This window comes from Cololabis saira, chromosome 11 (genome assembly GCF_033807715.1).
Source record: "Cololabis saira isolate AMF1-May2022 chromosome 11, fColSai1.1, whole genome shotgun sequence".
Lineage (NCBI taxonomy): Eukaryota > Metazoa > Chordata > Actinopteri > Beloniformes > Belonidae > Cololabis > Cololabis saira.
Window position 1 is genome coordinate 12,837,825 of NC_084597.1, and position 144,179 is coordinate 12,982,003.

The 144,179-nt window shown below is 40.5% G+C and overlaps 1 protein-coding gene across 6 annotated transcripts; it reads left to right on the top strand.

Moving 5' to 3' along the window:
• The first annotated feature begins 2,701 nt into the window (after positions 1-2,701).
• On the top strand, positions 2,702-115,302 carry ntng2b (netrin g2b). Of its 6 annotated transcripts, XM_061733752.1 has the most exons (16): positions 2,702-3,041; positions 4,814-5,555; positions 25,654-26,297; positions 61,923-62,095; positions 68,304-68,333; positions 77,452-77,847; positions 86,494-89,532; positions 90,846-90,944; positions 92,834-92,947; positions 93,102-93,200; positions 93,312-93,401; positions 95,303-95,395; positions 97,768-97,842; positions 102,516-102,683; positions 112,309-112,443; positions 113,537-115,302. In XM_061733752.1, the coding sequence occupies exons 2-16, from the start codon at positions 5,313-5,315 to the stop codon at positions 113,758-113,760; spliced, it is 5,622 nt and encodes a 1,873-aa protein (XP_061589736.1). In that variant the 5' UTR covers positions 2,702-3,041; positions 4,814-5,312; the 3' UTR covers positions 113,761-115,302. The 6 variants fall into 6 exon arrangements, with proteins under 6 accessions (XP_061589736.1, XP_061589738.1, XP_061589737.1 ...); XM_061733754.1 differs by lacking the exons at positions 112,309-112,443; positions 113,537-115,302 and having other exon boundaries at positions 92,834-92,967; positions 102,516-102,575; XM_061733753.1 differs by lacking the exons at positions 92,834-92,947; positions 93,102-93,200; positions 93,312-93,401.
• Positions 115,303-144,179: the final 28,877 nt, after the last annotated feature.

Sequence of the window (144,179 nt, forward strand, 5' to 3'; positions counted from 1 at the left end):
CTTTTTTGAGGTGTTATTTCATATGTCAGGCATTAATAGGTTAATCAACTGTTTTTTACCTCAGTCATATCCCAGAGCATAAATAAACATGACCACACCTTAACACAGTCTTGTGGGAAGGTGTTGCATTATGTGATACATTATCAGCTGAATGTAAACAATTCATATTCTGTTACAATACAAGTGTTAGTATGTGTATGAAACTGTTTCTTTTGGCTGTTGTAAATCTACTCTATCCTTATGTCTAGAAAACTACACCACCAAACTTATATTTGGTCATTAGACATGACTGAAGAAGATTATTCCTCTTCATTTCGGCTTGTAATATCTGAAGAGCTCAGAAAGTCCCCAAAGAAAGCTGGTTTACAGAAACAAAGAAAACTGAAATAATTAACTTTCATCGAAAAATATAAACCGCCCTGAAAATGTGTGATGCTTTAGTCCTGTATAAAAGAGTAAAAAACAGGCTTTCATGTGCTTCTTTTGTGGCAGAAATTAATGCTTTCATATTTCCTTTCCCTGTGTACTGGGGAACATGTTTAATCAGACATGTGCCATTATTCTGCAGCCATGGTTTGAAAACTTACATAATATCAATTCACATTGATATCTGAAGTCTTTGAACTGAAATCCTGGTTATTATCACTGTGGGCAATGGACCATGGTACAGGAGACAGCATTTACCTTAAGGTCTTCTGTAATCTATCTACACACACGTTGGTCCATGAAGAGCAGCTTTGTCTCAAAACCAGATAACAGTATTCAGGGTGAGAGGAGGATGCTGGTCAAGCTGAACTCCATCATGATCAACCCCTCTGACCCCCGACATGACACCGTGGGAGCTCCTTCAGCCAAAGACTGCTCCACCCGCGCTGCAAGAAGGAACGCTACCGCAGCTCCTTCATCCCCACAGCCATCAGACTTTATAATAACCAACTGTAGCCACCCTTGTGCAATAAACTTGTATCTTTAAAAGGGCAATAACCACTAATACCTCACGTATTTTTGTAAATATTTGTAAATATTATTATATTATAGTTTATTTGGTGTTTACTACTTTTTTTCTCTCTTGTACATAGTCTTTTTCTACTTTTTATATTGCTCTTTTTTTATTATTTAACTATTTATGGTTATTTCTATTTTAAATCTTTTGTATAAAGTGTGTGTGTGTTTTGGCTGCTGCACGACTGAATTTCTCCTCTGGGAGATCAATAAAGTCTATATCAGGGGTCGGCAACCCGCGGCTCTAGAGCCGCATGCGGCTCCTTAGCGCCGCCCTAGTGGCTCCTGGAGCTTTTTCAAAAATGTTTGACCTTTTTTTTTCCTTTTTTTCTTTTTTTTTTCCTTTTTTTCTTCACTTTTTTTCCTTTTTTCTTCTTTTTTTCTCGAAATTTTGACTTTTTTTCTTGACATTCTGATTTTTTTCTCAATATTTCAACTTTTTTCTTGAAATTTTGACTTTTTTCTCGACATTTCGACTTTTTTCTCGACATTTCAACTTTTTTCTCGACATTTCGACTTTTCTTGACATTTCACATTTTTTCTTAACATTTCAACTTTTTTCTTAACATTTCAACTTTTTTCTCAACATTTCGACTTTTTTCACCAAATTTTGACTTTTTTCTCGACATTTCCGCCTTTTCTCTCGACATTTCAACCTTTTTCTCAAAATATTGACTTTTTTCATGAAATTTTGACTTTTTTCCCGACATTTCCGCCTTTTTTCTCGAAATTTTGACTTTTTTCCCGACATTTCGACTTTTTTCTCAAAGTGCATAATGAAAATAAATCTCCCCCCAGTTCTAACTAATATAGAAACATGCAGCATGTGTTGCATTCATTCTAAGGCTTATACAAGACTTTTCATTTTTTGTGGCTCCAGACATATTTGTTTTTTGTGTTTTTGGTCCAATATGGCAATATATCTACTATTCTATTCAGACATTGGCTACATGTAAGCATTAACATTTTCTTGGCAATCAACAACTTTAGATCTTTACAAATCTGCACTTATAAATACATTTCAGATAGTACTGTGGGTTCTGTTAGTAATATATAATTTAGTAAAGTAGGATAAGGTCCCTAATCATTGCCGCAGTCAGACTGAGAGTCAGGTTTGATTATTGAGAGATTATATTTTTGATGCAGGGACAGTTGCAGGGCGATCCTCACACGCAAACACGTTGTATATACTCCTCTTTTATCCACATCGTGAAAGATAATGTGGGACAGTACCGGCTACACTGTCACCAGTTTGTTTCCCAAAACCCCCACTGGTCCTTTAAGCAGAGCCGGCTGCAGATCGGAGCTGATGGGGAACAGTTTGGAGCCGGAGCCGGAGAAGTTGCACCGCTCCGGTTAGGGAAGCAGAAGCAGAGCTGGAGCAGATACAAGCTCAGATAGTGATTGAAAGTGATGGTAAAAGGATTTAGCCTCGGCATTAACTGAGAGGGAGGGAGGAAGGGAGGGGGCAGAGAGAGAGAGAGAGAGAGAGAGAGAAAGAGAGAGAGAGAGAGAGAGAGAGAGAGAGAGAGAGAGAGAGAGAGAGAGAGAGAGAGAGAGAGAGAGAGAGAAGGGATGGATGGAGGGTGTGGGAGGAAGGAGGAGGAGGGAGGGTGATACTTTCCATAAACCCCCCACCCCCGCCCCCCTCTGCCCTTGAGCATCCCGGGTAAACCCGAGCTTGTAAAGTGGGAAGAGGAGGAGGAGGAGAGGGGGAAGAAGGGCGGGCACAAGCCTTTCCTCAAACTCAATATTTTATACTTTTGATACTCCTCAACGCTGGATTTCATCCCTCTTTTTCTCGGCCGCTTCCAGATCTAGGACACGGATCTACCGTGTGCAGCCATCTATAGTGTGATAGAAAAAAAAAAGTATCCGACGGACAGCCGGCTGATGAGGAGAGTACAGAGAGGACCGCGGAGGGGGACAAGTCGCCTGTAGTGGACGGTCGGATGGGGATTTATTATTTGTCAAAAACACGGAGACCTGCACGAATCTCCGCACAAAGTGCAGCCCGGCCTGACCGATGCGAATGAGAAGTAAGTGCTTGATGCGATAACGCATCTCACAACATGATGCGTTTTGATGGAGCTCCTTGAAGTCTGCGCACGACTTAAAGCACCATAGTCTATATCCAAACCACTTCGGGATAGCGCTGAGCGGATCCTCGTCTTAATTTAACACACATTAAAAATAAATTAAAAAAAAAAAAGGCACTGATGAGTGACAATTAAATACAGTTTGGGTACAGTGAGCGATGCGGCACCACTGAGGAAAGTGACACACCCCTGCGAGGCTGTCAGTGTCGGCAAAACAGCCCCGGAGACTTCACCTGACAAGTGAACTAAGTCGGAGGTTCTGCACGGGATAGGCTGATCTCGGACCTCGGATCTCGGGTTTTCTGCCACCGTGAAGAGAAAGTCAAGTTATAACACAGGAAAAAATAAACAGCATGCATTCGTGCATTTCTTTGGGGTTGTAATTATGATTAAACTGGTCGTTTCTGTTACTTGAAGTGAAGAAAACTTCCTAAACTCCATAGAAAATTACAATTTAAGAAAATTGTGGCATTTTTGTCACTTTTTGCACTGGAAAATTACAATTTAAGAAAATTGTTGGCATTTTTGTCACTTTTTGCACTGGTTCCGGGGAAACAAACGGACAACAGAGTAATGACATTTGTCTTGCATCGTAATTATTCACATCTGGAGCCCACTGTGAGCTCTGGGTCGAGTTGTAGCACGCACAGGCGACACCGGGCAGCAGCACGTGTTTACTCACACGGATATCACTCCTTGTGGCTCTTTTTTTAGTAGTAGCCTACTTTAAATGATGTGCATCTTTGCGAAATATGCCAGGTAAGAAGTTGTACTAAAAGCGTCTTAAGACCTATTAAAACCCATACTCGCCCCCTTTTTTTCTTTCCAAAGGAAATCCCAGCGCTTTTTGCGGCGTTTTGAAACTCTCAACCCCTCAGTTAAGCTTTGCTGAAGGGTAACCAGTACTCGAGTTGAGGGGGGATGAGGGGGGATGGCATCCCCCCTCATCCCCCCTGTAAAACTGCCATCCCCCCTTTCCATCCCTTATGTCATTTCATCAATGAATGTGGTTTTACTGCTATTTCATTTAGAGTCATCACCAGAAAAATAACACCAGAAGAATAAACTTATTTGACAATTTTCACCTGTTTCAAGTAAATTTTCACTTGAAATAAGTAGGAAAATCTGCCAGTGGGACAAGATTTATCGTCTTATTACAAGCAAAAGAATCTTGTTCCACTGGCAGATTTTTCTACTTATTTTAAGTGAAAATCTACTTGAAACAGGTGAAAATTGTTGTTTTTTCCAGTGATGAGTCTTGTTTTAAGTGTAATGAGATTTTTTTTTACTAAAATGAGACATTTTAACTAGAAATAAGACAAATATTCTTGTTAAGATTTTGAGTTTTTGCAGTGATCCATTTTACTTATCCTGTGAAGGACAGAGTCATATTGATAAGTTCAGAAAACTGTTTTTTATTGTTGTGTTTTGATGTATTTGATGTAAGCCCAGTGGATATTTAAAGCTTACAGAAGGCTGCATTTAACTGCTGCTATGTCATTCCTGCAGTATTTCTGCAGGTGTTTTGGTTACTGCTATTATTTGTAATATATTATATTATTTGTAAGCAGCACAAATTATCTGTCCCCATATGATAAAATCCACCACCCCCCCTGATTTTTTTTTACAACTCGAGTACTGAGGCTAACAAATATCATCTTAAATCTAACTTTTAACCTTCTCCATGTGTATCATTGTGTCTTCCCCCCCAGGACATTTTGAAGAATTGCGCTGATCTGAAACCTCCGATGGATCTACCTGAAGACGCAGCAACTTTCCGCTCACCCTCCCTGGCCAGCTCTGCTCCCCTGCAGGACTCCGCTCTCTGAGACATGGACTCACATGAACACAGTCCACCCAACTCCCAGCAACACCATGATAAAAGTGCATGCCGAGATCAATCCCTGTAACAGTGTCAGCCTCTCCAACGGCCGCCCATCTTCTTCAAGAAATCAGCTGTCCAAGAAAGAAAGTGTTCCTCTTCCCTCGGGTCTCCGGGAGCCGTCGCTATTTGTCTGACAACGCTGACTAAAAGGTGCCGTTACAGTTCAGTCCGGGAAATTTATCAATCAGCTTTCCCTGCACCTGTCCATTCACAGTCGCATGCTTTTACAGGGATGATCGCAATTTCCCCGATGATTACCAATCCATGCGCTTTACCTCTCCTCTGAACTCCGTGGCCCCCTCGCCGTGTGCCGGACCCCTCTCCATATGCCCCTGCAGCCTGCCATGCTCCTCCAGGCCGTGCTCCTGCTGCTGCTGCTGCTGCATTGCTTGGCCGCCACCCTGGCCCAGTACGAACTGTGCAAGTCCCTTGTGAGCACGGACGAGGGCTCCGTGTGGGAGCATTACGCGTGCCAGCCCGGTACCGCGCCCATGAAAGACTACATGCGGATCAAAGTGGACCCGCCGGGAATCACGTGTGGAAACCCCCCGGAGAGGTTCTGCACTCTGGTGAGTTCAAGTCGTCGCATATTTTATCAATAAACTTATCAACATGTGAAAAGTTCACACAAAGGTGATTTCTACACTTGTAAAAAAGTTTTGAATTATCCAGGACTAAGTCGAGTATAGATCATCATTGCTCGAGGGCAAGGGCGAAACTTTAGTTTCAGAGGTGGGGGGGACACAAGTAGGAACGGCAAATTTGTGCGTGTAGCTGTAGCGTGGATGTGCAGTGTGGCTTTGTAAGACTATCTGTGTGTGTGTGAATGCGAACAATCAAACAATTGTAATATGCATTTACTTTTTTAGACACTTTTTAACTTTTTTTTTTGCCCGTTTTGGGAAAATGCTGGATCTGCATTCTTGGCCAGGCTTGATTTTTCAATTTCAAAAGCTTGGGCACAGAAAAAACATAGGATTCCATTGACTCCTCCTTGTTTATAATGGAGCCAAGGAAATTCACAGTATCACTTCTCTTGAAATCTTAAGGTTTTGTTGCTGAGATGCTGTTCTACAATCACTTTTGGGCTAACATGGTTGGGTTCCTGCCTGCACTTCTTCACTTGCGCCTGTCTCCACATAGTTCTCCTATGAAATATGAAAATAGATCATGTTCATTCCTTCCTTTCCTTATAAACAAAGGGCCGTCAGTACCTTCGCACAGGGTGTCTTGATGATTTGCAATTACATTAGTTTTTAAACTGTAAAAAGTGGGGGGGACAAAAACATGATTTTGAAAAGTGGGGGGGACATGTCCCCCCTGTCCCCAGTGGAAATTGCGCCCATGCTCGAGAGTCTTGTTTACATCTAAGTGAACCGGCTTTATTTGGACTTCCAGAGACCCCACGCTTCCTCCGATAAAATACACAACTGTAACTTTGAGTTCCAAGGGCAATAAAGGGTGAGCTGCAGAAAAAAAACTCGTTAAAATGTCTGCTAAAGCAATATTTAACGCACTTTGGCCTCCAGGCCTGTCCTGGCTAATGAATGTGTAATAATTTGCAATAAGGGTTATAAAATCTGAATCATAAGACTGCAATTAGGCTTGTCCATGTCTTCTTATTGAAAAGTTTTATATTTTAGGTTTGACACATAATTTGACTGGCAGTGTTTTCATGATGAATTCACCCTCTTAACGATCTGTCCGCTGTCTCTGGTCCTCCAACACATGGAACTGGCCAGTACTGTAGGTGTCAGATTTATATCAGCCGCAATGAGAAAAACTCACAAAAACTGTCTCAACAGGAGCGCTGGCCTGTTATACACACATTATATAATTATGTCTTTCTGTTAATAATGTGTTTGTAAGTTGAGCGACTGGTGAGTTGATACTTTAAGACAGATTTTACAAATAAAACTCCCTTCCTCTAACACAGATTAATAACTGGCTTGTGGGGTCATTTGAGAAGGGAAGGATGTAATGGTTCTTAGATACCTAATGCTTAATAATTTGCTTAGCAGCGGAAACCACTGTTGTCTTCATTGAAACCTCTCCACTGACTTCTCTTAAGACGGAGGATGGACAGGAGTAAGGCAAGAGGTCAAGAGAGATGCTTACTGCCATAACGTATTGATGTCTGCCCCCTAATGGCCCTGGCCTAAAAACTTCTACACAACTATGTTTCTGAGTGAGCAATGATGAAATATTGATGGGCTCCTTAATGGGCTTCCTTACAAGGGTTGGCCAGCGACGCTCCATCTGAAGTATCCAGAGTGCACGACCGATGAGACGGAGGGAAAGAGGGGGATGGGGGACCGGACAGGAAGGAGTCTGGTCCTAGTCAGCACTTTCCAATCGGACGGGGTCTTGATGGTGGAAAGTTTTTTGTTGCTCTCAGGTCATTTGTGGCTGTGGGGATTTAATCCGTCCCCCTGAGTGCTCCCGCCAAGGTTTGTTAAGTTTACTCAGGAAGTACAAGACATCAGATGTCAGCCTTAAATTCCAAGACACTTGACAATTATGCTGCTATCATTCTGGGATCCCATCCTGACATTTAACAATCCAGCCAGCATCCACAAATCTATTTCTCCAGGCACTTCTGCAGCAAAACAAGTCCATTAGATCCCCTTTATTTCTTTTTAGACACCAAACGGGTGTTGGCTGAGTCTTATTGATGTCCAGATCATTTATTTTCAGGCAAGTAGCATTTTTTTTCTCCCCCCTCCTCCCTCTGCCCCCCGCCCAAGATTTGGCAGCTTTACAGAAAAGCCGGTGTCTTATCTAATTGGTGAACATTTGCATTCACTCGTTCAGCAATCCCACAAGTCAACAGATAGTCATTGCCAAATAAAAAAAAGGAGACTTGAGTCAGACTGCAGAAAATACAGAATCATTTTTTTAAATTTTTTATTTATTCCTTCTCTCACCCTCCAGTATGTTGTCACACATTTGGTAGAATTCCCTTTTTTGGAGTTTTTGAAGCCTACTGTAGCTTTCCCTGCTCGCATGGGTGTACAGTAGCTTTTACTCCCTGCATCTCCACAGGGATGAATTTTTTTCTACTCCACTTATCTCCCTTGTTTCCTGGGAATGCAGCATCCTGTCTCCACAGCCAAACAGGCCGGCATGTTGGCTCCTTTCAACGTGATACGCTTCCAGCACTTTGACAAAGATGCTGCTGTCACTAGTGCTGTGTGAGGAGCATCAGTAGTTTCTTTGTAGTTTGGCTGTACGATAGCTACTGTAGAGTTGTTGCTTGCCATTGCGGTTGATGGAGGAAGGAGGTTTGAGGCGGTGTGTTGCAGAGGGGGGTAGCTAATGAAGAGGGAGAGGTGAGGCAGATCCAAGCTTAGCTAAGCAAAAAGATGAAATCAGACCACAGTCCCAAAGTAGTACACAGGGTGTTGATATAAAAAATGCTGCATTCAGATGGGTCTCGCTGTGCTTTTGTTTATTTTGTTATTTTTCTTTTTGTTTTGAACCAGAACCTTCAGTCAACTGTTTCCCTCGAGGCGGAGAACAGAAAACGCAGTCGAATGCAAATGGTAGTGTGCATGTGTACTGGAATTTGTTTGTGATGACATTAACAGGGATCAGCAAGGGTGTGTGAAACATGTGCGTGTTTGGCTGACGGTGCGCGATAGTATGTCTAAGATTTCAAAATAATTTTTTTTTTAAAAAGGGATGAAAGAAGGGAAAAAAAACCTTCTGTTTCACAACACATTTGCCCGTTTTAGAAGGTAGAAATCAGCCAGCTCTAAAAATAGACATGAGAAGTGAGAGAAACCACGCTGTAGTGGAAGGGGAGCATGCAGGAAGGGTAGGAAGGTGGCAGCTGGTAGTGTGGATCAGTGCATCTCAGACTGGGCCTATGGCCATACTTCATGCTCCCTGCCTAGTGCAGCCTTGCCAGACCCGGCTGGCCTGCCCTGTCCAGCAGTGGGTCATCTATGCTGCGCAAAAGGGCCACCTAAATCCAGCAGTGATCCACTCCTGATGCCCCTTCCTGGGGGAAAAAATATGTCCCAGGTTACCAGCGTGCTAATAAAAGACCCTTGGAGTTGAATTGGGGCACAGTGTGAGCACTTTGGACCATCCGGGGCATAATTAACGAAGGCTGCAGAGACCGACAGTGAGAGTGACGGTACAAACGAGGGAGGTGGAGGAGGATGTAATGATGTAATGTTGTGGCTTGCTTCCCCATTAGGACGCGGTTAAAAGTGATCTGACGGTGTCTATATGAGTTGGCAGAGGAGAGGATAGTTTTAAGTGAGATTTATCTCTCACTCAGGTGATACTAAGAGGGATTGGCTGCAGGAGCTTAGGCAGCCTGAGGTGGACTTAACAAACCTTGTCTCACCAATCAGGATCACAGAACTGATGACTCTGTAGAGAGGGGAGATCTTCTGCGCAGAAGCCACGCGGCAAGCATGCGTGGATCTTTATTTAAGCCAAGTATCCATAAATCTTTGAAAGATGTTAAAAAACTCTTTTTTCTGCATTACAACTTTTCTTGCCTCTCCAAATTTCTAGTTTTGACATCAACTAAAGCAAGACTTTGCTTTTATCTTTTCAAAAGCCTTTAAATCAGCAGAATCGCTCCAAGAACTTTCGCTGTACCATCAAATTAATATTTGCACGTCTACTTTCAGTTTGATTCAAAGATTGGTAGGTGTGAAACATCACTTGAGAACACAAGTTGACAAATACACATCAACCATAGCTCCAGTAGTAGTAAAGTAAAGAGAAAGTGGATTTTAGACACACGGCTATGCTCAGTAAACTTCTCATATGATGTTCAGTTATCTTTTTTTTTCTTCTTCAAACTCACTCGTCTACTTCCAGCTCATCTCCTTTATGATTGGGTCAAATCTAATAACATACATCATAAAAGATAACAGCTCTTTCTCTGAATTAACCTCCTTAGTGCACTTTGAGAAAATAGAAACTCCACCTGATATTTTCTGGTCTTTCGCTGAAGTGTATCTGCTGTGTCTGAATTCTGGGATTAATTCATATTATAACTCGTTTAGGTCCAACTGTGATGACATCAGCAGGACGAGCTCAGCTGCTGCTTTCAGGCAGCATGTTGCCTCTGCTCTGTCCTCCTCTCCTCCTCCGGCACAGTCACACATGCCGACAGTAAACATTCAGTTTGGTTTTTTTTTTCTTGCACGCACGGACACAGACATAAACAACACCCACCCACACCAGCGCACACCTAGGACACATTTACAGTCGCCTACTGCTGTTTTGTACACAGCAAAGCTTTTTCCAGGTGATCAATGTGAAATCGTGGTACACTGTTTGCAATAACATTTTAGTTTTGACTTACACACTTGCGGTGGCATGAAATTCACAGTAGCTTTGGATTCCTGCCCTGGTATCCCTTAACAACGATAGACCTCGCTCACAGAGCTATTATGGACATCAAAGAAGAAGAAACTTAGACAGTCAACTAAATAATAACAGAAGAGAAAAGCGATTAAGCAAAAGATTGAACAAAAGTCCCAGAAGTGACGTAACTTTCATGCCTGAAGGGGGACCCTCTGAGCTAAAGTTGCAAAAGTTCCTTTTTGTTGCTTGAACGGACATTAGAGTGCTCTTAACCATTTTTAAATATTTATAATGCTCCGAATGCACACAGAAGACAGCTTACTCGGACCCACACACCTAACGCTTGTAGTGACATCCTCATTGTACTGATTGTTCAACCGACACAAGTTCTCACATGATCAAATGTGATGAAAAAATAATAATACAGAGGACAATCGACTCCAGCAGCCGCTTGTCCTGCAGCAGAAAAATAAAAGAGGATAAAGAGAACATGGGTGATTTATAAAAAGTAAAAGTATGCAAGCTTGCTTAATCACCAGAGCTTGAGCGGCACACTTCAGTGCCTTAGGCCACTCTTGGTAAACTGCTGTGGAGATAATAGACAACTCCTTAAATGGACGGCATGGGAGTGTGTTTATGGGTCATATCTTACACTACAAACAGCTTTTTTAATCATTTTATGTTTTGCCCAAAGTTATGGCTGATTTTATATTGCTTTTTTAAAAAACAGGAATGGCCAATGATTCCTATGTGCAATGATTTTATTGACAATAGATAGCCAGTTAGATAAAATTAAGAAAATCAAATTGATTAAGAAAATTCAGAGTACTTTTTTAGCGCAGGTGTGTTCATATAGTTGGTGGAAAAAACTAAAGAAATATTGCCTGGGAGTTGTGGAGAAAGAGGATATAAGACACTCTTTATTGCACATTCTTATAGTCCTTATATGTTTCAACAGTGATGGAAAAAAGGAGCCTAAATGCTCTGAGTTCTGCCGGTTTGGCTGATCTCATTGGGTTCTGTGAGCATTCAATCCGAGGGGACTTCGTAAATATGAAATGTTTGATCTTTATGATTTGAGATCTGGAGGGTTCTGACTCGACTGAAGCAGCAAAATAATTATATTGACGACAAGCACTTATAGAATAATTTATAGAATAATTTGGACAAGTCATAATTGGCATCAAATTTCAAACAGGCAATGTCTTCCAGAGTCTTCCAGTTTTTAGTTGTGGCTTTTTTTTAATTCTTCCTGAAAAAAGCTGCTATTCCTGTGGGATTCTTTGCCTACATCTGGATAAAAAGCCATTTTTAAATATTTAAGTTTTGGGGACTTTGTGTAGAGTATGGCTGACCCTTAACTTGGGACTTCTTCAGAAAAAGTTGTCTTTAGTATTTTCATTCGGTTTTCGAGACTTCTTTCTTTTTCATTTTAACTTCTCTCTTTTCACTCAGGGTTTGATGTTCGTCGTCTGAATTTGCCAGGATTTAATTGAATATTTTCTCCCTTTTGACAGCAAAACATTTCTTCTACAGCTAGCTGCAACGCAAGCCCAAACACTGATTGATCCCCTTATGTCTAACAGTTGAAGAGGTATTCTTTTAATGACACTCTATATCCTTTTCTTTCAAAAGCAATATTGCTCACTGCAGTATAAAAGTTATGTTTCAACTTCACCAGGCCGTGCTGATGGCTTACTTTATTTCTGAGAGGCAGGCTAATGCACTACGATTCAGAAACATCTCTCTGAAGCGCCTTTCAGTCCATCAGGAATGCGTTTTTTAAAGCAATCCTACTCACAGCTAGGCATGGTGCGATATACGATATTATCGTATATCGCGATAAAAAACGGCCGCGATAACGTTATCGTGGGGTACTGTAATTATCGCCAATTTTTTTTTTTTTTTTTTTTTTTTGGTCACACAAGGCTACCAGCCAGGTAGAAGCCAGTGTTATTTTTTTTCATGTATTTTATTAATATTATTTATTATTCTTATTTATTTAATATTTTTTTCAGAGAGTAGTACAATCCGTGTGCATTTGACTACTGTGGCACTTTATTTTCACTCAATCTTTGTGTTGGCCATGCAGCTTTTGTTTTGTATACTACAGAGCAGTGCCTTTATTTTATTATTTTTCCAGAGAGCCGTACTAAGTAGCAGGCAGCCAGCCACTGTTAAAGTATCAGAGAGTAATACAATCAGTGTGCATTTGGCTCTTCTTTGTCACTTTATTTCTATTTTTCACTTATTTCTTTCGACTCTCAGGGAAGTATTTTCTTACAAAAAAAGAAAGTTCAAATAAGTACCGGTACCGGTACTATAGTTTACACTTTGTAATGCATAACATTTACAGTACACTATTTGTTCTCTACCTCAAGTGTCACTGTGTTGAGAATGATTTGAGAATAAATGTTCTGAAGGAACCAGTGGATCCACGGTTAGTGTTTTTCCTTGCATTTTAAGAATTTTATAAGCGACACGCTAATATCGTGATAATATCGTAATCGTGATATTTTTGTCCACTAATATCGTGATATGAAATTTTCATATCGTCCCATGCCTTACAGCTCTAGTGAAGTTTTTCCATGTGGCGCCTTTGGCGACCGACCTACCTCTTTTACCTCTTATTTTAACGTTGAGGGACACAATCATCACAACTTTTAGAGCATCTGATAACTGTTTCGAGCAGTACATAGCTTCCCAATGTCAGAATAAGGTTCGGGGGAACAAACAAACTATGTCTAAGTGAATTTTTTAATGGGGTCGTCCAAAAACATTTAAATGCCACTCTATTACATTTATTCCCATTTTATTTAGGCAAGCACGGGCAGATAAATCACCTTTATTCACTGTGACGAAAACTTCCAGCATTGTGGGAAAAAAACACCTGACAAAATAAAAGATTAACATCACAAGTGAAAAAGCAATATCTCTTTCTCTTCCCCTCTTGTGGCCTTTTTAATGGGAAGGTCGTTCCATTCGATGTTTCTCCAAAACAAAATAAATTGCGTTGAGTGTGTGTCCATACCTTTTTTTCCCCCCTTGCTGGCAATATAAGATCAAAACTTATGGAAGTATAAGGAGAAATAAGGAGGAGACAAAGGGCAAAGGGGCAGAGAAAATATTTTTGGGACCAGAAGCGGTCGTGACAACAAGAAAGGGAAAGTGAAGGAAAGATGAGGACGTGCATCCTTTCAGAACTTGTTTCTCAGTGACCTATCTCAGAACTGTCAAACCACAAATCAGATATTATAGCTCTCAGAGCCACAGAGCACTTAATCCAGGGTTATAGTTATAGTAGGTTATAGTCAGTACTCGAGTTGAGGGGGGATGAAGGGGGATGGCATCCCCCCTGAAATTAAAACGGTCAAAATCATCCCCCCTGTAAAACTGCCATCCCCCCTTTCCATCCCTTATGTCATTTCATCAATGAATGTGGTTTTACTGCTATTTCAACATTTAGAGTCGTCACCAGAAAAATAACTCCAGAAAAATAACTTTTTCTACTTATTTCAAGTGAAAATCTACTTGAAACAGGTGAAAATTGTTGTTTTTTCCAGTGATGACTCTTGTTTTAAGTGCAATGACATTTAGTTTACTAAAAGTAGACATTTTAACTAGAAATAGGACAAATATTCTTGTTAAGATTTTGAGTTTTTGCAGTGATCCATTTTACTTATCCTGTGAAGGACAGAGTCATATTGAAGTTCAGAAAACAGTTTTTTAATTTTTGTGTTTTGATGTATTTGATTTAAGCCCAGTGGATATTTAAAGCTTACAGAAGGCTGCATTTAACTGCTGCTATGTCATTCCTGCAGTATTTCTGCAGGTGTTTTGGTCACTGCTATTATTTGTAATATATTATATTATTTGTAATCGGCACAAATTATCTGTCCCCATATGATAAAATCCACCATCCCCCCTGATTTGTTTTTACAACTCGAGTACTGGTTATAGTTTGGTAAAAGGGAGGGTGTTTTATTTGGTAATGTTCAAAGTTTAGGGTGAAATCTACGACTGTATACTTACAGTCAGGAGACTCTAAGCTTTGAAAGTTGACCCTTACGTTATTTGCTTTTCTCTGTCTGATTTGAAAGACACATCTGATACCCCTTACTCATTTTTAGTTGATAAAGTACTGTGAACATGTGAACATGAGACGTAGGAACTGTGATTTGTTTTTCTTTTTTAAGGCAGATTTAATAATGTGCATTTAATCAACTTTGTGCTCTCCAGTAAGTAATAAAATCCAGCCTGTGTCCATGTCCATTTTCAAATGCTGACTTGTTTTCCTCTTTTTTTCTTCTTGTCATCCATTATAAACTCAGAAGTAAAAATGTCACAAAAAAAACAACTAAATAACTCCTAAAAGTCCATTTCCAACTAAGAAAATAACAGGTGGCAGCAGCAGTTTTAATATATTTATTAGCACTTGTGTCACTTTAAGTCTCATCAACTCTCTCAGACCCCACAGTGTTATCCAATGCCATTACCGAACACATCACAGTGAGTGTTACTTTGTGCAAGCCCCATGTCAACCGTCTAACCACCCCAACGTGGACGTAACAAAAAGCGCTGGAGGTCGTTCCAAAAGCAAGTCAATCTCCACCAACACCCGTGTTACAGTGTCCAACTTTACAGCTGAAATAAAACTCAGTTTTGTTCTCTACTGTTTGATTTCACATCGATGACAACTCAGAGGGGGGTGTGACGTTTTTTTGTACCACGTCATGCATTTATATAAAGCAATAGATTTATTTCTAATATTCTGTATAGCCTTTTGATTGACAGGTGGTTTAGCCAATGGCTAGTGATTATTATTTCCCTATCAGTCATCGTCATGCTACGAAGTTAATCGAAGAATCAGGATTGTACATTAACCCAGTATTGGCTAAACATCTGTAATTTCTAGTTTCGCAACAGACACAACGTCTGAAACTAATGCCCACTGCTAACTTGGATTGACATACGGTGGGCATGTTCCCGTTGGTTTTACGAGGAATAAAAGGCCTCAAACTGTCTATGGGTATGAACAAAATGTACCGTATTTTCTGGACTATAAGCCGCACCTGCATATAAGCCGCATCCGCTCTATTTTTAAAAAAGTAATTAAAAAAAGATATACAAGCCGCACCTGCATACAAACCGTATCCGCTCTATTTAAAAAAAAAAAACGATATGCAAGCCGGATATTTATGTTGTTAGATTAGATATTTACTACATTTACAGAAGGATTTTGAACTGTAAATGATGTACATGTTTGTACCTAAATAGATCTTTTCCTAACAGTGTCTTTTAACACGGCAGCAACTTTACTGATTAAAACGGGACAGAACCAAGAGAAAATAACCTGTATTTATTTATCTATTTATCTGTTTGAAATCTGCTTCTACCTACTTCTATCTGCTAAAGAATAAGTAGCGTATTCTTCTTTGCATTTATTTTGTCTTAGTTTTGATTCTAATTCCGGTTAGAGCGCCCCGAGCGGTGGAAGAAAAATCCACAGAATAGCTGCACCTTTGTATAAGCCGCATGGTTGAAAACCTATGAAAAAAGTAGCGGCTTATAGTCCAGAAAATACGGTAATTCAATTTGTTGTGATCAACCAGCATTTATAATAATTGTAATAATAGCTCGCCATATGAGTGATTGTAGTGGCTTTCCCACTGCACTCGTTCTCTTAGCTACATAGCAGTAGAATTAAACTTAAACTTTAACTTTAAACTTGATTTTATTTATATAGCACCTTTCATGCAGATAAAATTCAACACAAAGTGCTTTACATTAAAAAGAGAAAACCGCCCCACCCCCGTACCCTCATTCATACAGCACACATACACCCCCATCCCCACCCTTGTGATAAAAATGGCTGAGCACGGATAGACCAAATTAGCTCAACGTTTACAAAAGAAAATATAGCTTAAACTCTTTTCATTTTGACTTTATCAGATTTTAATGATAATCTGAACAGCTCAAATGACTTGAAATTAGATTATGCCAAATCAGACTTGGGCTACTTTCACATTTGATTCTAAATTGGATAAATAACTGACCCGCTGCAGCATTACTTCAGTCTGAAAGGTCATATCGCAAGTCACCCGTGTTTTACATAACTGTGACGCAACAGTCGTCAAAATCCTGTGTCCGTAGGAGATTACGTGCAGCTTGGTTGTGATTAAAAAATAAATGTGAAATCTGTTTTGTATGGCGCTACTCATATGAATAAATTGAGCATTAAAAGCTGCAGTTATCCCTTGTACTTTATGTTTCTGCATCCCTCCAGAACCATTTATCTCTGCATCAAGGTGCAACAGAGAAACTCCACCACTTTTTTAGGAACTCAGAGAGGTAATAGTTCCAGTCGTTGTTTCATAATTACAAACGGTACATAAACAGATCAAAGATGAGCGGCTGCGCATAGCTGAAGCACAAACCAAATTTCAGCACTTGGAAGTGTAATTAACGTCTGTTTTGGGCCACCTTGTTTTAACTTGCAGGAAAACAAGGAAGTCACTCATTATTGGTGCAATATTGCAGCTGTTGTCGTGGTAACAGAAGCCCAGTGATGATAATTGCTGGAGGGGTTTAACAGTGCGGGGCAAGTGCCGCAGCATTTGGATGGGATACGCGTGTGCGTGTGTGTGAGCGAGAGTGTGTTTGCGGGTGTTTACGGATGCGGGTATCGTCTGCCGACCAGACCAGCTGCAGGCAGCAGAGAGGGAAAAGAAGGACAGGCTACACAAAGGGGCTTAGACATAACCTCGTGTAAGGCTCTCATGGGGGATGAAAATCTTCCAGCCTCTATTACTGTACATATCACCTCTACTGCGGGTAATCCTGGAGGGCTCTGTGAGGTCAGAGCGGACTGATGAGCAGGACCATGAAGCTGCTCAACCCGACACTCACATAAGTCCAACAAAGTGACAAAGATGTAATATCTATCTATCTATCTATCTATCTATCTATCTATCTATCTATCTATTAGGGCTGGGCGATATATTGAGATTTTAATATATATCGATATATTTTCAAATGCGATATGGTACGAGACAATATCGTTTATATCGACTTAAATTTTTTATTTTTTTTATGATTTTGATATAGCTTATTTTGTGACAAATTGACTTGAATGTTTTATTTGAGATTTGCGCAAATGTTTTGTTATTTGCACAACTGTCAACCTCAGTGGAAAAGTCTGCCTGTTACTGTCTACATGGTATTAATTGCACAGTGTATTTTAATTTAATTGTTATGCAGGAAAGGGATATTTGTTTTATTTTATTCAAGAAGCATTATTATTCTATATATGCAGGCAGTTTATTTTTATTTCATTTGTTTTGTACATTTTGATATCGTGCAGACCTCTGTTAATAAAGGTACCTGTGTGACATTTGGCACGAGGCTTTGTATTAAAACTGACTGTTTTTTTAAGGGTTTGCCTCAGAATAAAATGAAGCTAACAGAGATGCTATGCTATAACGCTTTGGGGGAAACCCCAATTATGGCACAGAAAAAATATCGATATATATCGAGTATCGCCATTCAGCTAGAAAATATCGAGATATGACTTTTGGTCCATATCGCCCAGCCCTACTATCTATATATATATATTGTATTGATCCTCCTGTCCAGTTTGTGGAACTGCTTTTATTTGTGTTTATGTTTCTTAGAGAGAGCAAGCGCTAACCTTAATGGAGTTTGCTCTATATCTGGGACAGTGTGACAGCACGCCCATTTTCAATAGGCTTTGTAGGCCAAAAGTCACACCCAGGACAACATCCTACTAATCTTTCTTCCCGTGCGTGTAAAAATGTTGCCTGGACTAAGGTTGCGAGATGCACTTACAGAGGGCACCGAAGCAGCTGGGCCTCCGCAGGGCAGCTACTCTTACTCTGACATCCACCGCAAAACTCTTCATCTGATTCTAATTACCTTGTCTGGTTGCAGTTGTTTGTGAACATTGTAGATTATCATCCTAAGTGTGTTTGCGCCGACAGTGATCTCTATCTGAATCGCTGCGAGGAGGATAATTGGGTTATCAGATAGTAAACAATCCAGCTATGATGCTTCAATATGGACCCGAGATGGATTATCGTTAGTTGCCTGTAAAGAGACACTGTCAATCCACAGCTGTGTCTCCACATGCATTATGACCCTGTGTCGTGCCTTTTTTTCTTTTTCTTTTTTTGTCACGCACCTTCCCTCAGCACCATTTCAGCATTTGCTTATGTTAGGAGTTTTCCCACTCTGCGTTGTCACCATAAATCAGATGATTTATCGTCTTAGCCTCGCAGGATTTCAACTTTTGCTTTTGGTGTGAGACCACAAGAATGGCTTTGAGTGACTGCTCACTTTCCCATGGAAAAGTCCAATGCCTTCATTCGAGAGGCAGGACAGGCGCTGCCTCTTGCTGGCGCTGGATGAAAAAAAGTGAAAGTCTGCAAAGAGAGCAGTGACACATGATCTATCCTTGCACAGTACATCAATATTATGCAGCAATGCTTACATCACAAAGAAGAAACTGCTGTTTCATGTGATACTCAGACTAAATCTTTAGAATATTGACCAGTTAGGCTCTCTAAGACTGAAAGGTGGCTGTCAGAGGGGGAAAAAAAAAAGGTTTATACCTGCATTATAATCCACTTCTTCATCTGTATGCTCAGCATGTCACAATACTCATGCACAACTTGCATGGCAAACACAACTCTGGCGAGATCATTAGCAGGCATGTGCATTTGTTAAAGTGCCCCGCTGACTTCTGCCACCATTTTCTGTCAATGATGAGAATGCAAAATATTTACAGCCAGCCTTTAAAGCCTTCGGGGGGTCGGTGTTTGATAGTCCAAACACAGTTTGGGTGAAATCCCTTTAAAGTCATTAGGCAATCAAATGTTGTTGTCCTGAACTTAAAAGGAACCCTGGCTATTAAGACATGTAGGTCTTAAAAGATAAATGTTCGTATCAATTATAACAATGTGATATAAAAAACCTTGTTGATGTCTTTGTTTTTATAAAATTTGAAAATATAATTTAACTCGTAGGTCGCCATTGTTGTTTACACCGCAATGCATTCTGGGTAGTGACGTCAGACGGTGGCTCCTGCTAACCCCCGTCCACTGTTTTGACATCCAGAAACAGATGAAAACACAGCTAAACAGGTGACGGCGCACCAGAAACACAGATCAAAACACAGCTAAACATTAAGGTGACGGCGCACCTACAAAAAAGTTTAAAAAAAAATTTAAAAAAAGTACCACACGTTTCAACTAGCAGATAGCCGATGCTACAATAAAAACCCCAGCCAGATCTGGCGTCATTAAATTAAATAAAGATGTTCTTGCCTATTTGACGCGAAGTCTGCGCCTCCCGTTTCGTCAAAGTCCCGGGCCAGTCCCCTCAGCCTCTGGTCTGTCATCAAACCGTGGATCCAGCACCGAAGCCGGTTTTAGGGGGGGAGAGGGGTGGGCTATGCCCACCCAAACGTGCATCCTGCACACCGGCGTCTCCATCCCGGCGGCGGCGAGAGCGGATGGCGGAGCGCTGCAGGCTCATAGAGCCACGGCTACGCCGTCTACGGCGTCTACACGAGCTAAGACCTCCTGCTAGTTGAAACGTGTGGTCTGTTAGTCTATCTGAGTTTTATGGTGTTTTTATAGTTCATGCTTTATGGTGCGGTACTTTTTTTTGTTGTTTTTTTTTACTTTTTTGTAGGTGCGACGTCACCTTAATGTTTAGCTGTGTTTTGATCTGTGTTTCTGGTGCACCGTCACCTGTTTAGCTGTGTTTTCATCTGTTTCTGGATGTCAAAACAGTGGACGGGGGCCAGCAGGAGCCACCGTCTGACGTCACTACCCAGAATGTAAACAACAATGGCGACCTACGAGTTAAATTATATTTTCAAATTTTATAAAAACAAAGACATCAACAAGGTTTTTTATATCACATTGTTATAATTGATACCAACATTTATCTTTTAAGACCTACATGTCTTAATAGCCAGGGTTCCTTTTAAAGTTGCCTTATCGCTTGATGTATATTGCTAAGTGTTCGATTTATATGCGTGATTGAGATGAAAATGTTAATAAATAAGTGCGTATCCACTACATTTGAGCTAAAGGGCCGCAGCATTTACTAGATTTGCAATAAAAAAAATGTATGCAAAATAATTCAACAAAGCCCAGTAAGATCTGGCTTTATTGTCTTTTATTTATTAGGGCCCGAGCACTGACAGTGCGAAGGCCCTATTGTATCTGTAGGAATTTTTGTTTTTTTTCTCGTTTTTATTTTTCCGACGAAAGGAGGGCCTTTTTGCCCCCCTAAAAGTCACCAAATTTTGCATGCAAGCCAGGCCTGGCGAAAAATTTTATATTTAATGGTTTGCATTAATGGGCGTGGCAACCAATCAGAGAGGCTGTTCATAAGTTCAGTAAGTCCAACTACTGTGTTGGTACGTGTAGATAACAGTTTAAGTTTTAGACATCTTTAGAGTACAATCTATAAAAAATGCTTTTCAGAGGTTTTTAATCATCAATATCAAACTGAGGATGATAAGATGCTGACCTGATTACTGTAATACCTGACGTTGACGGTACTGATTCAGGTTATTAAGAGACTTCTGTAACAACCATAGACTGTAAAAAACAATGAACGAAGCATTAGATCACATGACCCATTGGTTTCTGAAGAGCTGTTTTGGTGGGGCGCAGCCATGTTGCACGGGAAGCCGACGGGAGCACACCCACCATATGTCAGCTGTTAGCTTTGGCTCCCGGCTCCGTCAGGGGATCCTCGCCAAAATATCTCCACAGTTTACAACAGAGTAAAGCATTTAACATGTTATTGGGATTGAAATCAAAAATTACTGTTGGGTTGAACCAATGCTGGGTGGTTTCTTTGCCAAGCACAGTAGCATGACGATTACGGATCAGGAAATGATAACGACTAGCCATTGGCTTAGCTGACTGTCAATCAATCAATAATGTTAGAAATACAATTATTATTTTATAAGCATTTTTCTGGCATGGTACAAAAACATTTACCCCCCTCAGAGTTGTCATGGGTGTGAAATCAAATAGTTGAGACAAAAAGGCTGTAAATGTATTTATTTCAGCTCTAAAGTTGGACGTTTCAAAGTGGGAGTGGCTGGAGATCGACTCACTTTTGCAGCAAGCCTCTATTGGCCAGTCGGGGAACTGCAACTAATCTTAGAGCCTTAATGACTTCTTTTTTTTCTTGATAAATCCACTGAACATCACCACAAATAGATACCACCACTTGCCTGGCATGCAAATTACCCTTATACAATAGTTTCATCTTGGACCACTTTGTTCATTTGTTTTAAAAATTCACAACTTGTATCTTCGTAAGAAGGGGACTTCCTGTGCTGATTTAGGGTGGACTACTTGGATACTTACATTCTACATTTTGGAAACTTCCCTCTACTTTTCTTTTCTTTTTTCTTTTATAAAAATATAATTATCTGCACTATTTACAGGTAAATCCTTAAATCCTCTCTTTGGTTGCCCCTGCTCTGAGCAGTCACTCTTCAAAGCTTCTCCTAAACTCGGCTGGACATACAGCCGTCAACATTTGAAACGCGTCAAAGACACAATTACGTGTTAAACAAGATTTTTTAACGATATCCGCTCCTGTCTGAGGACAACGTTGATGAAAAGTTTTGATCTACCGACTGTCGCCGATAAAGGTGATGAATGTGATGTACACTTCACCTTCAGATAAGAGCTTGGATTTTAAAGTTGTGTCTTGAGTGTAATTCTAAAACAGGTTTATAATAATTAGAAATGCAACAATTGCAGTTTTCGATATTTTCTTTTATTGATTCTCTGAAAGGACATTCCTGCTGATACTGTTTTGTCCATACTTCAGGTTGTGTGCTTTATTTTTCCCCTGGACAAGGCTAAAACACTGTTCTTTTTGTCACCATAATTTATAAAAACCTAAGCAAACAGCATTTTTCCCATAACCTTGTGACAGTCTTAAACACTGAAATAAGACATATTAATGCACAAATAAATGTGAAAAAATGAAGAGGCAGCCGGGGGGGTTAACACTGTTGCCTCACAGCAAGAAAGTTCCTGCCTGGACTCCCGGCAGGGATCTTCCTGTGTGGAGTTTGGATGTTGTCCATCTGCCGTGTGAATGTTCTCTGGCTTCCTCTCATGGTCCAAAAACATGTATGTCAGGTAGTTCGGTTGCTCTAAAATTTCCCGTAGCGGTGAGTGGTCCTCTATGTGTGGTCTTTACAATTGATTAACCGTCATCTTTCGCCTGAAGAGAGCTGGGAAAGTCTCCAGCAGATTCCCGTGTTCTATGTAGGAATAAGCAGGTATTGGTGAAGGGATTGATAATGCTGGTGAAAGGCTAATAGAGATGGAAAAAGAGAGATATCTATATTACAGTACCTTGTTGACTAAGTCACAAAGAGTATTGGATTCTTAATAAATTAAGATCAGTATAAATGTGTACAAAACAGGAGAGAAGTTTCAAAGGAGAGGAAACTTCACAGTAGGAATGGGCGATACTTAACCGTTCACGATATACCGTAAAAAAAATTCCTCACGATAAGAATTTGTCATGACGCGGTAAAAGCGATAATTTCCCGTTGATGACGTTTTTGTGTAAAGCTGATTTTTGGAAGGAAGGAAGGAAGGAAGGAAGGAAGGAAGGAAGGAAGGAAGGAAGGAAGGAAGGAAGGAAGGAAGGAAGGAAGGAAGGAAGGAAGGAAGGAAGGAAGGAAGGAAGGAAGGAAGGAAGGAAGGAAGGGAGAAAAGAGGAAGGGAAGAAGGAAGGAGAGAGCAGGAGGAAAGAAGGAAGGAAGGGGACAAAGGAAGGAAGGAAGGAAGGAAGGAAGGAAGGAAGGAAGGAAGGAAGGAAGGAAGGAAAGGAGGAAGGAAGGGAAAAAAGAAAGAAAGAAAGAAAGAAAGAAAGAAAGAAAGAAAGAAAGAAAGAAAGAAAGAAAGAAAGAAAGAAAGAAAGAAAGAAAGAAAGAAAGAAAGAAAGAAAGAAAAATTCCTGTTGATGACGTTTTTGTGTAACAAACATGGCAGATCTGAGAGCGAGATAGATTCATAGTTAAAAAGGTGGAGTTGAATTGGTATTTTTTTATCGTCATTTTTATCGTTATCGGGATAAATGCCAGAAATAATCGTGATACATTTTTTAGTCCATACCGCCCATCCCTACTTCACAGCCATCAGAGGCTTTTTTTTTAATTATAGAAAATTAAACAAATCCATGACACCACACAAAGATCAAACATGATGCAAATTACATCTTTATTGGACTTGAAATTGTGATTTGTTCTACCAAAGTGTTCTTTAAATTAAAATGACTAGCTCGGAGCGAGATTTGAAAGAGGGAATATTTAGAGAGAGAATGTAAAATTGACTTGTTGGATAGACTGAGTGACAGTAAGTAAATACTGGAGAAAATAATAATCCTTCTCCATTTAATTAGTACATCCTGGAGGCAAGTAATACGCTTTCTGTATATGATACAATCCAAACACCACCAGAGCTGAGTTTAGCAAATTAAGCACCAGGAGAGATGACTGCAGATCTCTGGGAATTCTTTGTGTAAATATTTTCGCTTCTGTTGTGATGGGGATGTCAGACAGCTGGAATACAGCGGGAAGCTACATGATGCTCTCAGCTTCGCGAGTTGATCAGCAACCTCCCCGTGACCCTTGTGTGATAAATTTCCACACATATGACACACTTCCTGACTCAGTAAAATGTTGATTATGAGCATAATCCATCCAGCATTGACATTTCTCACCACAACGTTTTAGTGGCGCACTAATTAACAGCCTGATGTTGGGATGATGACGCATCTTTCTAGGTCAGGGGTCGGCAACCCGCGGCTCTAGAGCCGCATGTGGCTCTTTAGCGTCGCCCTAGTGGCTCCTGGAGCTTTTTCAAAAATGTTGACCTTTTTTTTTCCTTTTTTTCTTTTTTTTCCCTTTTTCCTTTTTTTCTTCTTTTTTCTTTTTTTCTTCCTTTTTTCTTCTTTTTTTCCTTTTTTCTTCTCTTTTTTTCCCTTTCATTCTCTTCTTTTTTTTTCTGTTTTCCTTTTTTTCTTTTTTCTTCTTTCCTTTTTTCCTTTTTTAATCTCAACATTTCGACTTTTTTCTCAACATTTCGACTTTTTTCTCGAGATTGTACTTCAACAATCTCAACATTTCAACTTTTTTCTCTGAATTTCGACTATTTTCTCTGAATTTTGACTATTTTCTCGACATTTCGACTTTTTTTTCGACATTTCGACTTTTTTCTCAAGATTGTACTTCAACATTAATCTTGACATTTCAACTTTTTTCTCGAAGTTTTGACTTTTTTCTCGACATTTCAACTTTTTTCTCAAACTGCATAATAATTCCCTTAGTTATAGCTAATATAGATACATGCAGCATGTGTTTGCCTTCATTAAAAAATTTTTGCCGCTCCAGACATATTTGTTTTTTGTGTTTTTGGTCCAATATGGCTCTTTAAACATTTTGGGTTGCCGACCCCTGGTCTAGGTAGTACAAGAAGGACCTTCAGCGAGAATGAGAGGCATTTCTTAGAGCAGGTGGAAACGGGCACGTTGAGCTCTGGGAGCCGTGTGAATAATCCTGTTGACTTTTAGTTGCGGAGCAGGGCAGCAGCTTGAAAGACTTGGCATCACTGGAAAAGGAGGATCAATTCTCTGGAGCTAAAAGTGCAGCAGCACTTTGCTGTCCATGCAAAGACAGTGATGATGCACCATCCTCCTGACCTTCAAACTTCCTGTTGCATTGTTAAACCAAGTTTACTTTTAATATATACCCGGTGCCTTAGAGAGCACTCCCTCAGTGAGGCTCATATGTTCTTTTTAGTACAAAAAAAAAGATGTTTCTATCGCTATTTTAGACATTCTTTGTAAAAACTTTGCAGATTAAAGCCTCTGCGAACTGCATTAGAATAAAAGAAAATGTCCACACAGAACCTAGAAGGAGAGGAGGCAGAGATACGTTTCAGCTGCCTTAATTATAACGGCACTTACTGCAGTGGGCACAAATACATCGCAACAGCATTTCTAAAACAAATGAGCCAAAAACTCTGCTTCTGTTGTCTTGTCAGTTGAGACTTTCGAAGATGAAATACATTAAAAAAAAGCCTCTGCAACATTGATGATTAAATTTGCACAACACATGTTCAGCATGCATCAGCCTGTTTGTCCTATAGAGAAAAACTGCTGTTTTTTTCCCAGGAGATTCTTTGAACTAAATCACCAAGTTACTTTGAACTGTACTGACACAGTGCTGCTTTGTGTGACTCTTTATTTTAGGAGAACCCATATCTGTGTAGTGACGAGTGCGATGCCTCCAACCCAGACTTGGCCCACCCTCCTCAGCTGATGCAGGACCGGGAACGGAATGGCTTACTCACCTACTGGCAGACGGTCACATGGAGACGCCACCCGGAGCCCCTGCTGGCCAACATCTCCATGTCCTGGAACAAGAGTCTGGAGCTCACAGACGACGTCCACATCACTTTTGAATATGGCCGACCCACAATCATGGTGCTCGATAAGTCCATGGATCACGGACGCTCCTGGCAGCCGTACCAGTTCTACGCTGACGACTGCCTGGAAGCTTTCAACATGCATCCCAAACGAGTACGCGACCTGTCGGCCGCAAACATCACCCGGGTCATTTGCACGGAGGAGTACTCGCGCTGGGTCGGCTCCAAGAACGACAAGAATGTGAAGTTCGAGGTGCGGGCGCGCTTTGCTGTGTTTGCAGGCCTTCGACTGCAGAACATGGACAACCTGTACACCCGCATGGAAAGTATGAAGGGACTGAGAGACTTCTTCACCTTCACCAACCTGAGGATGAGGCTGCTCAGGCCCGCGCTGGGCGGCACCTACGTCCAGAGAGACAACCTGCTCAAGTACTTCTACGCCATATCCAACGTCGAGGTACCCGCCAGGTGAGGATCACAGCTGACTTCGAAGATCTCACTTTTTTTTTGACAACACTCATTCAAAATAATTCTAATATTATTATAATAATGATAATAATAAAAAGAGTTTATACGCAAAATCTCACTGCAGCTGCAGCTTAAACTTGTTTCAGGATCCATCCATTAGTCAACTGACTAAATATTAAAATAGAAATAGTGAAGCTTGTCTAAATGTGGAATAAATATTAGGATAGGGTTGGAGTAAGATAGGATAAGGTGTATATATTCTGCATTTTAGCCTTAATTATAAAGACAGTATCTTAACAAAGTGTCTAAAGTACGACGGAGTATTAGGGCCAAACTAAGACAAAAAAAATTGGAAATTACGAGAATAAAGTCATAATATAATGAGAATAAAGTCGTAAATTTACCAGAAAAAAGTCGTAATGTTGCGAGAATAAAGTCGTAATAGAATAAAGTCGTTATATAACAAGAATAAAGTCGTAACATTACGAGAATAAAGTCGTAATATTATCGAGAATAAAGTCGTAACATTACGAGAATAAAGTCGTAATTTATGAGAATAAAGTCTTAATATTATGAAAATAAAGTGGTAATTTATGAGAACTCTAACAGGAAGAGCAGTCTTCTCCCTGTGTTAACATTAGTAATATTGAGCAGTATCTGGTGAAGTTATATATATAATATATTTAATATTACGACTTTATTCTCGTAATATTAAGACTTTATTCTCAAAATATCACAACTTTATTCTCAAAATATTACGACTTTATTCTCGTAATATTATGACTTTATTCTCGTAATTTTACGACTTTATTCTCATTATATTATGACTTTATTCTCGTAATTTTACGACTTTATTCTCGTAATATTATGACTTTATTCTCGTAATTTTTTTGTCTTAGTTTGGCCCTAATACGCCGTCGTACTAAAGCTGTTCCATGAATGAAGTAAAAAAAAAAGGCATGCCCATAAATGTAGCAAGTGTAAAGTCTTAGAAACCGCAAATGCTTAGATAAAGAAAAGCTCTTAACTTTTGTATTGAAGTGCAGTATTGTTAAACCACTCGTAGCACTTATTTTTCAAGTTGAAGATACATTCAGACCTGACAGATAAAAATATAAGTACCCTCTCGTCTGACTTCCACATCCACACAGCCACCGTGATCTGAGGGTTTTTCCAAATCACCCCACCCTCCACCTGAATCCTGCTCTGCCTGTCACCGGCCTGTAAGAACAATGATTAATGCCCAAACAGTGTGTCCGCGGTGGTCCAACGTAAACCCCCATCCACATTCTGCTGGGGGAGTCGGGAACCCTTACACGGCAACTTTGTGACGTTGAACGATGCTTGTGCCATCATGCACCTGCTTAGCGTCTCCTTCCTTTCAGAGTTATTATTCCAATCAATACGCCAGGCTGACATTTGAATGGTATTTAACATCCTTCTTGGGATGGCGTGCAAGGGGAGGAAGAAGGCATGAATTTGTGTGTGTGTGTGTGTGATGAGGGTTGCTGAGCAAGTAGTGTGTGTGGGGTGGGGGGCTAAAATGAGCATCTGTTTGAACGGGGCGTTGACCGATGTGGGTGTCTGTGTATGCGCATGAAGAAAAGGTGTGCGTTTGTGTGTGTGGTGGGGGGGGTGCTTGATGGAGTCCTGAGTGGTTGCTGACACAGCACACGTACAAACACACACAAGCAGCCCTCTGGCAGTGTGGAGAGGCCCTGCAGGTATTGATCACAGCCACTTTTCAGGCTCAGCACAGAATCAGAGAGAGGGAGAGATCAGCCCCGGTACCCAGGGGCTGGAATCAGTCCATCACCTGGCCAGAACCTCCACCAAACCTAGCAAAATCGTTAAACAGCCACGCTAGTTGGGAAATATTTGCTGCTTGTTCCTATTTAATAGCCCTCACCTGTGCAACATCTAGGGCTGGGCGATATGGACCAAAAGTCATATCTTGATATTTTCTAGCTAAATGGCGATACTCGATATATATCTTGATATTTTTTCTGTGCCTTAATTGGGGTTTCCCCCAAAGTTTTATAGCATAGCATCTCTGTTAGCATCTCTGTTAGCTTCATTTTTTCTGAGGCAAACCCTTAAAAAAACAGTCAGTTTTAATACAAAGCCTCGTGCCAAATGTCACACAATATCAAAATGTATAAAACAAATGAAATAAAAATAGACTGCCTGCATATATAGAATAAAAATGCTTCTTGAATAAAATAAAACAAATATCCCTTTCCTGCATAACAATTAAATTAAAATACACTGTGCAATTAATACAATGTAGACAGTAACAGGCAGACTTTTCCACTGAGGTTGACAGTTGTGCAAATAACAAAACATTTGTGCAAATCTCAAATAAAACATTCAAGTCAATTTGTCACAAAATAAGCTATATCAAAATCATTAAAAAATTTTTATTTTTTTTTTTAAATCGATATAAACGATATTGTCTCATACCATATCGCGTTTGAAAATATATCGATATATATTAAAATCTCGATATATCGCCCAGCCCTAGCTGTACCCCTTTGCTTTAAACAGCCCCAACAACGTCATTGATTCATCCATTTAAACTTTATTAATACTTATTCATTATAAAAGCCACTAGGATTTTCTTTTCCTATTCGCATGTGCTTTCAGAAAACTCATACGTTTTTCCTTTTCATTCACCTGGCGATAGGTTCAGTGTGTTTTGGATCTGGTAACAAAGGACCCAAATTTAGCCCAGCGGAGATGACTGAGGCCAGCCCGTCTTCCGCCCCGGCCACCCTAACCTCCCGTAATATTATCACTAATCAATAAGTTATTCTAGGCATCGAGGAGGGATATAAGGTGATAGGGAAGGGAAGAGGAGGGGGGGGGGGGGGGGGGGGGTCCTCAACAGTACAGTACAATCAGGACCGTCTGACGCTTACGGCTGGGAAATTGATTCTGGAGAGCGAGGCGATTAGTCAATGTTCCCTGGACAAAAGGCTAAGCTATTTCATCTCCTCTCATCTGGCCTTCGTAACATATTGGGATTTCCAATGCTTAAAATTTGAATAATGAATATTCCACTCTGCCGGTGCTCCGGCGGGGACAGCACACTGAGATGGGTTTTATATGATCAAGACCGAGTGGCAGTGTACCACAGGTCGCCACGGTAATGAGATATGCTGGTGTTATCGATGGAGAGAGGCTTGTAGTTACTTCCTGGCTGTATTGTGTGTCCCCGGGCCTCTGGCTGTGGCTGTCTGAGTGAACCCAGTTAAAAGTAATTATTATTACTTGACTGCTCTTAATGGTCTGAAATGAGGCGGCACAGACGCAGCAAAACAAGCCCCCCCACCCCACCCCCCCATCAACCAGCGTGGATGCTGCCTCTCTGGGACAAGTCCCTATCTGAGGGTGAACTGTCAAAGTGAGAGGCCAGAAACTAAAAAGGGGAAAGTTGGATACTCAGGGATAAATAGTGCTGCCGTATCAGTAAATACGAAACCTGATAAGCCTTTTAGTGCAAACACAAGCAAGCCGAGTTTGATGAGAGGCTGGATGTAAATTTAGATCTGTGGACGCCATGAAAACATGCAGCAAGCTGGATGTTGAAGGGACAGGTCAGCTGGAGGTGGAGCAAATAGCAAAAGGTGAAACAGCGGGAGCACAGGGAGAGTCGCACTAGGTGGACTATATGAGAATCTAGGGCTGGGCGATTTTGGACAAAAATAAAATCCAGATTTTTTTCTCTGAAAACCCGATTTTTGATTTCGATTTTTTTGGTAAAACTACAAAAGACAAGGGAATAAATTGTTTCAAATATTTTCTCTTTATTTTTAAAGAAAAATAGCAAACAAATGTCCCTATTGGGAATGAAGTGCAATTGAAAGATGCTGTAAATCCTCCTTGAGTTTAGTAAAGTGACAACATTTACAATTTTCTTGACCAAACAAAGATGACTAGACGCATGCAGCCAGCTGCAAAAAAGGAAAATCGATTTTCCGATTTTCCTTTTTTTAACATCGATTGTGATTAATAAATCCGATTTAGATTTAAAATCGATTAATCGCACAGCCCTATGAGAATCAAAAGTATTTATTACAATATCAACTTTAAACAGTCTCTATTTTACATTTAGAGAGTAGATGCCAACTGTAGATTTGTATATTTCCATACTACTGATGGGCCACGTGAAAGCTATCTCCAGCCATCGAAGATAGAGTAGCAAACCTTCCGCTCCATCATCATTTACATCAGTGAAATCATATTCACCGGGAAGCCTCGCTCATAAGCAGGGTTCTCAAATTCCCCGTCATCCACTGGAGCTCCATCTCTCCTCCTCTGTCCAATCTGTCAGCCAACCTGCCGGACTGTGGCGTGGGCTATAGTGGGCCTGTATAGTCTGCATTACGGATTAAACGTGAGGTCGTGGATTGGGCCTTTCTAATGAAAATAACCAGCAGGTCGTACAGTGGGTCTTTATAATGGAATAAAGGAAAGGCTCCAAGCTCAGGAAGAGCCAACTAAGTGGATTAAGGCCAAGAGGGAGGAATGGAGATGGAGCAGGACGAGGAGAAAAAGTCTGCATTTGTTTCTCTCTGTCTCTCTCTCCTGGCTCATAATCTCTGCAGCATCAGGTTCACTTATGCTCGACTTCTAAGTTTGATTTAATTTACAGATGGGTGAATATGACGTTCAAGAGAAGCCAAGTGGTCTGAGTGTCTCTTACTGTCCTGTATCAGTCAGCTAAATCAAAGGAAACAAAAAAAGTTCGGCCCATGTGCTACATTATACCACTAATAATCTTTCCTGTACGTTGAACAGCATCCCCGTATGCAGCAAATGAGGTAATAGTCACATTTAGACTAATATCTGTTGTATCTTTGGCACAGTTATGAGTCAAAATTCATACTTAGGCTTCAGTAACACCCTGCATTAACATGCATCCTGAGTAATCCCGACACAAAAGGCCAGCGTTTAGCATGTGTGTTCACAGCTGGTATTTAAATGTGTAGAAACATGAGATCAGATCTGACCTTCCTATCCAATATGCAAATAAACACCCATTTCCATTCTGAAAACACCAAACAGGTTGTTATTTTTAAAACCGAAGGCAGTAGCTGGAAATAATTAGGCGTAATTAAAAATATATTATTACTAAATAGTTTAATGAATCAAAAATGGAAGAAGAAACTGGAAATAACAATAGAAGAAGACCTGCTACAAACTTTGTAGCAAAGTGGTCTTTCATGCACAACATTAAATCAAATTACAAAAATTAAATAAAGAATATTATTTTACCAGGTGATTAGGTATCCCGACCAAGCCTGGCGAAGTGTACCAATGCATTTCATGAAAATTGTATCTTGTGAAATGGTGGTAACCCTCCCGGTAGAAATGGCAGCGATTGGGAGGGTTACCACCATTTCCACCGGTACAGAATGTACCGAATCAATCACAGGCCACGTTCAGACTGCAGGCAAATCTTATTCATATCTGATTCCTTCTCATATCCGATTTTCAGGGCTGACTGTCCACACTGTTTTTAGCAAGTGTCCAAATCGGATCTGGCTCTGTTCAGACTGGGCCCAATCATTGACTGATCTGACGGGTTGCCGTAGCAACGACGTCGGAGCGGAGGCGTCACCCAGCGCGTGTATTGTGTGAAGTGATGTAATTGCGACATCAAAAACAATAACAATACGTGCGTCCTGCCCACCCGATCAAAGGTTATGGGGATCCTTTATTTATTTATAATTTTATTTTTCCCAAAATATCTGTACCGTTTCTGATTGGGTCGGCACTGCGCATCATTTTTAGACACAACAATGAACGCAAACCGCAAAAGTTGTGTTTCGGCGGAGGGACCCGGCGTCCCAGCAAAATGAGAAACAGAGAAAAGTGTTCAGAACAAAACCACCAGCAAACTAACAAACCAACCAACAAAGCTCAGAGTTAACAAAACGAACCAGCAATGAACAACTGGCAGCCCCGCTCTTTAACCTCCTGATGAGCTGACGGGCTGCAGGTTCAGGCTCACAGCGCGACTGAAGGCTGATTTATGGTTCCGCGTTACACCAATGCAGAGCCTACGGCGTAAGGTACGCGGCGACCCGCACCGTACGTGGAAATGCGGTCTTTTTTTCTGCTATTAAAACATGATTTGTAATGTGAATTTGCAACACTCAAACTACAAATAATAGTTTAGATGAGTAGCTCCACAACTGGAAATGGGCGGGTGGTTTGGAGCGTCTGGGACAGTCATATCCGATCTGAGTGTTTGGAGCTGTTCAGACTGAGACGCATCTGCCCAAATGCGATATGGATGGGATATGAAACTACCTCCCGGAGGTGGTTTCGATCTGTTTTGCAAAAATCGGATCTCATGCGGTTTGGGACTGTTCAGACTTCAAAAGAGTCATCCAGTTTCAATCTGGATGGGCTAAAAATCGGATATTGGCTGGCAGTCTGAACGCGGCCACAGTTGGGTTTGTGTGGGCTTTATGGAATGACTCATACAGAAGTTCCAAAAAGCCATCTTTAATAACAACCAATTTGACTGCAGAACTGCTAATAACACCTTGGTTCAACGAGTTTTCAAAGCAAAAATGATAACAATTGTTCACTGGCATTCCTACTGCACTGCACACCTTTTCAGATGTTGATGCCATTCTGCTTGACACTCACCTACGTCACATGCTTTATTTCCTCAATTTGCCTATGCAGTGGCATCCAAAGACAGTTTCTTGTGTGTTGGAGTCATCCCTGAAAGTTGAATCCACCGAAGAGGAGAAAATAAGATTCAGCTCCTTCTTCACCACAATGGTGAGGTACACTGACCACATGGTGTCCGTTATGGACAAGCTGTGACTGGCACAGAAGTTCAATAACAAAGCACCACTCAGGTTCAAATCGGGGAGGCCGTTCCTCCCAATCACGCCTCTCCAGGTATCACTGTCATTGCCCACGTGAGCGTTGAAGTCCCCCAGTAGAACAATGTTGGAGCACTATCAAGTACTCCTCCCAGGGACCCCAAGAAGGCCGGGTACTCCGCACTGCTGTTCGGCCCGTAGGCACAAACAACAGTGAGAGACCTTTTCCCGACCCGAAGGCGCAGGGAAGCGACCCTCTCGTTCACCGGGGTGAACTCCAACACATGGCGGCTGAGCTGGGGGCCTATTAACAAGCCCACACCAGCCCGCCGCCTCTCACCATGGGCAACTCCAGAGTAGTGGAGGGTCCAGCCCCCTTCAAGGAGCTGGGTTCCAGAGCCCAAGCTATGTGTGGAGGCGAGCCCGACCATCTCTAGACGGTATCTCTCAACCTCACGCACAAGCTCCGGCTCCTTCTCCCCCAGCGAGGTGACATTCCATGTCCCCACTGTGAGGGTTTTAGTCCAGGGGTTGGGTCATGGCGGAGTGGCCTCGACTGCTACTCAGACCACGTTGCACCAGCCTGTCACGGTCCTTCCTGTGGGTGGTGTGCCTACTTGAAGGTGGGCCCACATCGCCGTTTCGGGCTGAGCTCGACCGGGTCCAAACCAACCAATAAGAACCAACCAAGTTCAGACCTTGCATTAGTGTTGGCTTCTAGTAATCGGATTTCAGAGCAAGCCTTTCAACACGAGGTCTGAACAGGGTCTCAGACTAATATCTGTAGTACCTTAAGCCGGGCATACACTGTGCGATATTTTAAATCGTATGAGACTGCCCCATCTCACACTGCACGACTAGATCGCGGAGTTCAAAAGTTCACAGCCCACGATTATGATGATCGGATGCGACCCGTCTGCTCACACTATACGATCATAATCCTCCCGTCGGACCTCTCTGTACTGGAACTCGAGGCCGGTTTTGGGGCAGGGGTAGGCTGTTCCAACCCAAACGTGCGTCCTGCCCACCCGATCAAAGGTTATGGGATCCTTTATTTTTTTATAATTATATATATATATATATTTAAAAAAATCCCAAAATATCTGTACCGTTTCTGATTGGGTGTGTGCACTGCGCATCATTTTTTGACACAAAGAACGCATACCGCAAAAGTTGTGTCTCGGCGGAGGGACCCGACGTCCCAGCAAAGTGAGAAGAGAAAAAAGAGTTGTTCCTAACAGCAGACAGCACACACACTGAAGGCTGATTTATGGTTCCGCGTTACACCAACGCAGAGCCTACGGCGCAGGGTACGCGGTGACGCACACCGTACGTGGAAATGCGGTCTTTTTTTGCTATCAAAACATGATTTGTAATGTGAATTTGCAACACTTAAACTGCAAATAATAGTTTTTTACGTGTCATCAGAGATTGCGCATGCTCTCTGCGAAAGGATGAGGCAAATCGGGTCGCAGCTGCTTCAACTGTGCGATTCCTTCACGAGGAGCGACCAGGATGTCAAACACGTTTGATTTTCTTGCGACCTCACGATTTGTGATCGGGAGCTCGTCGTGAGGTGTTAATCTCTCGTCGTTACCCCACGTACACTGCACGACGCACGAGCAACGATTGGGTCAAAATCGGGCCCGATCAAAAAAAAGTCGCACGACTGGAAAATCGGCTCAAAACGAGCCGATAATCACACAGCGTATGCCCGGCTTTAGACACAGTTGTGGAGCAACATTTACATTTAGATCAAATCTGAAGTGAACGCAAAAGGCAGATTCAACTTTTATTGAAATTCGGGCTGGACAATTGTGCTTGGACCTATTTAAATAAATATTTTTCTAAGCTATAAAAATGGGCATCCCTGCTGAGGCTGCTGCCCCCGCGACCCGGGAACGGATAAGCGGAAGAAGATGAGTGAGTGAGTGAGTGAGTGAATAAAAATGTTCGACCAAAAAAGATTTTAAATATTGAAATAAAGAAAGGGCTATCTGAGCTTTAAGACCTGATTTATTCTAAGATAAATAATAATTCAGGCTCAGTATCATGTATTCAGTTAGTGGATGAATTTTGAGTGATGTGAAACACCGCCGCAGCTGTCTTCTTCTCATCATACGGGCTACTGCAGGAAAATGATGCTGCTGGTGTTTAATGAATGTTTAAAGGCTCCCGTCGTCTTTTGCAGCGAACAGTTAGTGCCACACACTTCTCTTGCGCATTTAAGATGCTGGAATAAATTAGTCGTGCTGCTACCTTTTGCTGCCAGAGACTACAGATAAACTTTATAGCAGACAGCGGCTTGAACAACACACACTTCTCCCACTCAGTTGCGTGCCTCTGTTTAAGGTGCTAAAATAAATTAGCCGTGCTGCTACCTTTATTGCCAAGAACTGAAGACAGCTTTTTTTTCTTTCCTTTGATTATTGGCTTTTGCAAACAACCAAGAGGCGATGCAAAACAACAAAAAGAAAAAAAATTGTCATTTCAGACAGCTGCAGATCACATGATATCCAGAAGTTGAACAACAACACACACTCAAGTTGAAGAGGGTCTAACTCACTGAATTAACAAAATTGTTGATTTAAAGTAAGCAGACTTGTCCTCAGTTGAAGAAAGTCGCAAGATCTGACAAATATGTTTGGATTTCTTACCCGGGACAAGCATTAATAATATTAACACTAATACCATTATATTCGACAGCACAAAGCACTGCGGTGCCGTAGCTCTCTGGGCTTAATCCCTAATTACACTTGGTGAGCTCAGTCTTGTCTAAACATACCATTTCTCACTAGCAACTACTTCTTTCCAAGCAGTGAAAATCAGTTAATGTCTAAGGAGGAATAAAACAAGCTTCCCGAACATTACTGATACTCAGGGTGTTTTTACATGGTTGTGTCATTTCATGCCTGCTTGATTAATTTATCCGTCATCTGTCGGCGTTTCTCTCAGTGCCATCTTGGCCCCTGCTGATGGAGCTAATTTGTAGAAAGGTTTAAGCCAGACATAGGCGAACTACGGCCCCCGGGCCACATGTGGCCCGTTAGGCTTTTTGATCAGGCCTGCCGGACTCGTCCAAATTATAATAAAAACCTTGTTCATTTTCCACCTTTCCCTGCAATGCCCATGTTTCCCCAATAAATGGCGCATGCGCACTCAAACACATTGACCGTTGTTGGAGTGGCGCGTATTTCATTTAGTTTCATGTCGCCATTCAAGCCCCTTCTGTAAAAAAATCGCGCAAAACAGTGTCTCAGAGAGCCCACGGTCAGGATAATCCATCCATGATTTTGCGAGGTTTAACACAATTACACCATTGATCTTGAGTATCTCGTTGAGTAATAGTATGTTTTGAAAGTTGAAAGTGTTTCCATTCATTTTCTTAATAAATGTTGATTTCTTTAACTGTGTACCTTCGATTGAAAGGTATTAAAAACAGAAATAATCTCCAGGTTGGGTAAATCCAAATACGTACACTATACTATTTTAATCTTACTTTTTCTTCCTTCCAGTATTGTGCAAAATAGTGTGTAAACGCCATATCTTGCATATTCCTTGAGAAAAACTTATTAACTAATAAGGGCTATTTTGCATATTTGAAAGACAGTCCTCAGTGCAAATCTGTTAATAAATCGGCTTGTACATTTTTTTATGTGTTCTTACTGTGCTATGAGGTTTGCACACACTACATGCAACGCTTTAGTATATCCAGCCCAAACACTCCATGCAAATGCTCCTGGCCCCTCTGTCTTTCCGTGACACAATGCAGAGTCGACAACGCACAGGCAGAGCAGTTTTTAGGAGTTCTTTTTTGTTTAGTTTTTTCTGAGCGTTCATCTTTCTTGCAGGTTAAAATCAACGAAACGAAAGTTCTTGTCTTCATCAAATAGTTCAATTTCTTGTTTGTAAAATACTGCTGTAGTCATGAATATTATCCAAAATGATCCCCCAAAAAATGTTCTTCCAAAGCTTTCTTGAAAGACTCTTTAAAAGCAAACGTATGCAATAAAATCCTCATTAATTTTCAGACTTTCTTTACTCTGCTTCTGAGCGTGTGGCTTGGTACCACCACTTTATAAAATTCAAATCATAAAAGTATTAAAATGTGACTTGGATCTATTTGAGCTGTACTTTGTATGTGCAAGGATCCACCAATCCTTGCAATTTCATTTGCTATTACTAAATGCCCTTAATATCTTTATTCTAAACAGATTATCAATATTCAGTTGACGTCTCTGTGCATTTAGACCTCACAATGTCTTTTCTTGCACTGATGAAATATCCACAAACTTCAATTATGTGAACTGCAAATAACTGGATAAAAATCCATATGGCTTGTATTTTAATACAAGTGAATTCTGCTTGTAAGATCAGGAAGGGCATGCTGGGACGCAGCGCAACTTTCCCATCAGCCATTCTTTAATTGCTGAGCTCTTTTGGATTGGTACGGGGTTTTCATTTCTTTCATTCACCTTGCAGATGTCAAGGGAAATCTTATCTCGAGTGACCATCTGCAAAAGTTCAATTAGGCATCACTGCAGAGCCTTTGGGTCAAGGTTTGGGATCCTAATGCGGGACACTAACACGAGATCTGAGACCCACGTGAAACGTTTCAGCAAAGGGAACACTGCGATCCTCAGAAAGTCGGTACATCCCTCATAGCACGCTTTGATGGCAAGGTCGTCGAGGCCTCCGTCCCGTCCATCTGATCCCCCAGAAACAGCAGGATCTCCTGAGACCCACGCATGAGTGGATATGCCACAATCCTGACGGTTCAGTCACAGCAAAGGAGATCATGCACACCTGTCAGTTCCAGTGTTGCTGGTCGCTCTTACCATAAATAATTGTTCATATCACATATAATATGGCAGCTTTCTCCATAAATTTGTGAAAGAACAGTTCTTTGGGTTGTTTTCTTTTTTTTTTTTAAAAGCAGCACCTTCTGTTGTTTCAGTGCGGATTGTTTTGATTTGATTTGATCTTTATTCATCTTGAACAAAACAATTAAAAAAACACCATACATCAACAACAATAATAAAGCACAACCAGTTTTGTTCAAGAAGGGACAGGAAGAAGCAAATGCTTATCTAGTCCGGCCCCTTCTTGCAATATAAGAATCTCCGATATATAAAAGAATAATAATAGCAATAACAATAATAATAATAATAATAATAATAATAACAACAATAATACAGTATATACCCTTCTTCTTGACATATAAAAGTATGTCAATATAAAAGTAATTAAAAGACAAGTTAGTCAATAATAAAAGTAGCTAAAACGAAAGGCATCAAGCACAGTAGAGAAGAAAAAAAGTCAATGAAAAAAACCAAACAAAAACAATCACCATAATAAAAGTAGCTAAAAAAGAAAGAAAAGCATCATGCACAGAAGAAAATAAGACAATGCAAAAAAATAAAATAAAAAATCATGGTCATTATAACATCAAATGTTGGTAGTTCAGTATGAGAATCTGCTTATAGCAGCGTTTGAATAGCCTGATGTTCTTGCAGACCTTCACACTTTCATCAAGATTGTTCCAGAGTGTTATACCATACACTGAAATGCACATCTTTTTCAATGTAGTATGAGCCATTGTCTGTTTAAAAGTGTGTTTATTCCGTAAATCATGAAAACCATCTCTTTTCCTGAATAATCCTGAATTCCTGAATAACACCAGAAAACCCTTGTTATGTTGAAAATGCGAGTTCTGATCATCTTTAATTCTTATTTTATCAAACGTTAGAGTGCAGGAAGACCTATGAGCACAATAAAAGCTGAGTATAGTGAGTATTTAAAAAAAAAAAAGAAGTGCAAAGATACAATTAAAGTGCAGCCCAAACATAGTCATTCAAACTTGCTAATCTGCAACCTTAAGTCATCCTGATTTGCACATGTGCAGTGACACTGCATCCGGAGGGGAGAACTAATTAGGTCCTGAACAGCTCTCGGTGGCTAATCCTTCTGTTACAAAGGCTTATTGTTGTAGTGGAAGCATGAATGACGGTGACGGCGCAGATAGTGTGGAATCTCTGTGGCTTCTGGGCTTGTCCATCCTCTCCACGAACGAACACGCAGAAGAACAGACGCCTCCCCTCTGCTCCCTGTGTGGAGCCGCAAGCCTTTTTGTGCCTTGATTGGCTTTTTAGGGTGACTCTGACTTTGGAAACTGTCAGACTATTCTTGAATAACACTAAAGTTTTTTTTTCTTCCATGTCCTCTGCAGAGTGAAGGTGAGTGGATTGGAGGTGCAAGCCTGGATAAAGGGGGAGAAAACAGAGGGAGGCAGATGATGGATTAACTCCTAGTTTCAGGGGACTAGCTAGGGTGTGTGATTTTGTGATGAATGATGTGAGGTGTGATGCTCGGTAAATATTATTCTCCACTTCACAGGGCCACCACAGAGCAACCTACATATTTGAAAACTTCCCTGTCGATTCTGTTGGATGAGAAAACCGCTTTGCACTTGAGTTTTGCCATTTAAAAAAAAAAAACTTTTTTTTTTTTCCCTTCCCACATGAAGGAAATATTCCAGCATCGCTTGGTGCTGTAACTCATCTTCAGGTGGCCCCTCCCACCACATTTAGACTCCGCCCCTCCGAGTTATCTCCCTCTGAGGCAAGACGAGGCTCGGAAACAGATCGCTTTTTAAATCATTCATGAGCACTCCCTAGAAAAGAGAGGCATGCAGAACGCAGAGGAAACGCAATGAGGAATGTGTCATTGCTCCTCTCATATGCAATGATTTATGACGCGATGGTTGTAACTGATTTGATAATCAGAGTTTATTTCCTCTCAGAAAGAGGAAAGTCAAAGTCAGCAACTTTGCCTGTTTTCCTCTTATTTTCCGTCTTTTGTTTCACAGATGAATACTTATTTTCCATCCCCGCCCTATTCAGTCGATTTTTCTTCTCTGATCCCACCTTCCCTCCCTCCTTTTACCTATCCCATTAATATCCCTTTAACAACACAAATAAAATAAAGAGTTAAGTGCTTGCATGGGGCCTTTCCTCCCAACTGGTGAGAGGGAAATCTCTTGATACTGCAAGCATGCTTTAAAGCAGAAAAGCATGCTGGGAAATGCAAGTGGGACAACATGAGGTGGAGGGAGGGCGTCCTTGGAAAAAATGGCTGGTTCTCAGTCAGCCACATTAATTAGCATAGCGTTATTAAAGGGATGGCATGATCAAAAACATCCTGCCATCTTTATCTTGACTGTCGTTACAAGCATGTTGACAGGTTCTGATAAACAACTCATCAACTTGAGGCTGAACGTGAGAGAGAGGGAAGAGCAGCTCACGTGTGTGTTAATGAGAAACATAGCAGCTCATCCCGTCATCAGTCACTTTTTGATGTCAGACACTTTCACTTGTGCTGCAGTGCTGTCCCACCAGGGGCTGCGGAGACATGACAGACAGCAAGTTTTCAATGCAGCTAAACAAGTCACCAGGGGTATTCTCGCAAACACAGAGCTGAGGATAAATGTAATTAACCACATGGTTAATTAAAGATCGATTACCAAGTATAAATCCCCCAAAATTATTGGCACATGAGCTGATCATTTTAAGTGATTTTTTTTTTGTCTACGCTACCTTGAAAACTACGACGGAGTATTAGGGCCAAACTAAGACAAAAAAAATGGAAATTACGAGAATAAAGTCATAATAATACCAGAATAAAGTCGTAATATTTTGAGAATAAAGTCGTAATATTTTGAGAATAAAGTCGCAACATTACGAGAATAAAGTCGTAAAATTACGAGAATAAAGACATAATATTACCAGAATAAAGTCGTAATATTTTGAGAATAAAGTCGTAATATTTTGAGAATAAAGTCGTAATATTACGAGAATAAAGTCGTAATATTACGAGAATAAAGTCGTAATATTAAATATATTATAAATATATAAATATAACTTCACAAGATGCTCAATATTCCTCATTTTAACACAGGGAGAATACTGCTCTTCCTGTTAGAGTTCTCATAAATTACCACTTTATTCTCGTAATGTTACGACTTTATTCTCGTAATATTACGACTTTATTCTCGTAATATTACGACTTTATTCTCATAATATTACGACATTATTCTCATAATATTACGACTTTATTCTATTACGACTTTATTCTCGCAACATTATGACTTTATTCTCGTAATTTTACGACTTTATTCTCATTATATTATGACTTTATTCTCGTAATTTCCTATATTTTTTTTAGTTTGGCCCTAATACTAGTATAAACTGAGCTTTATCTGAAGATTCAGCTTTATTTTTTTTAAAGATCAACAGATTTTGTTCTGCTTCTTTAGAAGCACAAGTTGTTTAAAAAAAAAAAGGAAAGCGAAGCCCGTAACAACGAGTTATACAGTCACTCATTGTGGTTTCCAAAGAGATTCAATGTACTTCCACTGAAAACTTGTCGATTTGTCAGTGTATTCTATTATTTGTTCCTTATTAATTATCCATCCATCCCTTATCTTCCGCCTATTTGAGATCGGGTCTCGGGGGCAGCAGTCTTAGCGATGAGACTCAGACCTCCCTCTCCCCGGGTACCTCTTTCAGCTCCTCCGAGGAGATACTAAAGCTTTCCCAGGCCAGCCAAAAGATATAATCTCTCCAGTGTGTTTCTGGGTCTTCCCAGAGGCTTCCTGGAGGCCCAAAACACCTCCCGAGGGAGGTGTCCAGGAGGCATCCTCACAAGATGCCTAAACCAGCTCAACTGGTGCCTCTCGATGCGGAGGAGTAGCGACTCTACTCCGAGTCCCTAGTACCGAACTTCTCACCATATCTCTAAGGGAGAGTATATTATACACTTAGGGCCTGATTTACTAAAGGTTTGCGTGTGTTAAAACGTGTGCAAACTTGACAGCACCCGCAAACCAAAGTGCCAGCTGATCTACTAACAGCGTGCAAAGACGACTGCGTCTCTGAAATGCGCAAAATTGCACACGCAATTCAGTTAGTACTTTTGCCCTGATGAATAATCAATATGGGGCGTACCCGGCAGAAATCCTAAATACTGGGAGGGGAAGATGCAAATTGCTCCATTTACCACGCGCAATGAGATTTACCAAGCCTGAAAGTAATTGCGCGTATTGTGATTGCGTCTGTATTTAATACGTTTGAAAGGAAGGTGCTAATCTGCTGCTGCTGTTATTGTGGCAAGGAGGCGACATCCAAAATCATACGCAGAGAGAGAGTCTTTATTCTGCTGCATGCTATTTTAAAAATGGTTGCACAAGTTTTATTAAAGGCCACTTTTTCTTTAGTTTTCCGCCTTATATCTTGCCGCCTTCTTTTATTGTGCCCCCCTCCACTCGCCCACAAGCAGGCCAAGCCTTTGTGCCAAAACTTTGTATTTTATTGATTATTTATCTTATTGAACGTGAAATCATCCTTCGTAAATTACATTTAATTAAAACCCGTGCTTATTAATCACAAAACACAGGTTAAACATCATGACCAAATCCGCTCCGACCCGCTGTGTCAGGATCAGCGCAGAGACTGCAGCTTCGCCTGAATTATGGTTCTGCGTTAAATCGACGGCGTAGCCGACGGCGTAGGGTCGCGGTGCAGTGTGCGTCGCCGCGTAGCCTACGCCGTCGGTTCTGCGTTGGTGTGACGCGGAACCATAAATCAGCCTTTAGTGTGCGCTCTGCGCTGTTCTGAACACTTCTCTTCTTGTCTTCGTGTTATCAATTGCGCACGCAATCTTAGTTGATCACCCGCAAACCACGCAACAACAGCACGTGCAAACTTTTTCAGTGCACACGCAATTTAGTACTCTTTATTTAGGATCTTAGTAAATCGAGCCCTTACAGTATATCAAATATGAATCTTTGTTCGCAGAATTCAACAAGATTTTTAATTATAAGTAGACTGTAATGTAAAAAAAAAAATCATTGCTACTGAACATCATTTCTCACTCCCCAAGTTTTCAGCCCTTGTACTAATTGTCTTGTTAAGTGCACTGGTGGGTTTCGCAGCTATCCTTTCCTCCTCCTCTTTTTTCCCCTCCTCCTCTCCTCGCCTGTCCCCTGGCCTGCGGCCCGGGTAGCTCTTCTCTTGCTATGACTAATGATGTTCTATAAGTCTCAAGGTTTTAGTAGGATAATTATATTAACCCCTGTCCTCTGGATGATCCCAACTCAACTCCTCTTCCCCAGGCATCCTCCCTCTGCGTGGTCTCCCTGGAATTCAGCTTTAATACACAGGAGTGGGTATAAAAGAGCCTACTCTGCAGTTGTATACAAATGTGGGTTTTGTATTGGCATGGGTCTGTGTCTGTGAGTTTGTACATGAGTTTGGGGGCTGTATATGAGACCTTTTACAAAATATTTCTTAACTTGAATAAATGGAAACCCAGTTGTGATGAACTTAAAAAAATTAGATGCATGGCTCAACTTTGGGCCTACGCGATTAAGTCATAGATATACCGTTCAAACTCCTTAACCCAAAGTTTTTTTTATGCGTTAGGGAACCTGCAAAGATCCATAACACCCTTAGGGAGATTGGAGACACACATAGCAGGAATAACCTCCCAACAAACCCAATGTTGTCCCAGAGTTTCCGCGTCTTCATCACTTTTTCATCTCTCCCGTCGCCTCCCTTCTCCCATTGCGACTTCACCCTCGTTCATATCTTCAAGAAGAGGATGTATATGTACCCCCCCACCCTCCCCTCCCTACTCACACCCAATTTCCTCTCACCCCAGGTGTTACTCTGCAGTGGTGTTCATTAAAACACATTCAGCAGCGGTAAGGACTCTGCAGGGAGGTCTCACTCTAATATCAGTTACGTGGGGATCTCAGGATGGACTGGGCTGGATGGAGCGAAGCTGGACGCTCTTATTGCAAGAAAATGTGTGACCTGTCTGGTCCAGTATGACACCATCAGATGTTTTTCATCATGCACAAATATTACAATTCTATCATACAGGGTCTTAAATTAACACCTGCAATGTGAAAAAATGTCAGTAAAATATATCTTTTGTGGTTGAATTAATAAGCGTCACCCTTCACAGTGGCCCGTGACTTCAGAGTGTGGATCTACTCAGAGGTGATACGGCTCAGCAAATGTTATTTAAAGTACAATAACTTTTCATTAGTATCCTGGGGTGGAATTGCTGATGTGGGGCTTTTACACAGCATCTCATTTCCGTCTGTATTCTAAAGATAGATATACACAGATGGATGATAAACTAAAGAACCTCCCACTGAAGGTTTGTGACCTTGTTTACTATGTCCATATTGCTAGTTTTTGCTATATCATAAGCAAATTACCTGAAAAGCAATCCCAAATCTAAGCATTTGTCACCAAGCCCCTAAAAAGGATTGTTCTCCCTCAATTTCCCAGCCTCCAAAGCAGATTTACACATAGAACAAAAAGCTAATTCTTTATTTATTTGTAAATTAATACATTTAAATTCTTAAAGAGGAAAAAAATCATTGATTATCATCATAGAAAATGACACTCCAGGACACACATGCTCAATCTGGTCCTTCTGGGTTAAGTGATCACCATCACTACGGGGCGTTTCCACCACTACATAACAACAACAACAACAAGTCTTAAAAACAAGGATTAGACGGCCAAGGTTTAATATGTAACAAATCAAATTAAGTAATCTTATCAAGTGAGATTTATCAGAGTGGCTAATCAAGATCAAGGTTTATCTAACATGAACATCACACTAATAACCATTTTATAATGTAGGCTGTCCAAGTGCCTGTATTCCACCATAATCATAATAAGATGTTACTTCAAGTTGGAAATGAGTCTATGATAGCAGAATAACTTCAGATTTGAAACAAGTTACAACATACTGTACACTGTACCAGCAGCAAATGGTAATAATATGACCCACTTATGCATTTAATTTATATATGAATCATTAAAAACAGATGACCTTTCCAGACTGTATTCCCCTACGACATACAATCTTTCATCTGTCAGAGCATTTACAATCTAATTTGACAGAAAATAGCGTTTTAGGCTGACAAACTAGTAATTTAATTTCTCTAAGTAGGTGATGGCATGAAGGGGGTATTTTCTTTAAAACTGCTATTAAATTTACGAGGTGTGAATCGTTTTAGATGATGAAAATGTTCCCCTCTCTGGCCCTCATATAATTCACCCTACACGGGACACAATTTACATTTGATATTCATTAAAATGCTACAGTAGATCTTAAGCAGATGGTCTGCATCTTATTGATTTGTATAATTATACATTGCTGAGAAATAAATGAAATATATTTCAATCACGGACGACCTCATGAAGCCACTTTAAAGGGGACCTATTATGGCATCTAATACCTATTTTAGGTATTCGGGATTCTGAGTGGGCGGGGCTATGATAATGAGGCTCTGTGCTGATTGGCTCCCTGACGCAATGACGCGAATGACGCAATACACCACTATGAAAAAATGGCGGAAGTTCCGGCAGGCGGAGTTAGTTGTGGGCGTGGTTTCACGCATCGCTCCCGTCGTTACGTAACAAAAGGGAGCAGAATCTGAACGGCTCGTAGAAGTCACATCACACTGGATGGCTCATCCGGGCGGCTGTACAGACACTGCAGAATTTGGTTGCTTTCCTCCTTCTCTGAGTTGGCAGGCTGAGGGGAGACCACTTTATATATGTTAAAGCAAGAAAAAACGTGTTTTTCATAATAGGTCCCCTTTAACCATTTGCATACAGTCGTCTTCAGGATACGTTGTCCAGTTTGAACCTGGACATCCAAACTACTCCTGTGCCACAAGCTGGCATCATTCAGAGCAGAGTACTGTACTTTAACAAGCAGAATAAAAAGGGAACAGGTGCAGAAAGGTGAGAAGTGAAGAGTGGGGACCGACTTATATATGCACAGGTCAAATTACATGAGTCTAAAGTTACATCTATTGTCTTGAGGCATTAAGGGATCATTTTCATGGGGGAAAAGAAATCAAAAATGACATTTTGATCAATAACTGTAAGGTGAGATTGAAATAAAAATGAAAGAGGACAGCACTGCATGGTAAAACTAACAATCAGCAGACGAAGATCTAAATGGCTTTGACTCTATCACATATATCCAAAGAAGGAACCCTTCTTAGGTCTGAAAGACTGTTCAATGTGCTCCTCAAAATGTACTTCTTTCTTGACATTTATGGGAAAGACAGTAGTAAACAGTGTCTGAATCCATTTAAAAGTGCAGGAGTGATCACCTTGATGCTGGTGCGTTATGGTGAGAATGCTGGGTATAATCTGATTGTTTTAGACTGTGTCTCACCTGAAAAGAGTCAAAATACAGTCATGTGTTTGCAGCGTACAAAGCCCTCATTGCAGCACAGAATTCAACAAAGTAATTTTTCTTAAAAACCTGTTTTTTGTGGGAAAATTATGTATAAACTGATAAGGAAGCAAAGATTAGAATCAGCCATGAACCTTGAAAAGGACTGGAACCTGTCCACATCTTAGATAATATAAATTACACTGAAAAATAATAGTTTAGTATTCTTCTATCTGTAGTACTTATTGCTATCTGTAGTTTGTTGCTCCCCCCCCCCCCCCTTTTTGAACTAGAAAATAAGAAAACAAACGAAAGATATTGATATACATGCACTAGGAATGGGTGATATTTTACCGTTCACGATAAACCGTCAAAAAAATTCCCCACGGTAAGAATTTGTCATCTCACGGTAAAAATGATAAATTCCCGTTGATGATGTTTTTGTGTAAAGTCCAATTTATGGTTCTGCGTTACGTACGTGAAGGAAGGAAGGAAGGAAGGAAGGAAGGAAGGAAGGAAGGAAGGAAGGAAGGAAGGAAGGAAGGAAGGAAGGAAGGAAGGAAGGAAGGAAGGAAGGAAGGAAGGAAGGAAAGAAGGAAGGAAGGAAGGGAAAAAAGAAGGAAGGAAGGAAGGAAGGGAAAAAAGAAGGAAGGAAGGGAAAAAAGAAGGAAGGAAGGAAGGAAGGAAGGAAGGAAGGAAGGAAGGAAGGAAGGAAGGAAGGAAGGAAGGAAGGAAGGAAGGAAGGAAGGAAGGAAGGAAGGAAGGAAGGAAGGAAGGAAGGAAGGAAGGAAGGAAGGAAGGGAGAAAAGAGGAAGGGAAGAAGGAAGGAGAGAGCAGGAGGAAAGAAAGAAAGAAAGAAAGAAAGAAAGAAAGAAAGAAAGAAAGAAAGAAAGAAAGAAAGAAAGAAAGAAAGAAAGAAAGAAAGAAAGAAAGAAAGAAAGAAAGAAAGAAAGAAAGAAAGAAAGAAAGAAAGAAAGAAAGAAAGAAAGAAGGATAAATTCCCGTTGATGACGTTTTTGTGTAACAAACATGGCGGATCTGAGAGCGAGATAGATTTATAGTTAAAAAGATGGAGTTGAATTGGTATTTTTTTTATCGCCATTTTTATCGTTATCGGGATAAATGCCAGAAATTATCGTGATACATTTTTTAGTCCATACCGCCCATCCCTAATACATGCACTAAAGAGGCTGCAAGATCAGCATTTAATTTTAAAATCCCGGGTGACAAGACCCTAATGTAGAAAAAACCTGGATGTTACTCCTCCAGGTTGTTTGAAAGGCCAGCAAAAACAGCATACAGCTGGGCTGCAACCCATACCTGAACTGTTTCAATAAATAGCTCTGTCACTTGCTGCACTCCTGAAAACAGTCCTCTGAGGTCTGAACGGGAGAACAGGAAGTGCTCCAGCTCCATTATTCAGCTCTTTGGTCCTGTGTATACAGTGAATTCTTCATAGTGGGTACGTCAACGTGGAGCTTAGCTGCCTTCCGTGCGTCACGTGAGGCCGCTCAACCAATCAGACGGCCGTCCGCGGGTCTGTGAGCCAGCCTGGCATGCACACCATAACCATGTACTTTATGCTGTGTAAATAATTAACTCGCAAGCTCGGTCCCAAACCATCTCTTTCTCTGTGCCCTTACATTTATACCGCATTAAAGTGCAAGATCACAAAATGAAGAACATATTTTGACTCGGAGCAAAATGTCATAATAATAATGACAATAGATAAATAAATAATGAATAATCAGAGAAACACACCAGGGAGGTCAGAGATCCACATCCTCTGCAAAGTGCACACACACCATCTACAAATGCACGCAGGGTGTAGATTGCAAAGATGATGGAGGTCATTCCCCCGCTTTGAATAATTTAAGATGTCTTTTTTTGCTTGACGCATCACAAAGTTTTTTCGAGAGCAAAAAAAAAACAAAGCATCTAGTGACTTTGACAGTCAATGAGCTTAACAAGTGAAAGTACTGTGTTTGCAAGTGCTATGTTACAAGAAAGGTAGAAACAACGTTGTGCTTTAAAAGGAACCCTGGCTATTAAGACATGTAGGTCTTAAAAGATAAATGTTGGTATCAATTATAACAATGTGATATAAAAAACCTTGTTGATGTCTTCGTTTTTATAAAATTTGAAAATATAATTTAACTCGTAGGTCGCCATTGTTGTTTACATTCTGGGTAGTGACGTCAGACGGTGGCTCCTGCTAGCCCCCGTCCACTGTTTTGACACCCAGAAACAGATGAAAACACAGCTAAACAGGTGACGGCGCACCAGAAACACAGATCAAAACACAGCTAAGCATTAAGGTGACGGCGCACCTACAAAAAAGTAAAAAAAAAAAAAAAAAAAGTACCGCACCATAAAGCATGAACTATAAAAACACCATAAAACACCATAGACTAACAGACCACACGTTTCAACTAGCAGATAACCGATGCTACAATAAAAACCCCAGCCAGATCTGGCGTCATTAAATCAAATAAAGATGTTCTTGCCTATTTGACGCGAAGTCTGCGTCTCCCGTTTCGTCAAAGTCCCGGGCCAGTCCCCTCAGCCTCTGGTCTGTCATCAACGCTGGACACAGCTACGCCGTCTACGCCGTAGGCTACGCCGTGGGCTCCTGCGTAGTCGGCGTAGCCGTGGCTCTATGAGCCCGCAGCGCTCCGCCATCCGCTCTCGCCGACGCTGGGATGGAGCCGCCGGTGGGAGGATGCACGTTTGCACGTTCGCCCCCCTAAAACCGGCCTCGGGGCTGGGTCCAAACGTGTGGTCTGTTAGTCTGTCTGAGTTTTATGGTGTTTTTATAGTTCATGCTTTATGGTGCGGTACTTTTTTTTTTTTTTTTTTGTAGGTCCGCCGTACTTTTTTTTTTTTTTTTTTTTTGTAGGTCCGCCGTCACCTTAATGTTTAGCTGTGTTTTGATCTGTGTTTCTGGTGCACCGTCACCTGTTTCTGGGTGTCAAAACAGTGTACGGGGGTTAGCAGGAGCCACCGTCTGACGTCACTACCCAGAATGTAAACAACAATGGCGACCTACATGTTAAATTATATTTTCAAATTTTATAAAAACGAAGACATCAACAAGGTTTTTTATATCACATTGTTATAATTGATACCAACATTTATCTTTTAAGACCTACATGTCTTAATAGCCAGGGTTCCTTTTAAATACATGTGGAGACAAAAAAAAAAAAACATTGAAAACGGAGAAAGTACAAAATGAGTGAAACAACAGGGAAGGAGAATTGATTCAGGAAGTGTGAGGTGTTTTTTTTTTTTTTTCTGCAGTTCACATTAGATAAAAATGGATAATGAGCTCGGAGGGATGATTTGTTATTAAACTGGCATCAGTTCTGCTTCTAATGTGAAAGAGTGGGAGGAACTCGCAAAAATGTGCGATGAAAGTATTGAAAAGATGCACACTTATTCCTGCTTCCCTCGCTAATGCAGGGGAGGTCAGATATAGATTACCTGTTTAGTCTTGAGAGAGACTGGAGGTGCACCTGAGAAGATGAATAATAGAGAGAGAGAGAGAAAGAGAGAAGAAAGTGAAGTGTGGTGGAGAGCAGAGGGAATGGCTCCTGCTGCCACGGTGGGCTGCACTCGAGGAAAAATCGATCCCCTCCCTTCAGAGAAAGAAATTTATGAAGCTGGAACATAAACGCAGTCATGTCCAATTAGCTGCTGTGAATTTACGAGGCCAGGCAGGGGAGGAAGTGGGAGGGGACGTGGCGATAAAGACATCAGCGGAAGCCAATAAGGCGTGCTGCTGATCAATGATCGCAACACAATGCAACTCCCGCCCTATGCTTGGTAACTTCCAGTTGTGATTGGGATGCACTCTGTTGGCTCTGCTTACAGAAAACTATGTAAGTAACTACTCACTCCTTTTTTTAAATTACATCTGCTCAGTGTGCGGGTTTTACCTGTACATCCATCTGACCACATAAATTGAAAATGCATCATGAGAAGGATTGAAAACGACGACCTGTCGCTTCACTGAAATGAAACAAAAACACCAGAATTCTTCTTTTTTGCTTTAAGAAAATATAGTTGTGAGTTTTGCTTTTCTGTGTAATGATCACCTTATATATTTTAGACTAATACTTTCAGATGAAACTGATCAAAGATGGAAACCAAAAACAGAAAAAGCTGTGACGGATGAGGATAAAGCATAGCATGCATGCTCCGTTGGGGACGGTACCTGTACTCCATGGTTCTCCTCAGCTATGCCGCATCATGTGTGCCGAATGTGTTTGATATGATCTTGTTTTAAAACTGCATGAATGCCAAAACAGAGATCATAAAGATGATCCCATCAGCTATGGATAAATGATGGTTGTTGATGTGGTGTCGTGAAATAAAGATCACTGGTGAGCGGCTTAGGCTGAACACCAGGGGAAGTTTTTAAAGCAAAACTACACTGGTAAAATATAAAACACTTGTAAAATCCATCCCTGCCTATGAGCAATTAAATTCATTGTCTTCTTTCTACTTCCTCACTGAGATGTCCACAAATTACAGGCAGTATACAACTTACAAGCACTTAGGGCTGCATCTCGACAGGTCTCCGGGAGTTGGTATTTAGAAGAAAGGGGGCTTTTTTGGAGGGGGCCATAAAGAAATGGGAATTAAAACAGCTTGTTTCAGACAAGATGGACTGAGTATGCAGTACCGACTGCATACTGAAGGATTTTTTTTTTTTTGATCCCATTTGGACATGGAATTATAAAACTCTGAGCTCTTTAGTGGAGTCTCAAAAATCAAAAGAAGAAAAAAAGCACTAGAATATTGGCTTACTTTCTCTTTTTTAAAGTACAATGCCAAAACTTTCAAATTTTTTGTCAACTTCGATAAAACCCGTCATCAAAAATGTTTATCCAGTGTCACTCAGATTAAACTTTTGAATCAACATAATGAGGAAAAATTGGAATCTTGCCTGATAGTGATGGGTTTCATCATTGTAAATTCATGTAACCTTTTCACATATTACTGTACTTATATTTACAAAAAATGCTTTGGTCGTTGGATCTATAAACCTAACTGGACATTAGGGATGGGCGGTATGGACTAAAAAATGTATCACGATAATTTCTGGCATTTATCCCGATAACGATAAAAATAACGATAAAAAAAATACTTTTTCTTTCTTTCTTTCTTTCTTTCTTTCTTTCTTTCTTTCTTTCTTTCTTTCTTTCTTTCTTTCTTTCTTTCTTTCTTTCTTTCTTTCTTTCTTTCTTTCTTTCTTTACTTCAGGCTAATTTCTTTCTTTCTTTCAGGCTCATTTCTTTCTTTCCTTCTTTCTTTATTTCAGGCTCATTTCTTTCTTTCTTTCTTTCTTTCTTTCTTTCTTTCTTTCTTTCTTTCTTTCTTTCTTTCAGGTTCATTTCTTACTTTCAGGGTCATTTCTTTCTTTCTTACTTTCTTTCTTTCTTTCTTTCTTTCAGGTTCATTTCTTTCTTTCTTTCTTTCTTTCAGGCTCATTTCTTTCTTTCTTTCTGGCTCATTTCCTTAATTTATCATTTTTACCGTGAGATGACAAATTCTTACCGTGGGGAATATTTTTGACGGTTTATCGTGAACGGTAAAATATCACCCATTCCTACTGGACATACAGTATGTCTGAGGAGTTCCAGTGTTCAACTTCTTCCCAAAAGGTCAGGTACATTACATCAGTGTACAGATTATTTCATATGACAGATGTCATTCCAGTAAATAATCCACGCTGTCATTAAGCTGCTCAGGAAATTCAACTTTAAAAAATAAATACAACACTAATGTATTTCTGGGTGTAACATGTCATCACTGGACAGAAAAACCAGAGTAACGGTAGATGGTGAATAGGTGCAACTTCAAAAACTAGCAGTGATGACAAAATGCACATCAGACATGAAACTATTCATACAAGTCCACAAGAAAAGAGCTACAAAGGTGCTGTACTGATTTTACAGTAGAGCAGAATAAAAGCTAACTTGACACAGATGAGAACAGATCCATTAAAATCACAGCTGTCTGCACCAAATTCCTGTTTTTTTCATTATGCAAAGCTGCCTATTAAATCCTTCAGATTCATCTGGCTGACCTCGCGTTGCCCTTTTTTTTTCCCTTACACTTGCTATTTTGTGACCTTTCTGAAACCCTTTTTGTTTATCATTATTTTGCATGCCTTCCTTTGTTCATTTCTTTCTAAATGTCATATAAATGCAAAATGTATTTTTTTTTCCATTTCAGTTCAGTTCAAAAATACTTTATGGGTAACAGTGACTGCGTTTACATGCCGTCGATAACCCTTTTAAAACCCGAATATTGGCAATAACCCGAATTTGCACGGACATGTAAACACTAATAACCCCTTTGAATAACCCGAATTTGCTCATATTCGGGTTTTTAAAAACCTGAATATGAGCCCTGGGTTACTCCTTTTAAAACCCGAATATTCGGTCATTTAAACGTCAAACGGAATATCCCGATCAAACGGAACATGAATTTGTTTTCTGCACATGCTCTGTTCACAAGGAATCTTGGTCTTTTGAGTCCAGGAAGTTCTTATAAACACGGAGAAACGCAAGACCATGCCACACTTTTGGAGTGAGGAGGAGACTAATCATTTTATAAATGTAATGAAGGATATGAACATTTTGGCATTTGTAGACGGTAGAAAGTACCGGGATAGCGAGATTTACAAGAAGGTGAGCGAAAAGTTGTGCGAAGCAGCATTTGTTTTGAATTTGGATACAGGAAGAAGAAGCAGAAATGACGGTAATTGCGTCATCACGTCATCACGTTCTCCCTTCGTCGCTGGTTTGAACCAGATATTCCGAATGATTAATTACCATGTATAGATGTATACCTGTTTGCTCACGCATGTAAACGGAATATTCAGAATGTTTCAGTAACCGGAATATTAGCAACAAACCCGAATTTTGACTGCATGTAAACATAGTCAGTGTATACAGCATTAAAAGACAGGCTACGGAATTTTTTGGGGATGACATCACTTTTGTTGATGTATGAAATAAAACATTTCTCCCTCCCTCCAACCCTCCTTTAGAAAATATGCACTCAAATCAATCGAAGCCCCCGCTATCCCAGTTCATGTGCACAAACATTTACCCTCCCACAGTTATTGGAGATTGGCTGGAGCAATGTTGGTCATGGTTTGGATGCACAGTGCCTCCATTCTCACATCTCCATGGGCAGAGATCTTCTGCATTTTCTACACAAAATTGCTTACCCTACCTTTAAATGTGTGACACTTAAATAGAGAAAGGTTTGGCTCACATACCCACTGCACATTTTCAATTGTACATTGTAAATGTGCAGGTATTAAAGCATCAAAGTCGCCTGTATCTCATTGATCAAGTGTTTTTTGTTTGTTTGAAGGTTTTTTTGCTCCCTTTCCCACGGTTGTCTATGGTCAGCCCTTTCATGGCTCCATGAGTTGCATATACAGCAGTCAGAGCGGTGGATGGTGTGGTGGTTTGGACTGCTTGTTCAGTTTCATTTTTAATCCTCATCTTGGGCCTTTTTGTACGGATCATTTTTAAACTTCCTGTTTTCAAGGGTTTTTTTTCTCCAAGTGCTCCAGTTTCTTAAAAGACAACTGTGAAAATAAAATGGTAATTTTAGGCTACGTTTACACATAGCGGGGTATTTACAAAAACGGATATTTCCCCCTCTACGTTTTGAAAAATATCCTCGTTTACACGAACCCGCATAAATATGCTGTTTAGGGTGCTATGAGCATCCAAACCTGCAGGGGGCAGTGTAACGAGAAGCATAAAGTTATGCTAGCCAATCAGAATCCTGGAAAAAAACGTCAACAAATGACACGTGTGAAGCCTGAATAATATGGTTCCGCGTTAAATCGATGGCGTAACCTACGTACGGTGCGCGTCGCCGCGTACCCTACGCCGTAGGCTCTGCGTTGGTGCAACACGGAACCATAAATCAGCTTTGACTGCCAGTTACTTCCAAGATGGAACAAGAGTCCTTCGTTTGGAGTGACAGAGAAGTGGAGTTACTTTTAAGTGTGACTTTAGAATATAAAACAGGTAAAATACAAGAAAATATCGACGGTGGCCAAACAAATTGTAAACACAAGTCGCACAAATGATGCTGGTGACGTTTCTGTTACATAATGTGACGTTCTTTAGCCTAAATGTCCGTTTCTCTCCGTTTACAAGCAAACGTGAAAACGGAGTTTTTGAAAATCTCCACTTTGGCCGGAGTTTTCAGAAATGATCGTTTTTGGTGACTTTGAGCTTCGTTTTCGTGTAAACGAACGGCCAAAACGCATGAAAACGCCACCGTTTTTGCTCCGTGTAAACGGGGCCTTAAAGTGGCCACAGGTATAAATCCAAGGACACTTGTCTATTTTTGAATCAGCTCAGTGTCAACCCCCCATTACCCTGAATAAAACAAGGGTAGAGTTTAGAGATAAATGGGGGAACTTCTCCAAAAACAGCCACAACACACTGTACCTGTCAGACTCTCCCTCTCGTATTACCACGGCAGGTCGGACGAGCAGCGGTGAAGGAGTTGTGTGGAATGGTCATTCTCTGTGACGGCTGATTGAACACAGAATAGAGGAGGGAGACCTCCTGCTGTGTCAGAGCGGCATCAATACGGCCTGTCATCGCAGGTTAGCACATGTCCCCGCAGACCCTCCTTCTCCTCCTCCTCCTCCGGGTCTCGCTGCCACAGCCAGAGTCAGGCCGACTGTCATGGCTTTGACACAGCTGCCCTAATCTCAGCTGTACCGACTGCTCATTCTCCCGGATCATTTATATCCCCCTTATTTTCTCCTCTGCCCACTCTTCTAAAGCAGATGTCCACAGCCCAATTTACCCAATACACTCCTCAGTGAACACTGGTGCAATGAGCAGAACCAGAAGAGCTAAATGGGTTTCGGCTGCATGGACTGACGGAAGGGAATACAACGAAAGAGATGAGGGATAAATGGAAAACAACAGAGAGAAGAGAAAGACCACAGCTACAGTAGATGGACTTTGGGAACAAAAGCAGAGAAATGCAGTGGGAGAAGAGTAAAAAAAAAAAAAGAATCTGAGCGAAGGGACTGATAACTGTGTCCCTGACGGGGGATAAAAGAATACACGTCAACTACAGTAAAAAGACAGATAAGCACCATTAACTGCTGCTTCCAGCTGCTTTTTCAGACTCTGCCACCACATGACTTCCCCTTGATGTTTGTTTATCTTCTTCTTATTTATCCCTCTAATTGCTGCAAGTCTTGTGTCTAAAACAGGAAGACCCAAATCATTAAACACTGAGGGTCGAAATAACTTTGGGAAGACGGAGCTGAACTACAGTAGACAAGATACAGTTAGATAACACTTCTGTAGAGTCTTTTGAATGCTGATACTTATTCAATTCAAAATACTTTATTAATTCAAAAGATGCATGTGACATTACATCAATTTGCAAAAGCATGTTTTAAAGGGGACCTATTATGAAAAACACGTTTTTTCTTGCTTTAACATATATAAAGTGGTCTCCCCTCAGCCTGCCAACTCAGAGAAGGAGGAAAGCAACCAAATTCTGCAGTGTCTGTACAGCCGCCCGGATGAGCCGTCCAGTGCGATGTGGCTTCTACGAGCCGTTCAGATTCTGTGAATGCGTGAAACCACGCCCACAACTAAGGCCGCGTTCAGACTGCAGGCAAATATCCGATTTTTAGCCCATCCAGATTGAAACTGGATGACTCTTTTGAAGTCTGAACAGTCCCAAACCGCATGATATCGAAACCACCTCCAGGAGGTAGTTTCATATCCGATCCATATCTCATTTGGGCAGATGCGTGTCAGTCTGAACAGTCCAAACACTCATATCGGATATGACTGTCCCAGACGCTCCAAACCACCCGCCCATTTCCAGTTGTGGAGCTACTCATCCTTTCACAGAGAGCATGTACAATCTCTGATGTCACGTCAAAAACTATTATTTGTAGTTTGAGTGTTGCAAATTCACATTACAAATCATGTTTTAATAGCAGAAAAAAAGACCGCATTTCCACGTAGGTGCGGGTCGCCGCGTACCCTACGCCGTAGGTCTGCGTCGGTGTAACGCGGAACCATAAATCAGCCTTCAGTCGCGCTGTGAGCCTGAACCTGCAGCCCGTCAGCCCCTCTCCTCCTAGGAGGAGAAGTTATGGAGCCAGGCTGCCAGTTATTAATTGCTGGTTCGTTTTGTTAACTCTGAGCTTTGTTGGTTGGTTTGTTAGTTTGCTGGTGGTTTTGTTCTGAACACCTTTCTCTGTTTCTCATTTTGCTGGGACGCCGGGTCCCTCCGCCGATCACACAACTTTTGCTGTATGCGTTCATTGTTATGTCTAAAAATGATGCGCAGTGCCGACCCAATCAGAAACGGTAGGCTACAGATATTTTGGGATTTTTTATATATATAAAAGAAATACATGACTTCACACAATACACGCGCTGGGTGACGCCTCCGCTCCGACGTCGTTGCTACGGCAACCCGTCAGATCAGTCAATGATGTGGCGCAGTCTGAACAGAGCCATATCCGATATGGACACTTGCTAAAAACAGTGTGGACAGTCAGCCCTGAAAATCGGATATGAGAAGGAATCAGATATATATCAGATTTGCCTGCAGTCTGAACGCGGCCTAACTCCGCCGGCCGGAGCTTCCGCCATTTTTCCGTAGCGGTTTATCGTGTCATTCAGGCAGCCAATCAGCACAGTGCCTCATTATCATAGCCCCGCCCACTCAGAATCCCGCATAGAGAAGGAGGTTAGAAACGGGGAAGATAAAGACATGGCTCAGAGGCTGAATATCTAATTTATTTAGCAAAAACAATCAAAAGCTTGTTTTTAAGACATTCACGGCCTGTTTAAAATAGGTATTAGATGCCATAATAGGTCCCCTTTAAGCTACATGTTTAGACACTAACCAATGACTTATGAGTCATGAGTGAAAATGATTCCTGCTGGAATTTCTCTTTCTTCTCTTTATTGTTATTGGCTTTTGTTAATTATTTTGTCATCTTGTAGCCCACTGAGGCTGAAAGGAGTCAGTCAGTGTGGATTATATAACATTACATGACCTGGGGCTTTGACACTTGGTGCTAGGATTCAGTCAATACTTGTAAATTTGGGAGATGAAATCTCCATGGAAAAATTTCACCGGTTTCAATTACTTACACATCACTTGAAGCACACTTGATTTTTTTTTTCTTAATTTTTCCAACCACGTTCCACTTTTTTTTGACTGGTAGTGTTCATAGTTGTTCATAAGCAGGGCATCCATTGAAACTAATGTGGAAGTCAGTGTTTCATATAAGAAAGAACAATTTTCCTGGATTATGGAGCCAAATCAAGGCCAAAAGTTTTGCTAATTTGAAAATAAAATTTGAACCTGAAAATTATTTTTTACAGTTTCAATTTTTTTTTCAGTATCAGATCTTTTTTTCAGTTTCATAACTTTTTTTTCAGTTGCACATCTTTTTTTTTTCAGTTTCAAATCTTTTTTTTCAGTTTCAAATTTTTTTTCAGTTTCGGACTTTGGGCCCCGATCTGGCGTAGGGGGCGTGGCATCAACTGAGAGGGGCGTGGCATCATGAGTGACAGCAGAACAGAGAAGGCGGGGGACGTTCCTCAGTCATGTTGCCTTCAGGAATCGTAGGTTGCAGAAGTTATCAGTAGAAGTATGATTCAACACTGTATATACACTATATTCACGTGATTGGCAGTGGAAAAAACTGATACTAGTGACACATTTCTGTTTAAAAAGCTTTTTTGGCGTCCACCCCGCCATCGCAAACGATACTGCGATGCGTTCACGGTAGTATGTGGAAGTGGGAAATGTCATACTTTAAAGTGTGGCTGTTGAACTGTACAGTCTGGCATAGTTTATTGCTTTTATACTGCGATTGGTGCCAAGTACGGTCTAAAACAGCTTTTTAAACAGAAATGTGTCACTAACATCAGTTTTTTCCACTGCCAATCACGAATCAAACTTCTACTGATAACTTCTGCAACCTACGTTTCCTGAAGGCAACATGACTGAGGAACGTCCCCCGCATTCTCTGTTATGCTGAAAAAAAAAGAATTTTCAGATTCAAATTTTATTTTCAAATTAGCAAAACTTTTGGCCTTGATTTGGCTCCATACTGTATTAGCCAACATTGTTTTCTACAGTTTAAAATTGTTTTAATTTCATCCAATTATAAATTGGACCGCCAGTAAATTTGCTATTTTGCGTCACTTTAAAAAGGTGTGACACACATGTACACTCTGTATGTTATATAATAATATATAATATCTGTATAAAAACCTCATCTCGGGGCATCTTAGAGTTTGTCAGCTTGAAATCAGGGGAGTACATGTACATATACATGCTTACATGTACATGTTTAAACAAAAAACAACATTATTATGGCATTTCTCACAGAAAAACGGCTCCATAGTGCTGCTAGCGGTAAAGCAGTCTGAACGGTAACACTGACCCATAATCAGCTAATTAAACCCCCACCTTGAAAGTGGTCTCTAATTTGCACTCCTCACTTTCTTCCATCTCTACTACTGCCTACTCTTTCTGTGCTCTCCATTTTCCACCTTTGTTTATTTCATCCTCCCTCTTCCTTGCTCTTGAAGTAAACAGACAGGATTGTTGTACATCCAGCTGTCCCGTCGTAACTTCCTTCAGCTCATAGCTGCTACTCCTGCTTTGATGACTCTGCAGTGAAGGCAGACATCTTGCACATTAACATATGATTGTGCCCATGTATTATTTGTGTGTAAAGGGACTGAATAGAGGGATAAGGAAAAATCCCAGAGCAAGCTGTCATCTGAAAGACGGAGTGCAAAGAGACACGGCACATGAAAAGTTGGAATGTCACATCATTCATGCGGAAGGAGTGCAAGGTTGGAAGTGCTCCTGGTCTTCATGGGCTGCAGTATGAGACAGAGGACAGAGAGGAAGGTCAAGGGGGGTGAGGAGTCCATGAAGTTTCATGCTGCAATGTTGTATGATTCAAACTTTCTTCAGAATTAACAGAAGTTTATGTTAAAACGTAGGCTAAAAGCAGCTTTTCATTATAAACACATATTTCAAACTCATGCAGGCTTTAATATGAGTCCAAATCGTGTGAGCTGTCTAAATAATTGACAAACCTGAGGCCGTGTCTTTGAGTATGAGGCATCCATTAGGCCTGAATGACACAAACTGCACAGCAATGTCCCTTGAAAATCGCTCCTTTCTTCTGTATTGATTTAAACTACAACTCCTGCGCTCAGCTCTTCCACTTGCAAGACCAGACAGATGAGATTTATCAGCAAGGATGCCGGAGATGAGAAGTAGTGATATGTTCGGCACTGTCAGTCATTCAGCGCAGGCATTAGTCACTGCGTGTCTGCATCTCTGATTTGTTGTGTGTCGCCGACACTCTCAGACAAATGCATCACAACCCCATGAAGCAGAAACACATGCGGGCACACACACGCACACACCTTTTTCATTTGGTACACATTCACCTGCACATATACACAATTTTCTCCATGAAAAAGAGATGTTCAATTTCTGTCTTCCCTAAGTGGACAGCTCGTGTCCTTCAGAATGCAGGCAGAAAACAAGGCCCTGTTGGTGGATGGATTCTCCGCAGCATATCCTGTCAGCATGTTCACTGATCAGAGAAGAAGGGGGACGGGGAGGGGGATAATTTATAAGACTGCAAGCTACCCACATGATATAAAACGCAACCTGGAGATTGACTGCCTCCTTTCGTTCTCGTGAACCTTCTGTGTCCAATTTTCAATCCTCAGTATTTTTTGCATATGCAATGCTGCAAACAGTGACTGGCATTTGAACTGCCCGCACAAAAATAAAATAAAAAGATAAAAAAAACATTTGTGAGTGAGCACAATAGATTAGTGTGAGCAGGGAAGATTGAAGTCATCGTCCCGCCAGAATACAGAGGCCATTCTTTGAATATTTGATGCAGACGGATAGCTGTTCACTCCAGTGGAACAAACTGGATTGGAGTCCGGTCGCTCATCTGGAAAAGGCTGTAATTTAAAGTCGTACTTGCAGAGTGTCCTTAAGATCCTCATTTCCTTCCTGGCAGAACTTCAACCTCCAGATCAGCCCACCTGGGCCCTGCCCTCTGCAGAGTCAATGTGCACATATGCACGCGCAAGGACATGAAGGTTTTAAAGGGAGTAATCATAACATTTTTTGCTCCCGAATAGAGGTGTTTGATGGTGAGCGGGTAAATTAATTTGTTTTTTGAATTAGATCTACAGTGAAAAGCTGTAACGGTTTGCTTCAGTTCTTTTAAAAGATGAAAATATAATCAAGATAAAATTCTATTGAATGGCCTTTGCTGGAGTAAAATGCTTTTTTACATCTCTAAATGTTTGGGTTTCTTCCGGGTCTCAATAAAGAACCCGTTAGTCACTGGCTTTCTTTTAATTTGTGTGTTTATTTATTTTTAATTTTTTTGGGGGGCGTGTACTTTTTCTCCTCATTCACTGTTTGGTTTGTCTGAGTGATAAGAAGGAGTTGGTTAGCATTTGGGTTCAAGGACACATTATTGTTACATCCAGCAGCCATCCACTAGCCGACCCAAAAACTGTGCTTACAGAAACAGTAAAAATGAATAAATACACATAACAATTAAAACAAAGGTAAATAAAGTTTCTTGATTGGGAAAAGATCATAATTAGGGGTAAGTCCAAATCCTCAATCAGGAACCTTTGGCTGAGAAACGGATGACAGTTTCTAGAAGCTCAACATTTGATTTTAACCCAGCTGTATTAGCTACTTGTTTGACTTAAAATTGTAAAGCAATGTTTCTTTGCTTGTCTTTTTTCTGAGTGACTTTTAAGACAGAAATAGTTTTTTTTTCCTCTTGTTTAACTCTGTGACAATAAACCTGAGATAGTAGCAACTCTCAAGGGTATTCCATCACTGTTTGTATTTCATCTGCCTCTTTCTTTAAACACTTATTCCTGATTAATTTTCGACTCGTGCATGGAAACATGCATATATATATATATATATATATATATATATATATATATATATATATATATATATATATATATATATATATATATTAGATGCATGCCATAAGTTATTTTTGGATTACAGTTTTTCTTACTGTGTCATCCTCTCAGGTGTAATTACAAGATCCTCTTCTTTTCAACATTTTGTTTTACACCTGGAAAACAATACGGTTTAGTTCCATGAGACACGAGCACCGTTTCTGTTCACGAGATCCTCAACAATCAGTAGATGTACTCATCGGCTTTTAGGTCCTTGGGTAAAAACCTCCTTAATTATTTAACCTCATTAAAACTGCGTGAAAACAAGAGTGTGATTACAACTTCATCGGGCTTCCTTGTGTGGAATCAGTGGGATGCACTCTGCCTCTCATACATGCACACATGTCACATGAACATTTCATCTCACATATGTCAACTGTCTCCTCTCGTTCCCTTTAAAGGTGTAAGTGTAACCTCCATGCCTCCCAGTGCCTGCTGATTGATGGGAACCTCCAGTGCCAGTGTGAACACAACACCACGGGCCAGGACTGCCAGCGATGCAAGAAGGGCTTCAAAGCCAAGTCCTGGAAAGCAGGTTCCTACCTGCCACCACCCACCGGAACCGCCAACACCTGTACGTACCTTCCTCAGCTTGTTCTCTGTGTTTATCAGGGTGATACTGTATGCACACCAACTCCTTCCTCACTTTAGATGTATGTCAGGTACCTTTTCAAAAAGCAGATGTATTATTGATTAATGTATCTATTGGGCCATAATTCTAATTTTGTTTCAAAAACTAAACATAGCCTATTATGCCCGATGTGTTATATTTGATGCCTACATTTCTGAGACCTCGGCACAAACTTCATAATCAAAACAATAAATAAAAAAGGGAAACAAAAAAAAAGGGGAAAAAATGATCCAATGTATTCATACAGATTTAAAAAATAAATATTAGAAAATAGTTGACGGGTATTTTTGATTTTAGTATAAAATGAACAGCTAAGATAGAAAGAAATTTGAATTTTTTGTGTACATTCAGTTCACTATAGACATTTTTAATTGCTTTTTCTACCAAATTTCTTGACTGACAAATGTAGATCTTGTTACCTAGGGATGTAGGTGATATAGCAGAAGATTACAACAAATATCCAGAAGACAGCTGTACACTCACATACAATACATTATGTTATGTTTTTTATAAAAACCAATCTATGAAATGTAACTACACAGAATAGTAAGTAGCTGTGATCTGTGGGACTTGACTACACACTGCTATTAAAACATGTTAACAAAAACTAATTTCCCAGTATATTATGACTCTTAAAATCAACAGTCAAATCTTTGTCCTGTTGAATATTTTACGTATTTACTGTGACATTAGCTGGGTGTGCTAACAGCTGTCTACTTGTCATACCACGAGCAGCTAGCTTTACAACAGTGGTGGGGGATCCTGGTCTTTGGTGGCCGCAGTCGTGCATGTTTTAGATGTCGCCTTGCGTGAACACACCTCATTCAAATGAAATGGTCATTTCAGCTTGTTCAGCAACTCTGTTGGTGACACAGCTATTAAGTAGCACGGTGTGCTGAAGCGGGAAAACATCTAAAACATGCAGGATACCGGTCCTCGAGGACCAGGGTTCCCCATCCCTGCCTTACAATCAAATAGGGAAAGTTCAATCAATTGTGGAATAAGCATTTACTGCAACTCTTTAAAGCTGCAACATTATCCAGGTATGCTAGCTGCTAGTTCCTTTTTCATACCAATTTGACTTCCAGATTATTGCAACTCAAAAAAGTTACAGTTCATAGACTGACCACTGGAGGCATGTTAAAATGCCCTACTTTGCAGCAGAAATAAACACATTTACACACTGGTTAAAAAACAACCTGATCTCACAAGATCCGTGAAATGCCCACGACCTCTCACCACTATTTTCCGTGGTACGAACACGGAAAGTGGTATAATTACGTGTGAGCACCACGGATATTGTACCATGCAAAGTCAATGGGATCCGTGGTCGTGATATATACACGGATTATGACATTATTATTATTTATATATCATTCTTTGTTATAGTGGCTAAATTATGCGTTTTTGTCGCGCAAGGTACTGTTTTTTACTGTCAGTTTGTAAAAGCATGTTTTTAACGCTGTTTTAGCAGTGTTTTATTGAGGTTTTAATGGGAGCACCACGGATATAGTACTATGCAAAGGCAATGGGATCCGTGGTCGTGATATATACACGGATTATGACATTATTATTATTTATATATTATTCTTTGTTATAGTGGCTAAATTATGCGTTTTTGTCATGCAAGGTACTGTTTGTTACTGTCAGTTTGTATGACCATGTTTTTAACGCTGTTTTAGCAGTGTTTTATTGAGGTTTTAATGGGAGCACCATGGATATAATACTATGCAAAGTCAATGGGATCCGTGGTCGTGATATATACACGGATTATGACATAATTATTATTTATATATTATTCTTTGTTATAGTGGCTAAATTATGCGTTTTTGTCGCGCAAGGTACTGTTTTTACTGTCAGTTTGTAAAAGCACGTTTTTAACGCTGTTTTAGCAGTGTTTTATTGAGGTTTTAATGGGAGCACTACGGATATAGTACTATGCAAAGTCAATGGGATCCGTGGTCGTGATATATACACGGATTATGACATTATTATTATCTATATATCATTCTTTGTTATAGTGGCTAAATTATGCGTTTTTGTCGCCCAAGGTACTGTTTTTACTGTCAGTTTGTAAAAGCACGTTTTTAACGCTGTTTTAGCAGTGTTTTATTGAGGTTTTAATGGGAGCACCACGGATATAGTACTATGCGAAGTCAATGGGATCCGTCCCCCGATTTGACTGCTGTCATACCATTGAATGAAGGACAAAACGATAACAATCATCCCATAGATATGGGCCAGTAGGGCCCTACTCTACCTACTAGTAGGCGCAGGAGGCTGTTTTTGCCCCTTTTTATTGCTAACCCCATGTTATTAATGCTTGCTATGGAGCTCACACCTCATTATCGCCCCTTTCTATGGCTAACCCCATGTTATTAATGCTCAGTAGGCACAGAAGTTTTGTTATGAAGCTCACACCTCATCTCCCTTTTTTATGTATTTAGCTAGAATTTTAAAACCTGAACAATAGAATTCAACGTAAAATGCCGGATCTTGTCCATTAAAAACAATACTTTTTGGAACATAGTGTAACGACCACAGATAAGATAAGGCCTTGCCTGCCTGGGCAACACATCAGCATTTGGCCAACTGGTTATTGCAGTTGACTGCAGGCCCGAAAAGCAACAGACGCGGTGACCTTTGACACTTCCGAAGGTCACACAGATCTGAAACTCCGCACAGTGGATGAAAGTCACCTCCTGATACAGAGTCTAGAATTTCAGCCTCCTAGCTCAAAGCGTTAGTGAACTGTGCAAAAATAGACACGAAATAGGCCTCATAACAATACATAACAGACCTCCTGTGCCTACTGAGCATTAATAACATGTCATAATCGAAGGAGAACTAATTAAAACGGATGTCCTTAACATGAACCTATTGTATTATTTAATTATCAAGGACACTTTGGTTTTTTTTTTTTCTTTAGAAATGTTAAAGATATTAAAAGAAAACCATAACACAATGAGGAACATACCGTGGCGAACAAGTCGTGCCCAGAGCGTGTCTCGAACCACAGTCTCCCAGACCACAGTCAACTGCAATAACCAGTCGGCCAAATGCTGATGTGTTGCCCAGGCGGGCAAGGCCTTATCTTATCTGTGGTCATTACACTATGTTCCAAAAAGTATTGTTTTTAATGGACAAGATCCGGCATTTTTCGTTGAATTCTATTGTTCAGGTTTTAAAATTCTAGCTAAATACCTAAAAAAGGGAGATGAGGTGTGAGCTTCATAACAAAACTTCTGTGCCTACTGAGCATTAATAACATGAGGTTAGCCATAGAAAGGGGCGATAATGAGGTGTGAGCTCCATAGCAAGCATTAATAACATGGGGTTAGCCATAGAAAGGGGCGATAACAGCCTCCTGCGCCTACTAGTAGGTAGAGTAGGGCCCTACTGGCCCATATCTATGGGATGATTGTTATCGTTTTGTCCTTCATTCAATGGTATGACAGCAGTCAAATCGGGTGACGGATCCCATTGACTTCGCATAGTACTATATCCGTGGTGCTCCCATTAAAATCTCAATAAAACACTGTTAAAACAGCGTTAAAAACATGCTTTTACAAACTGACGGTAACAAACAGTGCCTTGCGCCACAAAAACTAATAATTTAGCCACTATAACAAAGAATAATATATAGATAATAATAATAATGTCATAATCCGTGTATATATCACGACCACGGATCCCATTGCCTTTGCATAGTAATATATCCGTGGTGGTCACACGGAATTATACCACTTTCCGTGTTGGTACCACGGAAAATAGGTCGTGGGCATTTCACAGATTTTTGTGAGATCAGGTTGCTTTGCATAGTACTATATCCTTGGTGCTCCCATTAAAACCTCATTAAAACACTGCTAAAACAGCCTTAAAAACGTGCTTTTACAAACTGACAGTAAAAATCAGTACCTTGCGCGACAAAAACGCATAATTTAGCCACTATAACAAAGAATAATATATAGATAATAATAATGTCATAATCCGTGTATATATCACGACCACGGATCCCATTGACTTTGCATAGTACTATATCCATGGTGCTCCCATTAAAACCTCAATAAAACACTGCTAAAACAGCGTTAAAAACGTGCTTTTACAAACTGACAGTAAAAACAGTACCTTGCGCGACAAAAACGCATAATTTAGCCACTATAACAAAGAATGATATATAAATAATAATAATGTCATAATCCGTGTATATATCACGACCACGGATCCCATTGACTTTGCATAGTACTATATCCGTGGCGCTCCCATTAAAACCTCAATAAAAGACTGCTAAAACAGCGTTAAAAACATGTTTTTACAAACTGACAGTAAAAAACAGTACCTTGCGCGACAAAAACGCATAATTTAGCCACTATAACAAAGAATAATATATAAATAATAATAATGTCATAATCCGTGTATATATCACGACCACGGATCCCATTGACTTTGCATGGTACAATATCCGTGGTGCTCACACGTAATTATACCACTTTCCGTGTTGGTACCACGGAAAATAGTGGTGAGAGTTCGTGGGCATTTTTACGGATTTTTGTGAGATCAGGTTGTTAAAAAACCTTAGTCTCTACACATCAATGATATGAGCCACATCAGGTAAAATTATACAAATAACCAATACATTCATGTATAATTAGGGACTTTTGATTGGCATTTGGCTTCGTTAATCGTTAGTCATAATCCCCTCTTCATCAGTCTTCATCATGCTGCAACACTTAGCTAAGCCAGCAGCTGGCTAAAGGCAGCGGCCCGATTTCTGATTTCACCACTGAATAAATATTTGAAAATGAGATATTCCACTGCAAACGTTCACGTGCAGCTTTGCAGCACATTTATACAACGAGCAACGAACAACTACTTTCAGAGTAGCTGATTGCATTGAACTGAACATCCAGGTGGCTTTTCACGGCTGTTGTGTCACTGTTGTAGGCCAGATTGCAGCTGTAAATTTGGTAGGCTGCCTTTACCTTGTCAACACTCAATTTAAAGTGTCGACACACAGCGGTCTTCAGCATGTTGTCTTCCTTTTAATAGTCAAAGTGAACTGCTGCATTATTGCAGGCGACATTCACATCAACCGCCGAGTGAGAGTGTTGCTTTCCTTTTTATTCATTTCATTTAAACTTTACTTAACCGGGAAGAGGCCCAGTGAGACTGAGATTTCTCTTGCAAGATAGGCCGAGCCAAGAGGGCAGCAGCACACTCTCTGAAGGACAACACAGTTATCAAAGCTCTCTCTTCACCACAAGAAAAGTAGGACCGCTGGAGAAAGCTGAAAAGAAAGGGCAAGTTGAAAAATGTTGACAAGGACGCTGAGCTTTCCAAGTTGTCACCTCCGTGCATAGAACGGATCAGAGCTGTACGACAGCAGGGGAATATGTGGGGAGGAAATCCTTTTGGAGACTGTAGCCAGCTACAGTGGCTAGCTTTGATAAAATAATAATCTAGGACAGCCCCTCCCCAGTTTTTTTTTTTTCCCTACACAGATGCACACATGCCCTAGGAGAGACACACACCCACAGAAACACCAGCAGAAGCACATACACGCAAGCATAGGCCTACACCTGTACCTGTGCACACACAGCAGAGAAGCGCACTATTGTCAGCCCTTTTTTCCTGTTGTTACCAACCCAGTTCTAATGGCACTGACACACACCTTCAGCGCTTTTAAAACCTCTGAATCCCATTAGTGGCATTTAAAAATTAAAAAGTTCGCAGCCTGTGCTCCGTTGAAATGCTACACGAAATGGTCACAGCTCAGGAAAGAGTTTGGTCTTGACCCACTGCATTATGCATGCCGCCCAAGTCCGACTAAAAGTAATATCTAAAAGAATATGCAAGAAAAGCAAAACATTTTGACACGAGTGGAGAGAGGGGGCAGACTTCCCTTAAAACAAACATTGATGTGGGCTTTGGATATGAGAGTTTGGGAAGGAGTGAAATTAGGGAGGATGGGAGCATAATTACTCTGGGACATGGAGAGGTGGGCCACAGTAAAACCTTATTTTGCTGAACAGCTCTTTCTGCCAGCTGAGTGTGAGGAATGAGGCAGAGTCAAGTCTTTAGGCAAATTGAATACATAAATAAACACGTTCTCATCTTCTCTTCCTATTTTTTTCCCCCTATTCTCTTTCAGGTACGATTGCTGGTTCCCCCTCCGGTTCTAGTAAGTAATAATGCAAAGCAAAGCAGAAGAGATGATATTCTAATCTCTTTCTCTTCCATATTGGTGTCTCATTCTTTTATTGTTGCGCTGCTTTTGTAATTTTACTTTTAACCCAACATTTCACCAGCTGCATATCTCCTAAACTCCACCTCTCTCCTGTGATGTTCATCCGGCTCTCCAGTCAATCATTTCATTTTCCCTACATCTCTTCTCTCAGTGCAGCAGCTTGGGTCCTATGTGCTTCATTATTAATAGGTCTCTCTGTCGCCATGTCCTTTCATCACAGCACATCACACTAACCTGCACAGGAGGAATTCTTCCACAGTTCTGCTTCTTTATATTTAGACTAACGGCTGTGCTGTTGATGGATTGAAGAGAGGAGGGGATGAGAGAGGGCTCTGCGATCGTTGGTGGATGGAGCAGCAAAGGGAGCTGAGGGAGAAAGAAAGAGAGCAGACAGAGAGAAGAAATGTAGAGAAGGATGTGGGCATATGTTACTGCGTTGTAATGCAGCGCAATTCTGGGTGAAGAGCAAGAGGAGGCAGGAATAAAAGGGAATTTGATTAGGGATTCTCTCTGTGGAGAGGCTCTCAGCCTCCGAGCTGTTAGACAGAAACAATCGGCAAAGTGGCAACATCAACCCTGACAGCACTGGGCTTTTCTCCACATGGCCCAACAGTAAAAAGCTGATGCATGGATAGACTGAGCAATTGGACTGCACTGCAGAGGGCCTGTTTGTCTTTTCAAAGTCTTCCTTTGATAATTAAAGCAACTAAAATGGGCTGATTATGGCTTAAGTGGTCCGGTTTCAGACTTCAACATTTTCATTTACAGGTTCTGTTTGTTGATCAAAATATTTACCTGTGTTGCTGAACAGCCACAAGGCCAGCGACAACTAGGATACCGGTAGATTTACTGCAGCTGAAGCTGAAAACCGAGACTATAGGTGAGGATGAAGTTGAAGCTGAAGTTAGGGGAGGGCCTGGGGGCGGAGCAGAGAAAACCACAACCCCCTCTGAAGCTGGAAGGTCTCCGGATGTTTCCCTCGAGCATGCTGGAGCTCCTCTGAAAGGTGTGACAGAGTAGCTTATCCTCAGTTAGATGTAAAATGGCTATAAGAACTTATGCTGCCTAGAGGCATGTCAGTGTGGGCCCGGCCTTTGATAGTTGGTACAGGGTGGCCTTGGACTTGATATTGGCAAGTTGCATGGGGTCCTATATGGTTTCAGTATTATGGGCCCCTGTTTGGCCCAAATATATTAGGGCTAAGAAGAGGGTGCAAGTCCCATAAATAAACAGTGGGCTTTGTATAGACCAGGGGTCGGCAACCCGCGGCTCTTTAGCGCCGCCCTAGTGGCTCCTGGAGCTTTTTCAAAAATGTTTAACCTTTTTTTTCCATTTTTTCATTTTTTTTCTTTTTTTTTCTCCCTTTTTTCTTTGTTTATTCTTTTTTTATTCTTTTTTCCTTTTTTTTCTTCCTTTTTCTTTTCCTTTTTAATCTCGACATTTCAACTTTTTTCTCGACATTTCAACATTTATCTAGAAATTTTGACTTTTTTCTCGAAATTTTGACTTTTTCCTCGACATTTTGACTGTTTTCTCGACATTTCAACTTTTTTCTCGAAATTTTGACTTTTTTCTCGAAATTTAGATTTTTTTCTCGACTTTTTTCTCGGGATTCTACTTCAACATTCATCTCGACATTTTGACTTTTTTCTCGAAATTTGGACTTTTTCCTCGACATTTTGACTTTTTTCTCGACATTTTGACTTTTTTCTCGAAATTTTGACTTTTTTCTCGACATTTCGACTTTTTTCTCGACATTTTGACTTTTTTCTCGACATTTCGACTTTTTTCTCGAGATTGTACTTCAACATTCATCTCGACATTTTGACCTTTTTCTCAAAATTTTGTCTTTTTCCTCATCATTTCAACTTTTTCCTCGACATTTTGACTCTTTTCTCGACATTTTGCCTTTTCGCCATTTGCCTGCATTATAAGACTCATACGAGACTTTTCATTTTTTGCGGCTCCAGACATATTTGTTTTTTGTGTTTTTGGTCCAATATGGCTCTTTCAACATTTTGGGTTGCCGACCCCTGGTATAGAGCCATGTTCAACCCCACCTAAAAACCTGGTAAACCCCAGAGCCACCACCTTTAAGTTTCAGTCTTGTATTGGCAGCTGTGATTACCAACTACTTTTTAACGATTACTCACACTTACTCACGGTTACTCAAACTATTGTTGGGCTTAATGTTCAGGGGAAAAAAATCTGCAAGAAGGTCAAAGCGACTGAAGTCAAGTGTTTTCATAAATTTTCTATGATAAAGTGCCTGAGGCCAGTTTTGCCTTATCCTGTCTTCCTTCAAGGTTCTTAAAAGAAACAGTTGAGTATTTTCGGAAACACGTTTCTCACAAGCAAAGAACTGGAGCACATGATTGACACCACAGCCGTGTCTGTCTCTCCGAATACGATGCAGCAGACAACAGCTGTTTAGCTCAGAGTTGTTCAGAGACTGAAAACAACAGAAAAGAACAACAATCCTGCCCTACGAGGCAATCCACTAAAGCTTTCATTATCACTTACCTGTTTTTTTCTTGTTTGTGTAATTAATACAAAAACTAAATGTGGCTGCATGCAAGTAACTGTTATTCTTTTATTAATTTTTTTTATTTATTGGTTGAAACTCCCTCAATAGGAAGAAAACTTACAATTTCTGTTATTTTTGATCCCATTAACCTCCTGTGAATGACATTAATCACATTTTGTTTCGTTTTACTGAGAGTGCGACTGAGTGAAGCCCTTTAAAGTATCCCTTTAATATCACTTTATATGACAGATTAATTTTTATTCTTTACACTTGGCTTTTAAAGAAAAGTAAATTTGATGGTTTGTTTTTATACTTTGTAATCCAAACTTTAATATGAACATAAAGTATTTAAGCTGCTTCCCTCTGAGCCAGATGGTCCTTTCATGAACATTAACAGTCCTGATAAAATAAAATATTAAAATTTAAAGAGACCACTCTGCTTTTACTTTTCAGGAAATTCCGGTCTTTCACCTCCACACTTTTTTTTATGTTTACAGTGCGATATTGTTGCTTTCGCCCGAACAAGGGATCTAAATGTTTCTCCCTGCACTGGCTGATCAGAAAATATAGTTTTCTTGCAGCGAGTTGTTACTGGTGACAAACATGTGTGCCTGTGAATGTGCTTATTGATTCTGACATGAGTGTTTGTGTCAGTGTAGAAATCATCCATAATTCATCCTGCAGCTTACTGAAAGTCTTAAAATGTACATTGACCATTTCCATGGCTATTTATATCTCTTACATTAATGTTAGATGCAAGGTCGTCAAAGTGTACGGACATTCAGACTTCATTTGTTCTGACTGAGTGACTTTAAACCACACAAGATCCTGTCAGCTGCCTCAATGTACAGCAAAGTGGTCCTTCAAGCCCAGCTCGCCTTCATGCTAAATTTAAATCTGCCATCTTGGTAAGCAGCAGAGCCTCCAATGGTAGAAAAGCACTTAAAACATAGGAGGAGCTGGGTTTTTTCAGCACAGATGCAATGTCGTCAGACTTGTAACAATGTTTTTGTTGTTTTTGTTTTGTCCTTTGTCTTACGGAAATCCATTAAGTGGAATTGTTTTACCAGTCTGGCACTTTTGCTGACATCAGTAGGAAACTCAGAGAATTCAATGAATAGCTGTTGTGATTTGGAGGGGTCTGACAGAAGCTTTAGTGTTGTATCAACACAATTACAGTGCTTTGAAAGCCTCTCAAAGTTCACTGTAAAGGATTTTACTGTCCAGAACAATTTACTGTATATTTTATTTATTTATTTTGCACAGTGATAATACAATAATTTTTTTTATCATATAAAGACAAATAATTTGTGCAGGAGAGGAAAAGAAGCCCGAAGGGCTTATAAAAAATCCTCCCCTCAATACAAAATCACCAAAAACAAATCAGTCAATAGCAAAAGAATAGAAAGGAAAAAAGAAAAGGTAAAATAAACAAAGAAGAATACAATAAGTACACAAACAAAAATATCCATGAAATGGCAATTTCATTTCCGTAAGAATAGCCTGTTAATTTTGTCTAGATAAAAGATACCCCACCAAGCTGGTCCTAAACGTTTTTAAGGATGAGGCTAACTTAAGAGACCTATCTAAACAGTTCCAGCGTTGAGGGCCATGGAATTTGATAAAGGATTGGTGACTGCAGGTACGACAAAGAGGTAAATGAAAGTTCTTCCCTCCTCTATCTGAATGAGAATGAATATCTGATGATAACAGAAAAAAATTATGAAAAGTGCCTGGAATGTCTTGTTTGCAAAAAATGAACTTAAACATAAACAGGCATGTTTGAAACTTGTTAATAGAAAAAAATGATAATAATTTAAATTTGCTAAATAAGGGTGCAGAAGGTGCTTGATGAGAAGAATATGAGATCATTCTCAAGTCATGATTATCTAATTTAAACTTTATAGAGTAAATCACAGCTTCAACTCACATATATTTTTATTTTCAATATCAGGTCATCAGGAAAACAGGAAAAAAAATCAGAAAATCAGAGAACCCCAGAGTCGTATTTCTGTCTTTATTTAAGTTTTGGGGTTTAAAAAAAGTGTTTTTACACCCACATGCATGTGCACATGTGTACAGTATGTGTGAGGGCATGTGTTTAGATTTATGGTGGACGTATGGTGGTTCAGTGAAACCCATAAATCATCCCAACCCTCTCTCTCTCCTCCTGGGGATCTGAGGTCTTAGGTTCCTTTCTCACCAAGTGGCCTCCACCAATATACACACGCGTTCCCACAAGCTTTTATTTTACAACCCCTTTAATTTTAATAACTATCACTTTGCACCAGAAGCTGCCATCAGTAATAGAACCTGTAACGCCTTCAATATCTTCGCTGAAACCTAAATATTGAATACATTTGACTAGACCAGGGGTCGGTAACCCAAAATGTTGAAAGAGCCATATTGGACCAAAAACACAAAAAACAAATATTTCTGGAGCCGCAAAAAATGAAAAGTCTTGTATAAGCCTTAGAATGAAGGCAACACATGCTGTATGTAGCTATATTAGTTATAACTGGGGGAAGATTTTTTTTTCATTATGCACTTCAAAAAAAAAGGTCGAAATGTCGAGAAAAAAGTCGAAATGTCAAGAAAAATGTTGAAATGTCGAGAAAAAAGTCGAAATGTCAATATTATTGTTGAAGTACAATCTTGATAAAAAAGTCGAAATCTCGAGAAAAAAGTTGAAATCTCGAGAAAAAAGTCGAAATTTCGAGAAAAAGTGGAAATGTCGAGATTAATGTTGAAGTACAATCTCGAGAAAAAAGTGGAAATGTCGAGAAAAACGTCGAAATGTTGAGAAAAAAGTCAAAAGGTCGAGAAAAAAGTCAAAAGGTCTAGAAAAAAGTCAAAATTTCGAGAAAAAAGTCGAAATGTCGAGAATAAAGTCAAAATGTCGAGAAAAAAGTCGAAATGTTGAGAAAAAAGTCAAAATTTCGAGAAAAAAATCAAAATGTCGAGATTAAAAAGGAAAGGAAAAAAAAGGGAAAAAAAGAAGAAAAAGAAAAAAGAAGAAAAAAAGGGAAAAAAAGGTCAAACATTTTTGAAAAAGCTCCAGGAGCCAATAGGGCGACGCTACAGAGCCGCATGCGGCTCTAGAGCCGCGGGTTGCCGACCCCCGGACTAGACAGTCATTGACTAACACATATACAGTATGTGAGAATTTGACTTTGTAACATCCAAATCTGTGCTGATTTTATCTATGAACTGTCTAGAAGGATAAAAAGCATCCCATGCTTTTGTTTTTCAATATTTCCACCCACTTAGTTGTATAATTATATTTCCTGTGCCATTACAAGGAATGTAGGAATCAATCAATATGTTTTTGACTGCGGTCAGTGCTGCCGGAGCAAGTGCATCCATAAAAACATTGCACTAGACTTATGGGTCGGACAGCATGTCAGAGTAGTCGCATGCTTTTGTCTTGTCCCTGCCCCAGTTAAGTCTGTGAGCATGCTCGGATGAGGATTAGCGATCTATTGGCAGGAGAGTCTGATCCAGCGAGGCCGCTGCCCATTGGTCGAGCCAGACAGATGGGTGTTGGCGAGGAGGAGGGCGTTAGGTCAGGCAAACCAAATCCTAAAGCCCTGTCATACATCTACCTACCCTGGCCACGTGACCCCTCATGAGCAGGCTTCATCTTTCATCCAAAATGAGATCCCAAAGCTACAGAAGAGCCTGAATTATAGTCACATGCTCAAACACATTTTGCAGACTAGGGTACGTGGACTCATATGCACTGAGAATGTGTTGCTCAACCCAAATCCCAGGGGTTTTTTTTTTTTTTCGTTTTTTTTTTTTTTCCAAAGCCTGAACTTGGCTTTAGTGAGAGAGATTGGATCATGTCTGGAAAATCATGGGGCATATTAATAACATCCATGCTGTCCGCCTCCATTAGGTGTTCTTGCAGATGTTAACTGATCCTGAATCACAATGGCTTCATTAGAGCCCGAGTTAAATCAACGTCTAATACTGTGGTAATAAATGATGAGAATGCTAAGACTTACAGGTGGCATTAAGCATTATTGTTACACTTTCTTGGCGTGTATTAACAGAAATGACAAATGATCTCATTATATGCAAATGCATTTGTCCGCGGGATACCTAAAAATGTGCAAGAACATGAACGAATGCCACACAGTCGCTTTGGTGTGTGTGTGTGTGTAGTAAGTGTGTGAGTATGTGCCATGAGTGTGTGTCATGGGACAGTTAGTGACTCCATTTGTACAGATGGATGGATATTAAAGGATTATAGTATGAATCAGCTTAAACTGTTCATGCATTTCATGAGGCAGTGGTGGCGCTGTTTGGCTGGATATGCTGCAAATGGCACAAAGACTTGACTTGCCCATTTCCTTTGGCACTGTGTTCCACGGCTCTGCTCCTGGGGTTGGAATATCTAATTTAACATCTCTAAAACCTCCTCAGGTTAAAAAAAATAAAAGGTAGGCCTTTTAGAGTAGCACAGCCAGTAATATTTTGTCATCCTGCTCATCTATCAGTATCATCCCAATGGTATAAAGTTTGCTATGATGGTTATAAGTTATGTAAACAGCTTCTTTTAATGATGATTTAGAGCTTTATAAACCCTAGATGCAAAATCTCCTGCTCACCCTTGCTAACCCAACTTTCCACATCTTTCAATTCCTGTTTAATACATTTTCCTGTCTCTTTTTTTCAGCTATACATTTAAAACCTATTTGTTTATAGGACAAAGCCCCCTGTGATTTTGAGTTTGATTACAGCAGAATCTCAAAAAAATGTTGGGATAGGGTGGTGTATTTCCACTAAACAGTATCCCCTCCTCTTATAACAACCGTCCTTATATGTCTGTAATTAAGGAGACTGGCTGCAGGAGTTTTTTTGTCGGGAATGTCCCATTCTTGCCTTATCTGGGACTGGAGCTGATCGACAGTCCTGGGTCTTCTTTGTTGTGTTCTTCGTTTCATGGGACGCTAAAATGTTTTTATTTGTGAATGTTATAGCATTCACAGGTGTTCCTGAGCCCATGCAGTGAGTTCTATCACAATAAAATGCATCCAGTATTAAATATAGATTGTCTAGATCTTTTCAAATAATTTATTTGAGATGAGATATGCAAAGTCTTCTCAAATTTGAGAAGAGGAGCATTATTCTGAAATTGCTTCATTAATAGATTTTCATTGATTTTGAGCCTCTGCCTATCTATTTTAAGGGACTTTCCCTCTTTAAGATGCTCTTTTTGTACCATATCAAGTCACTGACCTATTGGTAATTAACTTAATTAGTGGTAAGATGTTCTTCCAGGTGTTACATTTGAGTACCACTTGTTTTCCATGCCCTTTGTTGAATATGTCCCAACTTTTCTGAGATACATTTTTGCCATCAAATTGAAAATGAGCTAATGTTTTCCATGGAATGGTTAAAATGTCCAACAACATGATATGCTTGCTGTGTTTTATTGCAAAGAAAATATGGATATGATTTTCAAATCACTGCATTTACATTTTACAGCATTCCATTTTTGTAATTTCGCATTTTAATTGACTTCTCACAAAAAAAAGCTTCAATGTTGTGGCTTCTGAACCTTTAAATATGATAAGCCTGGAAAAAAACCCATCTTGCATTAAATTTTAAGCGGGCAAAAGCATATATTCTTATTGAAAAAAAAAAAAAAAAAATAATAATAATAATAATAATAATAATAATAATAATAATAATAATAATAATAATAATTAATAATAATAATTAAATCTGCAAGCAGCGATGAACGGGCCCTCGCACCCTTGTGCACGTTCAGGCTGCAGTGGAAGCGCTTATGACTTGCATGTAGATTCTTCAGGCCTGGACATTTAGCGGCTGACACCAGCCACGACTCTCTATGTCAAACCATTTAAAAGTTATGCCAGAAAATAGGGACTATCAAATATTGACCAATCAGAACAAGGGGCGGGGCTAATTCATGCCAATGAAGGTCAAGGACTCAATACCGAGTCCGATGACACCACCCACATGTCTTTATCACAACCCGTTCAAAAGTTATGGCAGAGAAAAGGGACTATCAAATATTGACCAATCAGAAGAATATTATACATCTGTTATCAACTGCAGTTGTGAAGCTGTGAGATAAACCTTACTGCTATTTGTGTTGATTTGATGACAAAACCTTTGTGCACATCATCTAAAGTGTGCACCAGATAAATACACCCCAACACTGCATTTGACACCCTTATCAATAATAGTCACACCTTTAATAGTCACAATGTTTTGAAGACTGAAAACCATCTCCAGCACTGAAAGGGTTATGGAACAAATTTTGAGTTTAGACTGTCTAAGCAGTGTGAAATTACGCTTTCATTCTGCGTTCACACTTCCGTGTGTTATAAATGTGCATAATTTTGAGTGTATCTGTGCACATTTGAAAGGAAAAAGAAAGCCAGGCTTCCTTCTGATAAAACAGTTTGAGGTAGCATCTCCTGTGCAAAGGCCTGGCCATTCCTCAATGCATTTACATTCTCTGTCTTTATGTAACTCACACAACAGACAGCAGAGCTCCACCAGCAGAAACCAAAGCCACAGACAGCTCAGCCCTGCAAAAACACCATGTGTTACCCACCAGCTCTTTGTCTGAGCCTCCACTGACTCCCATGGGAGAAGCTGACACGCTTCCTGTCAGAGCAGAGGTTCTTCCTTCTTCACCATCCTCTCCACCGGAGGAGTCTGCTCATTCAGAAACTATGCCTGAACACTCACATCTGCCTATGCCGGTCCCCGAGGAGTCCACGCATCATTCTGTTGTTGATCATCATCATAATCACCATGAACCCCATGCAATCACACATGAGTCCACCCTTCATCCGCTGATTCCAGTTCACCATCATACAAGCTCATCTGGAACGGAGGAAAAACACTCAGAGACGAGGCCTAGTGAGAGAGGAGGTAAGGCACACCCATAGCTCTAGATGACAGTAGATGTAGAGCAGAGGCCAAGAGAAAACAGCATAATCTAATTTAGAAACAGGAGACCATTCTCATTATCAGCCAGTGTGATGGTTTGAAACCTCTAAAATGAGCAATTTTCAAAGGCTGAAAGTTCCTATTATGCTCGTGTACACAAGCCATCGTCATTTTTATGTTACTCAGCATCATCTCACATATCAGATAGGCTTCCTGTGTTTGCATAGTGACGGTGATCTCCGCTTAATGGGGGCGTGTGAGTGAAAGGCAGCGATGGTTTTTTGAAAGAAGTTCTCACGACTGGTACTGGGAGGTCTGTTGAAGCCTGGCTTGTATTCAGCATTGTCTTTGCATCATTCAGAGACATTGAGGGGATTGAGAAACATCAGCCTCGGGATCAGAGAGATGAAAAGACATGAAGACAAAACAGACAGAATCAGAGCAAAGCCCGACTTAACCTCAGACTGCTGTGGCAGACTACAAAATACTGTTTTGGCGGCATTAATGTATAAAGTGTCAAAGATATAAATAAAGCCATCACGTGTTGTTGGAGGTAACTTTCCACTTCTTTTGGCTCGGTGTCAACCTGCCAGCGAGGGGGCAGATGAAGAGCTCCATCACTGTCATGCCTTACAAACCCAGCAGACTCTCTCTCTCTCTCTCACACACACACACACACACACACACACACACACACATACACACCTCTCTTTAAGGCGGCGCAAATCGAGAACCAGAATGCTGCAGCTGCCACAGTCTGATGTCAGATGGTTTGGGCCGAGCTGCCTGCGATTAATATTAAGAATCACTCCTCTCCCTCATAAGGCAACACAGGCTACTGAGATTAAATGCATTTATGCTCGCTGCTGTGCTACAGAAGCTTTAAAAACAACAGCAATTCACCATCCTCCTTTACCAGTAGTGCCGGGTTCTGTAAACATGTGTGTGCAGCTGTGACAGATGTGTGTGAGAGCGGGTCTGGCGGGGTCAGATGAGGACACGATTAGAGGTCGGCAGGGGTTACATAGATGAGATGTAATGATGCCACGATGGCATGATGCCAGTTGCATGAAACAGTCCAGGGTGCTGTGAGAACAGCTGCTGAAATCCTGTCTCACCAGAGCCCCGGGGAAGGGGAGGGATGAAGGGGATTCAGTGGGCGCGATACAGCCTGAAGGGGGATGCACTGCAGGGGGCAGGATGCTTGCAGGAGGCTTTTCTCTGGAAAACGTCTGGAGACGTGCATCCCCTGCACAAAACACCTCAAGGGGGAAACAGATGGTAGCATGGAGCCCCGTCTTCTCCAGTAATGTGGCGATCATTAGTCCCCCAATGAGGTGCATGATGTGGTCACCTCATGTGATTGGTTAAATGCATTTTAATTATAATCAACTCGTGAGGGGGATGGCTGCGCCTGTGTGGCAGAAAAAATGGAAAGACGCCTGACAAACATGATACCTGATTAGTGTTGCAAAGGGGTGGAACTTTGGGAAGTTAAGCTGGGGAATTTTGGAAATATTCTAAATTGGAAACTTTCCATGGGAATTATGGGAATTTATGGGAATTATTGGGAATTTATGGGAATTTATGGGAATTAACTGGAAATTGGGGGTAATTTAAACAAACTGTATCATATCCAAACATAAATGTAAATATTTATTTTGTCATAAGCAGATATCCATGCAAGATAATACAAAAACATGACATTTCAACAGCTTTATTTGAGTAGAACTTTAGTTTTTATTCTTGTATGAACAATTATTTTAATGAACAACAAAAACATGAATGTTGAGTAAATACTAACTCACCCCCCTCCCCCACCCAATCAAAAAGTAATGCAAGTTAAACATTAATACCATTATAGATCAAATATATTTACCCCATAATATTATCAAAACTTACTTAACTTTATATAGTCCGTGGGCTCAAATGTGTGGCTTCAATAGTCTTGTGCTTTGAGCTCAAATGTGTGGCCTCCAGGCTTCAAGAAATCACCTGTGCATGTGATGGAGGAATGCACAGTGCCTGTAGGGGGCGTGGCCTCAATAGCCCTGCAGTAAACTGTGTGCATGTGATGGAGGAATGCACAGTGCATGTAGGGGGGGTGGCCTCAATAGCCCTGCAGTAAGCAATGTGCTGTGTGCATGTGATTGAGGAGTGTACTTGCATTAAATCTAGTTGTTTTAGCCAAGACTATGCTACAATATATTTCCCCCAACTATATTTAATTTCCCTGTTAAGGGCCAACCTTCAATTCTGTAAATTTCTTATTTATTCCCGTTAATTCCCATATATTCCCGTTAATTCCCATATATTCCCGTTAATTCCCATGGAAAGTTTCCAACTTTGAAAATTCGGAATTTTGCAACCCTATTCCTGATCCAGATAAACTAGTTTCAAATCTTTCTCCCTTCACTCGAGCTCACTGCAGCCCAAAAACAGTGCAGCAAGAGAGTCTGGGAGTCGCATAATGCCCCGCAGGAAAGTGGAGTACGTAAAGAAAGCAAGAACTTGAGCAAGAGACCATTCAAAATGCAGTATAATTAGAAGGCGTGAGCCACGTTGCTGATGCTGATTGAGATGTTTTGTGGTACTGTGGCACCAGACAGCAGCATAACATCTCTAAATGGGGAAACTTCACCCATGAGAAGACATTACTCTAATACAACATGATAGCGTTATGTATTTTAAGTAGTTATATTTAGGACAAACATAAGACGAAAAGTAAAAGCGGAGACAGACCCCCCACGTGTACACAGGAAGAAGCTTAGAAACCCACAACTTCATGACATTCAGATTAAAGCAAGTGCCCCTTGATGAGGAAATCCACGATCTGACGGAGAGAAAAAAGGAAAACAAGATCTCAGAGGAAGACGGCAGACGCTATCAGTAATCTTTGCCCACTGCGGTATCAGCCTAATTATAAAGTTCTTACTGCAGCTGAGGAAAGAGCATGTAAAATACCCCACGAGGTGTCTGTTCTTGTTATGTTAATTGTGATTTTGGTGCCTCGGTTTCCCACAAGTCTATGCATGAAACTCATGGACACAAGGCAGCAAGCTCCTCTGAACATGGGCAAGACAAGGAGGAGAGCAAGGAGGGGGGAAAAGTGTCTGAAATGACAGGTATTTCCTGTAAATGTTCTAGATTTACACAGTTTTTTTTTTCTTTTTTTTTTTACTCCTCGTGCAGCCGAATGCAATAGATAATCTTTTATTATGAAACCTGACAGCTCAGAGTGAAAACTAGGAACATAAAAACTGGAGCTGAAATCTGTATAAATTTATCTCTTCACTGACAAGATAGTCTGTTTGTCAACAAATAACAATTTTTGGCTGCAGCAGTATCATCATACGTTCTGTTAGACAGTGACTGATGGTGATGGGTTAGAAATAAGAAACAGACAGCAGGTTGAAATAAAACTCAAACGTCCGTTTATTTATTGCTCAGGCTCACCAGAAAAGGGCAAATAAAAAGTACTTCCTGCTTATGCTTTCTGTGTAAATGGCATCATATCAGACCACCACAAATCTGAGCCAGGTGTGCATGAGAGAACAAACTCACAACCTTATCTGGAGATAGGAAGAGGAGAACGGAGGAGGAGAAGGAGGAGGAGGGACACCAAGACAGAAAAACTCAAATCAAAGGTATTTGTATGCAGTGTAGCAGCTGTAGCTGGCTGTAGCTCATGGTAGCAGTATGACACAGTTCAGAGTCAACCTTGGCCTTTCAATGAAAATGTGTTAAAAAAAAAAAAATTATGAGTGTAACTAAATGTTTCTTTCTCATGTTAATTACAAACTTGATACAAGTCTCCCATGAGTTTAGAGAGCGTCGACATGAAAGTCACGAGCATAAATCTACATCTTCATCTGAACATGGCAACAAAGGGGAGCAAGACGATGGGGCCAAAGAAAGACAACCTGCAGTGACAGCTATATCTTATGTAGTGGTGCAAAACACACACATATGTAGTATGCTTAGATTTATATCCTTTACAAACGTTTTATGCAGATTTGGTTTACATTAAAACCTCCTTAAACTTAGGAACTCACAGGTGGCAGTAATGAAGCTCAAATAACTGATAGAAATCTTGCAATAAAAGACCGAAAAGAGTTACGCATACACTATAATTACACTGGAAAAGAAAAGAAAATAAATATCTTTATGAACAGCCTTGCCTGTAATCTGAAAACAAACTGAAGGGGTGCAGTCCAAATCATAACAAGCATTGCTCTAGCCAACCATCAAGACGTTTTGCTGTTTTGTTGAAATGTCATCAGAAAGATGACATACAGAAATCGTTTACCCTGCCTTTAAATATGTGCTGTTACTTCAATACAGTAGTGGCTGGGATGGGACCTACAGACTAGTAACTATGTCCATCCAACTTTCCTGTTGTGCGTCTTACTACTTTTTTGATTTCTAACTGTATAGTTTGATCATTATTATTGTACATACATACATCTTGCTGCACGCAATAGAATTGCAGTTAAAAGGTAAATGAATACATATAACATATACCTGTCTCATATCAAATCTATCCTAGATAGCAGGCATATTTTGCAGAACCTGGCACCTCTGGTTCAGTTAGGCACTGGTAATTGCTAAATGAGTCATACGTGTTCCAAAGTTGGTGAATAAAGCCAGTGTCTGGTTTTGCCATGCGCTGTTTTAGCCACCGGTGGCCCAAATTTCATAAGTTAGTTTTGTGGTGGGATATGGCAGCAGTTGTTCGGGAAAGTGAAGACTTGGGGCACGTCTGGTGGATATGTTTAGACACCTACTGTACACTAGGGATGTAACGATACACTAATCTCACGATACGGTACGATACACGATATTGAGGTCACGATAACGATACGATACGATATAGCAGTATTTTTTTAACAACCTTGAATGAGGTAGTCATGAGGAAATTGTCTTTTATTTGAAAGACACAAAATACAAAATAATGCTGTGCGTTTGCCCTATTGTTACAGTTTGTAATGCTTTATAACTGTTTCAGTTTTAAAGAGAAAGCCAGGCCAACCATTTTCCACAAACTGAACTAAAAGTAAATGTCAGGTTTGCATTATGCATCTTCAGTTTCATACAAGTACAAATATTTTGCCACAAACTGAATAGTTTCTCTCATGTATGATTTGACTTTTTTCTTTTCCAGAAATTTAACAACTAAAATTAAATAAATAAATACAAGTAAATAAATACATACAATTTTACATCATAAAAAAGATTGATTCATGCTCACCTTATAAGTGTAAGAGGAGATTTATTTTTGTTAAGAAGGTTATTTTGTTAATTCAGGGTTGATTATTTTATAAATATATTCTTTATATTCTGTAAATCAGGGACTATAATGACACTAGTCAGTTTATCTGTAATTGTTAGTATGTTTTTGGATTGGGCGGAGTGATACAGCACTAGGTGCTGTGTTGATGTTCTAAAATCCTACGCTGTTGAGCGGACATTAAAGTACACTGGAACTGACGCAGAAGTTGTCTCCCTGTTTATCCTACTCACGACCCCAAAAAGGTTTAATTTAATAAGGCAAGGCTTAACTCTACACCAGCCTTACATAAGTAAAAGTTCAGAGCTCAAAACGGGACTAGTTTCTTCTGAGCGGAGGAAGATTTTGGTCCGCGTGGTCGCGGTCGGATGCGCGTTACTAGTCAACACAATAGATTAATATTAATAACCCAATATCGCGATACACTTTGTCACCTCCACGACATGTATTGTGACATTTTTGTATCGCAAAATTTCGTGGCACGATATATTGTTACACCCCTACTGTACACTGTCCTTCAGCAAGCGTTGTCAGTCAAAGCCAAATGTAGGCCAAAGAAAACTGCAGATTTTGAGTAAAATATTGTTTGTGATCTGAGATGTCATATTTGTTTCATATGACGAGATGGATCGGCAACTTTTGAATTTCAGTGCTTCTCCATAAAGATATGTAATACTTCATCAGTTGTGATCCAATGTGGTTTTGCAAACTAAAGAGAGTAAAGACGAGCAGATTTGACAGCTATTTCACAAAAACCTCCCATTACTGCCAGGGGCGTCACCACCTTCCTGAGGAGGCACAGCTAAATTAGCCAATGTTAAATTACTTAACATTACAAGTTTTTCGAAAAGCCAGCAAGCTTTTTCTGGAGTATTCTGTTTCTACAGCTGAATTAGCTGCCTCAAACCTAAAGAGATGTCAGAATTGAGAAACAATGTGATTATAGACTAGATTGTTATCACAGAGGGGATATTGTCTTTATGATTTAAAGTCTAATCCGTTAACAGCTGACAAGCTAGGGGCTCAAATTTCGCTGCCTGCTTAACCTTTCTGTGGATATTTGCTTTAATGCTCGTTATATCATAATTTCTCTACATGAATGTGTCATGGTATTTATTGTACGCTAGTGGCCGGACTTTTTGCGGCTGTATGGGGCAGTTTTATGATCAAAATGTTGTTACTCCCCGCAGGATAGAGCTAGCAAAACAGACCTCAGTATCTGCAGTGTCAAAGCAGAAAAACAGACAACACAGTAACATCCCTTATTGCAGTTTACCTTGGTATGAGTTGGATGTTGCACTTTGTGCTATTTTGTCTCTCTCATTTTTCTGAGAAGGGGCAGAACTGTGCCTTGGTAGTATGGAGTTCATATACATTCGCCATGTTTTAAACCTGCAAACTTACACCAAATTGTTCATTCTTAAAACAGAAATATTTTTTTTTTAAATAAAATAAGTAAATGAGGACAGATTTTAATATTTGTTTTGTTCAATTACTGAAAATACTATCTATCAGCCCCCTCATGTCTTGGTTGGTATTTGGTAAAGGAGTATATTAAATTAATCACATTGATTTTTTTTTCTTTCTCGTTTTCTAAATGGCAACTCTGGTATGACAGTTTCCCACATGTCCAAGGGTCACACATGGGACTCATGGTCACAAAAACAACAACCTCACCAGTGGTGAGAAGCACAGAAAGCAACGCTGAAAGGAAATGCATCTTGTTTTGCTCATGGATGCAGCAGATTTGAAGCCAGTATCCAAATGCTAATCCTTTACTGAAATAATTGGCCACTGACTACAGAGGCTTCCTTTCAACCAACTAAAACATCTAAGTCTTAATTTACAATAATTTAAGGTTGGCCAAAGGAAAGGTAAACACGAGGGAAATGTGATAAAAGATTAGTATTATTATCTGGTTTTAGTGGTTGCTAAAAAAAACTTTTGGAATTCAGCTCGTTAGAATTTTTCTCTTGTTATGTTAATGACAACTGTGGTATGACAGTTTACCACATGTTTGAGAGACATGGACATGAGACACTCCACAAAGTGTCTTCATCTGAACACGAGAAGGAAAAACGTACAAACGCTAAACTAACAGGTACTGACTGCAAGACCATTGTAGTGGCACCTTGAAAGTAGATAAACTACCATACTACGATTACAGATTAAACCTGTAATCGTAGAAATCCTCAGTATCTATTACCACTTTAATTCATTATCAATTTAATTCAATTCAATTATATTATATTAATATAGCATATATTACAATACAAGTTGTGCTTTCCAGAGATCCATAAAATGACATCAGAGCAATTATTACATAAACAGTGGCAGGTAAAAACTACCCTTTAGGAGGGGAGAAACATTGGGCAGGACCTGGATCATAACGGGGGATCCTCCTGCCAGACGCCAGCTGGGTACAGCAGGAAAATTGAGATAGGAAAGAGAGGGTGAAGAACAGAGAGAGGAGGGTACAGATATATTGGTACAATAGACACGATATATTAGTATTAATAATCCGTTAGAACTAAGAGTATTTTACTTATAAATGGTAAGTTGGTGTACTATAGATATGGCTACATGAACAGGTGTAGACATATGACACTGAGATGGTCAGAGGGTGGGGCTGCAAGTCAGCATGCAGATCGAGAAACTAGAAAAGTCCTGAAGCTCTGGCCTGCAAACATGTACAGGAGAGAAAAAGAGGGGGCAGACGAGCACAACCAACTACAAGAACGATAAAATGCAATTATGATTATGAGATACTCCTAATTAATGAACAAAGGAAAGAGAAAGAGAGGAGAGCAAACGAGGCGAGGGGCACCACTCAGTGGATCATGTTGGGATTCCCCTGCAGCGTAGGTCTATAGCAGCATATCTATGACAAAGCTTTGTTTAAAGCCTGGGATATACTTGCAGTTCAACCCTCGTACGCGTACGCATCATGTCCGCCACGTGTATCCTGAGTTAATTTGACGCATTGATGTGCACATTCTCAAAAAGACACTGAACGCGTACGCGACCTGCAGCTCTCGCTCTAGCCGCGAGTGGCGCTGGTCCCGGTCAGATACCAGCTAGAGTGAGGAAAGTAAGAAGTATGGTGAGGAGAATGAAAGACACTGAAAGGACAGGTATCTTTTTAGAGTAAAGACAATGTTTTCATACTCTATTTGTACTCAATTTGTGAAGACGATTCATGTTCATTACAAGCCAAAGATACGCTTTTAGTGAAAAACTGAAAAACCAGGCCCTGGGAAAGTGAAAACTGACGCTGAGTAATTATTTACCTCATTAGATGTTTTGTGGTTATATTCATGAAAACTCTGGTCTTTCAGTTTTCCACAAGTCTGAGGAACATGGACATGAGACTCATGCAAGCAAAGCAACAATACCATTTGAACATGGGCATGAGACTCATGCACATAAAGCAACTGTATCATCTGTACATGGACAAGAGAGTCATGGGCACGGAGCAACGGTATCATCTGAACAAGGACAAGAGAGCCATGGGCACGGAGCAACAGTACCCTCTGGACATGGACATGAGACTCATGGACACAAAGCAACGGTATCATCTGAACATGGACAAGAGAGTCATGGGCACGGAGCAACAGTACCCTCTGGACATGGACATGAGACTCATGGGCACAGAGCAGCGGTATCACCTGAGCAAGGACAAGAGAGCCATGGGCACGGAGCAACAGTACCCTCTGGACATGGACATGAGACTCATGGGCAAGGAGCAACAGTACCCTCTGGACATGGCCATGAGACTCATGGTCATAAAGCAACAGTACCCTCTGGACATGGACATGAGACTCATGGGCACGGAGCAACGGTATCATCTGAACATGGAAAAGAGAGTCATGGGCAAGGAGCAACAGTACCATCTGTACATGGACATGAGACTCATGGCCATGTACCATCTGTACATGGACATGAGACCCATGGGCACGGAGCAACAGTACCATCTGTACATGGACATGAGACTCATGGTCATGGAGCAACAGTACCATCTGGACATGGACATGAGACCCATGGTCATAAAGCAACAATACCATCTGGACATGAGACTCATGGGCACGGAGCAACAGTACCATCTGGACATGAGACTCATGGGCACGGAGCAACAGTACCATCTGGAAGTGAACATGAGACTCATGGGGACAGAGCAACAGTACCATCGGGACATGAGACTCATGGACACAAAGCAACAGTACCATCTGGACATGGAGATGAGACGCATGGGCAAGGAGCAACAGTACCATCTGGACATGGACATGAGACTCATGGGCAAGGAGCAACAGTACCATCTGGACATGGAGATGAGACGCATGGGCACGGAGCAACAGTACCATCTGAACATGGACATGAGACCCATGGTCATAAAGCAACAGTACCATCTGGACATGGACATGAAACTCATGAGCATGGAGCAACAGTACCATCTGGACATGGACATGAGACTCATGGGCAAGGAGCAACAGTACCATCTGGACATGAGACTCATGGACATGGAGCAACAGTACCATCTGGACATGGACATGAGACTCATGGTCAAGGAGCAACAGTACCATCTGGACATGGAGATGAGACTCATGGTCATAAAGCAACAGTACCATCTGGACATGGACATGAGACTCATGGACATGGAGCAACAGTACCATCTGGACATGGACATGAGACTCATGGTCAAGGAGCAACAGTACCATCTGGACATGGAGATGAGACTCATGGTCATAAAGCAACAGTACCATCTGGACACGGACATGAGACTCATGGGCAAGGAGCAACAGTACCATCTGGACACGGACATGAGACTCATGGACACGGAGCAGCAGTACCATCTGGACACGGACATGAGACTCATGGGCAAGGAGCAACAGTACCATCTGGACATGGACATGAGACCCATGGACACGGAGCAACAGTACCATCTGGACATGGACATGAGGCTCATGGGCAAGGAGCAACAGTACCATCTGGACATGGACATGAGGCTCATGGACACGGAGCAACAGTACCATCTGGACACGGACATGAGACTCATGGGCAAGGAGCAACAGTACCATCTGGACATGGACATGAGACCCATGGACACGGAGCAACAGTACCATCTGGACATGGACATGAGGCTCATGGGCAAGGAGCAACAGTACCATCTGGACATGGACATGAGGCTCATGGACACGGAGCAACAGTACCATCTGGACATGGACATGAGGCTCATGGGCAAGGAGCAACAGTACCATCTGGACATGGACATGAGACTCATGGACACGGAGCAACGGTACCATCTGGACATGGAGTTGAGACGCATGGGCACGGAGCAACAGTACCATCTGGACACGGACATGAGACTCATGGGCAAGGAGCAACAGTACCATCTGGACATGAGATTCATGGGCATGGTGCAGTACCATCTGGACATGGACATGAGACTCATGGACACGGAGCAACAGTACCATCTGGACATGGACATGAGACGCATGGGCACGGAGCAACAGTACCATCTGGACATGAGACTCATGGGCATGGTGCAGTACCATCTGGACACGGACATGAGACTCATGGTCAAGGAGCAACAGTACCATCTGGACATGGACATGAGACTCATGGTCATAAAGCAACAGTACCATCTGGACATGGACATGAGACTCATGGGCAAGGAGCAACAGTACCATCTGGGCATGAGACTCATGGGCAAGGAGAAACAGTACCATCTGGACATGAGACTCATGGGAAAGGAGCAACAGTACCATCTGGACATAAGACTCATGGGCAAGGAGCAACAGTACCATCTGGACATGGACATGAGGCTCATAGTCATAAAGCAACAGTACCATCTGGACATGGACATGAGACTCATGGGCACGGAGCAACAGTACCATTTGGACATGGACATGAGGCTCATGGTCATAAAGCAACAGTACCATCTGGACATGGACATGAGACTCATGGGCATGGAGCAACAGTACCATCTGGACATGGACATGAGACTCGTGGACACGGAGCCACAGTACCCTCTGGACATGGACATGAGACCCATGGTCATAAAGCAACAGTACCATCTGGACATGGACATGAGACTCATGGGCATGGAGCAACAGTACCATCTGGACATGGACATGAGACTCATGGACACGGAGCAACGGTACCATCTGGACATGGACATGAGACTCATGGTCATAAAGCAACAGTACCATCTGGACATGGACATGAGACCCATGGTCATAAAGCAACAGTACCATCTGGACATGGACATGAGACCCATGGTCATAAAGCAACGGTATCATCTGGACATGGACATGAGACTCATGGGCACGGAGCAACAGTACCATCTGGTCATGGACAGGAGGAGGCTGAGCAGAAAGGTATTATGTTTACAAGTAGGGACAGTAGTTCTTCCTAGAGTAGTTTTAGTGTAGATAAAAAGACGTTTAGAACTGATCCTACATAGGCTAGCATGCGTACTCCCTGGATGAAATCACCCAAATCTGCTTTGGTCCATTGATGTGGCTGACGTGTCATTTTTTGGGCTGTGTGAACAATTCCATTTTCTGTATGGAATTGTGTCACTTCAGCAACATTTCAGAATTGATGAGGCTTTTTACGTATTTTATGCTCTGAGTGTATTTCTCAATAGGCACACAGAGCACAAAGGACCTTTCCAGATTAAAAACAAAACTGGGTCTGTCACTTTCATTAACTGGAAAATGTTGTGAATTAAAGCAGTTTTGAGTGAAAATGGAAAATGTTTTTGTTTCAAAATACCAATTTATGTTAGCACCCGGGGCAACCAACCTACTTCACAATAAATTACTATTGTAAACCTTTGGCAAGAATCAAAACTGTTTTTGCACGTAAGTGTTTGTCTTATCGAAGTCCCTATAGGCAAACCAAAGTAATTGTAACATTGAAACTGTACAGAAAGTGCACAAAAAGGATTGTTTGTACAGTCTCCTTCTGATGGCTGTAATCTTGTCATGAGTCTGTATAAATCGGCCACTAAATTACGAGGAAACTACGGTCAATAGATGCAAAAGGAAAGTTCACGACCTCCGCTTCTAACACCTACCTACTTTGTTATAGATATCCAAGTACTGACCCAGTTCTATGAAACCAGAAGCTATGAATGCTCCTTATGTTGTCTATTGACAATAGTTTGTTCCATATTTGGTAATTTATTGTACATACTTCTAACAACTTACTCTCCTCAGCACCTTTCAATAGACCCAAGCTTGTTTTAACTCTGGGATGTACCCCTAACCCCAGAAGATGGCACGGATCAGTCAGCAACAATTGAGAGAAATAACAAGTCATTAGAGAGATGTTATCAATAACATCTTCCACTCTGCCTCAGTTAAATCTCCTGCTTAATCTTTGCTCTACAAATGTGATAATTTTTGTTGACACACCACACAGACTCAGACTGCATTGACATGAAAATCTGTTGCAGGATGTTGTAAAGATCTGATGCGATGTGAACCTTCACATCAGATATTTATCAAATCAGCCCTGCATCAAAAGTGGAAAATGTTGTCTGACTTATTTGGACTCACTTTGAATAATTGATGCTGTCCTGTAGATAGAGCTATAAAAAATAGAATAGAAAAATAAAAATTTGCACAACGATATGCATTTTATTAATTTTTTTGTTACATTCATGGCAATCGTGGCATATCAGACATCCACAAGTCTGATGAGCATGGACATGAGCATGGGCACAAAGCACCTCCTGGGCACCGTCAAGAGGAACACACACACAGCGGAGCTGAAAAGAAAGGTATGAGCTTTAGACATAGAGGTAGTGTTGTTCTTTTAGATTCCACATACTGAGATAATAGTCATGACTCACTGCAGAAACCTCTCCCGTACAACTGGGGTCATTTAGATGTTTTTTTTCCAGTAGTGGATTGTGTATGGGTTAACTTGAGCTTGAAAAGACAATTTCAGTTTCACATCAGTAGTATTTCTTTTATGATTAAAAACTGGATGACAAGGGATGTGAGGAAAGAGTAAATCAAAGTTAACTTAATTAGGTTTTTCTTTCTTGTTTTGTCGACAACCATCATGTTCAGTTCATGTCCCGTGAACCTGAGAAACACTTACATGGGTCTCATGGCCACAAAGGTTTTATCTGAGCGAGGAGAGGAGCTTTATACAGACAGAAACCCTGAAAGAGCAGGTTGTTGTTGTCTTAAATAACTCAGACTCAAACCAATAATGTGTAACAGCTATGTTGCCTATCCACAGTGCCAATTGTATTAGTTTCACAATAAAAGCTTTAAAATCGCAAAGATTTCTGTGCTTCAGATCATTACGTGCCTTAATTTGCATTTTAAAATCATAGCATCCCTGCAGTTTGCTGTACACGAAACTGTCACAAAAGCAACACTGCACAATAATAACAGTTTGAAAAAAAACCTATGAGAAGGTGGGAGGTATTGACAGATGGTATTACACGTTATCATCAAAGCATTTATCCGCCTTTATTGTGACACTGCCACATCGTTACTGCATATTTTCTTGTGAGACCAGGCTGGCAAAAGATCCTTGAACCTTAAAGGTCTAATATAACATAAAAGCTTATTTTTCAACCAAATCTTTACTCCTTTGTTTATAGCGGTCAGTTTAAGGGGTTGAAAATTCAGTATGATGTGAAGTTATGTGGAGATTAAAATGGGGACGCTGAAAAGTTCGACTCTGATCTCGATCTGTGATACCACGCTACTCTGAGAATGAGAAAATGAGAAATTTTCAGATCTTAGAAGGCCCAAACAAAGCCACAAAATTGTGTGTTTTACTTAGTAGCCACTTTAGACTCCCAAATTATCTCAAGCACAGAAACAGTAATATTGTTCATAGCGTGTCCCCATTAAATGTGGTCATTTTGCAGGGACAGCATGGTATTGCGGCGGTTAACAATGTCACCTCAAAGCAAGAAGCATGCCGGTTTGGAGCTCAGCTGAGTTGACATTGCCTGTACTCCCCGTGGACCCATGGTCTTCCTAGAGGTGCTCTGGTTTCCTCCTACTGTACAAAGGCATGCACTTCAGGCTGACTTGTAATTTTTAACTGGCTGCTGGGTGACAGCTGAGATAGGTTGTAGTCCTGCGTGACACTGAACAGAATCAAGTGGATTTGGATGATGGATGAAAGAATGGAAGCAAAGTCGTATATTCCTGTAGTGAGAGATACATGTACTGGGTTAACAGTAGCTGTGGATTGGAAGGTCATTTGAGGTGCATGCCACTGATAACCATTAGGTATCATCTCATCACAGGGAGGAGGAAGCATATAGAAAAAGAAACAAAAAGGAAAAGAACTTAGTCTCCATGTATTTGTGGCATCGCTTTGTTTAATGTAACTGAAACAGCATAAATATGCATTACGCAAACTTTCAGCACAAGTTAAACAGCAGAAACAGGACATATTTCTTACATATTTTTGCTTTTGCCTTTTTTGGCTCATGACAATTGTGATTATTCAGGCCAGCATGCACATGCCGACCAGGTACATGAGACACACAGCCATGAGACTAATCACGGGGAGGAAGGCAAAGGTGTATTAACAATGCCATTGATTTATGTACTGTAAATGCTTGCTGTGCAGTTCCCAAACTGTCGCAACAAACTAAACAAACGAGAACTGTGTTCGTGATAATTGTTTCAGCCTTGCACGGTTCTGAGGGACACGGTCGTGAGACTCATGGACACAAAGCAACATCAGGACACGGGCATGAAACAGACGAGGGGGGACATATGCACAGAGGTCCTGACAGGACAGGTACCCTTTCACATGTGTTGGTAGGAGAACTTTTATAGTTTTAGAGCAAAAATGTTCCAATTGAATCATACCTAGCAAACGCTCCCCTGCTTACTGGAAACAGCAGGAGTAAATCTGGATGCTTTTGTCTGATACTGATGAATTATTCTGTCAGTCTCACATCTGTACGAGGGACACATGCCCAGCCACAAAGCCACGGCTTCACATGGACACGGAGAGGAGGCGCCTCCTCACAGAAAACCTGACAGGACAGGTACTTTAGATACAGATGTAGTCATCTTTGTCTAATGTGTAATGACATAAATATAAAGTAGATTTTTATGTACATTTTTACCTGTCATTCTAATGACATTGCCTATTTCAGACCCTCACAAGTCTCACGGACATGTGCACGAGACCCATGGCCACATATCAACAATGTCCTCCGGGCATGGGACAGAAGGGCATGGCGCAGGTATCATAATAGTGGTAGAATGTTCTTTTTTTTATCAATTTGCTTTTTAATATAATATAATATAGCCTGGCCAGCCGTCATAACGTTTTTCGTTTTTTATGCAAAGAAGTAGTTTGGTTCCTCCAAATTCGACTATGGTTTCAGGGGACAACGGACAAACAATAAATTATCTCTTACCACCACTGGGTGGGCGTAAGTCATGTGCGGCCTGATCTGAGCCCTGATCTGAACTGAGCGGTCAACCGCCGTCACCTGATTAGTCAGGCAACAATTTGCATAAAATATGTATGGCGGAAAAAATTTGAGGAAATCAAAATTGTATTTGTTGGTCTGATGGATCATCAACGTTTGTACGTATAGCTTAAGACAGACCACAATTATTCCTTTTTTTTCTTTTCTTTTAAAATCAAACGTCAGTAACAGCAACAATATGTTTCAGATATAGTACAGATTATAATAACCAATTATAATGATCAAACTGTTTTTTTTTATGTAAAGCTGCATATTCTATTTATTTTCATATTTTTAAGCACTCAAGCACCTTTTTAAGTTAAGTTAAAATTTAGTTTTAGTTAAATTGAGTTAGGACGTTTTTAAACTGTATCATTATTTACTTTTTTTTTTTTTAACTTTTCTGAGCCAGAGGCAACGAAATTTCGTTCCCAGTGCACTGTGTTACATGTGTCCTGAAAATGACAAATAAAACCACGCCCACAACTAACTCCGCCGGCCGGAGCTTCCACCATTTTTTCGTAGCGGTGTATCGCGTCATTCAGGCAGCCAATCAGCACAGAGCCTCATTATCATAGCCCCGCCCACTCAGAATCCTGCATAGATAATGAGGTTAGAGAATGGGAAGATAAAGACATGGCTCAGAGGCTGAATTTCTAATTTATTTAGCAAAAGCAATCAAAAGCTTGTTTTTAAGACATTCAAGGCCTGTTTAAAATAGGTATTAGATGCCATAATAGGTCCCCTTTAGGTCTTGGCAATAGGCTCTGACCACAGGATGTAATGTCTTGCTTATGCTGTAAAATCTCAGACGGACATTCATAGACTATATGCCTAATGAATTGCTCTTCATATAACCTCACGGCAACGATAAATCAAGAGTTTACCTATATTTATTTTATTTTTGAAAGAAAAAAACCTGCGGGTCTGAACATCTGGAGGGCAGGGAAGCTGGGAGGAAAGGCAGCTACCTTAGATGTTGAGGTGGCAATCTTCTCAAGACACGTCATATTTCTGTTCGTTATGTCACCAATGATTGCAGATCATTCTCCCATATTTTTGAGGGACACTCACATGAGACTCATGGTCACAAAATTGCAATTTTATCTGAGGAGAAGGACCGTGCACACAGAAAAGCTGAGACTATAGGTATTTTTTATGAAGTTGTTTCAATGTTCTAGTGAATTTACAGCTGCTATAAAACAGCATATTACTTGTGATACAATAAAAAGTGCAGTAGACAAACTTTTACCACTTGGTAGTTTACAGTGAAAGTGGAAAATGTGTCTGAATGTACTCTTACTAAATGACGTTAACAAGCCTTAAGGCTGGTACCAAAACTAGTGCCATATTTATCTTTTTTTTTTTTTAATCTAAGATTGAGTGATACTGATAAGAGAGAGAGAAAATACATACACATGAAAATTGGGTTGACTATAAACAAAAGATTAATTTGATGCAGTAAAGACTGGTATTATCTTCAGAATTTAAATACCTTAATGACTGATGAATTAGTCAAATTATAGATCTGACATGGGTTTCGTACTGGTTTCTCACAAAACATTGCATATTGTTAATTTGATAGTCTTTTTCTAGTTTGGTAAAACCCCCCAAGGTAATCTGGGTTACTTAAACATGAATTGATTTTTTGAGTTGCTGCTTGTTCGTAGTGCACCATGTCACTGAAAACCATGAGACCCCAGAGTATGGTCGTTGGGACGACGAGGACGAAAAGATGGAGAGTGCAATAGGAAAGACGAAAGGTACAGTTTGAATGTGATACAACCGCCCAGTGATTCCTAACTGGTTCATCGAGATATCGTGATATCTGTCCTGGATCATATCTGAGACACAGGATGAGTAAATGGACAGAAATGCCTTAACATTTTACGTGAGTAGTGCAGAAGTCTCAAATTCATGTACATTGGGCATTATAGGGTTATAGGGTTAAATTCAAATCCTAACGGGATAAAGTCTCCACGGATCATTGTTTCCTGCGCATATTATAATGCATTATAACCCATTGCTTTGTTTAAAGGAAAATGTTAATGTCCATGTTTAAAAAAGCTTTTTCCCCCCTCAAATAATCCAAACCAAAGGCTCCCGTTTATTATTACTTCAGTTCATAACTTTCATGGACAGAATTTTTAGGCATAACTAAGAAGTGGAGGGCGTCCGGTTTCATCGAGTCATGACCTTCAGCTCTCACTGGATGGGTTCACAGCCAAGGGTGAGGTGGCAAAGATGAGAATCTGAGACCACGGTTCTCAGTCGGAAACGGACCTCTCCACCTTCGCCTCTCCAGGTTTGGAGCAAGGTGCTGCCTCAAGTGAGAGAGTCTAAGTACCTCAGCGTCTCATTTACAAGTGAGGCAAGAACAGTGCAAGAGCTCGGTAGATCGGTGCGACATCTACGCTAATGTAGACACTGTACCGGTCTGCTGTGTTGAGGAGAGAAAAAGCTGAGCCAAAAGCAATCCTTTGTTTACCAGTGATCGACTTTCCTACCTTTACCACGGCCAATAACTGTTGGAAGTGACCAAAAGATTTAGATCATGGAAACAAGCAGCTGAAGTTAGTTTTCTTTCTTCAGGATGGCTGGACACTCTCATAAAGAGAGTTTCCATTTTCTCCCCATAGAACAGGGGTCGGCAACCCGCGGCTCTAGAGCCGCATGCGGCTCCTTTGCGCCGCCCTAGTGGCTCCTGGAGCTTTTTCAAAAATGTTTGACCTTTTTTTTCCTTTTTTTCGTCTTTTTTTCTTTTGTTTTCCTTTTTTTCTTCACTTTTTTTCCTTTTTTCTTCTTTTTTTCTCGAAATTTTTTTCTTGGCATTCTGATTTTTTTCTCAATATTTCAACTTTTTTCTTGAAATTTTGACTTTTTTCTCGACATTTCGACTTTTTTGTCGAAATTTCGACTTTTCTTGACATTTCACATTTTTCGCGACATTTCAACTTTTTTCTTGACATTTCAACTTTTTTCTCAACATTTCGACTTTTTTCACCAAATTTTGACTTTTTTCTCGACATTTACGCCTTTTTTCTCAAATTTTCGACTTTCTTCTCGACATTTACGCCTTTTTTCTCGACATTTCAACCTTTTTCTCAAAATTTTGACTTTTTTCATGAAATTTTGACTTTTTTCTCGACATTTCCGCCTTTTTTCTCGAAATTTTGACTTTTTTCCCGACATTTCGACTTTTTTCTCAAAGTGCATAATGAAAATAAATCTCCCCCCAGTTCTAACTAATATAGAAACATGCAGCATGTGTTGTCTTCATTCTAAGGCTTATACAAGACTTTTCATTTTTTGTGGCTCCAGACATATTTGTTTTTTGTGCTTTTGGTCCAATACGGCTCTTTCATTATGTTGGGTTGCCGACCCCTGCCATAGAAGGAGAAGATGCTCCTCCACATGAGTTAGTTGTGGTGGTTTAAATCTCTGGTCAGGACGCTCCCTGTACACTTCCCTGCGAAGGTGTTTCAAGCAGCTTCAAGGTGGACACCAGGACATGTTGGAGAGATCACGTCTCTTGGTTGGCTTGGGTACTTCCTTGGAAGAGATGGAGGATGTGGGAAGAAGACGGAAGATGGATGGATGGATGGATGGATGGATGGATGGATGGATGGATGGATGGATGGATGGATGGATGGATGGATGGATGGATGGATGGATGGATGGATGGATGGATGGATGGATGGATGGATGGATGGATGGATGGATGGATGGATGGATGGATGGATGGATGGATGGAATCCAAGCCAAAGTGGAAGACCACCAAGACTAACTACCTAATAAGTAGTAACATCTGGTTTGGTTTAGTTATACTGAGAGCTGCACAACTTTACTGTTTGAATACAAAATCTCTAAATCTAAGCAAACCTTTCGAATCACTCCAACCAGTTAAGAACCACTGCAGTAGTTCAAGATTTTGTCGGCTTTATAGAGCAAAGCAAACCTGTTTTCTCTAGTGGGAATCCCTATAGCCTCATCTATTAGACCCTTCTGTAGGACTGACGTTGACCCCTAGAGCATGCTGAATCCCGGCTGTGTGATTTTATAGAGCTCTAGGACACAGTAGCATAGTGAATGACATGGGCACCAGTCTTAAACAAAGATTCCTTCATCCCTCAAGGACTTCTGAAGCTTTTGATCTCAGGAGAGCCCCAGGCGAAAGAGTTGTTTGGGATCGTATACTATGATTTCAAAGGTAAGAGCATGTGGTCTGAAGAGCAAGTGAGGACACTTGATCTTGATTTAATCCTCTGGATTGTTTCTGTTGTGGTCCTAAACTCTGGATGGATCCATTTGAGTAAAAGAACTGTGGAAAAATTCCCTCCATTGTGTGTTTTATGTTTTTCATTTTGCTCATTCTCCCCTGTGCGTCTGTCTCACTCCGTGGTTGTGTTTGCTTTACCTACATGATCAAGGTAAGAACATGCACTTTACATTCATACTGAACCGTCTAACATTTACCCTCATCTATATCTGTTTCACCACTGTGGAAGGATCCTTTTCAGAATAAAATACAAACATTACCTTAAACCCCAGTGCTCGATGAAGGCATTTCCTCACTGTCTCCCAATATGACCGTCTTTTACTGATAACTATTCACAACTGATGAATACCAATAAAGGACCATCTTGACTCTGAACGCTAATTTGTGGAACAATGTCCCATTGCCTCACTAGCCAGTGAAGTAATTGGCCATTTATATTTAATTAGGCAGTTCTTCCCACTGCTAACGTGGTTCTCTCAGTGCTGAGAGAGGCACTTTATGGTGCTCCTCTCGCTGGCTTCCTTTAAACCAGCTCATTAATATTTCAGCTGGAATCATCAACCAAACAATAATAAAATAATAATGTGACGGCTGATTAAACAGCTAAACTCCTTTTTAATGTGCATTTAAATGTGTATTTGCATAAACATGCCTGGTAAATGCCTCTTTACAGGACAGTGATGCCTTGCAGCGCACTGTTGCAGCCAACTTCTAAAGCTTAATAAAACCTTAATTAGGAACCAGCCTCAGCCAAAATAATCAGGGGGCGACTGTGGAGAAACACCCCTCCACCTCTCATTGCACCCCACTGCACAATGCAGAACCAGCAGCTAATATCAAGGCTTTCATTTTTTTTCCCCTGTGGGGAAAAAATTACACACAAGTCTCACTCCATTCTCCATTTCTCTTTTCTTTTTGCTTTGTTTCAGGGTGTGAAATTTGGCATAAGTCTTCATTTATCAAGCATGTGGACTAAAAACTGAAATCAGCACCTCTAAACATTTCATGAATTACAAAGAGAGAATTTAATTAAGATCTCTGACTGTGCAGCATTAAAGAGACAATTTTAAAGCACAGAATCAAGGTGAAAAATGGTTACAAAAGGATTTTTGTTTGAAAATAAATGTTGAAGCAGGATAATTCTTAGAACACATACAAACACTTTTTTTGGGTTACACAATAGTGAACATTAAAATAGTTTACCAAGGGAGGCTTTTTAGGGGAATTTCAATAAATAACTATGAATCTGCTGGTTAAAAAAAAACTAAATGAAATAATAATGTTTTTATTATTGACCTTTATTATGCTCTCAATCACTGTTTTTCAAAAGCACTTCTTCAATCTGGTTATCAGCTACATTTGTAGCATCTGCACAAGAAACTCTGCTGAGAGTCTCCAAACGGGTTTTAGTGCAAGTTACAAGCAAACTGATTCTGTGTCCTGCAGCTTGTGTCAGATTCTGACTGTTGAAGGTATTCCAGCAAGCATCACCTTTCTCTCTTTATCACTAGCTCAGGCCATCAAATATCGGTGTCTTTTCTAACATAAACCAAAATAATGTACAAGTCATGACCAATCAAAGGCTAAGTGGGAGTCAGGGAGTGCATCTCTTAATACTGCTCATTACTTCTCGAGAACATCATCACAGGGAAATTTGTTCAGAGCATGTCGAATTAAATGCAATCCAATTCAACTGAGTGAACTCAAATTAATTTGATTAAAAGTGCATCCTAAAGGAAACCATCAAATTGCATATAATCTTACTTTGTTTCAATCCACTTAATTTTAATTAATAGTAGTAATAAAAATACATTGTATTTTATGTGCCTTTCAAGATACCCAAGGTTACCATACCAGAAAACACAACAACAATCACACAGGGCGATGCAACATAAAACCTCAAAAACACTAAAACATTGACAAGAAACTAAAAAAGAATAAGCTATTTTACAAAGATAAGTCTTCAGTGGGGATTTACAATGGTGAAAAGAGTCATTATTGCATATGTGACGAGGGGCAGAGCAGCTAAAGGATCTGGAGGCCATGGTGACCATACAGAACTGCAAGCTGGATGGAGGACAATGACAGTGGCAAGGAAAAACTCCCCTTTAGGAGGAAAGAAACCTTGAGCCTGGAGGCCACCTGGGCAAAGCAGGAAAAGAGAGATCAATCAGAAAAATCTGATAGCTGGAAGTTTTGCTTCCTATTCTACTTTTGGAAACTCAGGGAACCACAAACAAGCCAGCTCAGTTAGTATAATATGAAACTATGGGGGGTTTTTTTTAAGATGCTGTGGAGCCTGGCCCTTAAGGGCTTTCATATAATGAGGAGAATTTCTCATTTTATCCTGAATTTGCCTGGGAGTCATTGATGAAACATGATATCTACTGCTAATTCGCTCAAAACCCGTGCTACGGCACCAGCTGAAGTGGAATAATAAAGAATTACAGAAATATAATCTTGAAATAACAAACGCGTGGAGAAGTTTTTTAGCATCACTCAAAGATAAAAATGTTCCAAATGTAGACAATATTACATAGTTGAAAGAAGGCATCCCTAAAAATATATTTAATGAGTGAATTAAAAGGACAATAGTGGTCACAATTAAATATATACTTGCAGTAGTACTTAATACAAGTGAAAAAGCATCCACACTTCCTATATGGTTAGAGTCTATTCCAAAAGCGCATATGTTTAATGGCATGAAATTTAATGGCAGGAAATTAATTGCGCCATTAAAACCAAATGGATATTGATCAGTATGAACTGCACAACAGAAATGTGTGCCATGCTGTCTAATCATATTTCTTAACAGAAGAAAATATAAAGTGCTTAGTGGCCCAAATACAGTACCCTGGAGAACACCACGAGTCGCACTACCTGTAATCACACAGTCACATGAATAGACCCTTTTTGTGTTTGTAAACAATGATGACGTAAACCGGCAACAGAAGTATGGTGGAGATAAACAGCTTGTCAAGCTATGCAGGGGGGTTATCAACTAAAGATCACAAACGTTATCTTAACAAGTTGACTTTTGACAAATGCCGTCCGACTTCTAGATCCGTGTTCTATTAATGAGTGGGTTCAAGACGTTAACAAGTGGCCATACAGATATACAGATATATACAGATATATATACCTTTATCTGAGAAACCGAGTGTGTAATCCAGAGAGAAATTACAATATGTATGTATATATATATATATACTGTATATATATATATATATATATATATATATATATATATATATACACATATATATACACATATATATATGTGTATATGAAGAAATAGTTTTTTGATAGTTCCTACAATTTGATATATTGGAGCTACAAAAAGAGCATCGAGCTCTCAGGCCAGCTTGAAATAGCCTGGACATGAATGCACTATAAAAAGGTAAATTCAACTCATTATTTCTTCAAGTGTATGTTAAAAGCAAATCATTCCCTGGGTCCCACAATGCATAGGCATCGTAATATAAATGTTATATCATATAAGTTTACCTTCAGAGTTTGCTAATAAAATAATAAAATAATAGAGACAATGCATCACCAGGTGCTCCTACCTTTTCACCAGAAAGGGTGGGGCTTCTCTGGCTGGACGTAGCGCGTGGAAGGATCACGTTATTCCGGCCAGATCCTCCCTGTAATGATTTATAATCATTGACGAGTCTCCAATCTTTGCAAAACTTGTTTATTTAGCACAACTGCAGCAGACATTAGTTAGTTAGTTAGTTACTCTCACTCCATGACGGTTTATCCTGACGTCACACTTGCCGTAGTGCTGTAAAACTGTCGTAAACATAAACACTCATGACACTCCCCACCCCATCTGGGGCCCCGGCTGGCCAGAGGGGCATGTATAGCCCAGGACTGCTGCATGTTTTTGTGAGGGTAGCTCACATTAGCTGCCCAAGGGAACACAGGGAGACGCTTCACCTCTTGAATGCTTCGTTGAACAGAAGACACAGTGTCACCTGCATTGGTCGTCTCTTTGCAGGCCTGCGCCTCACCGGTCATAGCCGTAGCCTAACAGGACAAAGGAAAATATTTTTTCTTTGCTCTGCTTCAGTTCTTTTAAGGGCAGTGTTGCATGAGCTTAAGCAGAGTCACATATATTTCGTATTTTCAGAAGTAAGCACTGTAACTTATCATCTACTCAAGGGGTGATGTAATTAAATTCCCAGACACAATTAACATGCCGCCGATCACACACTTGCACATATACGCTCAAACACACATGCACATACACACTCACAGGATGGAGAAATTCCCATCAGCAATCATTGCAAAGCAGACTCAGCAAACCTGCGAGTGTAGTAATGGAGAGGGAGTGGTCTGCCTTTATTGAACCACTCCTGAGTGACAGAGGCGCCTCATAAAACACACACAGAATCATTCACTCTTTTTACCGACATATAAAAACCTACATATAAACCTTTCCGACATTTCTGTTACTACAGACCATTTCCTACTGTCAACCAACAATCCTATGAACATAGCACACTCCTATCTATGTTTTTTCTTGACCGAAATTCCTATGTCAGCTTATTAGTACAACAAAATGACTGAAATACTGTATATGTCTTTTTTTCTTGTAGACTGTGAGTGCTATGGCCACTCCAACCGCTGCAGCTACATCGACTACCTGAACATTGTGACGTGCGTCAGCTGCAAACACAATACCAGAGGCCAGAACTGCCAGCACTGCAGACTCGGATACTTCCGCAACGCCTCTGCTGAACTGGATGACGAGAACGTTTGCATCGGTCAGTCTGCTGGGAGCCAGTGAGAGCATGTGGATGTGGAGGATGTGTGCGTTAGAGCTGCTTTTAAAATTAAGGCAACTGCTGGGATGTGCTTTTAAACTCATAATTACCAGATCAAGATGGTGCAGCAGAGAAATCTTTAAACTTTGCTTTTTATTCAGGGGTTATAAACTATAGGGACCACAAAATGATTGTGCAAACTTTAAATTACTTTAATTAATATTTCTATCATCTAGCACTGTGCCATATTCCACTGCATATTTAACTTTTAATTTACAAAATTATGAAGCTAAAGAACGAATCCTCCTCTTGAACAAACTGTGCAATCTTTTTTTTTTTTTTTTTGTTATCAGCTTCTAGCTCACAATGTAAGATAGTGAGGAAGTTACGTTCTTTGAGGTTTAGAACTTTGTATGACCATTATGGTAAACACTCAGGGGTTTTACAAAAACAAATAAAAAAAGAGAGAAACTAATGAAGATAACCATAATGACACTGGCCCATCGGCGTCGCCAGACAGATTTTACTGGGGCACGTGCCCCAGTATTGATCTGCAGTGCCCCAGTAAAAATTTCACCAGTAATAAATTAATTTCGGAGTTTTAACTCCACATAGCATACACCAGTGTTGTGCATGAACGCGTTCATTTGAACACGTTCATTTCTGTGAGAACGTTGAACTGAACGCAACATATTTACACATAAAGAACTTGAATGTGAACTTGTTCATTCTGCAGATCATGAACTGGAATTTGAACTGTTCAGATTATGTGAGTTGCAGCTTCACTGTTTAGGTCCAATTATTACGGAATTCCTTCTCATTTCACCAGCGGGCGGCGCGCACATTTAAAATGCTCGACGAGCCCGGTGCAGTCTTTACGAATGTAGGCTGATTTATGGTTCCGCGTTACACCAACGCGGACCTACGGCGTAGGGTACGCGGCGTGCGGACCGTATGGTTCGCGTCGCCGCGTACCTTACGCCGTAGTCTTCGCCGTCGATTTAACGCGGAACCATAAATCAGCCTTGACAGGTGAAGAGAGACGTTGCAGACGCAGCGTCAGCGAGATGTCAGATGATGATCCGTTTATCATTATCTGCGGGAATTTTACACATCGTCTCCCAAAGAGTCTGACGGTAGGAAACTAACCTTTCTGTGCAAATGATGTCCACCTGCGCTGAGAAAACAAGTCTGAACGTCTGCCTCGTCAACTTCAAATTTGAAACGTCATGTGGAGTTAAAGCATCCGTCCAGTGGGAGAAAATATCTGCGAGTCCTTAACAATCAAAAAAGTTCCCAGAAAGACCAAGAGGTCTGATTTCCCAGTAACAGGTAGACAAATTGATAATGCACTACAATGTTTGAGATTTACAGCCTCTGAATAAAGTTGAAACGCCACTAGGACAATACATGATTGTATTCAGCAGGGGTCTCCAACATGTTTTACATGTTTCCTTGCATCATCACACCTGATTCTAATTAATGGTCCTAATTAACTTGTCATCAAGGTCTTGACACTTCTGTTGATGACACAGCCACTTGTATCACGGTGTGCTGAAGCAGGGAAACATCTAAAACATGCAGGACAGGGGCCCACGAGGACCAGGGTTGGGAAACACTGATTTAAAGCACCATTCCAGCCTTTTTATTATAAATAAGTGCTAAAAAAAAATTTTTAGCACATGAATTCTCTGTGCCCCAGCTGTGCCCCAGTACAGTCTTAAGTCCAGTGACGCCCCTGCACTGGCCGGGTTTCCCAGATCAGTTAAGAAGCTCTTAACAGCAAAAGGTTTCTTTCAAACCTTCTTAAGAGCCTTTCTTAAATCCTTAAGAAGGGTCAGATCTGGGAAACCCGGCCAGTGAGCAGAAGTAGATGAAGGATTCAGATTCTTTAATTAAGACAACAAGATCGCAGTCTGAGTAATCAATGCAAGTAAAGCGCTGCATTCAAATATTTACTGAAACTCACTAAATATTACCAGGAAAATGTAATCAAAGTCAACATACAGAAATACCATTGTGGGGCGCAGGTCGTCAGCATCAGCTCCTATTGTAGGATTCAACAAAGTGTCCCTCTAGTGGGAGAAAGTGTTATTACAAGATGTGCCAAATCAGTACAGCAGAACTATATGCCCCCATGTGGTCAGAGGTCGTACTGAAGCAAAGGGGGGCTTTAACGTTGAGGCAGTTACTCAACAAAGAAATTCTCTGTTTTATGTGTTTTTCAAATGTAATCATTTCTGCATCAATGTATATGTTGCATTTCAGTGCTTTAAATGTTACAAGGCTAAACTAAACAACACTAATGGGGTTTACGCGGCACTCTCATGATCTAATAAGATAAGAAAGAAACATTTCTTTAGCCATTTAACTAATGTTTCCAGCTTTATGACAGCATATTTCCAACTTTAAATATTTGATTCATTTTGTAAGAAAAGTTAAATTTTAAAATTATTACATTCAAAGACAAAGTTTTGCATGAAATCGTAAGTTACAAAAACTATCTGGTAAATGTTAACAAGCAGGAAAAGTTTTCCCTAAACATTGCACAAAATGAAAAGTTGAGTTCAAGAACCTCAAATGGGTCACCATTAGATAAATGTTACAGACAAAACTTACACAGGATATCGTAAAAGTGGACGTGGCACACTTTCTTGTTTTTGGATTTACATAAAGAAAAAAATATTTTCTAACCATAGACAGTGTCATAAACTCAGATAAAAAGAGATGTACAAAGTGATGTTGATGTTGTGATGTTGTTATTTATGTGCAAAATAAGCACAGTGTATCTAGAACTCAATGGTGCAAGACTTTATTTCAGGACTATATCTTAAGGCATCAACGCAGCAAAGAAGGAGTGATCAGCTCCTGTTTCTGTATATCTCCTGTTTTGTTTCCTTGAAGGATTTGAAGATCTATTTATTTGGTTGTGAGGACAAAACTAACAAACTTCAAGGTTTAGCTTTTATTGACTTTAATGCTCTGGATCCGATTCCGACTCAAACGTTTAAGGCTGGATATTTGGACTTATTATTCTTAAAAAATTATATCTGATCCCTCAAAGGTTTGTTTATCGTGGCTTGGTTTGTTCAAGGTATATAATCCGATTCCGTTCTATTCTTGTTTCTGCTATTAAGGATGAAACGACGCTCAAAAGCGTCATCTCTGCTTTTTGGGGGTCTTTTCCCTTTCAGCTTGCTCAAAAGCAATTGCAGCAATGTGTTCACGTAACTGCCACAACCTATAATTTTCCATAGTCTGGAGATCAAAACTAGGTGTTTTTTAGGACTACTGCTCTGCTGGCCTGAAGCGAACTGGACGAGAATATGAATTTAAAAAGTCCTACACTGCTCATTCACTCCAACAGCCTTAGGTACCCTTTAAGCACAAAGGCAACACTTTAAACCTTCATAAAGTCCAATTTGATGAAGCACAGAACCAGAACAATGAAAAATAGGACTTTTTATCTGCTTTCTGGATACTGCTTTATGTACAGTGAGTGTTTATTTGCTTTCGCAGAGTATTTACCCTCTTTCATTGAGCATATGTCCTGTTCTGAGGTCACCCTCTTTGCATCGCCATGGAGCTAAAAATCTGGTGTCGATTGGATCCATCTGTAGGTGGACTGCAGGGGGTTGGAGGGTAAACTCGCCGCCGTCAGGGAACATACAGGGCCAGGCCTTGGAGTCAGCACAAATAAAGCCCCATTAGCTCATCTGCCAACACACTGGCACAAAAAGTGCAAAAGCATCTCCAGAGCAAGACAGATATTTCTTGCAACTTTGCATTCTGAACACACAGCAGGTCACATACAATCCCAGTATTAATGTGAATGACCCACAAGCACGACCGCCACCCAGCAGTAATGGGGTTGTTTTAATTTGGGTCTTCATATAAATGTGTCATTGTCAGCTTAATCGTACGGCCTGAGCTTTGCAATGCATCAAGTCGTGAGCTAAAGTTAGTTTTGGGGATATACAGTGTGTTTTTCAAAAGGTAATCACTAGCAGAAATAAAGTTGTTATTTATATATAAAAAGCTTTTTTAAACTTGGACATTAAAATTTACTCTTAAGCACTGCAAAGGGTTATATTATATATATATATATATATATATATATATATATATATATATATATATATACATATATATATATATATATATATATATATATATATATATACCGTAGATGACCAAATAGTCGCCCGCGCGCAAATACGCGCCTGTGCTCTAATAGCCGCCGGGGGTCCGAGCCCATTTGGCATAATAAACGCCGGTTCAATTAAACGGCCGGGCGACTACCGGTAATAACCTGGTAATAACACTGTATTTGCATTGTATTGTGTACAGTATCGTTCATACTGCTCTGATCAGCTCCGTGTGTCGCCGTTACACAGACAAACTGTCTTTGTATATCAGAACATGAAAAAAAAAAACGCTCCACCCATAACCGCTCAGCGCTCCAGTAACACCGCACCCCGCTCCGCTCCAAAAATGTTTGCATGCATATAAAATGCACATGTTTACCAGAAGTCTGTGTACTGGAACTCGAAGCCGGTTTTGGGGTAGGGGTGGGCTGTTCCCACACCCAAACCTGCATCCTGCCCACCTGATCAAAGTCATGGGGATTCTTTATTATTTATAATTTTATTTTTTTATATATTAAAATCCCAAAATATCTGTACCGTTTCTGATTGGGTGTGTGCAGCGAATCATTTTTAGACACAACAAAGAACGCGTACCGCAAAAGTTGTGTCTCAGCGGAGGAACCCGGCGTCCCAGCAAAATGAGAAGAGAAAAAAGAGGTTTTCTGAATAGCAGTCAGCGCACACACTTAAGGCTGATTTATGGTTCCGCGTTACACCAACGCAGAGCCTACGGTGCAGGGTACGCCGTAAGGCTGATTTATGGTTCCGCGTTACACCAACGCAGAGCCTACGGTGCAGAATACGCCGTAAGGCTGATTTATGGTTCCGCGTTACACCAACGCAGAGCCTACGGCGTAGGGTACGCGGCGACCCGCTCCGTACGTGGAAATGCGCTCTTTTTTTGCTATTAAAACATGATTTGTAATGTGAATTTGCAACACTTTAAACTACAAATAATAGTTTTTGACGTGACATCAGAGATTGCGCATGCTCTCTGTGAAAGGATGAGTCCAATCGGGTCGTAGCTGCTTCAACTGTGATTCCTTCACAAGGAGCGACCAGGATTTCAAACACGCTTGATTTTGTTGCGACCTCACGATTCGTGATCGGGAGCTCGTCGTGAGGTGTTGTGTTGTGTACAGTGTGTACAATTTTAGTTCCAGTGGTACTATGGTGATCTCATATGTTCTTTGTAAGTAATGGTCTGGTGCTGCTCATTGCAAAAATAAATTGTAGCCTGGTGCAAATACCCGCCTGGTTCTTATAAACGCCTGGGGTCCAAGTGGATTTAGCATATTAAACGCCCGGGCTACTAAATGGTCATCTACGGTATATATATATATATATATACTGTATATATATACAGTGCTTTCTGATTCAACTGTATCAAAATTCTTTGAAGTTGCAGTCCCCAAAATCCATCTAGCTAGAAAATCCCAACCTTCCCAACCTCTCTGCTGGACTTTACAACTGTTTCCCTCCCCATGCTGTCAAGGAGTGCCCCATGCTCACCAGAGCGCGTGCATCTGAACTGTAGCATGCAAAAACGATCAAGTTACGTGACTACGGAAACCCAAGGCATTCAAGAAATGGATAAATTAAAGGAGCATGAGGCAGGATTGAGGCAGGATTTATGAAAAGAAATTGTATACGTTTTAAGTTTTCTAGTAATAATGTCAGATGAAGCGTTCCAAACCCAAAAGAATGAGCCCTCTAGTGTATCTCTCCGTTGCCTTGAACAGGCTGTGTGCTGCAAAATGTGCTGCAATTCGGGACCCGAATTTCCCGCGCTGTCCTGTGGATGTGACGTCAAATGACGCTGCATGCACGTTCTCCCCGTTCTCCCGTGCCGGCTTCGCTTTTGGCTGCAGTACCCCCGACGGCCGTCGTGGCGAAGGTGGCGCTAGAGAGTCTCATTTCTTAAAAGGAGCTTCATGCTCCTTTAAGGTAAATAAGTTTGATAGAAGAAGTGAAGTTAGAAGTGGCGAAGTGGCGAAGTGGAGAAGTGACGTGCAAATGTTCACTAGAAGTATAGAGCTAAGGTGGTGTTGAGGTTGTGTGGAGCGTGAGGGACTGCGAACATGCCCCCTTGCTGTGATTGGAGGAGTTACGATGGGAGCGATGGAAACTTGTAAACTACATTACAAGCTGCAAAAGGAGCAAATGTATTTCTCAAATTGCTTAATTTATGTGGTTATTTCAGAAAATAGTACAAAAATATACTGACCAACTGCAACTTTAATTTCTAATCCAAGGCAGCTCAGTCTTTTAGAATACCGTTTATTCTGAAGAAAATCAAAAAGAGCCACATCTCGTTCTGTTTTGTTTTTTTAACACGACATTCATTGCATCTGCCTCTGGATTTTGATGTCACATGATCAAAAGCACTTGCTGTACTCTGCAGCAGGATTGGTTTTCCAAAACAACACCTAGGATATTCAGCACCGTCTGACATGAAAGGACATCTGTCATTTTATTTTTCCGCTCTAGCTTGGAAGGAGGTAAGAGGAGCCTCTTCAAGGCTGTAACTTAGGTGCCATTTCCAGGAAACACATGCCAGAGGATTTATTGAAAGAAGTAATTCAACTTCGAGAGAACCTTGAAATAGTTTTTGTTAGTGGTGCTCCAGAGATTAAAGAGGAACTTGGGTATAAAATGCTAGATGAAACGTCTTTAATCAGTTATTTTTAGTCCAGAAAGTATTACATTTGTTACATTAGAGTTAAGTAATGCATAACAGCTCAGGCTAGGACTTTCGCATTGGGATTTTCAACAAGAACATACATGCGGGGGGGGGGGGCAGATAAATAATTCAGAATAAAAAAGAGCTAAAACATCAGGTATGATTCTCTATAATGCCACTCTATTGTGCAGTTGCCCTGAAGCAGATGTTCTAGGTTAAAAAAAAAAAAAAAAAGATCCAACAAGACACCATCCAAAAATATATTTGTGAGCAGGGCGAGAGAGTAGAAGGCCCTGGTCCCAACTAGTGGTCTGCATAGGCTTGAAAATTAAACCCAAGCCCATGAAGTGCTTATTTATGTAAGTCCCCGACCCAAAAAAATACCCGACAATGAAGCAAATACCCAAAAGTCAGAGCATATTTTCATATACAACCAATAAAGCTTTTATATCACAGGTAAGCAAGGCAGCAGGGCCTCTAAACCAGCAACTAACTTTCTGAGTAATGATCAAACAATAAAATGAAATGAATTAATTATTAAAATGCAAAACCTTACAAACGTAATCAGCAACAGACAACGACGGAGAGAGCAGGAGGATGTTTTCTGCAATAACGAAAATAATACAGGGCAACAGCCTGTCTCATAGTATTAATTATTATTTTAACCTATCTGACTGAAGTTACGGCGGATGTCCGTTTCCCCCGACCAAATCACTCACATCCCATTCATTTTTCTATGGAAAGCCACGAGGCGTGGTTATTGAATAGGCAAGCTAGCTTAGCAAGGCAAAAGGTCCAGGCGGGTATGGGCACCACGTTAAAAGAGTTCTGTGATATCCAAGCGTGAATACTCATAAAACACTCAAAAAACAATTGTGGCTGTAGTAGGTTTCCCTTTGTTTCATGATCCCTCACTACCTGCCGGGACAGTGCAGTGCAGTTATGGCACACGTAACCCATCGATTCTGAACTACTGTATCAATTAAGTAATAGTTTGACGGGTAACATATTTAATTAGGGCCCGAGCACTGACAGTGCGAAGGCCCTATTGTATCTGTAGGAATTTTTTTTTGTTTTTCTTCCGACGAAATTAGGGCCTTTTTTCCCCCCTAAACGTGCCCCAAAAGTCACCAAATTTTGCACGCAAGGCAGGCCTGGTGAAAAAGTTGATATTTAATGGTTTGCATTAATGTGCGTGGCCTAATGTCTCAACAGCGCCCCCTAGAAAACTTCATGCCTCAAGCCCCACAATACGGTTTGACGTACATACACGAAAATCGGTACACACCTGTGTCATGTTGCAACTTAAAGAAAAGTCTCTTGGTGCCATGGCCGAAACCGAACAGGAAGTCAGCCATTTTTAATTAATCGTGTAATTTTGGCGCAATTTATGCCATTTTCACGTGCCGTACTTTAACGAACTTCTCCTAGCAGGATCGTCCATTCGACATAAAACTCGCTCAGGAGACACAAAAGACGTTAACGATGAAAGTTATCAAAATCGTGAGTTTTCGTGAAATGGCATGGCCGTGGCGCCGCATCAAACTTCAACGTTAAACAGGAAGTGATACTAGTAGCTGATTGGTCGATATATCTGCCATAACTTTTGAATGGTTTGACATAGAGAGTCAAGGGTGGTGTCATCGGACTCGGTTTTGAGTCCTTGACCATAATTGGTGCAAATTAGCCCCGCCCCTTCTTCTGATTGGTCGATATTTGATAGTCCCTATTCTCTGCCATAACTTTTGAACGGGTTGTGATAAAGACATGTGGGTGATGTCATCGGACTCGGTATTGAGTACTTGACCTTCATTTGCATGAATTAGCCCCGCCCCTTCTTCTGATTGGTCGATATTTGAGAGTTCCTATTTTCTGCCATAACTTTTGAATGGTTTAACATAAAGAGTCATGGGTGGTGTCATCGGACTTAGTTTTGAGTCCTTGACCTTTATTGGTGAAAATTGCACATGCAAGGGGCCCTTTCATCGCTGCTTGCAGCTTTAATTCAGCTTAAAATTAGATCTTTTTTGTATTATTACATCAAAATAGCTAAATTGAAACCTGAACGTGGCTGAAATGTTAAGTTGCCTCCATGTGACTCCATGCAAGCCCAAATTATTTATCTTAAAAAAACAACACCTGACCTGGCCCAAACCCGTGATGGGGCTTCAAGCTCCGTTGGGCTCAGATTGGGTTTAAAGACCTTTCGTCCCCTACAATTTACTTTCAAAAAATGCAATCATGGAAAAGCCAGAAACTTTCGGCTCTTTCCAAAAGACACATTTTTATTTCTTTAGAGATTTTAGCGATTCTGAATGATTTCTAAACCGGGACCTTTTTTGTCGCTTTTGGTGACTTATTTCCTCCCCATCCACTGAAGCTGCCCATCTAGAAATACACCGTTTGTCAAATGAACGGATAAATCATCAGTTGTCGTGCACAGCCCTCGCTCCATAAACAGAAAACAAACAGTCGGGGAGCCTACCTCCCAAACTGGACCTATTCCTTTTCTGATACCGGCATCAGCAAGTATTTACACCTAGGCACAATCCCATACCCCTTCCTGTTTATTGGCTTATCAAGCTTTTTAAGGATCAATCACATGAAAAAAACAGTATCAACAATAATAACAATCATATGAGGTTACTACTAAATAAATAAATAAAGAGTTAATTTGCAAAGTTGAACTTAGAAAGAGGCAAGCCATTAAGTATGCAGATAACAGAATGATGAAAAGATGAAATGCCTAAAGAGATGAGAATGTCCCATGTTTCCCTCCGTTCCCTCCTTTCAGAGTGCAACTGCAACCAGATGGGCTCTGTTCATGACCGGTGCAACGGTACAGGCTTTTGCCAATGTAGAGATGGAGCCACAGGGGCCAAATGTGATGACTGCGTGCCAGGATACTACTGGAAACAAGGCTGTTACCGTGAGTATAAGGAGACGGATTTGATTGGGTTCATGTGTAAAGACGTGCGGGTAGAAGCAATGTTCCAGCCTTTCTGGACCTTTTCAGGTACGCCGTCCGCTTAACTTCTGCCGCTCCAAATGTTTCTTTTGCACACGGGGGAATAGATCATGTAGCTCATTAGCAGCATCAGCTGCTACTTTTATTGATGAGCCTGTCACATCTTAACCCCATTACAGAAAATCGCCTTCTTCTGTCATCCACCATCCAGTCAGGGCCTCAAATAAACCGTCCACGCACTCTCAATCTGGAAATCAGGCATGGGTGCATTTAACAGTTTTTTTTCTTTTTCTTCTTTTTGTTTTATAATAATAAATCACTCATTATAATAAACAGTAGAACAGTTTGTTTTAGGTTAGACATCAAACAGTATGCAAGAGTGCCAATTGTCTCTGGTGTAATAAAAAAAAATGTTAGCAAATCTAGTAATTCCTCACCGCTGAAGCCTAATCCTCCGTTTCCCTTCGAAACATTTTGAGGTCAGGCATCTTGTGTAGCGCAACTGCTTATGTGCCGTTCCTGAAGCCTTTTATAGACTCTTAATGACGCTACTTGTTCCTCCAGTCATTACTTACCAAATATCAACCGGGCTGTTTATTTTCTGCAACGTTTGATACAACTGTTTTGACTTGACCCTGAGAAAGTGCAGGCTCAAGAAAAACAGATGGAGAAAAGGGCAGCGAAATAAAAAAGGCAGGTGTTACCTTTTCTTCTCCCCAAGGAAAAGACTGGAGAATTTATCTTGCCTCTTTCCTTCCTCCTGCTATCGTTCCTTTTTCTCTCTGTCTCCCTGCCCTGAATTCATATTTTCCTGCTGTATCACCTCTCCTATTTTCCCCGCATGCTGCCCCTGCTTATCTTCTAACGCCCATCTTTTGCTTTGCCACATGTCCATCTTTCATTTTGATGCCCTGTACTCCCCCATAATCTTTTTTACCGCCTGTCACTCCGACGCTTGGCTGCATGGTTTTGATTTCCGACCATTCCTGCTCCACTATCGCTCGTTTTCTCATTCCTCTGCTCCTCCACTCTTGCCTTGTGTCTCAACTCGCAGCTAACGTTTGCGACGAGGAGATGCTGCTGTGTCAGAACGGAGGAACGTGCTACCAGGGCCAGAAGTGCATCTGTCCTCCGGAGTTCAAGGGGGTACTTTGCCAACAGTCCCGCTGCGAGGCGGGCAAGGACTGCAATGGCACCTCTTCGCCACACCTCTCGCCGGCCACGCTGCTGCTCTGCACTCTGCTAACCTACATGCTGGCCACGTTATCACCCCACTGAGAAAATCTCCCCCTTCAGACAAAAGGAGTGTGTGCATCCAAGTGTGTATGTGAGGCGAAATGGCGGCCCAGAGTTTGGGAGGGCCCCTTTAAGTCATGGACCCCGAGAAATACACACAACCGCACTCTTATAAGCACACACTCACTCATGGAACACTACCTATCCCCATCCTCCTTCAAACACACACACACACACACTCCTCACAGGACTGTTAGGACACCGAGTGTGTACTCAGGTGTGAGAACGACAACCAGGAAAAGAAAAAAAGGAGCAACCTCAAAGACAAGAGATGCAGTGAAAGGGGAAAAGAAAAAATCATACCAACCACTGTTCCCTTTATTCTTCAGCTGGATCAATGTGCATCAAACCAAAAAGCATAAACATAACACCTAAATCACCACTGTTTCACTACAAAGGGAATGGCTGTTGTAAGCACAAGGACTTATTCTTTTCTTTGGTTTCCTCTTGGTTGAGCCGGGGAGTTTGCCTCTGTCGGACCGACAGCTGACACGTGTAGTCGGACTTTCGTGTGACGGCGAGACGCGTTGACTCGACAGACGGGTCAGGAGGTGCTTGTTTGATTCCGCTGCTGAGGCCTACATAGTATATTAACCAAGTTTCGTTTTGTTTTCCTGAAAAATGAGACTTGATTTTACATTTATTCTATTTCTGCTGCATATTGTTTTGTTTTGTTTTGTTTTATTTTATTGTACCTTCAGCCATTGTATTTAAATGTGCCCACAAGCAGTCGCTGAGATTATAAATATTATATAATATCAAGGGGGTTATGAATTCTTAAAAATATAACAATAATTAGTCACCATTACGGTTGTTTATAGGAATGAGTGATTGTTGCCACACTTAACGAGATTTACTCTTCACACTATTCAGGAAGCAGAGTTTAACAGGTTTCAACGAATCAGACGTCTACATGAAAGAGAAAAGATATGAACCACTTATCAATATTATATGACATTATTTGAATATTTTTTGTAGAAATTATTTTTGTTTGAAGTTACAATAAATTATAAAAAAAATGACATATAGAATAATTCCAAATGTGCATTTTATTACACTGAGTGTAAAGCTTACAGTAAATATGACTGTTATTTGACTTCTTGCTTGTACCTTTTTTCATTTATGTGTCAAAACAAGATTTGACTAAAGAGCTGTGATCTATTTCATTCACGTCGGACGTGGCTTTGCTCATTACAGCAAACAGATTATACGGTTTGAGAGTCTGCATTCTGTCCAATAGTCATAAAGATCAACAAGGAGATTACACAAACATTTAAAAAGAAGAAAGAATGGACAGAGCCCCTGTGATGTCACCCATCTTTTTTTTTTTGAGGTCTCGTTTTGACTTTCATATCCAGCACCATGTTGGTAAGAACCAATGCAGCCGACCCAAGTAATCAGAAAACATGAGTGGAAGTGGGCTGATGTGCAACTTACTTTGGTTACTGGAAATTAGTTATTTTAGTTTGTCTGGCTCATATGAACCTAGGGCTGTTCGATTTTGCCCAAAAATAAAATTTTCGATTTTTTTCTCTCAAAATCCGATTTTAGATTATGATTACGATTATTTTGTGAATTGACAAAAGGCAAAGAAATTATTTCAAATATGCTGTTTTTTTATTGAACATTTGCCCCATTGGGCTTTAAGTGCAAACTTTGCTCTAATAAACCAAAAATGAATGAATAAAGTGCAAAACTCTGTAAAATAAGTTGAAAAAAAGTTTTAAAAAATTAATAAAATATAAAGTTTTATCTCTGAAAAAAAAAGTCAGCAAATCAGCACTTGCAAACATACAGTAAGTTATATTTCCAATTAAATAAAACAAGACATTTTCTAATTAAACTAAACTGGGTCTTTGCATGCTAAATAATAATGCAACCCATGAAGGAGGTAGAGGTGTGTAATGGGGCACTTGTCGCAGGTATTGAGAGGTATTTCCATCAATCATTAATATGGTATCAATCATTAATATGTGTGCAGACAAGGTTGAAAAAAAAAAAAAAAACATTAAAAAAAAAAGTGAAAAATCGATTTTACGATTTTCATGTTTTAACATCGTTCTAATTACATAATCGCGATTACGATTTAAAATCGATTAATCGGACAGCCCTATATGAACCCTCCCTCCGAAGCCAACCCAATACCGACCGCAGCCGTCTCTCAGTGCAGTTCACAGCAGAGCAAGCCATGTTATCTTAAAAATAAAAATGGCTGTGTGTCTGTCTGAGGTCTTTCGAGCTCATAAGTCAAGTCAAGACAGTTTCATTTAGCCATTTAGCTCTAGCCAGCTGAACTAATTCATTTTCAGGTTCACATCAGACTAATTAAGTGGGAGCAGATGAATTCTTGAAAAGAGCTTTTACGTCCAGAGGTTCAGCTAAAATGATGTGGTGTGGTGGCGTCCCTTCCACAAAATATTTCTGCAAAAGGCCTAGAAAAACAAAAAACTAATCATGCACCCTGCACCACTTGCAAAGCTGTTTCCCACCATATTGCAAACACATAGTGAAAAATGCCCTTCGATTTTTTTTTCTTTTTGTTTCTCCTCTCAGCACAGCTACAGTATAATTTGACAATGCAATGCTGTATTGCTGAATCAGCCAGGGTACAGAAAGGATAAAGAGACACAAATGCTGCATTACATCCAGATACAGTGTATATCAAAAGATAAAAGCTAGAATAAGCCAGTGAGGAGCAGCATGATGGGGATTCTGGTATTACTGCCCTCTTTCTGAGCTGCTGCTAGCTGCATTAATTATTCTGTGTGTAGGTTTCTGAATGGTGTCAAGAACTGAGACTGGGAGGAATATTTTAGGAATGTGAAACCCCGGGAAACAATGTATATTCACAATTGACTGCGGACCAAAGAGAAGATAATACTTGATGCCAGAAGAAGTGTTTTGAGACTTGATCAACATCAAACCTGCAAATAAAGTGCAGATCTTTGTAAAAAGTATACATGATGAAATCGTACACAGACCTCTCAAAGTTTTTTTTACACAAGCTACATTCACTCTCTTAAATCCAACTTTGGCTTTTGAATTTTTTTGAATTTTTAACTTAAAAAAAAAGGAAACTCATCCATGCACTCACCCACCAAAGATCCCAGCTGTCTGCGATTGGTCCACTTCCAAGAACATCTGTTGAACCACCAATATTCTGATCAATGGGAGACTCCTCCACCTCCTGAGATTCAGCTGTGAGAGAAGCTTATAACTTGATATGATCCAGTTTATTCATTAAAGGAGCTTGAGGCAGGATTGAGGCAGGATTTATGAAAAAAAATAGTATACGTTTTAAGTTTTCTATCAATAATGTCAGATGAAGCGTTCCAAACCAAAACGAATGAGCCCTCTAGTGTATCTCTCCGTTGCCTTGAACAGGCTGTGTGCTGCAAAATGTGCTGCAATTCGGTCCCGAATTTCCCGCGCTGGGCGGCGGGTGTGACGTCACATGACGCTGCATGCAGCGAAGCCGGCACGGGAGAACGGGGAGAACGTGCATTGCATGTTCTCCCCGTTCTCCCGTGCCGGATTCGCTCTTGGCTGCAGTACCCCCAACGGCCGCCGTGGCGAAGGGTGGCGCTAGAGAGTCTCATTTCTTAAAAGGAGCCTCAAGCTCCTTTAAATTCAACTTTGGCTTTTGAATTTTTTGAATTTTTAACTTTAAAAAAAAGGAAACTCATCCATGCACTCACCCACCAATGATCCCATCTGTCTGGCGATTGGTCCACTTCCAAGAACATCTGTTGAACCACCAATATTCTGATCAATGGGAGACTCCTCCACCTCCTGAGATTCGGCTGTGAGAGAAGCTTATAACTTGATATGATCCAATTTATTCATTAAAGGAGCTTGAGGCAGGATTGAGGCAGGATTTATGAAAAAAAATAGTATACGTTTTAAGTTTTCTAGTAATAATGTCAGATGAAGCGTTCCAAACCAAAAAGAATGAGCCCTCTAGCGTATCTCTCCGTTGCCTTGAACAGGCTGTGTGCTGCAAAATGTGCTGCAATTGTGACCGGAATTTCCCGCGCTGGGCTGCGGATGTGACGTCACATGACGCTGCATGTGCGTTCTCCCCGTTCTCCCGTGCCGGCTTCACTGTTGGCTGCAGTACCCCCAACGGCCGTCGTGGTGAAGGGTGGCGCTAGAGAGTCTCATTTCTTAAAAGGAGCCTCATGCTCCTTTAATTGTTCTCTGTTCTAAGAACACAAACTCTTCATCCTTGTGATTAGGATGAAACCTGAGGTGCAGGATGTGGTCCTCTCACTTTAGTCACTGACGATACTTGTGTAAACACTGTGCAGACAAACAAACAGACAAAGTCACATTCAGTATGTTTACATGCACTAACAGAAAGTCGAATTGTTGCCTTAATTCGAATTTTAAAAGCCATGTATACAAATTAGCCGGGCTGTAGTTGAACTGAACTGAAGCTCTTGAGATCGAGCTGTTAGTGCCAGATAATGTGCTCCTAATCCGAGTTATTCACGTATACGCAACCCACGCTTAGCCGAGCTACTGACTGCCCCGGGACTCCCCCTTCTGGAAGTGACGACACCGCGAAAGCCTGAATATCAACACAGTAAGAAGAAGACGAACAACAAAGAACTTACCAGAAGAACGCCAACGCAAAAGCGCGCGTGACGCCACCTAGCATCACAGAGTCAAACGCACCTCACTCAATAATCGATTGTCTTCTCGTGCATGCATACTTGGATTTATCAGAAACTCCAGTTTAATGCTTAGCTAGATTGTTGCCAATAGCTTGATATAGATGTGCATGTAACAGCACTAACTGAGGCCTCTTTCACCCTACATGATTTTGAGCCTGATCATCAAGATCGCCGTCTTTTTTTAATATCCAGCGTGCCAAAAATCTGGAGCCATCTGAAGACTCTCTATTTGGGCTAAAGGCAACGAGAAAGCAAGGTGATCAGGTCAACAGGGAAAACCAATGAGAAAAATAAGTGAAGTAAGGGAAAAGATACTGCACACTCAACTTCAATTAGTCACAGTACAAGCAGATAACTATTTTTTTATCCACAAATAATTTACTTATCTCCCGCAATTCTTTCCATAGCACATCCAATCCTTGCTGTCCATGTTTGCAGACTCATTCATTCACCCAAGATCTTTGTCGTTTCTGTTTATGTTGTGAACAAAGTACCGTACAGAACTTATACTGCTTGTTTCTTCCCTTAGACTATTTTCAAATAAAAAAAACCTGCTTGGCACCTCATTTCCTAAATCCTTCTCCCGACAAAACATGGTTTCAAAACCAGCTAGATGACTTTAATCAGTCATGTAGTGTGAACACCACAATAACTCCATGACTTCCAATGAAAAGACAAAAAGTTGTGTAACATGAAAATGGTTCTGACATTAATTTAATTAAATTCAATTCAATTTTATTTATATATCGTCTAATACAACAAAAGTTGTCTCTAGACGCTTTCCAGAGACCCATACCCAGAACATGACCCCCGAGCAGTTATTACATAAACAATGGCATTAATCAGATTCATAAATTACTGCCTTTGATTTTGAACTGTAATTCTTCATTGAATAATTCACTTTCCTGTATCACTGAAACAGAAATGTTTTTTTCCAGCATTGTCTTTATTGGAGACGCTTACTCCATTTCCACTGAACCACAATTGACCTCTTCTTGATCAATGGCTGAAAATGCTGCTGTGGCAGAAATAAATAAATAAAAATGGTTCCACAGAAAGTAAACTTACAGAGTTTCACCAGGCGCCAAGAGGCTAAAAAGGCATTGAGAGAACTAATTTGGTAAGATATTGAAGGTGACAGACATTCATTATATGTAATGGTCTGACACATGAGCTCTAAGTCTAGGATGGCGAGAACTAAACACTTACACTTGAGTAATTTCTCATATTCAAATAAAAGCTCAGTGAATTTCTTTCTGTTACTCTCAGAAGTGAACCTTCAAACCTCTTAAATGGAAAATGTACACAGGCAGCAAAGTATTCAGGAGACAGTTAAACTTACTACAGAAATCTGAGGTAGTGGAGAGATTACCACTTTCAGAAACCCAGTTTCCAGATATCCATTAATCAAAAAACCCTAAAAAGCGCTATATGAATATATATATATATATATATATATATATATATATATATATATATATATATTTATATATATTTATATATATATATATATATATATGTGGGTCAATGACGTGACGCCTATGTTTTCTGAAAAACAGATTTCTTTTCAATCCAAAAAAGGTTTAAATGGATAAGAAAATACCATGTATATGACCGAGCTGTCCCACATATGGACTCACTTGAATTTTACAAAAAAATACTAGTTATTTGGGATTTTGTTGTTGTTTTAAGCGTCAAAATGTCATGTGGTGCGACCGTCCGACCAGAAAAATCTTTTTTTGAAATCACTCTAAATGTATTTAAATCAATCTTCTTCCCTATCTGGCATGATTACCGAACTGTCTTGTAGTGTGTAAGATTGCAACACATTTGTATTTATATTTCCATCATAATATACAAACAAAGTTTGACTGATGATGTCCATTTTATGAAATATCATGTGGCGCGACCATTAAAAAAAACAACATTTTTTGTATAATACTGAAAACTTAAAAAAAAAAAAAAAAGATGTCAAGATGTTAAGGAAATTAATTTATTTTAATATGAATCATGGTTGCACCACATGACCTTTTTTAAGGCTAGTGCCAATTCATCTTGACAAAAAACTTTGACCTGTTGAAAATCCTTATTCGTCATTGACCCATATATATTTATATATACACACACACACACACACACGTGGTGTTGACTCTGTACAGATCGATATAGTTCTCTTTATAGGACAGTTCCACCTATTCCCGATCTCCAGCTTTAAAAGGCGTAAAAAATAAGAGACCTCTTGTGTATCTAAGGTACCCCCCACCCCCACACCCCTGCGTAACCAATTGTGTAACCAAGCGAGACGTGTGAGAATTTCTGACATCCTTCAGATCACATTGTACGTCTCCAACACCTTTACAGAGATGTGGAAGAAAACAGAGGAAATATTTATCAGCACAACACATTATTATTCATATTCACTCACTCGAAATAGCTCCACCATGTTGAACTGGAAAGATACTTTAATAAGAAAACGTCTTTGTTTTCAAGCAAAAGGTGAAATCAGGTGCTATGGATGTCCACGGATCATCAGCTTCATAGCAGCGGCTGTACTGAGCAGGGCAGCATACCTCTACGTTTTGGACGTTTACTGTCACAAATCTTGGAAGACATGCTTTACTGTGATCACTCATGTTGGGAATATTGACTGAGATTGAGAGTAATCAAGAAGAAAGCTCATTGCATAATAAAATATACAAATTGAGCTACAAATCCTACAAATGGCCCTTTTACACCAAATTTGACACAAGGTGCTTTTGCTGCTGGTTCAACGCACCGGCTGGTGGAGGACAGAGCGACACAGTTGCAGTGTTAAAGCTTCTCATTTTACTGTCGGCATAAAGGAAAGGGTTCTTCTCTGTATATTTTGCAAGGAAGATACATGCAATTGTCATGCACTAAATGAAAAATGTGCAAGCACTAGCCCTGCCAGTAAGAAGACGAGTGTCCTCAATGTGCCAATCTGCACTGCGACTCACAACAGAAGTGTACTGTGCTCTCAGATAGCGCTTCTACAGGGACACGAGGGATTGATTTAAAGTTTTGTTAAACAGTTCAGGGAATTCGCATGTAGACGCATCAGTTTTTCTTCTATTGTACCTCCTGGACCAAGATGGATGCTTTTTATTGAATATCTGAGCAAGTGTTTGTCGCAGCGAGCAGCAATCGTACCGTCACATGCGCCCTTTACTCAGATACAAAACCGCCAACGCTTGGCAAAAGTGATTTAAATTAATGACTAATAAGCTCTTTAAAAGATGAACGTAGACTATTTTTGTAGTCTTAATTCGATGAGAATTTACTGACTCTTGTTTTCATGCCCTTTGAAATAAAATTATGCAAAGACTAAATAAGTAGAATGATTGATTTTGTGCTAATTAAACTATTCAAGACAATCTTTTTCTTACTGTTAAACAGAAGGAAAAAAAATTAAAAGGTTAGTAGTATAAAAATACTACTTTACCAAAATACTTCATAAGAAAAGTGTAATGTAACAAATCAAATCTTTTATGACATCTTGGTGGATGTGTTCAGTCCCGTTTATTTACTTGATGATCATTATTTTGGCCTGCTGCTGCTTCATTTAACAGATCTAGCGTCATGCTGTTTCCTCATTTATATCATCTAAACACTCATGCATATAGAGATAGTGTCAGCTGTCACTTTGGAGAACATCCAAGTGACATATTCATTAATTACCCATTTAATCTTTTAGAAGGATAAGCATTAATAACCATAAAACCACTGAGAGAAAATCTTCCCTCAGCGTTCCGTTTGCTTGATCATAACAAGCACGAAACATGTTGGGTTCAAATGCACTTTTATTCATGTAAACTGTTTTCGTTAAAAAAAAAAAAAAGTGTCAACAGAGTGGTGACAGAGCCAGTGAACCTGTGAGAAAAAAAAAATCACAGAAAAAAGCTGCATTAATTTACATAAACAATTCCTGCATGTCTTGAGCATCACATAGAATACGGATGCAACAGTTGGTGCTGCATGTTTGACACTGATTACTGTGTGGTGCTCACATAAAATTTATCTAATTACCTGATGCGTTCTAGCCTTGGGCTGAGATAAGGAAATCCATAAAAGGCACCCGGAGGCTCTGCTTGATATAAAGAAAAGAAGTGAACTACACCTCCCACGGCAGCATGTTAGAATACAAGGAATGGGAGGGGAAATTTGCCACGAATACTGATAACTGCAGGTGAGGAAAGCAGATCTAACAACACAAACCAAGTGAAAAATTAGACCAAATTAAAAAGTAACAACAACAGTGACTGGGGCTGTTACTTTTATTTTGAAATTCACTGATCTGTTCAGACTTGGCTGTTCACATCACATCTTCAAGGTCACTTTCAGGCTTGGTTTCTTTCACCTGATGTGAACACAGTCGTTCCACTCAGGTGCAGACCAAAACAACTGGACCGAGACCCACCAGTGAGCACCAAATTAAAAGAGGACCAAAAGCCAAGAAATCGGTCCGTGCCCCCTAGATGTAATGAGCAGTCAAAAATGACCACTTGTGGCCTGGTACATTTCATGGCTTGTTACTAAGAAACAAGTTCAGCAAGTTCAGAAAGGTTCCAGGTTCAACTCTCATGGTCTGACAGGAGTCTTTCGGATTGTCCATCTCCACCCCGATGAAAACTTCATGAATACTGAGAAATGCAGTGGGAATTTCGGCCACAGTCACTCAAGTCTGTAACATTTGCAAAGGCTGGAAACTTTGTCTCCTCATCATCCTCTTCAAACAGATAAGAACAAGCAGAGATTAATATTTATGCGTACTCACTGAAGTTAATGGCTGTTATATTTGACACTACAGATAATATTAACTGTACAACACCTTCACCAGATGAATGCACTAATGCTCCTTGATGCTCCGGTTGGAGCGCTCATGGAGGCAGTTTGGATTATGCCTTTGTCTTCATTTAGGTTTTTCTTTAGGTTATTGCAGCATACTAGATAAAAATATCAGTGTGCCATGATTAAAACGTGTTATCAGTCTGATACCTGTTTTTAGGGCTTTTTTTTTTTTTTGCAAAGAGGTCCATTTACCCCCATGATGTCCTGAAGCACTAAACTTTTAAAAAAACCTGAAAAGAAATTTGTGTCAATTCAGACCCTTTAGTGCATTGATGCAATGATGCAAATCAACTCATTTTACTTTATAACAATTATTAACTTTACTTATCTTACAGTGTTACTTATTTGATTTATTTTCATTCTTTATTAATTGATGTATTTATCTGATTTGTGTAAAACACTTCCTGTTCGTGTTATCAAATCAGATGTTGTTTTAGAAATTGCAGTTACACTGGAAAGACACTAGATTGCGTCTCCAAAAACATCTAATTGAGACCTTGTACCAGCCAATTTATTATGTATACCTGGCACGCCTAATAAAGTGGTGAGTTTATACAGAGTACAGTATTGGTGTAATACCTCATCAGGTAATTATTAGGTAAGTGAATACTTGCTCATTATAATGCTTATTCCCTGTCGTAAAAATGTTCAGGAATGTATTTTGTTGGGATAGTAAAAGAGTAAATGATCTTCTTGTACAATAATCTGAGTTCATAGAGAGGAAGCAGAGAACTCGCTCAGGTCGGATCGGTTCAGAGAACGACAACACGCAAATATAACTTGGACCTCCGTGGCTCAGACCAAAATCTAGAAGGAATAGCAAAGACAAAGTGATAGAATGTTAATAAAGGCATACTTCATTTAAAAAAAAAAAATCCTTGCTTGGATGCAAAAATTGTTATATCAAATCAGTTTTGAATACTAAAACATCACTGAAAAAACATCCAAAAATGAACAGTTCATGAAGTTGTAAATACCTTTTATTACATTTTCACTGAAAAAAAAAACTGACAAAACTCTTCCCACGCTACTTTTTGGACTGATGTTGAAATCCGACCATGATTTAAGTCATATTTATGCAGAAACAGGGACATTTCTAAAGATTTTAGCAGATGTCAACTACTGTGCTGTCTAACGCATCACTGCTTCTATGAAAATTAGTGAATCTTTTTTTGTTTTTTGTTTTTTGCATGCTTCAAACTAGTACAGAGTCAACAGGTGACTGAATACCATATGAATATAAAACCGAGGAATCTCCTTATACACTAATTTTTACACAATGAATTAATAACGTTCATTTTTTCCAGGCTTTACAATTGAACTTGCTGATTCTTTTCGTCGGACAAGAATATTTAGGTTTTTAAATATCGGAAATGGAGGTGAGTCTAATCGCCGAAAAGAATCAGCAAGTTCCATTTTTACACCAAAGCATCAAAGTATTTGCATAATAAAAGTCTGAGTCAAGCAGACATAAATGTACAAACAGGTCCATCTAATCCCATGATGCTCTGAGGCACTAAACTTGAACAAAAAAAATAAAAACAAAAAGGTGACATGTAAATCATGACATCACGAGCAGTGTTCTCTGTTCTTTGACACCTCTGCTGTGGATACTGATTGACAGATGTCAGATAAGCTCAAAGAACCAGCACCAGCAGGAGGGACTGGGTTTGTTTCAGTTTAATCAAAAATTTAGTGGCAAACTGTTGTCACAGTGATGAGGAAGATCTCACGACTGAGAGAGAATCAGCTGGTACAGGTTTTAATCCCACTTGCCTTTGGTGAAAGTCTGTAAAACCAGAAGGTTTAAGGCTTGATGTGTGTATACATATATTTTCATTTGTTTAAGCTTGTCTCACAACAGAGCATGCAACTACTCCCTTTTAAAAAGAGCAAGTCCAGGTTTCTTAACCGCAGCTCTGCTGACTAAACTGTTCCCTTAACGGCATCCTTCCCACCGCACTGGTGTATTCATCAGGTAACGCAGTTTGAGAAAAGATTGAGACTATCTCACTATATAATACTGTATATTGCCTATATCTAGACTGCTTTTATCCTCTTTAGCTCTCTGAGCCAACCAAAAAGAAATAGTTTCATCTTAATCATCAACTTCTCTTTTAGACACCATGAAGACTGTTCAAAGACAATTCTCTTTATTTTCAAAGTTGCAGTAATTAAACCTTTACTTAAAAACCTTCTCTTGACCTAGACATCTTAGCTAATTGTAGACCAATTTCCAACCTTCCATTTGTATCTAAAATTCTGGAAAAGGGAGTTTCAAGTCAGTTATGTGACTATTTGTACAGAAATGATCTGTTTGAAGTTTTTCAGTCAGGGTTCAGAATGCATCATAGCACAGAGACAGCACAGATGAAACCAAACCGTTAGTTCATCTTCAAGCATGTCTTAGGGACATCAAGGACTGGATGTCGGGAAATTTTTTGCTTCTAATTTCAGATAAAACAGAGGTTATCATTTTTGGTCCAAAACATTTTAGGAAGGGATTAGATGGTGTTGCGATGGCTTCCAGTGCAACTGTGAGAAACCTTGGTGTTGTTTTCGATCAGGATTTGTCGTTTAAACCATATATTAATCAGGTTTGTAGAATAGCATTTTTCCATCTCCGTAATATCGCAAAGATTAGGAAAATCCTCTCGCAGAGTGATGCAGAAAAACTAGTTCATGCCTTTGTATCTTCTAGATTACTGTAATGTGTTATTAGCAGGATGTCCAAGTAATTTGCTGAATCCAGCTGATCCAAAATGCAGCAGCGCGAGTGCTGACAGGAATAAGCAGGAGAGACCACGTCTCTCCAGTGTTAGCGTCACTGCATTGGCTTCCCGTAAAATTCAGAATCCAATTTAAAATTATATTACTTGCATATAAAGCCCAAAACGGCTTAGCTCCGCAATATTTGCAAGACCTGATAGTGCCTTATGTTCCTGGCTGAGCTCTCCGTTCTCAGAGTGCAGGTTTACTCGTAGTTCCTAGAGTATCCAAATGTAGATTTGGAGGGCGGGCGTTCTGCTATCAGGCACCATTACCATGGAACCAACTGACACCACCTCCACCTTTAAAACCAAACTTAAAACCTTTCTTTTTTTAGTAAAGCCTATAGTCTATATTAAAAGGCCACTGTGATAAAACATTTGCTCAAAAATAAAACCTACTTCTGATCCAAGAAGTTTTGTGTTTTTTCTTTTTCAAAATTTTGAAGAAGGAAAATGCAAATCAACGATGTGGCCATGTGCAGAGAACGGATCTGTTTCACGACTCATGATTTAGGTGAACATTAATATAGCTATCTAACAGCTGCAGACAATAATTTCTGTTTCTAAAATAAGAAATAAATAAAGTTATTGTCTCTGGCCTGGATTATTTTTGGACTAAATGATATAGGGATGGAGATGCTTTTACTTCTTGTCCAGGGTCTATGTTCCAACAGCACCACAAGCATCTTTACTTTTTGTGCTGAAATATCAGTTTCAATTTCATTTGAAGGCATATTTCATTATTTTTTGATAAGTGTTTAGGACCACATATGAAACTGAACCAGGTCTGATGTGAAAATAAATAGAGTTTTCTGTCCTTTGAGCTGTTCAGAACGCCAATGAATGAATGAATGGATGAATAAATAAACTAGATACGCACACAAAAAAAAATCTGATTTGTGTCATTTTCGCCTGCATTGTGAACACAGCCTAGGAGACGCCTTTGAGAGGCTTTAAATTTAAAACCAGGTCCCTCTCCTTAAACATAAAACCACCAATGACCACTCTACATTACATCTAAAAGACTTTATAGATCTGTATATTCCAGGGAGAGTACTTTGTTCACAGACTGCACAACTGCACATTTGTGGTTTTTAAGCATTTTCAAAAGTAAAATAGGAGACAGCCATCAGGCTCCTGTCTTGTGAAGCTTGTTCCCTGTATGAGCTGAAGGAGAAAACATCCTTTTTAAATTTAATAGCAGGCTGAATGCTTTCCTTTATGATAAAGCTCATAGTGCGGGCCGGCTCGAGGGCCATTAGCAATCCTTTTAGTTATTCCCTGAAAACCTGGACCGTTTGGAGGACCTCCTCTGCTTTCTTTGCCCTCCATGTACGGTATTTCCTTAAATAAAAGGCATGCCCTTGAACCGCTCGATGGCACAGTGGGTTAAGCAAGCGGCTCATATACTGAGGCTACAGTCCTCCTGCAGCGGTTGCAGGTTCAAATCCTGGCCTCCGCACCTTTGCTGCATGTCATCCCCATTCTCTCTCTCTTCCCCCTTCCTGTCTGCAACTTGAATAAAGGGCCACTAGAGCCACAAATAAAAAATCTTTAAAAGGCTGGTTTTGAGTATGTTGGATAAATATTTCAATTTATATGAAAACTTGCTTCGAAATGAAATATCAAAGTCCGTCAGAAGTGTAGAAAAATTACAAGCCATAATTTTCGGGAAGGTCCCGGTAGAGCTTTGGGATGAGTGTGTGAGGGCGGTTGAAACCCCTCAAAGCTCTTTTACGGCACTACACTGACCTAAACATTCAATTGTCACTTTTATACGCAACAATTTAAATTGTGCACACACTGATGAGCTCACATGGGTGATGTGTGAACTGGTCGGGTCTGATTGTTGAGGACCTGCTCCACCTCTTCAACCGCAGCTGATTCTGGATCGCGACAAAGACGCAGAATAATTTCTGAGGCTTTGATTTGATGCATAAAAACTGCATTCTCAGCAATTGTGAAGCTAATACGGTCAGGCTGCACACCCCCTCCATTAAACCCAGTACCTTCTTCCTGTTAACCTTTTGTGTCAACCGCATGGAGACTGCTCCCACCTGACGCCCTCCAGGACATTGATGGATTTAAAAAAAGAAACAACAAGAAATCTTTGTTCTGCTACTTTAGCTTCATCATGCCAGAGGCTCACCCCCCCTTCCCAGTAAAGATATATGCAAAAGCTTCTCTTTTATCGCTTCTCGAAATCAAGACATCAAACTTGTCACCTTTAAGTAACCTGTGATCACATATGTCCCCTCTTAACAACCCCCCTCCCCGCCCACCCCAACCACCCACTGCATTTATCACACTGTCTTTATCATGGCAGTGTCGTCAAACCAAGAAAGTAAAATCACAAAAATACATTATTTACCCCTAAGTGTTTCAAACTGTGTACTTTATGAATAAATTGTGAATTTTTCCTAACAAAACTATATAAAACGATAGTTGAGATGGGGGGGCGATGTTTGGACCCCCTACTGTATGAGAACGAGCTTTGCATGTAAAGTTAAACATGAATATTTTTGCATTCTTATCACTGATACATCTGCTGTGATTTCTTGGCAATGATATGCCAATATCACAGGTGCAGGGTGCATCCGTCTGCAAAGGCCGGACGCTTTTATTCATAAGAAGAAACTTCAGTCAATAAAGGACACCAGGGACCCCGATGTCATTCCCAAAAATCGCTTCATTTACTTCCAGATGGTCTTTCCTTAAAAACAGCATTTGACTTTAAAATACTTAACTGTCATAAAAGACAGAGGATGCATGTTCTTGTTTGGGACAACCCAACCAAATATTCTGACTTTTGAACACAATTTCCCAAATTTCACATTGTGAGTTGGAAAATGCTTTTTTTTTTTCTTCTCTGCTTGTCTGACTGCGCTGAGAAAAATGAGATCAGAGAGACTCAGCGTTCAGTAACAGGAGCAAGACATTTAAAAAAAAATCTCAAATAAAAACAGACACAAAAAGAAGCCGGTTTGTTTAACCAGCAAATGAAGTGCAGACATGACTCTGTAATAACACATCAGATCTGACACACCTGCAGTTCAGCTCACCTGGCGGCTGAGAGTTCTCCTCAGAAGACCTGTCTCAAACAAACCTGTCAACACGGTGAGAGGCAGCCTTATTTTAGGGGAGAGATTTTTTTAACAAAACCTGTAAAAGCCCTCCGCATGCAGCATAAATACTGACTGAAGTTACGACTCGTGGGTGGATTATTTCAGCATGGTTTCAGTTTAGGATTTAGGTTATTCTCTGTAGCTTCACAGCACACTCCCAGATTTTACCCACTAAAGATTAAACTTCTGCTGCTTGTGGTGTGTGTGTGGGGTGTGGGGGGGTGGGGAGGGGTCTTTTTTTCATATCAAAAAGCCTCCACAAGTTGCTCTGTTTTTGTATTCTGTTAAGAAGTTTATTTCCATCTCTGCTTTTATACGCCGCAGTCGAACTGCAGCTGCTTCATGGATGGCAGAGCATTGTGTCAGCTTCTGTCATACATCTAAACGTTCAAACGAAAGCCTTCATCTTTGAGTTTACTGTAAAAGGAAATAAATAGCTTAAAAACTATTGTGTCCTGAGTTCATCAACATATAAAAGAGGACCTCTGACTTGCATTAAAATTCAACTTTAAAGGATCGCTAAGATTTTACTGCTACTTATTCTGACGTGAAAACTAATATCCGTCACAAATATCCTCAATCCACCAAAATAGTCCTTAAAGGGGACCTATTATGAAAAACACAGTTTTTCTTGCTTTAACATATATAAAGTGGTCTCCCCTCAGCCTGCCAACTCAGAGAAGGAGGAAAGCAACCAAATTTTGCAGTGTCTGTACAGCCGCCTGGATGAGCCATCCAGTGTCATGTGACTTCTACGAGCCGTTCAAATTCTGCTCCTGTTTTGACGTCACGACAGGAGCGATGCATGAAACCACGCCCACAACTAACTCCGCCAGCCGGAGCTTCCGCCATTTTTTCGTAGCGGTGTATCGCGTCATTTGCCTCATCGCGTCAGGCAGCCAATCAGCACAGAGCCTCATTATCATAGCCCCGCCCACTCAGAATCCCTCATAGAGAAGGAGGTTAGAAACTGGGAAGATAAAGACATGGCTTAGAGGCTGAATTTGTAATTTATTTAGCAAAAACAATCAAAAGCTTGATTTTAAGACATTCAAGGCCTGTTTAAAATAGGCAGTACTCGAGTTGAGGGGGGATGAGGGGGGTGGCATCCCCCCTGAAATTAAAACGGTCAAAATCATCCCCCCTGTAAAACTGCCATCCCCCCTTTCCATCCCTTATGTCATTTCATCAATGAATGTGGTTTTACTGCTATTTCAACATTTAGAGTCATCACCAGAAAAATAACACCTGAAAAATAACTTTTTCTACTTATTTCAAGTGAAAATCTACTTGAAACAGGTGAAAATTGTTGTTTTTTCCAGTGATGAGTCTTGTTTTAAGTGCAATGAGATTTAGTTTACTAAAAGTAGACATTTTAACTGGATATAGGACAAATATTCTTGTTAAGATTTTGAGTTTTTGCAGTGATCCATTTTACTTATCCTGTGAAGGACAGAGGCATATTGATAAGTTCAGAAAACTGTTTTTTATTGTTGTGTTTTGATGTATTTGATGTAAGCCCAGTGGATATTTAAAGCTTACAGAAGGCTGCATTTAACTGCTGCTATGTAATTCCTGCAGTATTTATGCAGGTGTTTTGTTCAGTGCTATTATTTGTAATATATTATATTATTTGTAATCGGCACAAATTATCTGTCCCCATATGATAAAATCCACCATCCCCCCTGATTTGTTTTTACAACTCGAGTACTGAAAATAGGTATTAGATGCCATAATAGGTCCCCTCTAAAAACATTTACCAAAGACTACAAATGTCACCGTCGTGATGGTACAATACAGAGCATCATCCAAGTTATTTGGCTTTATCCTCAGGGGACCAGGAACGGTCCGTGCGCGGGCGTATCGGCTGTTGATACAGACCCAGCCGAAGTTGCTAACTCTGTATTGGAAATGACTGTCCACAGTCGATCAAAATAAATAAAGTAAGAAAAAGAAATAAATCAGCAAGCTCCAACTTTTACAGCTAATGAGCTGGCTTTCTGTGTGCACTTTTGACTTTCATTAACATTTTTATTTATTTAGCGTTGTGCAGCTCGTCATTATACTCTGCAAATATTAAGAAGAAATCGTCGTCTTAAGGCAGTCGGGACAAAGAACAGTGGGGGCTTAAAAATTTCTCATTGATTCAAGAACTTTTCAATGTTACTAAAGAGATGCAAGGCCTCTGGGAGATTGGCTTTAAGCCTCTTTTAGATGTAACGTCTAGCTTTAATGAGATCTGCCAAAAGCACTTTATCGCAAGAAAGAGATGGAGATAAAGTCAATAAGGTCAGTTTAGAGAGAGCAAAAAAGTGAGCCCGCTCGGTGTCTCCCAGCAGAGCCAGAAACAGAGACTCAGAACCAACAGCAGAGAGTGCAATTATCTATCGCACAGAATGTTATTGACATCTTCAGATGTCACACAAGTCTCAGTTTTCTATCTTGTCTTTGCACCAGATCAGAAAAAAGATAAATTCAGGGTTTCTTTTGTTTTTGTTTTTGAATGCAAAGGGAGTCTGCCAGACACCCAAAGAATACCTCGGTGGTATTTCCATAGGCGAGGACCTTATGGAGGTGTTTGGTCAGTGTGTCTGCAGCGGAAGCAGAGGATAACACTGTTTCTTGTGTAACGTGCGTGTTATGCCAGCAGGCAGCCTCTGGGGTGCCTAAATGTACCATCTGTGAGCAGGTCTGCCACGCCATCATACCCTATACCACAGCCACCGACGATCGGGACGTGTTGGAGCACATGACTTATGCTTTCACAGCTAGAGCAGAGCGCTTCGGAGCCAACAGGAAGGGGCATCATTTGTTTTTCTTTCTTCAGTTTAATATAAACTGAAAATAAGGTACAGCTGAACCAACTGATCCTGCACGTTACAAGCTGTGTAGCTTTTTGATTCAGTCACCAGATGACCTGCAGAAAAAATGTAATGCTTTTTTTTTCTTTTTCTCCCCCTCTGGCTTCATTTTGTAAACATGTATTCATTTCGCAACATTTATAACTGCACAGCTCAGCATGTGCAAGCTCCACACGAGGATCTTACAGTCCTGCCAAGGCTTCTGCACCCCCTTCTGCCCCACTCTTTGGTGACAAAGCAAGTAAATGTGACACTGAGCAACAAAAACTGTCCACAGACACACTGATCAGTGTGTATATTAGTGTACATTTATTTATAACCAGAAAAATGTTTTGACTGGTTACTTAACCACATCTTCATGCAGTGACAGCAGCTGCACCAGAGTGGGGAATAGTGAAATGGTGGAATGGTGAAATAAGAAATTGATGCATCGGTAGCGCTGAGTCCAGAAAGCTGTGGTGGGATATGTGGTACTGGCTTTCAGTCTACCTTTGTACCTTCAAATGAAGAGGAGAAAAAAATTCACCCCAAGGGCTACATCCAGCTTGTTGATATGACATGATCTAGGAAGCACTAAAATGTGCAGTTCCTTGTTAGACCACTAGGAGCTGTCTCCAAAAGCATTTCAATCCCCATTGATTTCTTTGCTTTCAAATAAAAAGAAAATAGAAACGTTTTGATCACCATAGCTCAACTTCTTCTTGATATCTAAGTTCTGAGTTAAGAGCAAAGAGAGCATAGTCGCCCATGTTTTCATGTGTACTGTTGTACTAATCATGACCAGTTCTCGGTAGCCATCGAGCATTTTAGAAGTCGTTTCGTTATGACATCTGAAACAAGGATAGATTTAATCAGAATGAGTGTTAATTAATGCTAGTTAGCATCACAGAGTATAATGAGCTAAAATATATTGTTTAAGGTAACTAAAGCTTGATTTAAAGGGATTGTGACATGAAAAACAAATTTTTCTTGATTTTTTGTGTTTTGTTGGGTGTCTTGACATCAATTACACCCAAAAAACAACGAACTTTTAACATTCAGTGTATTGTGTGCTTACTGGGATTTTCCGCATAACTATGCAAAAACGGCGCATGTGGTTTGGTGGCGGACTGTGACGTCACGACCCGCTAAATCACCGCCCCCTCCACCCAGCTCCCTGCCTCCTCTCCTCTCCAGCGCACCATAAAGGCTGATTTATGGTTCCGCGTTACACCGACGTAGAGCCTACGGCGTAGGGTTACGCGGCGACGCGCACCGTACGCTGAACCCTACGGCGTAGGCTCTGCGTCGATTTAACGCGGAACCATAAATCAGGCTTGACACGGAGCTGTTTAGAGCCTCTTCTGTTCTCATCACCGGAGGACAACTGCTAAGAAGACCCGCGGCCACTGACTGGACTTAAGATAAGGGGACACTGCTGCTTGCATGCCTTTATTTTTATGATTGTTTGCGGTGGACTGCTTCGCCGTGCTGCTTTTCCGTGCATGCTTCGCCTGTCGCTCCCGGCTTAACTCTCCGACGCCGCTGTGAGTGTATTGCTCGCGGGGAGCTGCGGTCCTCTGGTCCCGGTTGGACTTCATCCCCGGGCTGTAGTCGCCCTGTCTGGGCTGTGTGTGTGGGTGTTTGTGGTTTGGTGTGCACGCGTGTGTGTGGAGACGGCAGAAGTGTGTAGCAGTTGGGTTGGAGGAGGAGCGGGGCAATGATTGACAGGAAAGGGGGAAAAGGACGCGTTTTTCACGGCGCAAAAAAACACCGTCATAAAAAGCCAGGCATGGAGTACTGGAGTGAAGTTTTTCTTGTTACACTCTTTTAGACACATTTGAGGGATGTTGGCCAAGACTTTTAATAGTGTTAAAAGCATTTTAAAAATTATGTCTCAATACCTTTAAGGTTCTGCGTTAAACCAACGCAGAGCCTAGGCCGTTGCCGTGACGCCGTTGTGAACCCTTCAGACTTCTCCGTCACTCCATTTCTCCGCTGTGCAATACCCCCCCAGAGCGCTAGTTGATACTTTGTTTAACTTCCGGCTTTTCCGGTCACAGTGAATCAAAGAGATAAAGACAACTATTGTGCAAAAAACCAAAACAACCCCAAAAAGAAAATCACACACACGAAGAAAAGAGCGCTGAAAGTTATCTACGGCTTCACGAACCGGAACTGCGTTGCTACCAAGCAAACCGGTCTGCGTTGCGTCCGCGTCGCCTCAACGCGTAGTTACATTTTAAAGCGTAGGCTACGGAGAGCCTCCCGCGTAGCTAGGGTTGCCACCCGTCCCGTAAAATACAGAATTGTCCTTTATTTGGGAAAAAAAATGCGCGATTTGTCCCGTATTTTCAATAACGCCCCATACACACATCTGTCACACACACATCAACTAATATATATAAATAAATAAATAACAATAATGAACAAAATAAAACACAGGAAACATTAAGGCCAGCAAAATCTTTGTGGCAACAGGACCTGCTGCGTCTGTGCCCAGATCTTTCTATGTGTGTGCCAGACAGAGGGTAGGACTCGGGCTTCACCTCCAGGTTGGGGTTGGGAATTGGGAATTAAAAGTTGCGTTCCGTATTGAACCAATACGGACATATATTATGCTCTTATTTATTGATGTCATAATATACAGGTGAAGGTCGGAAAATTGGAATATATTGCAAAACGTGCTTTTCAGGGCTTCACTTTCTGCGCTTGACTGAACGGAATGATGCCAATGATTAATTCTCCAGCGCATGACTATGATACACTTTGGACAGTATTAAAAAACTGCCACAACATGACCAACAACCTAGGACAAAAGTACACAGTCATAACATTTGATGAGCAGCTTTATTGTAAAGCAAAGATGCTTCAGTGGCACCATCAAAAGGAGTGTGAGAACATGTTGATCCTCTTGGGTGGCTTTCATGTGCAAATGAACTTTGCAAAGGTCATTGGCCATCATGTTGCCGATTCAGGGCTGAGAGACATCCTTGAGGAAAGCGGTGTGTTTGGGAAGACAGAGAATTTCATAGGAAATGTGTTTATTCACACTTAACAACAGAAAACATCTTAATATATGTGGGTCCAGTAGCTGGTCTCCTTGTTTGAGAGAGGGGGGAGCATGTCAACTCGCTGGTTAATGAAAGGCATGATATCTCTTGAACTGGTCAACAAGTTTATTGACATCAACATGATCCCGTTTGACTCTTGATGGAAGATCTTCGCCATCCTCATCCTCATGTGTCAGTCCAAAGAGTGATCTTGTATCCTCTGCCAGGGAAGCACGTTCATTTTAGGTGATGGACCAGCGATTTCTCGCACTCTCATTTCTTGTGATGCCCACCAGTCCTCCAGCACCTTTTCCTGTTTTGTTGATATGTTCAAGGCGAAGGTCAAAAGGCACCCCATTGAAGCTATGCTTGGTTTCTTTGGCAACAAAATCACCATCTAGAAATCCCTGGTAGACCTCTGGTGCTGTGTGTGCCAGATGTTCCATGTCTGCAATGAATACAGTACCCCATCTTGTGTAGTGAGTGTGATCATAAGCAGCAAACCAGGGCATGATGCTCTTGAATGCTGACATGTATAGCTTCCATAAGTGCCCATGTGAATGCCAGGAGAATAGACACAAGCTCCATGTATTGTCTCCAGAAGGTGAAGGTTGGCTTGTCTTCATTGGCCTTGTCAAACTCTGCAATGAGATTCTGAACCTTACCGACTTCCAGCAAGCTCCTCATAGCATGCTGCAGCTGTTTCAACATCTCCATTTCTTATGTGCTCTGATAGTGCACCTGCCAGCTCCAAGCACCCCTTGTGGATTGTGTATTCATTGTCTTCCACCCATTGGAGAAAGCTTGGCCACAAGATTGTCCAAAGTGGTTCAAAGACAAGTTTGTGTGCACGGGCTATGCGGTTCCATCCCTTTCCCATCATGATATTATCTGCTGTGTTCTTCCCAAACACACCGCTTCCCTCAAGGATGTCTCTCAGCCCTGAATCGGCAACATGATGGCCAATGACCTTTGCAAAGTTCATTTGCACATGAAAGCCACCCAAGAGGATCACCATGTTCACACACTCCTTTTGATGGGGCCACTGAAGCATCTTTGCTTTACAATAAAGCTGCTCATCAAATGTTATGACTGTGTACTTTTGTCCTAGGTTGTTGGTCATGTTATGGCAGTTTTTTAATACTGTCCAAAGTGTATCATAGTCATGCGCTGGAGAATTAATCATTGGCAACATTCCGTTCAGTCAAGCGCAGAAAGTGAAGCCCTAAAAAGCATGGTGCAGGGCTCTAGCTAGCTTGCCTTGCTAGCTTGCTTAGCTACCTAGCTGCTTCAATTAGCATAACATCCCATTACTAGTTAGAATGCAAAAAAAAAAGATGCTTATTATGTGTGTGTTCAAAACGCCTATAAAAAAGTCATATTTTTTAACCAATATTGGACAAAATATAGCAATACAGTTAAAAAAAAAAAAGTTCAATTGATGTTTTATCCATTTCCCTAAATATTAAATCTTGAACATTGAAGATTTTTCATATAAACTGTACATTTTGACCATTATTGTGACCATATGCATGAATTGAGTATTTGAATGTTACAGCGCCTCCAGTGGTCACCAGCAAAGAAATCCAAGATGACAACACCCCTATTATTCCTCCTAGGGGTTCCTTCTAACAAAGAAATAAGGTTGTCAAACTTTACCCAGAAGCGTGAGCATAGTTATCAATCTTAGAGTTTGCCCCTGACTATCTATAAAAAAAGTGATAATTTGTATCCAATATTGGCTACAATATTACAATATGATTCATAAAGGATTTTTTAGTATTGTTTTATCTATTTCCTTAGATATACAATGTTTTAATCTTGACAATTATGCATACAAATTGTACAGGTTGAACAAAACTTACCATATGCCTGAATTGAGAATTTGAATATTCTAGGGCCTCTAGTGGTAACCAGCAAAAAAATTCAAGATGACAACACCCCTTAAATTCCTTCTATAGATTTGTTCTAACAAAAAAAATAGGTTGTCAAACTTTACCCAGACATGTGAGCAAAAGTCTTAACGGAGGCTCTTTTCTAAAGTTGCCCCTTGACTATTAAATCCAGAATAAAAACAAAGAAGCGCAGCGCAGGTCTTCACAACTACAGATACCGCGTTAACACACGGGACATTTATGACACTAATATTTATATTATTCACATTACTTAACTGAAAAACTCAAGCATAAAACGCTGCAGGAAAACAATCGTGAATAAGATTCAAAACTTAGTTTAGTGCCATTGACTATGCAGAGCACCAAAACCACAGAATTACTTATTCTGTTGTTTTAAGGTCAGATGTACTGCGTTGAAACAACCTTCAGCGTTGATGCTCCACACAGGCTAGCTTATTGAATGCAAAAATTAATATACCTATACCTAAGATTTAGTCTAGTTAGATTTCAGAACTTATGGGCTTCATGGTTTAGGTTGTTGGTGTGCGTATTGAAACATTTTTTTTCTTAAAAGGAGCATGAGGCTCCTTTTAAGAAATGAGACTCATTAGCGCCACCTTCGCCACGACGGCCGTCGGGGGTACTGCACAATTGCAGCACATTTTGCAGCACACAGCCTGTTCAAGGCAACGGAGAGATATGCTAGAGGGCTCATTCTTTTTGGTTTGGAACGCTTCATCTGACATTATTACTAGAAAACTTAAAACGTATACAAATTTTTTTCATAAATCCTGCCTCATGCTCCTTTAATTACTGCTTTATGTTTATAAAACAAACACAAAAAAGCACCTACACTATGTGCCACTAGAGGGAGCTCTAGTGGGACCCCAATTTGAGAACAAGCTGTGGGTAACATCACAAAGAGTTTGTCCAGGTGTGTGTAGTGTATGACTTATGCTGGTGGGGGGTATATTCTCCTCTCATGTCAGTCTAAACAGACTAAAGTCAAACTGCAAGATAAGCCACATCCACTATTGCTGAAGCTCGAGGAAGACAGACTCCATCACCTTGGTCAGCACCCGCTACTGCAGAAAAAAGACACAACAACATAAGTGTTGTCTTTCCCCTGGGGGAAAAAAAAGGAATTAAATGTGATGCAGAACTGGCAGCATTTCTTCTAGATTGGTCATTAGGCTAAAACGTTGTTTACAGTAACATAATGAGGCTCGTTGTTGCATAACAGCATCGTTCTACTGCTGTTCATATGAGCTTGTAGCCAAGATATACCCAACTCACTTTCAGTCTACTGCATGTGATCGTTTTATTTTGAGGAGAAAAGGCAGCAGGGGCAGAGCGTATTGCTGTGAACCTTGTGGTGTCTTATAGCAGTTGCTGACAATGATTTTTTTCTTGATATTATGCCCTCATTCTGTCTAGATTGTCCACACTTACACAAGGTGCCTTTAATAACCTCTGCATTTCAATCTGCTGTGACAGTTCTTACTTTGTTGTGCACCTAAACTGGAGCAGGGTAATTAATGCTTTATGCCACACCTGAGGGAGGTATATCATTATTGACCCTGACATTTTCTTACAGTTTTGTAAGACAAATTAGGTTAGGGGGCATCTGAAGTGTACTAATACAGATATACATTTCACAAATGACTCAGCAATATGGACAACCATGTTTATGTTTTTAAACCCACTTGAGATGACTGTCTGCCACAGGAAATCAGTGAATATGTTGACGTAACTGATGAACAAAACTGAGCAGGCAGATTCACCGATGCCCTTATTACTCTCTGAATATTGCTAATAGCTCTCCTGCTGTTGGTAAAGTACTGAGTCTCGGATACACACCCTGGGGGGCTTCAAAATTCAGCGCGAATCAGAAAATATTCATAAATAAATATATAAAAGTCACAGTGGTGAAGGGTGTCGGTACAGGCAAATATTCATGATGCTGTCTGGGAGCTCAAGAAATCAGAAAGGCATGTGGACTAAGCTACCTGCTGCTCTCAGATGGATCTCTGCTGTCCATCACCGCACACTCTGCACATGTTCGATGAGCTAAACACAAAGCATGACAAGGAGCTCTGCAGGAAGAACTTACAGCTGAACTCAGTGCTGTACACACAAAAAATAAAAAATGACAAAACATTCTCACACAAGTAGCATGTTGTCTCTATTTATATCTTTATTTTGCTCAATTTAAAAGTATATACTGAGAAAAAAAATCTTGTGGATTTCAAAAGGAGGATGACTCAAAAGGAAAAGGGATATTACAGAGTCTTTCCCAGAACTGGAAATCCTGGTTGCGCAGGTGCCAGAGATCTGAGGACATTTTTAACTAAATTACAGCATCCATTGGCTCTAACAAGGGACTTTCTGGACGAACTACTGTCAGTGCTGCATTTCATAGATCTGGACTGTGGGAGGGTGGCCAGGTGGCAGAAGATGGCAGCCTGGAGTTTGCAAAAGGGGACTGAAAGATTCAAAATGCATGATGCAAAAGACTGTGCCTCAACTTAAATACATAAGACCTGCAAAACAACCTGCAAAGCAATCCAAAATATTTCTGCTGCGCAGTGTTTTTTGGGGAATCAGCAACATCAATCCTTACAGATGAAAACATGCATCCCGTGAACGTACAGTAAGTGCGCTGTTCATCGCTCTATGTCCTATTTTTGGTCTCTGTGTAGTGGTAGAGGCAACAGTCCTACAGTGGAGCAAAAAAGTACAGTATTTAGTCCGCCACCAGTTGTGCAAGTTCTCCCACTTGATAGATGAGAGAGGCCTGTAATTTTCATCATACAGTAGGTAACTTCAACTATGAGAGACAGAATGGGGGGAAAGAATCCAGGAAATCACATTGTAGGATTTTTACTGAATTAATTGGTAACTTCCTCAGTAAAATAAGTATTTGGTCACCTACAAACAAGCAAGATTTCTGGCTTTCAAAGACCTGTAACTTCTTCTTTAAGAGGCTCCTCTGTCCTCCACTCGTTACTTGTATTAATTACACCTGTTTTAACTGGTTATCAGTATAAAAGACACCTGTCCACAACCTCAAACAGTCACACCCCAAACTCCACTATGGCCAAGACCAAAGAGCTGTCAAAGTGTCAGGGTTTGACACTTCCCTCCCAGTCTTTAAGTTTCTGTTTTGCCCCGCCTGTGTCCCATCTGCCCTGATTGTCTGCACCTGTGTCTCGTTGTGTCTCGTTATCCCCTGTGTATATCTGGTCTTGTCATTCCCTTGTTCCCTGTTGGACCGTACTGTTTTGTTCCTCATGTTTCCTGCCACGTTCTTCCTCCTCCAAGTTTTTTGATCCCTTTAGTTTGTTTTGATCCTGCCAAGCAGCGCTTTGTTTTTCCCTTTTGATAAATAAATCCTATTTTTTGCCGACTCCTGCCTCCCGCCTCCTGCTCTCCTGCGTTTGGGTCCACACCTTACCCCAAGACGTGACACAAAGGATGTGAGAAACAACTCCGAGTTCCTCCCGGGTGACCAAACTCCTCACCCTATCTCTAAGGGAGCGTCCAGCCACCCTGCGGAGGAAACTAATCTCGGCCGCTTGTATCCGCAATCTCGTCCTTTCGGTCACTACCCAAAGTTCATGACCGTAGGTGAGGGTAGGGGCGTAGATTGACCGGTAAATCGAGAGCTTCGCCTTTCGACTCAGCTCCCTCTTCACCACGATGGTCCGGTACATCGACCACATAACTGCGGACGCTGCACCGATCCGTCTTTCAATCTCCCGCTCCATCGTTCCCTCACTCGTGAACAAGACCCCGAGATACTTGAACTCCTCCACCTGAGGCAGGACTTCTCCACCCACCCGGAGAAGGCACCCTTTCCCGGTGGAGAACCATGGCCTCGGTTTTGGAGGTGCTGATTCTCATCCCTGCCGCGTCGCACTCGGCCGCAAACCGCCCCAGCACATGCTGAAGGTCCCGGTCCGATGAAGCCAACAGGACAACGTCATCCGCAAAAAGCAGAGACAAAATCCTGAGGTTCCCAAACCGGACCCTCTCCAGCCCCTGGCTTTCAGTGTGAATCTACCAAGCAGTGCGATGCAGGCGTCAGGAGATTTATGACGCTTTCAGTGTGAATGCAGTTTCCAGCACCTACCCACTGGATGGCGGACACTCATATTTAAGCTACCTCCTACAACATCTTCGTGGCTAAGTCACAGATTGGAAACAAAAATTCCCAATAGAAGAAAAAAGGCAGTTTAAAGACAGAATGGAAACAAAATAAATAAATAAACGGCAAATAGACCCGTACTTTTTAGCAGTCTGAAGCCCAATTTGTCCGTCAAGTAGTAATGAATGTTTTTCTTTCGTTAATCATTAAATGCAGAGCCAATTATGTAACATGATGGGGGGGGGACAAGAGTAGGTACATTAAAGTGATCTTGCAGTTACAAGTGTACATGACACATACTGGTCATGAAATAGAGTCTTAACACCTCTGAGTTAGAGCATCGCTAGTTTTTAGCGCTAGACAAGCTTTTCTATGGGACAATAAGACATTTTTAAACAGAAGAATAAACTACATCTTGTACTGCCTTATATAATAATTTAGAATTTTAGAAAGTGAACGTCTAGCAATATTTTGTCATTTCCTCCATTAGTTAATTCAGCCTTGACCAAAGTGATTGATGTAATGACCAGATGCATTAACTTTGCCATCCATTTAGGTTTATGTTATCCTGTTTAAAAAATGTGCCTGGCTTCGTTTGTGGAGGTGTTCAGACAGCTCTGCTCATTAACCAGGACTTACACCTCTATTTATATTTATTGTAGGATTCAGATTCTTATGGAGTGTGAATGTAATATTTCCACAGACGCAACCCTTGACCTGAAAGAAAATTGATAAGGTAGAAAATGGAAAATGGGAGGGTGGGTGTTATTAACTTTTTTTTCCCCTTCTTTTAATATGAACCACTGAGGGGGTGGGGGGGGGGGGGGGGGGGAGGAGAAGAAATGCAAATACGGAAACAGAAATCACCACAGATGCAGCTTTACACAAACGAACCTTCTTTAATTGTAGTTTTGCTCAGTCTCACAGCTTCAATCCAAATGTGTATAATTCCTATAGTACATGTACAGTCTGTCTTTTGATTTGCTACTGTCCTGTTTTAAAAAGACAAATCAACTGTTTTATGTTAGACATGTTTGTTGTGTGGCTGTTTTGACACCTCTTTTATGATCATCTCAGTTAGAGGATCTTAAAAAAAGAGACAGTTACAGGTTGCCTTGAGAACTGGAGGGGACTACTGGACTGCAGGAAAGGTCTAGTCATAAAACAGAATAAGCAATAGAGGTGGAAAAACTGTGAAGAAATGAATAGTCAAAAAGGTAACACACTGATTAGATTTAATGTTTGAGATCATTTTATGGGAGCTGTTTGCAGTGACTACCACCTCAAAATCTCAGCCGTAACCCTGTCTCTTTGTTTGGGTCTGAAAATGTTTTCCTTCTTTGAGTCATCCCCATTTGCAGTGACATCACAGATCGTAGTAGAACTGCCCAGGCCTGCCGTATCCAACTTCACATAATGTTGCATTTATTGCTCCTTAGAAGTGGGTATAAAAGTGGATGAACACCCAGGTGAAGAGGACTGGAGTCGTGCTAACTGATCCACTTCACAGTGGCACGATCAGCTTCAGTTCATTTCATTTCAGTTCAGTTCAGTTCAACTTCGTACCCAAAGGTAAATTTGCTTTGCAGTAAAGGTCTAGTGCAGGGGTCGGCAACCCAAAATGTTGAAAGAGCCATATTGGACCAAAAACACAAAAAACGAATATGTCTGGAGCCGTAAAAAATGAAAGGTCTTGTATCAGCCTTAGAATGAAGACAAATGGTGAAAGGAGAAATGTCGAAAAAAAGTCAAAATGTGGAGAAAAAAGTAAAAATTTAGAGAAAAAAGTCAAAATGTTGAGATTAATGTTGAAGTACAATCTCGAGAAAAAAGTTCAAATGTTGAGAAAAAAGTGGAAATGTCGAGAAAAAAGTCGAAATGTTGAGAAAAAAGTCGAAATGTCGAAATTAAAAGGGAAAGGAAAAAGGAAGAAAAAAAGTGGAGAAAAGGAAAGAAAGAAGAAAAAAGAAAAAAAAAACAAGAAAAGAAAGAAAAAAGAAAAAAAGAGAAAAAAGAGAAAATAAAGACAAAGAAAGAGAAAGAAAGGAAGAAAAAAGGGAAAAAAAGGAAAAAAAGAAGAAAAAAGCAAAAAAAACAAGAAAAGAAAGAAAAAAAGGAAAAAAAGAGAAAAAAAGAGAAAAGAAAGAGAAAGAAAGAGAAAAAAAGAAGCAAAAAAGAAGAAAAAGGGGAAAAAAAGGAAAAAAAGGTGAAACATTTTTGAAAAAGCTCCAGGAGCCACTAGGGCGGCGCTAAAGAGCCGCATGCGGCTCTAGAGCCGCGGGTTGCCGACCCCTGGTCTAGTGAGTCCAGCAACAAGACACCATCAGTACATACATACAACATACAACATGAACATAAACCATAATCACAACATAAAAGGCTAAAACCTGATCTATTTATTTAGGAGGATTATAGAAGTATGTATAAAACTATGTTTAAAACATTTGGTTTGCATTGTGGAACTCTATATCTGCGTCCTGACTGAAGTAGCTGGAACTGGTCGTGTCGTGGATGAGAGGTGTCTTTTAAAATACATCCAGACAGCCTTTGTATCTGTCTGGGTTCATCTGCTGCTCTCTTGTTATCTTACTAGACCACTTCACGATCTGGTTAAGACAATTTGTATTTTTAAGAGACAGATTTCCAAACCAAGACACCATGAAAAAGGATAAAACCTATTCAATAAAAGCTTGAGAAAAAACGGTCAAGAGTGTTTTGTCGATATGACAATATGACAGTTTTCTCAGGCAAAAAAGACGTTGGTTACCCTTTTTATAAACAGCCTCACAATTAGCCTCAAATGTCAGTTTACTGTCAATAACTGTATGACTATCCCCCCTTTTATAGTTGTCAGTTCTTGTGCTAGGTTTGTTTTTCTAAAATCAATCAGCATGTCTTTGCCTCCTCTAAATCACTATTTATTGAGAACCTGTAGATCAACAAATCAAAGTGTTTTTTACTGATTAATTTCAAACTAAATTCACCAATGAAAAGATATGTTACAATGACCTGATTAGCA

Bases quoted from the DNA above. Each gene is read 5' to 3' on its own strand.
- ntng2b (XM_061733752.1), top strand. From the start codon at position 5,313: ATGCCCCTGCAGCCTGCCATGCTCCTCCAGGCCGTGCTCCTGCTGCTG. The intron at 93,402-95,302 runs GTATCATAATAG...GCTTGTTCGTAG, and splicing joins GACAGAAGGGCATGGCGCAG to TGCACCATGTCACTGAAAAC. The intron at 112,444-113,536 runs GTGAGTATAAGG...CTCAACTCGCAG, and splicing joins CTGGAAACAAGGCTGTTACC to CTAACGTTTGCGACGAGGAG.